At 43.9% G+C, this 140,750-nt stretch overlaps 1 protein-coding gene across 1 annotated transcript; it reads right to left on the bottom strand.

Annotated features, from left to right (window-relative positions):
- Nucleotides 1–46,513: 46,513 nt before the first annotated feature.
- On the bottom strand, nt 46,514–103,832 carry LOC126150272 (uncharacterized). The gene is made up of 4 exons (XM_049915866.1): nt 103,677–103,832; nt 73,975–74,355; nt 57,178–57,417; nt 46,514–46,890 (listed from the first exon to the last, which is right to left on the bottom strand). The coding sequence occupies exons 2-4, from the start codon at nt 74,353–74,355 to the stop codon at nt 46,768–46,770; spliced, it is 744 nt and encodes a 247-aa protein (XP_049771823.1). The 5' UTR covers nt 103,677–103,832; the 3' UTR covers nt 46,514–46,767.
- Nucleotides 103,833–140,750: the final 36,918 nt, after the last annotated feature.

Below are 140,750 nucleotides of genomic sequence, written 5' to 3'. Positions count from 1 at the left end.
TATTTGAGACAGTCAATAATATTGCATGAAACATTCTATAAGAGAGTTTACTTACTTAACTACACTATTGGAAGCAGGAAATGTGCAAGTCAGCTATAACAGCGTGGCCAATGCATAGACAGTTCTCGCGGTGTGCACTTTTGATGAAAGCAGGTTGCTCAAATTTCTCATGGAAACACAGTTCCGTTAATCGCTCTTCGAAGAAGTACTCCAAGGGTGTTGAAACAGGAATCTCTTTGGTGTATACGCATTGAAAAAACTGCAAATCTGATGAAGTTGGAAAATCTTGTCGCCGGGAACTGGAAATACACAAACGACTGAAGGCGTAAGAAGTGTTCTGCGCCGTATGTTAATGTCATTCTCTGAAGATACCATAATTATATCTATGATAAATATCACGAAGTTTTTGTATGGATGAAAGTTGTAAACGTCGGCAGATTGCACAATACCTGTACACTTTGCCGGAATCAGCTAACCAGAAGTCAACCAAAACAAAGGCTTTAGATGTTTCTTGTATGTCTGGCCACAATACTCGTTCTGAGAAGATTTTTAAATCTCTCTTCGTCATATTAGCAAATGTGCTAGCAAATGCCTTACTGTTCGGTAAATTTATATCCATATCTGCAGGAAAACAGCCGGTGGGCTCCGCTGCAATGACATACAAATAAGGCAGCAGCGCACCATACATCATGTATGAGTGTGTGATTGCCGCTGTGGATCCAGCCGCACCAAAGACATGCTTACTTCCCTTTACTGCGAGAACCCGTCCAGATCGTAGCTCGTTATCAAATCTTGATTGGTCAGCATTAATTATTGGATCTGGTGACAGATGTTTTTCCTCAATGACTGGCTTGATTTCTCTAGGAACTGATAAGCGATTAGCTGAATATCGGCATCCCCTTCAACCAACAGCTCGCTAACTTTGTTGGTTATTTTGTGACAGACATTGTTACTCTTACAATTAAATTTTCTTACCTACGCTTTGAACTGCTCGAAAATGTTCAAATATGTGCGAATTCCTAAGGGACCAAACTGCTGAGTTCATCGGTGTGTAGTCTTACACACTACTTAAACTAACTTATGCTAAGAACTCCGGCGGGAGGGGTCGTGCAATCCGTGACATGGTGCCTCAAACCGCTGGCTTTGAACTGCAGTGAATTGCGAGGGGCAATTCTCTTATTCATCTTCAATGCCCAAAGGCTCATTGTGCGGGCATGTATTATTTGCTTTTCCTGTCTTTTTGCTATAAATTGTTAAGGTAATTCACAATGTATCAATCATATCCTGCTGAATTTTTGGGTTTGCTGAATGACGTTGTTCCAGCCTGTTTTCAAAGATTCGTAACACAGGCTTGCTTTTATTTTGCTTTCTTGCGTTAACAACGTTGTATTCTTCAGGTGTAGCGTCGTATCATTTGGTAATTCAGGACTGCACAGACGGGGAGACCCAACATTCCCATCCTTTTCCTTGGTTGCTTGCCCAAATATTGCACGTATGAGGCAGATGTCCTTCTGGAAACTTCGTTCGTTTTCTTGGAGGTGATGGCTGATAAGATTAACCGCTACCTCCCTGGAAATCCGCCACTGGTGACACTGCTTCATAACTCACTGTCGTGGCACTACCATTTCCTTCATCTGATGCCTCTTCATCTATTTAAAAATAAATGGTTCAAATGTACTGTAAGTGGTGGACGTTTGGAAAAGACTGTGACCTGACTGCAGAGCCCGCTTACGGAGGACGAGTTTAATTACGCACCCTTATACTACACGAGCTCCACAGCGACATTTGTTAGCAGCTTTTCCAAGTATTTACAAACTTTTGTATATCTTCCGTAAAAATAATTATTACAGCTTCACAATCATTCCTTTTGTTGAACTCGTTTATCAAATGGTTCAAATGGCTCTAAGCACGATGGGACTTAACATCTGTGGTCATCAGTTCCCTAGAACTTAGAACTACCTAAAACTAACTAATCTAAGGACATGACACACATCCATGCCGGAGGCACGATTCGAACCTGCAACCGTAGCAGCAGCGTGGTTCTGGACTGAAGCGCCTTTAACTGCTCGGTCACAGCGGCCGGCTATTAAAACTCTAGTAACCTCTGCTTTTACAGCATCCTCATCTGTCAACTATTGCTTTACCTGTTCGTAAATAATAAACTCTTCTCCTTCAGGTACGTCTTCTGCAATACCAAAACACTCCACCAGCAGTTTCACAGTCACTACCTTTCTCATTGTTCAGAGTGAAACAGTTACTAACTCCGTAAACGCACTTCCACACCACAAAGATAATCTGACCTACTCTAACAGCAAACACAAACACATCTGACTTATTGTGACCGCTGTGGTGCTTACAGAGCGATACGTAAATTGAGGACTCGAGTTGAGACGGGAAACCTGTTACAGTCCCACCTATTCCTCCTTCTTCTGCCAGTATCATTAAAATACAGCAGCTGAAACTTTACAAAGAGCTTTCCTGTTCAGTAACAAAATAAAAACAGTTCTGTTCTATTGTCCGCGACTACTACCGTGACAGAGCCTTGCCAGCTGCCTATTGCAACTTGTGAAAAGGGAGGGCTTACACAGCATTAAAAATCACAATCGCTTCTTTCGAATTTTTAGCACGTGCTACAAGTAATCTTGCTTACGTTCTCCCTCTCTGTCTTGCTGCTTCCTGCACAATTCATCATTCCTCTTTTCCTATGTCCGTCGCAACGAGGAAAAAATAGAGGCTAAGGAGTTCCACCGTACCATAAATACAGAGCATTATAGCATATCAATGTATAGATGCTGAATGACGCATCTCCGTCTCAGGAGCTCCTCGTTTAGTTACACAAGACAAAATTAGTCTCATAATTATACGTTTATTGGGTCCTACAGAGTGTGAAACTATTAAAAGTTAGAAAAAGATGAAAGTTATCGTTCCAAGATTTTGATCAACTGATGCTATGAAAAAGAGATTTTTTCACTGTATTGTTAACACTTAACATGAACTATGTTTTCTTTAATGAAACGATATCATTTTTGAGGCCATTCAGTGGCGTTTGGAAAGAGGCACACGGTTATATGACCGTGGTTCATTTTCATCGTCAATGGTCTCTTGACACCTACTGCAAGATAACGACCTCTTCCAGACTTTTCCACGCTTTTTGATCTTTAACGCTACGCAACATTACTGATCCTCAAGGGTTTCTAACGGCAGCCACTTTCAAATCGGTAACCGTGTCCCTCTTTCGTTATCTCTTACAATTTTAAGGCACCACTCCGTATTATTTGTTGATTTATCCTTGATTATTACTTATTATACTGCGACTGACTGGAATATTAGGCGGCGGACATTCGTAAGTAGCCAGTGTTGGAGGGCGAACTTATTCCCAATGCATATGCGCCGTTACCTTAAGTTCTGCTCGTGTGAATACGACGCATGCCGTGTCTGTTCTCTCACACTGATATGTAACTCAGTCCCTTGCTAAACATTCTGATAACAATGAAGAGGTTTGCAATAGGTGAACACTCCTGTACGACTTTACTTTAATTTCAAGTATCACGCCCGTACTTGATCTGGTCGCATTCACTCTCCAGTTACAGCCACTCATTCACCACCAGTTTAAATGAGTTTACCATTGTCGATTCGTTACAGTACGGAGGCGTTTCAATTGTATAACAGTGCTACAGATACGAAATTAATCCTGAGCTTCAAAATTATCTCTTTAACTACGACCGCTTTTCTCACATTCATACGCCATTTACTCGCTTGACGGCTCTGGCGCAATTCGCTCCGTTGCACGAGACGGTGCTTTCTAGAACTACAGGGCATCCCCACCAGCGATGCCACTGCTCTGTAGCAAAGATGCGTGAGGGTAGATTCGATCGGTCAAGTACACGATCTATATCAGTACCCTCACGCAATCCAGTACAGAACTTCTTTCGACAATTATTTATTCAACTGGTTCTACGTCCCGCTCCACTCCATTTCATTTTCGTTAGTTACAGCTATGCCCCCATTCTAGTTGTAATGTAACTACACCGTCACCTTCCATGCTTCTGACACAGCTTTATACTTGTTTTGTCAAATATCTTTGTATTTATCTTATGACGTATGCTGTATTTACAGGGTGTTTCAAAAATGACCGGTATATTTGAAACGACAATAAAAACTAAACGAGCAGCGATAGAAATACACCGTTTGTTGCAATATGCTTGGGACAACAGTACATTTTCAGGCGGACAAACTTTCGAAATTACAGTAGTTACAATTTTCAACAACAGATGGCGCTGCAAGTGATGTGAAAGATATAGAAGACAACGCAGTCTGTGGGTGCGCCATCCTGTACGTCGTCTTTCTGCTGTAAGCGTGTGCTGTTCACAACGTGCAAGTGTGCTATAGACAACATGGTTTATTCCTTAGAACAGAGGATTTTTCTGGTGTTGGAATTCCACCACCTAGAACACAGTGTTGTTGCAACAAGACGAAGTTTTCGACGGAGGTTTAATGTAACCAAAGGACCGAAAAGGGATACAATAAAGGATCTGTTTGAAAAATTTCAACGGACTGGGAACGTGACGGATGAACGTGCTGGAAAGGTAGGGCGACCGCGTACGGCAACCGCAGAGGGCAACGCGCAGCTAGTGCAGCAGGTGATCCGACAGCGGCCTCGGGTTTCCGTTCGCCATGTTGCAGCTGCGGTCCAAATGACGCCAACGTCCACGTATCGTCTCATGCGCCAGAGTTTACACCTCTATCCGTACAAAATTCAAACGCGGCAACCCCTCAGCGCCGCTACCATTGCTGCACGAGAGACATTCGCTAACGATATAGTGCACAGGATTGATGACGGCGATATGCATGTGGGCAGCATTTGGTTTACTGACGAAGCTTATTTTTACGTGGACGGCTTCGTCAATAAACAGAACTGGAGCATATGGGGAACCGAAAAGCCCCATGTTGCAGTCCCATCGTCCCTGCATCCTCAAAAAGTACTGGTCTGGGCCGCCATTTCTTCCAAAGGAATCATTGGCCCATTTTTCAGATCCGAAACGATTACTGCATCACGCTATCTGGACATTTTTTTTTTTGTGGCGGTACAAACTGCCTTAGACGACACTGCGAACACCTCGTGGTTTATGCAAGATGGTGCCCGGCCACATCGCACGGCCGACGTCTTTAATTTCCTGAATGAATATTTCGATGATCGTGTGATTGCTTTGGGCTATCCGAAACATACAGGAGGCGGCGTGGATTGGCCTCCCTATTCGCCAGACATGAACCCCTGTGACTTCTTTCTGTGGGGACACTTGAAAGACCAGGTGTACCGCCAGAATCCAGAAACAATTGAACAGCTGAAGCAGTACATCTCATCTGCATGTGAAGCCATTCCGCCAGACACGTTGTCAAAGGTTTCGGGTAATTTCATTCAGAGACTACGCCATATTATTGCTACGCATGGTGGATATGTGGAAAATATCGTAGTATAGAGTTTCCCAGACCGCAGCGCCATCTGTTGTTGAAAATTGTAACTACTGTAATTTCGAAAGTTTGTCTGCCTGAAAATGTACTGTTGTCCCGAGCATATTGCAACAAACGGTGTATTTCTATCGCTGCTCGTTTAGTTTTTATTGCCGTTTCAAATATACCGGTCATTTTTGAAACACCCTGTATCTAATCCGTAAGATTGTTGTAATTTTATTACTTTACTGTTTTGCTACTTTAAACAGTATCAGTGGAAATGTGCTGTAATAATATCAAAGAAACTGTAATTGTAAAGCCGTCCGGGGTGGCCGAGCCGTTCTAGGCGCTACAGTCTGGAACCGCGCGACCGCTACGGTCGCAGGTTCGAAGCCTGCCTCGGACATGGATGGTGTGATGTCCTTAGGTTAGTTAGGTTTAAGTAGTTCTAAGTTCTAGGGGACTGATGACCTCAGAAGTTAAGTCCCATAGTGCTCAGAGCCATTTGAACCATTTGTAATTGTTAAAAGGAGTGTGTAATCACAATCTAGTTACGCAAATAATCTGTAAATCTTTGAGTGTAGCCAGATGCAATAATTTGGGAAACTCCCTGTGAGATAGAAACGTGCTGCTGAAAGGCGCGCACGCGAAAAGCTCAGTTCATGACAGTTCTTAGTGGCGTATGATCGCGGAAAGATACAGCGGTTACACATTGCACGCGAGGCAAGAAGAAATCTTAGCGGAGATGGTAATGTGAATGCTTTCTGCTCAAGATTGCGGTCATCACCAACAGATAGGTTTTCTGTATTAAGTACAGCTGGTGAAATCACAACTGCTCCTAAAAAGGCGTACAAGAAAGCGGAATGTGCAAATGATACGTGAGCTGTACAAAATGTCGCAACCTTTCTGACAAGGGAAGTGTATGGGTTCGACCAAAAATTCTGTGTTACAGTTGTGCTTAGAAGTTTTACGTACCACTGTAATGGTGAAAGCATTCGACTGTTTTACGGACTTTAAAAATGTGTATGAGATTCCTCAACAAAATGCATGAAACAATATGCAGAATCACAATAGGCACATTTGGTGAAAGCCGTATCTGATCAATGCTCAGACTCACAAGTTCCACTTGAATCACATCCTTGAATTCAGCAGCATGTGAGGGAGTACTGTAGCCAGCCAATTGTCAGGCATAGGCTGATACACTGGAGCAGAGAGCTGATTTTGAATAACTGAATGCATTTTCATGAAGAAAATTTGATTTCCTAATTTTGTGTCGAAGTCAGTGCAGAAGGTTCTTATAAAGGCTGTTATCCTTCTTGCATAAATTTTATACTGTCTGAAGGAATATACATCCATAGGCAGTACGTATCTTGTTGCTTTTGGTGGAACGATCATGCATTCAGTATCTCTATCCGCAAATGAATCATTTCCTATTTTTGTTTCCTTCTGAGCACTCCAAGAATCACAAAGTAGTACGCACTTCTGGTTATATACGACACTGTCATTACCAATACGAACGATAAAGGATTTTTGATAATATTTTAACATTTTCCCACATGTGGTAGCCTCCAAGTCTATGTTGGGTGGCCGAAAGTTTTATTCTGAAGGTAAATTTACAGTCTTTTTTTAGATGTGCACTCACTGAACGTTAACCATCTTTTGTATAACAGTGAGTTGTGTTGTGTGCAGACTGGAACAAGGAAACTGTTGATTTTTCTCTTTTTTTTAGATAGTGTCGCACGAGAAAATAGTTCATAACAAAGTCCACTTTGACCAGTGTCCCAAACGCAGTGTGGCTGGCCTACCTGTACATTTCTAGCTGTCATGAAAGCAGTGGTGTGTCTAGAGCACATTCTGTACCCTTTCTTGAGACGTACTATGAAAGCTGCAGGCCGCGCGGAGTGGTCGCGCGGTTTAAAGCGCCATGTTACGGATTGCGCGGCCCCTCCCGCTGGAGGTTCGAGTCCTCCCTCGGGCATGGGTGTGTGTGTTGTCCTTAGCATAAGTTAGTTTAAGTAGTGCGTAAGTCTAGGGACCGATTACCTCAGCAGTTTGGTCCCACAGGAATTCGCACACATTTGAACATTTTTGAAAGCTGCAGGACACTTGAACTTTGTGTCCTCAATTTCTCTTGCTTTTTGCATAGATAAAAACTTCAGGTGCTAGGAATGGGCACATTTTCCTTCATTCCTTGCTACGTCGAATTGGGGAGGAATGCGTTGTTTTATCTCTCGTTCTTTGATTACCTTGTTTCCTCGAAATGAATGTTCGTCACGCCTGTTTTACTCCACTTAATCAAATATTGCTATGATGTTCGATGTGATTTTTGTAGCTGGATGTCTCTTCGATAACGAGCTGTATGTCGCAAGTTTACGTGCAGATTTATGATAATCGTCAGTAAATGCAAGACGTTCTTCCTAAAATTTTGTTAAAATACTAACTGTATTGCTTTTCTTTTCTGGTGAGGGTTCACAATTACCTGAACTGTCAGCACCACTTTGAGGAATACTGTTTCTTCCGCATAAAAAAAAAAATGGTTCAAATGGCTCTGAGCACTATGGGACTTAACATCTGAGGTCATCAGTCCCCCAGAAGTTAGAACTACTTAAAGTTAACTAACCTAAGGACATCACACACATCCCTGCCCGAGGCAGGATTCGAACCTGCGACCGTAGCGGTCGAGCGGTTCCAGACTGTAGCGCCTAGAGCCGCTCGGCCACACCGACCGGCTCTTCCGCATCCACTAGCGTTAGAATCTTGATCACTATTAATCGCTGTATCGTCTATAAAGCTGTTTTCTTCATCCGCTGTCCTATCCTATGTGACTTCAGCAGCCGAATGAATATTCGTGTTTCTGAATAATCAGATTCACCCAAAACATTGTGAAAGTGTCATCATTGTGTCCTACACCGTCTCCCGTTAGATGAAGCCTTCTTTACTTGGATGCCTTAATATTTTTAACGTTCCAAACAATAATAATTTCGTTAATTTTTGCTGTATATGGATAACAATAATAACACACACATACTAATCACGTCCACTACTTGCTCAGATAACTGCTTGACTGGCGTGTTAAGCCCCTCCCCCCTCGTCCAAGACTACAAGCGCTGTTATGTACAAACAACGGGCAACATAAACACACGCCATCGCGTCGTAGGCATGCTTAGAAACGTGAGATGCGTCTGTAAACAAATGCGGATATACCCTGTCGAGCTGAAAGAAGTCCCTTGTTGGCGCCTATTAAATGAGCTTGAAATTCACCATTATCGACCACAAATTGCAAGAGCTGATATTTGCTGAAATTTATTTTTGTAAGACTATGTCAGTCAGTGTTTTTTCTAAGATAACGTAGCACGTTCAGCATGTCCAATTGGCTTCATACCGCCGTGTTATCGAAGGTTTAATGAGCACCAACGAAGTTCATTGAGCATTCATTAACGACAAAGAGAATGCTAAACTACAAGGGCTGCGTGACAGCTCTGAAGATTAATGTTCATTGCTAAAGCTGCTAACTTATGTTTTTTTTTGGACTGATTAAAAACAGTAATGGCCTTTAGCCATGCATTATTGTGACATATTGCTAAAGTTCACAAAGCGAATCATTTCCAGTACAAATGTGATCTATGCTGGTGGTAAATGGAGTGTTTCTGCTTTCTCAGACTTCATTCGTAGAACAGCATTCCGATTCAGACTCTTTTAAATTTTCAATCCAGAGTTTCTACAGCATTTTCAAAAATATAAAACTTTCAGATGAATTGCCTAATGAGAAGTGAAAATTTATGTCTCACCCTTTGAGTAATGCACTACCACAAAGCTGTAATAATGTTAAAGGATGCTAAGCACGTAGGGACTTCAACAGCTATTGTTCAGTGTGTCATTATCTCCTCAGACAGCGCTTGACTTATTATTGATTTAGGACTGTTGATTAGGTCACCGTTTAGACACGCCACAACCGTTTCAGTAGTTAGCTTGTACGCTATTTCATAGCTAATGTGAAGTCGTTCTAAAACCCATATTAGGCTACCGCACAAATTAAATGAAGACAGTGAATTAAAAAAAAAAAGGATGATTTCACAGCTGTAACAGCGTGGAAAGTTTGAATAGTAGTTTCAAACTGACTGTGCACAGTCTGTTCCTTAACCCATTAGTTTGTTTATTCGTCTGCTCAGTAGTTCCCAGCTTGTGTCCATTGCTCTCTGAGTAACCCGTTTTCAATTGTTTTCGGATTAAAAGGCCCTGATTCAGTAGTATGCCTAATACAGACTACTTGTAAACATAACTTTTGAGACATAACGGAAGTTTCATTTTGAAAACTCCATTTAGTTTACCAAATGTAATCCAGGCCGTGCAGAATTTCACTAATTTTAGTCTTACTATAATTATTTTCAGACTTGTACTGCTGTTTTCTACTCGTTACTGAAGTTTCTCTGCACTAAACGCAAGCACAACAGTGGTTCAGAAAGGTTAACATCTGCTTCCTTTTCGTTCTCCCAGCTGAAGAATCAGAAGACTTCCTGCAAGTCGTCTGAAAATAATTTGACGAAATGTAATCTTCTTGTCTGACTTCTGGTTCAGATTTGGGTTTCTCATTTTCAGCATTAAGTCTAATGGAACATTGACAGTATACAAAATTATTTTGCATCCGTTTCGTCTTTCTCAATGGCTATTGGTACAGACTCCATATGAACTAAGTCAAGTGCACGAATCCCAGACAAAAATTGAAAATCAAACATATTACTCCGTTTTTATTCGTTCATTGCAAATGGGAGAAGGCTGACAGATCCACCGTTTTCTATATCTTGTCTGTTTCCTTTCTGGTGAAGGAATTAGAGCAGTGTTCCAACTTTGCAGATTCACCTTCTTTTGCGAACATTTTGTAAACAACGTAGCAAATTTCTTTTCTTTTACTTTGCCCGCGGTTTTTCAGCTGACGTCGAAGTGGGCCAACATGTAACACCCGAAAATCTGTTCCAAATTATAGGCCCTATCGTATAAGGATAACTGGTTCGTATCTAACATACTCAACTGATTTCTCAAATTAAGGGTAGTGTGAAAGATATCTATAATTTAATGGAAGTATGAAAATCTGAAAGATTCAGAATTTATTCTATTGTACGTTACGTTAAGATAAATCACACTCGTAATACTACAATTTTCAAACTTCCCCCTTACCGCACAAGCAGAAATAACGTTTAACGCATTACAGCTAATAATCATTCAAATGTGGGTGGAAGGATCGTTGTATGGCTCGATTATTCACGCCTTTACATAGAAATAACTGTTCTGGTCATTCTGCAGGGAGAGGAGGAGACACGCAGCAGAATTTAATCGTGCCCTACTGGCTACAGGTTGGGCAGTAACTTTTGTCTTTCCTACGTGGGTGACAACATAAAAAAACACCACAAAAATTAGACGAGTTTTTAACTGTGATTGATTGCGACCGATCTCTCACAAAACCAAAAAATTAAGCAAAGAATCCAATGCAATGACTCGGTATCTGCGTCACACGACATACGAATCCACCTCGTGTCACGTGTGTCAGTTGATGGAAGAAATTTCAGATTTAAAATAAAATATCTCTAGAAATAATTTTCAAATGGCGTTTTAATCGGTTTCAGAAAGCAAGGAAACGGCGGGGCTGTACTTCGTGCCAGAAACGACTCGAAAAATAATTTCATGCCACGTGTCACTTATCACAAAGAAAGTTTATCTCGTCCAAAGGATTTACGTGTGGATATCACTGGTAACTTAGAAGAAACGAACGAGTTGCTTTAAATACAGGGAGGAAGGCGATAGTATGATCTGACTGCTCTGAACTACGTTAGACCGCGACTGACACCACATGGAACCACACAGACAAAGGTAACTTGGTTAGATTGTGAAGTAACAGAGATGTTGTACAGACACTATCTACATGCATATGCTACATTTGGAGCATTCCATATGCCTATTTGACACTAACAGATATCACAGAGCCCACGTGTCACCATGTGGATGCAGCACAAAGACTCATTGGAAAAATAACACAAAAATAGTGACTAAGCAAATTTAAAGTGGAAAATACTACAAAATCGATAACTGCACGTAGCTGACCCCTCACTGTAACATTCTTGAACGCTCGTGAACGTTGACAGGTCACGTGCTTCGTCCGGCCTGGAGGAGGAGCTGTTCCTTCTCCTCCGGGCCTGCGCTTCAGATCCCAGCGCGCCCAGTTTCTTAACGGCCACTGGAAAACACGTGACCCGCGCCAGCCTCTGCTCTTCAGAGAAAAAACCCTGTGACCCTTCTGGTCAGTGATTCCTTTACCTCCACTGACAAGGAGACGGCACGACCGTGGGGTCGGGGATTTGTCCGCAATTTTGAGTGGTGAAAGAGGACCCCTAACACCTCACGTGGTTAAAATATTAGGACGCACCACCCGGAAAATGTGAAAATTACCGAACTATCAGTTTAATAAGTCACAGCTGCAAAATATTAACGCGAATTATTTACAGACGAATGGAAAAACTGGTAGAAGCCGACCTCGGGGAAGATCAGTTTGGATTCCGTAGAAATGTTGGAACACGTGAGGCAATACTGACCTTACGACTTATCTTAGAAGAAAGATTAAGAAAAGGCAAACCTACGTTTCTAGCATTTGTAGACTTAGAGAAAGCTTTTGGCAATGTGAACTGGAATACTCTCTTTCAAATTCTGAAGGTGGCAGGAGTAAAATACAGGGAGCGAAAGGCTATTTACAGTTTCTACAGAAACCAGATGGCAGTTATAAGAGTCGAGGGGCATGAAAGGGAAGCAGTGGTTGGGAAAGGAGTAAGACAAGGTTGTAGCCTCTCCCCGATGTTATTCAATCTGTATATTGAGCAAGCAGTAAAGGAAACAAAAGAAAAATTCGGAGTAGGTATTAAAATTCATGGAGAAGAAGTAAAAACTTTGAGGTTCGCCGATGACATTGTAATTCTGTCAGAGACAGCAAAGGACTTGGAAGAGCAGTGGAACGGAATGGACAGTGTCTTGAAAGGAGGATATAAGATGAACATCAACAAAAGCAAAACGAGGATAATGGAATGTAGTCAAATTATGTCGGGTGATGCTGAGGGAATTAGATTAGGAAATGAGACACTTAAAGTAGTAAAGGAGTTTTACTATTTGGGGAGTAAAATAACCGATGATGGTCGAAGTAGAGAGGATATAAAATGTAGACTGGCAATGGCAAGGAAAGCGTTTCTCAAGAAGAGGAATTTGTTAACATCGAGTATAGATTTAAGTGTCAGGAAGTCGTTTCTGAAAGTATTTGTATGGAGTGTAGCCATGTATGGAAGTGAAACATGGACGATAACTAGTTTGGACAAGAAGAGAATAGAAGCTTTCGAAATGTGGTGCTACAGAAGAATGCTGAAGATTAGATGGGTAGATCACGTAACTAATGAGGTGGTATTGAATAGGATTGGGGAGAAGAGAAGTTTGTGGCACAACTTGACTAGAAGAAGGGATCGGTTGGTAGGACATGTTTTGAGGCATCAAGGGATCACAAATTTAGCATTGGAGGGCAGTGTGGAGGGTAAAAATCGTAGAGGGAGACCAAGAGATGAATACACTAAGCAGATTCAGAAGGATGTAGGTTGCAGTAGATACTGGGAGATGAAGAAGCTTGCACAGGATAGAGTAGCATGGAGAGCTGCATCACACCAGTCTCAGGACTGATGACCACAACAACAACAACAACTCGGAAAATTCCGAGAAAAATCGATCCAAAGTTTCTTACGTGCCATGCGAGCATAAAATGTCAGTACATTGTCGTGCTGCCGTCTGGCCTGCATAGTTAGCGCTTTGACCCTTACGCCAGAGGTCTCGAGGTCGATTCCTCACCCGGCGCTTTTTTTTTTCTTCTGTTGCTTGCAGAATGGCAGCGCATTGGTACAGGAGACTCGTGAAATTAATTCCCGGAAAGATTGTATAAAAATTAATTCTATAATTCACCATCAATTATCGTCACCAATATTCTGAGACATATTTAATATTCCTGGTTTGCCTCAAAATTGTCAGAAACTCGAAACATTTTCGTAAATGTTAATGGGGCATGTTTTTGTACAGATTTATTGCAAACGCCCTGTGATTGTAAAAAATTCGCTTTTATATGCTGCGTAAGATGTCGCAAAAATTATTGCTTTGTTTGTTTTTACGATAATTACCACTGCTGTTCTTGTTTATAATTATTATATGTATAAAAATTGAATGTTTCCCAATCGACTTTGTTATTCTGATTAAACAGGCTATGTTTCTCCTCATATACTTTACAATGAAAAATGGAAAACTCACCGCCATGAATTGTGTTGTTGGACAAAAAGAAAATAATTTTTATTCAATAATGTAACTAATTTGTTATAGATGATGTAGGTTTGGGAAACTTTCTGAATAATTGGTGGAATAACCAAAGAAAATGAAACAGAAGGAAAAAAAGTGCCAGAGGAGGAATCGAATACGAGAGACCTTTGGCGTAAGAATCCGAGCCCTAAACACCGAGGCCAGACTGCAGACATTTTATACTTGTAAGGCGCCTAAGAAACATTGGATCGATATTTCCCGGGATTTTCCGGGTAGTGCGTCCTAATATTTTAACCACGTGAGGTGTTAGGGGTCCTCTTTCACCACACAAAATTGCGGACAACTCCCCGTCCCCACGGTCGTGCCGTCTCCTTGTGAGCCAAAAGGTCACGTGTCCTTACACACATTGCTAAGTGGGGGCATTTTGAAAAGTGCTTATTCATTGTCATAACTACTGCTACTTCAGATCTTCAGAAAGGCAATGGGATGAAGGTGCTATCTACTAGCAGGTATCAGTTATTTCTATTATTTTTAATACTTTTATTCTCTTTTAGACAAGAAGAAGATTTTAAAAAAATACGAAACGACTCAGCCAAGATTTGGCTGACGCGTATGACAATTTTCTGTTTGTTGTTGGTTACCGTGCTGGTTGTCATCTGAACTGATGCAATTTGTCTATCTATCGTAACTTCCAATTTTTTTCTTGCGCTTATTACTTTTTATTGTTCGTGTCACAAAATTTTCATTGTATCATCTCACATCTTTCGGGACCGTTACTGCATTTCTTTCTTCATTACTATTATATTGGCTCTAATGCTGTCCACAGCCACCACACATTGTGTGAATGATGACAGTTTATGGCACTGAACGTTACTGGATACAATAAAGTTACCAATTATTTTATTTCCATTATTTTATACAGTATCTTTGTAAGTCTCATGTGAAAGAGTTGTGTTAACAGCTATGGGAGGAAAAAATATTAGATTCCAGTGACTGGCCTTGTGCATCAGGCGGGCGACGGAAAATGAGCGTCCGCGAGGAGCAGAGGTCAACCTCCCGTGCGATGTATACATCACACTTCACAAAATGGACATCGTCTACATTCAAGAAGTGTTCAAAGCAAACCATTAACATGCGCCATTAGCACCGAATGAAGAGTGGCGCGTCACAGTGATAACAAAGGTTCGCACAATCAATATCGAAGGTGAACTCCTTGGGAGCTGCAAACCGGGCAGGACATTCAGATGGGTGACCACTCTTGAAGATTGCATAGAGAATCGTATTGATTAAACAGGATGATGAGAACTGGTGTAATGTGATGGCACGCAACCGAATGCGAAACAGTCTGTCGTAGAGCTTACCGTGAAAACTCGCTACCCCCTAGAGCGCAACTGCAGATAGTGCGATAATATATATTACATACGCGGAAAAAACAAACATGCAGAGTCTGAATTTGTTCAGTGGTTCCAGGTGGCATGAACAACAATGGCACACACTCTTCATGAGAATGAACCGTAGGAGATAGAGCACCTCCAACTTGTCCCAACACAATTAATCATCCAGATTAATAGTCGGCACAATTGTATACCAATGCGTTAAGGCACTGATGTTAGTTGATCTTGATAAAAATGTCTTGGTACCTCTAATGTCTAGGATTCGTGTCATATGCATTTCCACTTCAAATCCCGAGTAGTCGGAGTAGAAAACAAAATCATTTCTGAACGATGGGATAAGTTCGCTTATCTCATCTACAAATTTTCGGGTTGATTCCGCAGTTTGCTGTCCATCGTCAATTTGACGCTTCGTTTGAAATTTCGTTATCTTACGTCTTCCAATTTTATAGCACTGTTCGAAGTTATGCAGTCATAAGCTGCTTTCCTTGAAATCAGTGTAATCTACGTCCCTCGCAATTTGATGTGCATAACGTAGTAGGTCACCATCACTCACTCACACCCTTTTAACAGTATGGAGCATCCATGAAACCCGCAAATACCAGATTCTGTGACAAGTTTTTCTTATTCACTATGCAGTCATATTGCTATGGACTAATTCGAAATCCATTCATAATTGTTTTTTACTACGCTGCGGATGATCTTCCATGTACGTGGTTACACTCAGTACCCGCTCCTTGGACAACGATTGTTCTTTACTGCGCTTCACTGAAGCCGCGATTTGTGATTCCCTGTCCGACACGGATGATGAACTACATGGCTCGACACCTTTTTAAATATCACTTTCACTTGTTAAGCACATATCGTCGTCATTGTACTCCTCATTTACTCGTACATTGTCCGCACAGTCGAGCATATACGGCCAGCACACATTCCACTGACTCATCTTGGAGAAATATCTGCCACTTCTTTCTTACTCTGCGAAATTCGTTGGGTTCCTTTCTGACGAAATGTCAACTTCAGCCACTGTTGTGGATATAATGCAATGTTTGCTTTGTTTATCTTCGCCATTTGTCTGCTTTGTATCAACACAACTAGCTTTGTAGCACTGTTGTGAGTTACTCGTCGACTAACCAGTTCAGCTGCTCTCCGTAGCCTCTGCATAACAGATGGAACAGTTTAGAGGTGGTTAATTATCCCGAAGGCCTCAATAATTCTGAGTGAATGGCGTCTTCTCAAGGTGCCTTTTTTCGAGTTAGATTTTCCAGTGCTCTGTGAAATGCTTCTCGCATTATCAAACCCGTATTTTATCTTCATCTACTGCCTCTTCCCTTTCCATAAAACGGTCTTCACATTTATTTCCTTTAAATAACCCAATTTTCAGACTTCACTTCTCTGGCTGGAACTGACGTGCCGTTTGATGTTTATTCAGTTGTTCCTATTTACTTCAAAGATTTTTTTATTTTAAATTTCCTATATGCCACGTCTGTCTGTCCCACAGTAATGCAAGCTTCTACAACTTTGTATTTATCATCGCATTTCCTGCTATGCCAATTTTCAGTTTCTGTAAATCTTGTTTTTTTTTTTTTTAGATCTCTGTATTTCTTTCAGCTACTTCATTTGCTATGTTTTTGTATTTTCCCCGGTCATTAGTTAAATTTGGTATCTCATGTGTTTTATAAAGGCGACAGATATGCACCCGCTTAAACGCTACCCTTCCTATCAACTCGGCCAAGTACTGGTCAGCCTTCCGCTGCCTTACTGGATGTAAACCCCCCCTACCATCCTCTCCTTCATGACCACCAACCCTTCCCTGACGCCATTAGTAAGGCCAATCACTTTGCCTCCTATCTCTCCGATGTCTTTACCATCCCTGATGATCCCCAGTTTGATTACTCCCTCTTCCCAGATGTCCGTGATTGAACTGACACCTCTGTCCCTCCCCTTGCACCTGGTTTCCAGTACTTGGACAACATTGCACACACGGAACTCAATGCCCCTATCACTACACAGGATCTCTTTGCTACACTCCGCACAAAACGCAACACCGCTCCTGGTCACGATCGTCTCACCTACCGCCACCTCCGTGAAGCTCCTGTCTCTTTCCTCTCCACCCTAGTCAGGCTCTACAATGTAGTCCTGTCCACCGGTTACTACCCCGACCTGTGGAAAACCTCCCGTATCCTGATGTTCCTCAAACTTGGCAAACCGCCGTCTGCTGTCTCCTCCTACCGTCCCATCAGCCTTACCTCGGTCTTCAGCAAGGTCCCGGAATCCATCCTTACTCGCCGCATCCACCAGCATCTCCACCAGCACTGCCTCCTTCCCATTACCCAGTGTGGCTTTCGGCCGTCCTTCTCTTCCGATGACCTTCTCCTTCACCTCACTCATCTCCGTTCCGAACAGCTTAATTCCCGTCGCTCCGCTATCTTCCTCTCCCTGGACCTTGAACGTGCCTATGACCGCATATGGCATTCCGGTCTCCTCTTCAAGCTCCAAGCCTTCGCCCTTCCCATTAACTACGTCCGTCTGATTGGCTCCTTTCTCTCCCAACGTCCTTCCTACGTCACCATCCATAACACGGATTCCTACACCTATTTTCCCTCCGTCAGTGTGCCCCAAGGCTCCGTCCTCTCCCCCCTTCTGTATCTTTTGTATACGGCGGACATGCCGCCACCATAACCCCCTGTACACCTTCTCCAGTTTGCCGATGACACCGCCTGCTTCAGCTGTTCAATTATTTCTGGATTCTGGCGGTACACCTGGTCTTTCAAGTGTCCCCACAGAAAGAAGTCACAGGGGTTCATGTCTGGCGAATAGGGAGGCCAATCCACGCCGCCTCCTGTATGTTTCGGATAGCCCAAAGCAATCACACGATCATCGAAATATTCATTCAGGAAATTAAAGACGTCGGCCGTGCGATGTGGCCAGGCACCATCTTGCATAAACCACGAGATGTTCGCAGTGTCGTCTAAGGCAGTTTGTACCGCCACAAATTCACAAAGAATGTCCAGATAGCGTGATGCAGTAATCGTTTCGGATCTGAAAAATGGGCCAATGATTCCTTTGGAAGAAATGGCGGCCCAGACCAGTACTTTTTGAGGATGCAGGGACGATGGGACTGCAACATGGGGCTTTTCGGTTCCCCATATGCGCCAGTTCTGTTTATTGACGAAGCCGTCCAGGTAAAAATAAGCTTCGTCAGTAAACCAAATGCTGCCCACATGCATATCGCCGTCATCAATCCTGTGCACTATATCGTTAGCGAATGTCCCTCGTGCAGCAATGGTAGCGGCGCTGAGGGGTTGCCGCGTTTGAATTTTGTATGGATAGAGGTGTAAACTCTGGCGCATGAGACGATACGTGGACGTTGGCGTCATTTGGACCGCAGCTGCAAAACGCGAACGGAAACCCGAGGCCGCTGTCAGATCACCTGCTGCACTAGCTGCGCGTTGCCCTCTGTGGTTGCCGTACGTGGTCGCCCTACCTTTCCACCACGTTCATCCGTCACGTTCCCAGTCCGTTGAAAATTTTCAAACAGATCCTTTATTGTATCGCTTTTCGGTCTTCTGGTTACATTAAACCTCCGTTGAAAACTTCGTCTTGTTGCAACAACACTGTGTTCTAGGCGGTGGAATTCCAACACCAGAAAAATCCTCTGTTCTAAGGAATAAACCATGTTGTCTACAGCACACTTGCACGTTGTGAACAGCACACGCTTACAGCAGAAAGACGACGTACAGAATGGCGCACCCACAGACTGCGTTTCTTCTATATCTTTCACATCACTTGCAGCGCCATCTGTTATTGAAAATTGTAACTACTGTAATTTCGAAAGTTTGTCCGCCTGAAAATGTACTGTTGTCCCAAGCATATTGCAACAAACGGTGTATTTCTATCGCTGCTCTTTTAGTTTTTATTGACGTTTCAAATATACCGGTCATTTTTGAAACACCCTGTATATATGTATATATATCATCATCATCTTCATTTAAGACTGATTATGCCTTTCAGCGTTCAGTCTGGAGCATAGCCCCCCTTATACAGTTCCTCCATGATCCCCTATTCAGTGCTAACATTGGTGCCTCTTCTGATGTTAAACCTATTACTTCAAAATCATTCTTAACCGAATCCAGGTACCTTCTCCTCGGTCTGCCCCGACTCCTCCTACCCTCTACTGCTGAACCCATGAGTCTCTTGGGTAACCTTGCTTCTCCCATGCGTGTAACATGACCCCACCATCTAAGCCTGTTCGCCCTGACTGCTACATCTATAGAGCTCATTCCCAGTTTTTCTTTGATTTCCTGATTGTGGACACCCTCCTGCCATTGTTCCCATCTACTAGTACCTGCAATCATCCTAGCTACTTTCATATCCGTAACCTCAACCTTGTTGATAAGGTAACCTGAATCCACCTAGCTTTCGCTCCCATACAACTAAGTTGGTCGAAAGATTGAACGGTGCAGAGACAACTTAGTCTTGGTACTGACATCCTTCTTGCAGAAGAGAGTAGATCGTAGCTGAGCGCTCACTGCATTAGCTTTGCTACACATCGCTTCCGGTTCTTTCACTACGTTGCCATCCTGTGAGAATATGCATCCTAAGTACTTGAAACCGTCCACCTGTTCTAACTTTGTTCCTCCTATTTGGCACTCAATCCGTTTATATTTCTTTCCCACTGACATTACTTTCGTTTTGGAGATGCTAATCTTCATACCACAGTCCTTACATTTCTGATCTAGCTCTGAAATATTACTTTGCAAACTTTCAATCGAATCTGCCATCACAACTAAGTCATCCGCATATGCAAGACTGCTTATTTTGTGTTCACATATCTTAATCTCACCCAGCCAGTCTATTGTTTTCAACATATGATCCATAAATAATATGAACAACAGTGGAGACAGGTTGCAGCCTTGTCTTACCCCTGAAACTACTCTGAACCATGAACTCAATTTACCGTCAACTCTAACTGCTGCCTGACTATCCACGTAAAGACCTTTAATTGCTCGCAAAAGTTTGCCTCCTATTCCATAATCTTGTAGAACAGACAATAACTTCCTCCTAGGAACCCGGTAATATGCATTTTCTAGATCTATAAAGCATAGATACAATTCCCTGTTCCACTCATAACACTTCTCCATTATTTGCCGTAAGCTAAAGATCTGGTCCTGACAACCTCTAAGAGGCCTAAACCCACACTGATTTTCATCCAATTGGTCCTCAACTAATACTCGCACTTTCCTTTCAACAATACCTGCGAAGATTTTACCCACAACGCTGATTAAAGAGATACCTCTGTAGTTGTTACAATCTTTTCTGTTTCCATGTTTAAAGATTGGTGTGATTACTGCTTTTGTCCAGTCTGATGGAACCTGTCGCGACTCCCAGGCCATTTCAATTATCCTGTGTAGCCATTTAAGACCTGACATTCCACTGTATTTGATGAGTTCCGACTTAATTTCATCCACCCCAGCCGCTTTATTGCACTGCAATCTATTGACCATTTTTGCCACTTCCTCAAATGTGATCCTATTTCCATCATCATTCCTATCCCATTCTACCTCGAAATCTGAAACATTACTGATCGCATTTTCACCTACATTGAGCAACTCTTCAAAATATTCCCTCCATCTGCCCAAGGCATCCACAGGATTCACCAGCAGTTTTCCTGACCTGTCCAAAATACTTGTCATTTCCTTCTTACCTCCCTTTCGAAGACTGCTAATTACACTCCAGAATGGTTTTCCAGCAGCTTGACCCATAGTCTCCAACCTGTTTCCAAAGTCTTCCCACGATTTCTTCTTGGATGCTGCAATTATCTGTTTGGCTTTGTTTCTTTCTTCAACATTACTTTCTCTGTCTACCTGGGTTCTGGTATGTAGCCATTTTTGATACGCCTTCTTTTTCCTTTTACAGGCTGCCTTGACTGTATCATTGCACCAAGCTGTTTGCTTCATCCTACTTTTACACACTATTTTTCCAAGACATTCTTTAGCCACTTCTAGTACTGTGTCCCTGTACCTTGTCCATTCCTTTTCCAATGACTGTAATTGACTACATTCAACTAACTGGTACCTTTCTGAGATCGCTGCTATGTACTTGTGCCTGATTTCCTTATCCTGAAGTTTCTCCACTCTTATCCTCCTACATATGGACCTGACCTCCTGCACTTTCGGCCTCACAATCCCAATTTCACTGCAGATTAAATAATGATCGGTGTCATCAAAGAATCCCCTGAATGCACGTGTGTCCCTCACAGCCTTCCTGAATTCCTGATCTGTTATTATATAGTCAATGACAGATCTGGTTCCCCTGCCTTCCCAGGTATACCGGTGAATGTTCTTATGTTTAAAAAAGGAGTTTATGATTACTAAGCCCATACTGGCACAGAAATCCAAGAGTTGTTTCCCGTTCCTGTTGGCCTCCATATCCTCTCCAAATTTACCCATAACCTTTTCATACCCTTCTGTTCGATTTCCAATCCTGGCGTTAAAATCACCCATGAGCAGAACACTGTCCTTGTCCTTTACTCTAACAACTACATCACTGAGTGCCTCATAAAAACTATCCATCTTATCTTGATCTGTCCCTTCACAATGCGAATATACTGACACAATCCTAATTTTCTTGCTAGACACTGTCAAATCTATCCACATCAGTCGTTCGTTTACATACCTTATTGCAACTACGCTGGGTTCCATTTCTTTCCTGATGTAAAGCCCTACACCCCATTGTGCTATTCCTGCTTTGACTCCTGACAGGTTGACCTTGTATTCTCCCACTTCCTCTTCTTTCTCATCCCTTACCCGAATGTCACTAACAGCTAAAACGTCCAGCCCCATCTTACTTGCAGCCTCTGCCAGCTCTACCTTCTTCCCAGAGTAGCCCCCATTGATATTAATAGCTCCCCATCTCATTACCATTTGTTTGCCAAGTCGTATCTTAGGAGTCCCTGGTTTGTCAGTTAGAGGTGGGACTCCGTCACCTCCAAAGGTCCGAGGCATTTTGCTCTGATTGTTGCCAGCATCATATTTAAAGTACCAGGGAAGCAGGTTGCTAGCCTTACTTGCCCCGAGTCCCATTGGGTTTTACCCCTAACGGCTGAGAGACTAACCGGTGGATTTGGTAGTCTTTGCCGTATGAGCACAAAGGTGACCACGACTCAGAATATGTCCGAGATGCCCAGCCTTATTCCAATGTAACTGGTATCCCGACTGTCGGGACCACTTACTTGGCCACTCATACGTTGCCCGTGGTTCATGAACTAGGACATGACTACAGGAATCCACACCATAAACCACATATATATATATATATATATATATATATATATATATATATATATATATATATATATATATATATATACACAAACAGTAACACAATTACAATATATAAAGAGACAGAAATGTCATCTCTTGAGGTAACAAAACAAGGAAAAAAAAATATAGTACAGTAGATGGAAATAGGAGGATATGCATTTCTGGCGTTACACAGTGTGAACGGCTTCGTGTATATTGTTTTCTGTGTCTACAGTTTTATTCCCGCCATTTGTATTGTATCATCTGTACCTCCATTATGTCTTGTATTGTACCACATGAGGCTGAAGAGCAGCGTACTACGCTGCTGACAGCCCACCTTGGTACAAGGTGTTTAAAATAAGAATGAAGAAAAAAAATTGCGATATTTATGAGTATTATCACAACGTGTTTACATAAAATTATTTTCCACATATATCCACCAGGATTGTGACCTCTGAAAAGTACTGGACAGCAGAAAAAGCGGGACACTCCTGAATTCCAATGTGTAGGCCGCACATGACTGTAAGCAACTAACGTAGCATAGCTGTGTCGCAGGTCCTCTGAATCTTCTGCAGTACAGTCGTTTGACTATACACAATGCATAGCACAAGAGACTACTAGAGGACACTGCTCCTTATGGCAGTTAGCAAATATTAGAAAACACGTCAGAGATGAGACAATCCTTAACGCTTGTAAATTAAACTTCATTACGATAAGTGACACGACAGAAGTCTTATCACACTCACTGAATGACACGACGAGCTATTGTTCGTGATCCGAATTTGTTAACCAAACAAAGCTTGAGCATCTGATCGAGATTCGATACGGCATAAACAGACGTAAAATAACGAAGTGTTCACCAATATCAGTTTACAAGGCAGACTGTCCGAACCTGAAAATAAATGACGCTGCGTTTAGCACAGCACCGAAAACCCAATGAAGCTTGTATTGCAACTGAGAAGTAACCACGAAAGGAATGTAGGAAATTGCAACACACGAGTGTGAAACGCCAGGAAGTAAAGTTGTGGTGATGTGCGGGAAGTCGAACCCAGTATCTATACGGATTATTACTGAGCACAATCAGATGTCAGATATTAAATATGTTCGCATATAGTGTCATATGTGAACCTAAACGACTATACGAATGATTTTTGTCTGGCGGGAATTCGAACCCAGCGCTTTTCACTATTGGCTTGTAGCTACAAAGAGACATGAAACATTTATTGTTTGTTCACCAGTGGCGTGATGTTCACATGTTCAGCTAGAGGTAACTCAACAAATAGTTCTGTGCTGCCTGGGTCTCCAGTACCACGCATATCGTTGTTGTTGACCCCACACGAAGAGGTGTCAACTGTCAAATTCCCTTTCACTAGGAGTTAGGATCGCGCCATTCGTAGAAACCTGTACGAGTTTGGCATCGTGAGGAAACAACGAAATGATGAAACACTTTCCTCTTGAAGGGTTCAAATCCAGAGAAAAATTGTAATCGAAGCTCGAATACCAGTCCAGGGCTAACATTTTCAAAATCTGAAGGTCGCTTAAAATAAGAAATAAGGCTCCAATGATCTTACATGATGACTGGTCCATGAACTAAAATAACATTACTAGTATAATAAAGCTTACTAATGTAATGTGTGTGAAATCTTATGGGACTTAACTGCTAAGGCCATCAGTCCCTAAGCTTGCACACTACGTAACCTGAATTATCCTAAGGACAAACACACACACCAATGCCCGAGGGAGGACTCGAACCTCCGCCGGGACCATCCGCACAGTTCATGACTGCAGTGCCTAAGACCGCTCGGCTAATCCCGCGCGGCAAAGCTTACTAGAAACGGTGTTTCTTCAAGCAGCAGCTTCCACCTCTGACAAACAAAACTAATCCAACTCTGTTCCTGTCAATAGCGAATGGACATTTTTAATGTTGATTTGGAGCTATGGCACAGTTCTGCGTTTCCCCGTTACCTATAATCCATTCATCATTCTCAAAACATTACTTCTTTTTCTCTCAGCCCTAAGATAAAACAAACCGCGACATACGTCTAAGTAAGGAATACTCTACAACCTTTGCTCTCTTTTATTTTGCATTTCAGCACTCCTATCCATTCCTAGATCCCTCTCTCCTTCTTGCTACCCCTCCTTTGACACCTGCATCCACATCAACATGAATACTCTGTAATTCACGGTTAACTGCTTGGCAGGGGGTTCTTTGAACCACTGCCAAATTATTTTTCTACCGTTCCACTGTCAAAGAGCGCGTGGAAGTAATGAACAACTAAACCTTCTCGTGCAAACATTGATATCTCTTATCACAATGGTCGTATCTCCTGTTTACGTCAGGATAAAAATAATATCGTGGCATTCAGCGTAGCAGGTTGGCGATTCGAATTTAGTGAAAATACCTCGCCGCCGTGTGAAATGCCTACCTCTCAATGATTTCCATCCTAACTCATTTACAATATACGTGACACAGTCTCCCCTATTCCGTTATAATACGAAACGAACTTGCATTCTTTGCACTTTTCGAATGTCTTCCGTCAGTCCTACCTCATAGGTATCTCATAATGCACAGGAATTTTCACGAAGAGGACGGTCAAGTGTGTTGCAAGCGGTCACTTTAACTGATTTGTTGCATCTTCTACGTATTCTACCAATAAAACGCAGTCTTTGGATTTCCTTCCAACAATATTTTCCATGCGATGGTTCCAATTTAAGGTTTTCGTAATCGTAGCTCCTAGATATGTAGTTGAATAGACAACCTTTAAACGCGACCGATTTATTATGTAAGCGAACTCAACGAAATTGTTTTAGTATTCATGTGGAGAACCTCACACATTTTATTGTTTATCGGCAATTATCGCGTTTTGCACCACAAATATGTATTTTCAACATTATTTTGCAATTCACTTTGCTCTTCCGAGGAGATTACTAGACGCCAACATTACCTGCAGAAATATAAGAGAAATATTCTGATTGTCTGCCAAATAGTTTACATAGATACAAGTAGCAGACGGTCTACATCATTTTACTTGCGGAATCACATTCATCAATTCCATTTCACTAGGTGATACAGGTATCCCGTTAATTACTGCAAATTGAGACCTTTCAGACAGGAAATCACGAATCCAGTCGCACAACTGAGATGACAGTTCATAGAAAAGTAATGTGGTTGGAAGCTATTTATGAGAAATGACATAAAAAGCCTTTTTGGAACTCTATAAATACGAAATCAATTTGAGAACCGAGCGAGGTGGCGCAGTGGTTAGCACACTGGACTCGCATTCGGGAGGACGACGGTTCAATCCCGCGTCCGGTCATCCTGATTTAGGTTTTCCGTGATTTCCCTAAATCGCTCCAGGCAAATGTCGGGATGATTCCTTTGAAAGGGTACGACCGACATCCTTCCCTAATCCGATGAGACCGATGATCTCGCTGTCTGATCTCCTCCCCCAAACAACCCAACCCCCCAACCCTCAATTTGAGAGCTACTGTACGCAGTACATCGCGAGAATAAAGTGCCATCTGTGTCTCACAAGAGTAATGCTTTCCAAACCCATGCTAGTTTGACGTCAATAGGTGATATGTTTCGGGGTATTTGATAAAGTTGGAACAAATTATTTGTTCACATGTCCTGCTACATGCCGACGTCAATGGAATGGATCTGTAACTCAGTGGATTACGTCTATTTTCTTTCGTGTGTATTCCTGTGCTCTGTGTAACTTTTCATTCTTCTCAATCACCATAAATAATAGAATACTCCTCATGATGTAGTAAGAGAAGTAATTAAGCCGCTGCATAATTGATTTACAACATGCACTCCTAAATTGTTAGCCCACTCAAGACAGACATTGCCTGTAGAGACGTAATTGTCCTGCTACGACTATGAAAGGGTCATGACAACATAGTGGACCACGTCTGGTGAGGATGTGATAGTTTTGTTACTTTCTGCAACGACAGAGAATTATCTTGCAAGATTCACCTGATGTACTTGTGGTATACCAATCAAAGATCTGAAGGAATTCCACTTTGGTGTGTCATCGAATTATCAAATATATGTTTACAGAGAGGGGAGATAACTTTCACGCAGCAACTACAACTAATCTCGTTGTCTACATTGCGAATTATCTGTATCGGACATCACAAGGGACATGAGGGATAAATGAACGCCGAAGTTGGTCACTTGCTCCATGAAAATGTCGACGCACTGTAAAGAGTAAGACGCAGTAGCTCTCAGTTCCAAACTGGGGCGGGAGTAACATTTTACGTCCTCTGTGGAAGAGTTACAAACAGCTATATCGAATCCAGAACGACATCTTCAGAAATTTTATCGTCATAAGTCGTCTCCTATATTCAGTAAATAGTAGATCTAGAGGTAAGAAAGATAGAAGATTGGGGGAACAGCTACAGAAAATACATAAATCTGTTAATGAAATCATATCACTGGAAACTCTGTTAATCGTGTTTCATTCAGCAATTACTCTCACAACCACATTGTCGATTTAAGCTATACTCTGGTAAAGCTACGTGAGTATGATAAAAGACCTCATTTAATTAAGACAGCTATTCGTTGTATGGTATTATGATGAGACACAAGTTGTATTAGCGTAGTGCATATTAATAGCGTTTCCCATTAGTTCGGTGAACAAAATAGACACAAAAATCAGAGAGATTGTCAACAAAGTATTCCGCCTCACTATCGAAAACAGTCTGATGTTGCGTAGGCAGTTGTTCGATCCCACACAAGTAGAGACTTGCAGATTCTGAGTTAAACCACGTTCAAAGCACAATCACCGAAACAAAAGAAACAAAAACGAACAAAAGAAAACGAAAAGTGACATTCTTTGTGATTGATCGAAAGGGGTGAGAAGTGTAAACACATGCAAGTCCGAGATTAGAAGACATATGGTAGACATGTTTGCCAACCAAGTTCCTTGGTGCTGTCTCCCAGGTCGCATTTGTTACTCTGCGGCTGCAACGCATCTCATTTGTTGACAACAAATGTCAACTGCAAAGGACATATCACAATGAAACAGTTCGTAACACAAAACACCTTTAAAAGCCACCATATGTATATCAATAACAATATCTTTGTGAAAGCATACACGCTATCGTTTGAGATAATGTTTGTTATGACTTACCCACCATTTTCTCCTTATGATGTTACCATACTGTACTTCAAATAGGCATAGGGTGACCCTCTTAAACCTATTACGGCAAATGTCAGTATCAATCCTTTGAAAGGACACAGACAACTTCCTTCCCGGCCGGCCGGTGTGGCCGAGCGGTTCTAGGCGGTTCAGTCCGGAACCGCGCGACTGCTGCGTTCGCAGGTTCGAACCCTGCCGCGGGCATGGACGTGTGTGATGTCCTTAGGTTAATTAGGTTTAAGTAGTTCTAAGTTCTAGGGGACTGATGACCTCAGACGTTAAGTCCCATAGCGCTCAGAGCCATTTGAGTTTGAACTTCCTTCCCCATCCTTCCCAGTTCGAGATTCTGCTTCAGGTTTAATCGCGTTTTCGACAAGACGTTGCACCGCAATTGTCCGTAATTCTCCTTCCTTTCTTTTAATCTCAATATGACTACTGAAGGTTGATTGGTTGTCGCACTTGCCTGTTATCGGATACACTGTCACTGACCATAGTAGAAAATCGCAGAAACATCCTTCATCAACGCCTGTTTACCTTCCTGAATGTGGTGATTAATTTGTTTCAAAATTGTCGTACTTTAAACTATACAACTTGACTTTCTTGACAGCACTGACTCCATACTGAGCACAGGTTTTTCGAATTGCCTCCACTGCTTTTACCCTTTTACACTCCTGGAAATGGAAAAAAGAACACATTGACACCGGTGTGTCAGACCCACCATACTTGCTCCGGACACTGCGAGAGGGCTGTACAAGCAATGATCACACGCACGGCACAGCGGACACACCAGGAACCGCGGTGTTGGCCGTCGAATGGCGCTAGCTGCGCAGCATTTGTGCACCGCCGCCGTCAGTGTCAGCCAGTTTTCCGTGGCATACGGAGCTCCATCGCAGTCTTTAACACTGGTAGCATGCCGCGACAGCGTGGACGTGAACCGTATGTGCAGTTGACGGACTTTGAGCGAGGGCGTATAGTGGGCATGCGGGAGGCCAGGTGGACGTACCGCCGAATTGCTCAACACGTGGGGCGTGAGGTCTCCACAGTACATCGATGTTGTCGCCAGTGGTCGGCGGAAGGTGCACGTGCCCGTCGACCTGGGACCGGACCGCAGCGACGCACGGATGCACGCCAAGACCGTAGGATCCTACGCAGTGCCGTAGGGGACCGCACCGCCACTTCCCAGCAAATTAGGGACACTGTTGCTCCTGGGGTATCGGCGAGGACCATTCGCAACCGTCTCCATGAAGCTGGGCTACGGTCCCGCACACCGTTAGGCCGTCTTCCGCTCACGCCCCAACATCGTGCAGCCCGCCTCCAGTGGTGTCGCGACAGGCGTGAATGGAGGGACGAATGGAGACGTGTCGTCTTCAGCGATGAGAGTCGCTTCTGCCTTGGTGCCAATGATGGTCGTATGCGTGTTTGGCGCCGTGCAGGTGAGCGCCACAATCAGGACTGCATACGACCGAGGCACACAGGGCCAACACCTGGCATCATGGTGTGGGGAGCGATCTCCTACACTGGCTGTACACCACTGGTGATCGTCGAGGGGACACTGAATAGCGCACGGTACATCCAAACCGTCATCGAACCCATCGTTCTACCATTCCTAGACCGGCAAGGGAACTTGCTGTTCCAACAGGACAATGCACGTCCGCATGTATCCCTTGCCACCCAACGTGCTCTAGAAGGTGTAAGTCAACTACCCTGGCCAGCAAGATCTCCGGATCTGTCCCCCATTGAGCATGTTTGGGACTGGATGAAGCGTCGTCTCATGCGGTCTGCACGTCCAGCACGAACGCTGGTCCAACTGAGGCGCCAGGTGGAAATGGCATGGCAAGCCGTTCCACAGGACTACATCCAGCATCTCTACGATCGTCTCCATGGGAGAATAGCAGGCTGCATTGCTGCGAAAGGTGGATATACACTGTACTAGTGCCGACATTGTGCATGCTCTGTTGCCTGTGTCTATGTGCCTGTGGTTCTGTCAGTGTGATCATGTGATGTATCTGACCCCAGGAATGTGTCAATAAAGTTTCCCCTTCCTGGGACAATGAATTCACGGTGTTCTTATTTCAATTTCCAGGAGTGTATTAAACACGAACAGAACACAATGTCACTAATGTTAGACTTTACTCCTTTAGGTTCTAATGCATAGTCGACACTCCTCATAACGTAAAAAATGAGAAATATTCAGTTTGTCATGCCATGAGCTATACTACAAACTTGAACAAAATAAGACAATAGTTAAATACACTTATAGCAACATGCCATAAAAAATCGCCTTGGAGCATGCTGAAACATAGTATTATATCATACGGCACGTTAAATGAGCTTACACTTGCTAATTTGAGCGCAGAAGAGTCAACTGCAGATCACAGGATCTGTGCTGCGCAATGCGGCGCGATCATTCGGGCGGACGATGGTCTGCATCAAGCAGCCGCTGGCTAATGGCGCTGAAATTGGTCTTACCATGAGAGACGTGCAGAAACCCTTTCACAAACGTTTTTCCACAAGATTTTTCTATTGCTGGCTGATTAAAAAATGAACGAACCTGTATTTGACCTGTCAGACTGATGTTCCTAGTAGACAGACGGAATACCGTTTAAAAAGAAAGGAAAAAGATGGGTTTGCACTGCATGACATTGACTGCTAGACCACGAATAGGTTACTGACAACAGCAGCTCACGTGGAAGTCAACACTTCTCGTACCATGTGCTGCATACCCCATTACGACAAAAACATGTTAACACAGATAAAATTCGGTGGTTGGTAGGACTGAGGCTAGATGTCAATGGCTAAGGTGTCAGTTCGTTTCCCGCTGGGGTACCAGTTTTTAACAGCCACAATTTTACTCTCTTCACCTCCAGTAACGTTAAGCAAAGAACGCAGGACTGTGTCGTGGCTCCAGATCAACGTTAAACATGTCCACACGCTACTGACTGGAACAGAGTTGGATTAATTTTGGCTGTCAGACAAGGAAGTCGCTGCTTGGAGAAACTCCGTCTCTAGTAAGCTTTCTTACACTAGTAGAGTTAATTTAGTTTACAAACCAATTGCCATCTAAGGTCAAAGGATCTTCATCTCATATTTTAAGTGACCTAGACATTTTGAAAATATTGACACTGAACTGGGAATCGAGCTCCGATTCCAATTTGTGTCTCCATTTGAATCCTTCGTGATGACACTTTTCCATCATTTCGTCGTTTTCTCACGATGTCAAAGTTCTTCAGGTCTCTATGAACGACGTGATCCTAAGTACTAGTTCAAATGGTTCAAATGGCTCTGAGCACTATGGGACTCAACATCTTAGGTCATAAGTCCCCTAGAACTTAGAACTACTTAAACCTAACTAACCTAAGGACATCACACACACCCATGCCCGAGGCAGGATTCGAACCTGCGACCGTAGCAGTCCCGCGGTTCCGGACCGCCGCGCGAGATCCGCTAGACCACCGCGGCCGGCTATGTACTAGTGAAAGAGAATTTGATAGTTGACACATCTTCGTGTGGGCTATGTCACGACAGATCTATTCGACTGAATTTTCTCATTCAGCAGCCAAGATCAAGTGAAATATTTCTTTATTTAAGACAACCCGTTTGAACAGACTATGTTGTCATCTTCAGGTCTTAAAATCTTTTGTTGTAATACATGTTCGATTTACGCTAGACCTCACGCACAAGATGTCAAGTAGATAAACCTTTTGTAAGTGATGATTTTTATCCAGTTGACATCTTGTGCTTGAGGTTCAGAGTAAAATGTGCATAAATAATTTTAAGACCTGAAGATGACAGCACAGTCTATTGAAACTGGTTGTCTTAAATGAAGAAATATTTTATGCGATCTTGGCTGTTGAATGGTTATTTATAGAACTATTCATTGCGTTACCTGTGTGAGTTAACGAGCATTGCGCCTACAGGAATTGTGAAACGAACCCTGCCGTCCCGGACCGGATGCCACAAAGGGCGCAGATTCACCACGAGATGGGGAAACTCACAGGGGTCTGTTGTCTATTGAGGCCTAAGTGCTGCAGTGTGCGAGTGAGACAGACGAGAACCTAGGTCATAGGAAAACCCAGTAGAAGGCTTTTGTGGCCATGGAGGCGTAGCAGTGTTAAATATAGCGGACCTAAGATCGGCCATAAAGGGAAACAACTATGAAAACTATTTAATTCTGTGGTAATGCAGGGAATCAAGGCACAGTAATTTTAATCTACCACCCTCCATAAATTTTCACGGTGATCCCAATAAAACTTGAATATTGATCATAATAGTTTGGGATTTACTGTTAAAGTGAAATTCACAAGTTTTGTGACAAAGACATGAATGCTAAAATGTGAAGCCTTTGGTCGATCTTAACGATCGACATTTCATATAGAAACGCATCACTAAAATGACAAATGTTGTAAATATCAACTCTGTAACTTTATTCGTTTAAAAGATGTAGTGAATTTAAATTATCAGTATTTTCAGTTAAACATCAGATCATCATTTTCTCCACACAAAACACATTGACCGATGACAGCTTGACACTTCATTGTATCATTAGGTAACAGATTATTTGTTGTAAGGTTTAGTGTATAATAGTTACTTTTGTTCTTTATTTACTTATCAGAAAGCACAATGGTGTAAGGCTACTGACTGTGATATTGGAAGTTAAGAAGGAAATTGTATTGGTTTTATGTAAAAGAATTTAACGTTTATTATTTCATGGATATTGTTGTTGTTTTATTTAGAAAGTGGAAGCGGTCAAGCTTTGATTGTCTGAATATGTTAAGATGTAAAATAATGGAGAATAAGCTGTAGCCATCGGATGGACGGCTTCAGGAAAGGGAACTGCGCGAGTCAGTTGAGCGAAGGTGTTCGGCGCGCGGGAAACGCGGTCGGAGATGGGCATAGGGACAGTTCTGGTCGAGACTAGAGATGGGCAAAACTGCTCTTTTCAGAGATTGGATCAGAACTGTTCACTCCCTGAAATGAATTAGCTCTTTTTCATGACTCACCACTCATTTACAATAGAAAATAAATGGAAGGCACATTGCCCTTTAAACTTGGTTTATTCCAGTACTATACCTGTATTTTGATCTTATTTGATCCTATTTTGAAGTAACACAGATAATGAGTAAGAATTTTGTATTGTTTATTGAAATTTCCACGATATGACAAAGTTTTTGATTATTGATTTATTTTGCACTATCGTGGTTTTTTGGGTGATCGGAAAATGTTGTAACTTGAGATTTACATTAACAATATATTTGGCTATAATGTATTAAAATTTCATTAACCTCATACAAATACATCGCAAGCCATATATTTTTAAAGTGAACGTTTCCTTTCGAAGACGCCTAAAATCGCAAAATCCGCACCAGAATAAGAAAAAAAATATAAATTAACTGTAAAACGAAAGTGCTGCATATAGCCTTACGCAGAATAAAACAAGGAAAATATTGGTGTATCACATTTTGCGATACGTTTATCGGTTCACTCGTAATTAAAGCGTAAATTCGAGTGTCCATAATAAAAATCCTATAGTAAGAGGAGTCATCAGGAACCTAATCTAATCAGATTAAACAAATAAAAATAAAATAAAAACAATTGATGTATACACAACATAATAATGTAATATACATAGCGGTATTACTACGAAGAACAATATCCAGTGGGGACGAACTCCAATGCAGAGGCGCTGAGTCGAGCAGGTCGAGCCGCGAGCTGTATTACTGCGTGAGCTGAGACCGCAGAGACCAGAGTGACACCTGAGTCGCTTTGTCGACGCTCTGGCTAGAGTCGAGACGGTGGGGTGAACGTTGAGCGGGCGAGTTCCGAGGGTGGGGGGGAGCGGTGAACTCACCCGCTCCGAGACAAATCGTCCGTTTCCTTGCGAGCAGGTTTTTGCAAGTAGTTCCTATGTTTTCCGTTAGGTGGCTCTCTGTCCTGTTGCTCGCATCAACTGCCCAGAGGGCAGGACGTACGACTGAAACGATCGCCGACAGAGTACGATGCGAAGTTAAGCTGCGCCAGACACTGCACAGTGCACACGGCAGACGACGCACAGAGACGGCACGGCATATGTGAAACACAAAATCCAATGGGGCACTGCACAATGCAGGCAGCCAAGGTAGAAGCAGGGCAGAGGCCGGCGCTGGCTGTGTTGTGTGGCGTGCACTGTGCTCTGACCAGCAGAGGCGCTGCTGATATGCTCCATCTCTCTCTCTCTCTCTCTCTCTCTCTCTCTCTCTCTCTCTCTGCCGTGGGAAACGTTTGGAGCTACCGTTCTTTTTTTCTGAATCACTGATTGTTCACTCCTTTGAAAGATTGAACTCTATGAATTAGTTCAAGAGCGGATCCCCCATCTCTAGTCGAGACACCAAAGGGGACAGTTCGGATGGAGACGCGAAAGCGTTCAGTCGGTCTTTAGGCAGCTAGGAAGTGAAACGACTTGGAAAATTTCGCGTTATGTGATATCGTGGGACTTAGTCTCTCTAACTTTTCACGTAGTTAACGAGGTGGAGTATTGGACTTCTAATTCGCAATGAGGTTGTGAGTGATAGAGCTGCGTATAACGGATACGCGCTCGAGTGTAACAGTAGCTTTAAATACGACCACGTTCGCTATTAGATTGCTATCTGAATAAACATTATTCTAACCAAATCGCAACTGTCTGGCCTACATCATGTATAGGTAGTTAATTTAGTTCCCGATGTTATTATTACTGTTACTATATGTTATGTTAACTTTGCAGTTCGCAAAATTTCCATCGGCCAGACAAGTTAACCAAAGGGTCACAAGTGTCTAATTTAGGGCGTGTAATGCGGACCGTGCAGTTCAACCGCTAGACGAGTTTGAGCCGAGACATTTTGATGAGGAGGAACCGCACGTGAGCCCGAACATCTTTGGGGTGTTAGCTCGCACCTGTAGCCAAACATGTGCACACCTCGATTTGGTGGAGAAAGAATAAATATTTTGTATCTTTTCGTAGCTATAAGCCAATAGTGAAAGGTGTCGTGTTCCGTCTTTCAGGTTCCAATATAACGCTGTTTGTGAACAGATTTAACATCTAATATCTGCTTAGTTATCAATTAATATCGATGTTGGATTCTACTCCCTGTCCATCACCACAACTTTACATCCTGCCGTTTAACTCTTGTGCACTGAACTTTATTACATACCTTTCGTGGTTACTTCTCAGGGGCAATATAATTTTCATCGGGTTCCTGGTGCAGTGCTAAATGTATCGTCATTTATTTCCATGTTCGGACATTCGACCACGTAAACTGATACAGGTGAAAATTTCGATATTTTACCTTTCTTTATGCCTAGTCGAGTCTCGATCAGACACTCGAGCTTTGTTTGATAACGAACAAAAACTCGTCATGTCATGTAAATGGTGTGATAAGACTTACGTAGCGTCACCTACTGTGATGAAGTTTAATTTACAAGCGTTAAGGACTGTCTCATCTCTAATATTGTGTTTTCTAATATTTTTTGTACTGCGGTATTAGTTTATATCTGGACTGGCTACTCTAATGAGCAGTGTTCTCTAGTGGTCTCTTGCGTAACCACTGTGTGTAGTCAAACCACTGTACGCCACAGGGTTTCGGTGTTCAGAGGACCTGCGACGCAGCTACGTTATGTTGCTTGCATTCAGCAGTGCCCCACATTTGTTGCTGCCAAGAGTACACGTGACGAGAGAGGGGAGAGTGAAGACAATGTATTGAAACGTCCCCTTAGAAAAATTTGTGAATTACTGTGCTGGTAAACCCTTTATGTTATGTGATTTTTCAAACAGCTGAGTAAAACTGAACGTACTCAGACATTTGTCTCTTTACTTATTCTGATCATCACTAAACTGACACACAATATTTTTAGCGCAACGCAATCTGACTTTCAGTAATCCCTACAAAAGAATGGCCCTGACTAACAATAACCTATACCTTTCATGAATCACTTACCTCACAAAAATCTTCATTAATCGAACTACTGCAATAAGCGAGCGCCAATACTGCCAGCTAAATAAAAGATTCTAGCTATTGAAGTCACTAACTACTGATAAACATAGTTAGCAAATGAAAGATTTTGATAAAGAAAAAACAATGTATTTAATTTAATAGTGTTCAAAAGTCATAATATATATATCAGTTCATGACATCCACTCTTACAAATTTACTGTCTCTGATGGACACACGTCCAGATCATCCGCTCTCAAAACTCCGCCATCTTTCTCCCCACATCCACCACTGATGACGGATCACCTCCAACTGCGCAACGCTATGCGCTGTTAACAGCCAACTGTCCAACACTACAATAGCGACTATTCCAACAATGCCACCCAGCCACACACTGCACACAGCACAGCCAGTGATTTTCATACAGAGCGCTACGTGGCGTTACCAATACAAAAACCTAAACAGCTTACTTACATAGCCCCCATGCTCCCCACAAAAAATTTTGCAAATTGTTTTGGGCAGTGGCCAATACAGATTTGAAAAAAACATTTTTATAATTACAGTAACAAAGATATCAAATGCACACACTTATTGATGCACTGTTGGTCAAAAGAAAAGATTTTCTCACAATCCATAAAGACACTCCTGATTGTTCATCACAGTAAAATTGCAGTGTTTTTCTCAAAGTCTGGACAGTAAAAGAAAATGCACACTGAAGTAGTGGATTTCCATGCAGTCTTGAAGAAGTAGTCTTGTCCTTCCAACGGAAAGACAGTGCCGACTCTTGACATGCAGACAGGTAATGGTCCACAACAGAGCAAACCCACAGCAGAGACAGTCGAAGTTTTGAAGAATATTGGTAGGTAGGTCATCACAGAGCAGACCCACTGCAGTCCTGGTAGAGATTATGGATTGGTGGGCCACCAGAGGTGCAGATCCACTGCAGTCCTTGTAGAGACGGCCAGCAGCGATCTGTTGCGACTGTGTAGGTGCACAATCACCATCAAAGAGTCTTGCGGACAATATAGCAAGTCCATGAACCACCATTTGTGCACTCACAAAAATTTTTTTTTAAATGTCTTTAGAACCAGCAATGCTGTTAACCAGGCCCTTGCTGAATTATTAACACACGTGCAAGCACTAACAGTACCAACTTCTCACATATTGTGCATATACTATAACCAACAGAAATGTGTGCAGTGAAATGAATGCTTACAAGTTACTTAATTTGATGAACTGGTGTCCATTACAATTTTATAACATGAGAATACAATTACAAAGATACAGAAAACATCATTAAAACATAATAATAAAGATAACATTTGTAGTAATTCAGGCTTTACAATAGAATAGAAATAGACTTATACATCAGTGTTCCAGGAATTATGACATAAGTAAATATATAAAATAATGAGAATAGTTTTCGAAACATTAATTTCACACATGAGCATTAAAACACAACAGAATAAATAATGTCTAAACATCTTTACAAAGTAAATAACATAGTATTAATGCAAATTATATTTGAGGATAACAGTATACCTCATCATAATGAATGTAGCTTAGTATTAGAAGAGAAAAAAAGTTCTATGAAACAGTACATGGAGACAGGAAGAACACCAATACACAAGGGTACACAAACACATAGCAGAATAACACAAAAGGAAAGGACAGGGTTTGTTTTCAGTGAGACGTCTGGTACTGCAGTCCAACCCAAAACTTCATTCCTTAGATCTTTGCTCTTATTTCAACATTTGTTTCCACAAAAAAAAAATCCTATCTTCGCATGCTTTCTGTATTCTATTCATATCCTGTTTGAAAATAGTTATTCTCCACTATACACTACTTTTTTGGGCAAACCATTTTCTTATAGCTTCTCAATGCATTTGTTCCAATTCATCACAACTCGTTCTCTTATATAGCCTACCCCATCTTAAGCTAACTTAAATCTACTGAGCTCAGACATATATACTAAGGAATGAAGCAGTGCAGCAACACACAAGAAGTTAACACAAACAGCAATGACAAAAAAAATGCAAACTGGCAAAGCAAGCAGCAGTATATCTAAATTAGCAAAGCAAATGCAACATTACCACTAATATGAGCCAATGTGCAGCAAAAACAAAAATAAATCAGTAGTAAAACTGGCTTAATACAACGTAAAATTCAGTAGAACTATGCCTGGCAAACAATAGCAGCAATGCTATAACTTGTACCTAAACATGACAAAGCTCAAGCAAAAAAAAAAAAAAAATATTGCAGTAAAGATGGCCATGTCTAATAACTATGTCACATCTTAACACTAGAGTGATGCATCACCTTGACTTACTCTACGAAACAAGTTACCCAGTCATTGACAAAAATTATGTATGCAATTCCTGTGAAGGAAAATGTCTCTTTGTGCTCTCTTTTCTAAGAAAGTACATCATGAAATTATTCTTTACTGAGTCTGTAGACAGAAAATAGTGATATTAGTACATCTATTAAATTTTATTTTAACCAATGCTGCAGCGCAACTAGAAACTAGATATTAAACAAAATGAGCAAATAAATACATAAAGCAAGGCGTTAACGTCATTCACTAGGCACATGGCGTCTCCAAAGGCAGTAAAAAAATCTCTCAACTAGAAAGACAATAGATGTAAAATGTTTCTCATCATTTCATTAGGCATTTTAGTAAATATCACAAATTAAGAGCTCCACAGTGTAATCATATGTTTTCAAGTTTGAGTGTGTCGTATTTGCGATGCTTTCTACAAAGAAATGTCAATAGCGAGGATAATGGCGTCTTAATTTTCCACCTAATGGCTCTTTCTCCAGGTGACTGTCGCTCAGATGGGCCTCTACAGCGCATTGCATCAAGGTCATCTACCTTCTTTACTGAAATATTTATGGCAGCAGTTTCCACTACAGTGACAGTCTCATTCAAAGGTTAGAAATTTACATTAGAAGTGTGTAGAAACAAAATCTCATATCTAACAGTGTCCAAAAAGTTTTGTCAGCATTGTGGTAACTAACATTCACGTATGTACACACATTTGATAACTCTTAAAGTACGACTCTTGGTTTCCAACATCATTTTCATGCAGGGTCGCAATATGAAACGTCTCCTTAGAAAAATTAGTGAATTACTGTGCTGGTAAACCCTTTACGTCATTTGATTTTAAAACACCTGAGCAAAACTGAACGTACTCAGACATTTGTCTCTTTACTTATTCTGATCATCACTAAACTGACACGCAATATTTTTAGCGCAACGCAATCTGACTTTCAATAATCCCTACAAAAGAATGGCCCTGACTAACAATAACCTATACCTTTCATGAATCACTTACCTCACACAAATCATCATTACTTGGACTACTGCCATACAGCGAGCGTCACTACTGCCAGCTAAATAAAAGATTCTAACAACTGAAGTCACTAACTACTGATAGGCATAGTTAGCAAATGAAAGATTTTGATAAAGAACAAACAATATATTTACCTTAATAGTGTTCATAAGTCATAATATATATATCAGTTCATGACATCCAGTCTCCGCCATCTCTCTCCCCACATCCAGCACTGCTAGTGGCTCACCTCCAACTGCGCAGCGCTACGCACTGTTAACAGCCAACTGTCCAACACTACAATAGCGACTATTCCAACAATGTCACCCAGCCACAGACTGCCCACAGGACAGCCAGTGATTTTCATACAGAGCGCTACGTGGCGTTACCAATATAAAAACCTAAACAGCCTACTTACAGTATCACTGGAAAAATATAATCAATAGTAGCACTGCATATGATTGGGACCCAGTTGAAGATAAATACAGAAGAAAGTATGTGAGGCTCAAATTAACGCCTCAAAGAATGGAGTGGTTTGACTGACGCTCTTTATGCCACACTCGTACTCTGAGGGCGTTTCGCTTCGGTTCTGACAGTGGTGTGTCTGATATCTTTTCCTCGGCCATATGAGAAAACCGCGTGATTTCAACTCTGGTCGTCACCGTTCTGACCTCTATCGCAGAGGCGTCAAAAGAATGGGCCAAATGTGGGTAAGAGGGGCTGTGGCGACTTCACCATCGTGTGACTCGTCCACCGTGGATCTGGGCAGGGCTGAGGTGCGGCTTGGTGACGTCATCAACCTACCTTGCAAGCCTCACTGAGTTCTGAGCAGTGGCTCTCTTTTTCCTCGTGCGTCATCACGTTGCTGCCTGAAGCGCTGGCGAGCCCGAGCGTGACCTTGCCAGGTCCTTACACCATTGCAGATGATGGCTGTATGCACCTTTGAGTCAAATTTGAAATTTCTGCGTCGCAGTTGAAGATAATTACTAGGTCTCGGAAATGTGATAGTTCAATCTTTTGCGTGGTGTAGTTTCAAGATGTCAATGAACTCAGCTGTCCGGGTAAATCAAATAACCGAATCAATTACGAATTTTAACTAGTGATAAAATGCTGGCAGTATGAAAGAATAGAAGATTTTTTTTTATTTAAAGAAGCGAGTACGGTGTAGTGCTAAGGGCGTTTCAGGTGTGTTGTTTAACTGCGAGAATCTCTTACTTAAACAATATTCCACGTTCAGTCATTGAGTCTTTTAGTCTACAGAACCTTTTTTCAGTCCTAATGTTCCAAAAATTCATTTCTTGAATTTATAAGATATGGTTTTCAGTAGGATAAGTGTCCAAGATGTTACCTAATAATCAGTAGCTTAACCTAATGATTTCATAATAGCGTAGTGTTAATTAACATACGTAGCCAAGGCCGTAACGAGTGATTCATGAAATCTACAGTTGAAGAGAATGCGAGAAATAATGGAATAAACACACTGAAAAGATACGGAAATTAAAGAGCAAGGCTACACGTGCCGTCAATTCTTATCGCTGCACTGCAGGAACTGCCGTTTATCTCTGGTTGACGTAATAAGCTGTTGCGAGAACGACTTGTTTGTGAATGCGAAATATCTTGGAAAATGTCCACTCACCACGGAGTCTTACAGCACGCTACGTTACAGCGATTAATGCTCTGTGCCGTGCAAAACACAGCAAGTACCTGCAGACAAGAAAACAGCAACAAGAACGAAAGGCATATCACTAACGCAGAGCACGTGGCAGAAGAAGTTAACGGCGACACGCGCAGTATCACCGGCTTCAGGTCACAAGAGCGAGTATATCGACACTCAACACACCAATTTATTACCACTGCTTTCATCTGCGCCACTTATCGAAAATTTCGCGTAATCCAATGTCCTCCGTCTACACGAGTGGTTCCCAATCTGGAAGTAATTACCAACGGAGTGGCAAAACGTAATTTTCTGAGGGATAAAAACAGAAGAGTTGAATTGTTTTCGAGTCACAAAATTAACGCTTGAAACACTCTAGTGGACATAGTGTTACTGTAAGTGATTGTCATGTGCTACGCCTTCCGTCGATGCTTTTATGCTCCGGTCATACTTCGCCTTCTTTTAATTGTCCCAATGTGTGGTTTTTTGGGTGCACTAATTTTTTACGGCTTTTATCTCCATTTAACAGTCTCCCCCTTTTTGTCTATTGTCTTCCATAAAGTTCCCCCTTTTTTATATCTACACTACTGGCCATTAAAACTGCTACACCACGAAGATGACGTGCTAATGATGCGAAATTTATCCGACAGGAAGAAGATGCTGTGATATGCAAATGATTAGCTTTTCAGAGGATCCACACAAGGTTGGTGCCGGTAGCGACACCTACAACGTGCTGACATGAGGAAAGATTCCAACCGATTTCTCATACACGAACAGCAGTTGTCCGACGTTGCCTGGTGAAACGTTGTTGTGATGCCTCGTGTAAGGAGGAGAAATGCGTACCATCACGTTTCCGACTTTGATAAAGGTCGGATTGTAGCCCAACGCGATTGCGGATTATCGTATCGCGACATTTCTGCTCGCGTTGGTCGAGATCCAATGACTGTTAGCAGAATATGGAATCGGTGGGTTCAGGAGGGTAATACGGAACGCCGTGCTGGATCCCAACGGCATCGTATCACTAGCGGTCGAGATGACAGGCATCTTATCCGCATGGCTGTAACGGATCGTGCAGCCACGTCTCGATCCCTGAGTCAACAGATGGGCCTGCCATGGTGTACTCAACGACGAACCTGGGTGGACGAATGGCGAAATGTCATTTGGCGACATCGCGGCGAACGCACATTGGAAGCGTGTACAGGGTTATTACAAATGATTGAAGCGATTTCACAGCTCTACAATAACTTTATTATTTGAGATATTTTCAAAATGCTTTGCACACACATACAAAAACTCAAAAAGTTTTTTTAGGCATTCACAAATGTTCGATATGTGCCACTTTAGTGATTCGGCAGACATCAAGCCGATAATCAAGTTCCTCCCACACTCGGCGCAGCATGTCCCCATCAATGAGTTCGAAAGCATCGTTGATGCAAGCTCGCAGTTGTGGCACGTTTCTTCGTAGAGGAGGTTTAAACACTGAATCTTTCACATAACCCCACAGAAAGACATCGCATGGGGTTAAGTCGGGAGAGCGTGGAGGCCATGACATGAATTGCTGATCATGATCTCCACCAAGACCGATCCATCGGTTTTCCAATCTCCTGTTTAAGAAATGCCGACTATCATGATGGAAGTGCGGTGGAGCACCATCCTGTTGAAAGATGAAGTCGGCGCTGTCGGTCTCCAGTTGTGGCATGGGCCAATTTTCCGCAGGCTACGCGTGAAACTTGCCCGCACGCGTTCAACCGTTTCTTCGCTCACTGCAGGACGACCCGTTGATTTGCCCTTACAGAGGCATCCAGAAGCTTTAAACTGCGCATACCATCGCCGAATGGAGTTAGCAGTTGGTGGATCTTTGTTGAACTTCGTCCTGAAGTGTCGTTGTACCGTTATGACTGACTGATGTGAGTGCATTTCAAGCACGACATACCCTCCTCGGCTCCTGTCGCCATTTTGTCTCACTGCGCTCTCGAGCGCTCTGACGGCAGAAACCTGAAGTGCGGCTTCAGCCGAACAAAACTTTATGAGTTTTTCTACGTATCTGTAGTGTGTCGTGACCATATGTCAATGAATGGAGCTACAGTGAATTTATGAAATCGCTTCAATCATTTGTAATAGCCCTGTATTCGTTATCGCCATACTGGCGTATCACCCTGCGTGATGGTATGGGGTGCCACTGGTTACTCGTCTCGGTCACCTCTTGTTCGCATTGACAGCGCTTTGAACAGTGGACGTTACATTTCAGATGTATTACGACCCGTGCCTCTACCCTTCATTCGATCCCTGCGAAAACCTACATTTCAGCAGGATAATGGACGACCGCATGTTGCAGGTCCTGTACCGGCCTTTCTCGATACAGAAAATGTTCGACTGGTGCCGTGGCCAGCACATTCTCCTGATCTCTCACCAACTGAAAACTGGTGAATGGTGGCCGAGCAACTGGCTCGTCACAATACGCCAGTCACTACCCTTGATGAATGTCGTATCGTGTTGAAGCTGCATGGGCAGCTGTACCTGTACACGCCATCCAAGCTCTGTTTGACACAATGTCCAGGCGTATCAAGGCCGTTATTACGGCCAGAGGTGGTTGTTCTGGGTACTGGTTTATCAGGATCTATGCACACAACCTGCGTGAAAATGTAATCACATGTCAGTTATAGTATAATATATTTGTCCAATGAATACCCGTTTATCATCTGCATTCCTTCTTGTTGTAGCAATTGTAATGGCTAATAGTGTATGTACACCATATTTTCTCCTTTATGTTATTTTTAGATGTCTTCTATTGTTTTCTCTATGTCTTTCGGCTGAAAAGCAGCGCATATGCTGCTGCCAGCCCCCCCCGATGGGGAATGGAAATACGATCAAGGAAAAAAAAACTGTAGTGGAGATAACTCCTTGTGAAATGTATGTATGAGCATCACCTTTCTCACATAGTGCGTCCAGTATACAGATATTTTATGCTTTGTACCCTTAATCTCTTAAGGTAAATTTGAGACATATACATCACATGTGCTTAAATACCTCACGAAAATGTCTTCTCCGAGTTGTAGCGAGTTCGTTCAATAGGCAAGAAATTGCTTTACTATTCACTTCGCAACAAAAAAGCGCACTAATTCACTGGACAGGAGTAATTATGTAATGGCTAGTATGTTGCTGTACGATCTACACTGTTTTATCATTATTATTATTATAACTGCTGCTGTTACTAGTGGCAATGCTCAGACACGGAGCAGTGGGAGTATAAAGTTTTCCAGTTACTTCCAGTTTAGAAGTGTTTTACAAACAGTAGGCCTAAGTATAGTTCTCGTATCTTAATTTGGTTGACTTGTAACTGGAGTGCAGGAAGTGAATGAAACAAGCGTCGCTTGGTAGAGGAGCAGTACAGGGGAAGCTGATACGTGCGTTCCGTGTACATGTCGCCCCTATCGTTGGTCAGAGTGTTTACCTCGGGCTGTCGCTGGCGGGCGAGTGGTCCCTCTGGACTTTGGCGGAGCTGCGCGGGGCCGAGTGGGACCAGTGAGCTTGGAGCGGCCAGTTGCGGACGGAACGCCTCACAGAAGCGGCGCGTCGTATTGCAGAACTGGTTGTCGCCTGGGCGTTTTGTGCCGTCTTACGGAATTATTTCCAGTACAGAGTCCGTGTGAGCTGCTCTGCTAGCCATTACCCTTCTTGGCGAACCGCTGTATTTGAACATTACTGGCCTGGAAGTTGTTCTTCGGTTCTCCCCTTTAGTGGTTACCGTTAAATGATAGCATCAAGTTCGTATTACTTGTGATCTGGTATTTTCCGAACTAGCCACCTGCTAGATAATTATCTTGTCATTTGTTTACTTACCGTTGCTGCCCACCGGGCTTAGTTGATTCTGTCTGTGTATTTGGTCGGCTACTGCCACAGCTTATCTTCCTGTGATCTCTTAAATTAAGCGCTTGGCTCGCTTTTCTGTTTTACATGTCAACTGTAGGTGATTTAATGCATCTGATTTTTTGTCTGTAAATCCAGTATGAGTAAATCTAAGTGACACTGTCTAGAAGTGGCCTTAAGTATAATTTTAACCTTAATGTTTTGCTCGGCGTTGCGCTCTAAAGTTCTCTGTAGTCAAACTTTAAATTCTCCAACTTAGTTACTAATTTCTGTAAACCCTGAAGCACCTTTACTAATTGTGAAGTTTTTACTAACCACCTGTCATTAATTCTGTTACCCCTATATTTGTCGTAAGTGATACTGAAGTTCTGTGAGGCGTAGTTCTGTCCACTCAGGTTTTGTAGGTGTTACCCGTACTAATGGACAAGGCAACATGTTCCTTACTGACAACTGTACGTCAGATCGTATTACTTGAAATGACTTCGACGTGGTAGACACTTAAGCCATTGCAGCGGTTGTTAAGTATAGTCAGTTTATGTAACGAGCAATGCCTCAGGCCGGTCAACAGTTTTGTAGCTGCTCAGACCTTGAATTACTTCGTAATTTCATTTTGCCCCTCCAACGTTCGGAGACGTTTGTTGTGTTTAATTATCATCTTACTCTCACGCATTTCAGCGATTGTTTTTAACTACATACCTTTTCATATTATAAAGTTTAGTTTTTTTCAATGACATTCTGATCCAGTACACTTTATTTTCTGGCAGCGTTACCTTTCCACTCCCAACAAGCGCCCTACAGCTTCAAATATAATACTTGAAAATTTGTGTTTTATGGACACTTTAATGAAATGAAAGTCCTCTGAACAAAACGATTCCTGTTACATGTGTCTGAAGAAGGAAAATCTAAACTTTAAGTTGTGCTCACCAGTCTTCAGATATTTAACGAAAGGTATCTTGCCGCAGAAAATTAACAAAGCCTGCTATTTTAGGATAACGTTTAATGTTTGTACTAGTTTAGGTACACTGACTGACGTTCACCAGACAGATATCCTACTCTAGTGACTTTTTTTTAAATTTTATTACTGCAATATATCTTGCCGACTGAAACAAGGACAGAAATATAAGACAGTTCTAAAATATCACCTGTGATCGTTTTTGCAGCAAGGAGTCATTGATTGTTCTAAACTAATTGGTACCGGTAGACGTTAGAGTTTTCATTCGCCGAATGCTAGGCCACAAAAGTTGATTGCATCTCTTATAAAATGATGCTGTCCCCGTAGTTACAGTTCAGTGGCAGCCTCTTAATTTCTTAGGTCTTGCACTGTAACATTATATTTTCTCCAGTTGCTGCTAAAATATAGTGCAGGCTATGAGTCTGATAAGCTTAATTAGTTCGATTTAGAGCCATATACTGCTAAATACCCTTAAAATCTGACCAATTAATTGTACTGAAATTAATAATGCTCATGAGAAAGTTTTGGGCAATGCACTGTTGCATGTATTAATACTACGAAAAATGTTCCCATTTTATCGGCAATTGCGACTATAATTATCAGTGTGACGTATTGAATGGTACTGTTAAAATTTTGCGTAAGCTAGAAAGGGCTCCCTGACCTTCCCAAAATTAGCTGTTAGTAATTGAATGTGACTTCTATTTGCTGCTAAACGTATGAATTTTCAGCGTTACAGTGTTGCAATTACTAATTTGTGCGACAGTTTGAAGCAACGTTTTAACGATGACGACAATATTTAATACTGTTTTAAGCAAACTTTAATATTATTATCTTCATTTTCTTGTTGCAGTTGCCAATTTACGTGCTGTCATGTCACGAAGCCGTGGCATCGCAATTTCGAGAGTTTGTCAGAAATTATATTCATTGAAGAACATTCCTTATCTTCTTCTTGTAGATGACTTTTGCAGGTTCAACTTGCAGCAACTCTTTAGCACGAGACGCCAACGAAAACTGCTCGAGTTGTTAAGCGGCCAACTTTGATACAGCTACCGGTTTAAAAATGTTGCTCTGGGGCTTTAAGTGTATCTGTTCCACTTTTGTAGACAAATTTATACGTTTCGGCAATATCTTAGCTAGTGATAATAGTTAGGAAAACTGGAGGCAGCGGCATATGTTATTTTTATATATACGAGAACAACACATTTTCAATTTATTCAAATAGTGTAAAAATCTTTGTCAGTTTGTGTTTGACGTGCTTACGCATACGGAGTTGAAAAAAAATCTAGAAATGATATAACATAGCAAGCTACGTGTATGAATACACTGCCCTTGATGCCATTTCTCACGTCTCAGCTCTGGTAAGCTGTCAATGCCGGACGTAAACTGAGAACACAGCCGAATATCACATTACGTTATCCGGGCAGCCATGATCTTCATGGTAGGTGTGGCGCTCTTCTTGAAGTCTGGCTCGCCGTACTCCTCGTAGGATACTTCAACCAGGGTCTCAAACCCCACGCGCTCTGCCAGGATCTGCGAGAAAAAGAAAATTCTGTCGTCAAATTCTGGTCTAAGGTACTGATACAGCAAGCACTTGAGTAACTTCCGTCACTTGTCATATACAGCGTACTTCAAAAAGAATATACGTATTACCAAGTACTATGTTGTCAAAACTATCGACCGCTGAGCTCTGTTCGGTTATTGGAGGGAATGAATAAATCGACTAGTTTATATTCATTGGCACTAGACGTCGGTTGTCTTCTGTTTGCTTTGTTATCGTCACATTTTGAAAATGGCTACTCTTCAGCAGGAATCATTTTGTGTTCTCGACTTTGACTTTGTGTTCCGAAGGGATGAAACATTTGTTCCTGTAGATATAGGATGCGCGCTCGTGTCTGTTTGTGTTTGTTTCTTCGTGCGCGTGTGTGTATGTGTGTGTAAACGAAAGAGTCCTGGCCGTACTCGTGTATCCGACAAAATGTCGCACTGATTCAAACCTCTTTCCAACGTAGGCCTACAAAATCAACTCGTCATGCCATTCGCGAGCTACATCCGCCTACAACAATAATTTGGCGTGTTTTGAGACATCGGTTGGTTATGAAGTCGTACAAGCTCCACAACGCTTTCGCACAACGGATCGTGTTCAATGTCGAAGCTACTTTTCAAAAAAATGGCTCAAATGGCTCTGAGCATTATGGGACTTAACATCTGAGGTCATCAGTCCCCTACAAGTTAGAACTACTTAAACCTAAGTACATCACACACATCCATGCCCGAGGCAGGATTCGAACCTGCGACCGTAGCGGTCGCGCGGTTCCAGACCGAAGCGCCTAGAACCGCTCGGCCACACGTCATAGGGAAACCCAGTAGAAGGCTGTTGTGGCCAGGGAGACGTAGCAGTGTTAAATATGGCGGATCTAAGATCGGCCCTAAAGGGAAACATTTTTGAAAACTATTTAATTCTTTAGTAATGCAGGGAAGCAAGCTACAGTAATTTTAATCTGCCATCCTCCATAGATTTTCATGGTGCTCCAAATAAAACTTGAATACTGATCATGCTTGGGTAGCTCAGTTGGTAGAGCACTTGCCCGCGAAAGGCAAAGGTCCCGAGTTCGAGTCTCGGTCGGGCACACAGTTTTCATCTGCCAGGAAGTTTCATATCAGCGCACACTCCGCTGCAGAGTGAAAATCTCATTCTGGAAACATCCTCCAGGCTGTGGCTAAGCCATGTCTCCGCATATCCTTTCTTTCAGGAGTGCTAGTTCTGCAAGGTTCGCAGGAGAGCTTCTGTAAAGTTTGGAAGGTAGGAGACGAGGTACTGGCAGAAGTAAAGCTGTGTGTACCGGGCGTGAGTCGTGCTTCGGTAGCTCAGTTGGTAGAGCACTTGCCCGCGAAAAGCAAAGGTCCCGAGTTCGAGTCTCGGTCGGGCACACAGTTTTCATATGCCAGGAAGTTTCATATCAGCGCACACTCCGCTGCAGAGTGAAAATCTCATTCTGGAAACATCCCCCAGGCTGTGGCTAAGCCATGTCTCCGCAATATCCTTTCTTTCAGGAGTGCTAGTTCTGCAAGGTTCGCAGGAGAGCTTCTGTAAAGTTTGGAAGGTAGGAGACGAGGTACTGGCAGAAGTAAAGCTGTGTGTACCGGGCGTGAGTCGTGCTTCGGTAGCTCAGTTGGTAGAGCACTTGCCCGCAAAAGGCAAAGGTCCCGAGTTCGAGTTTCGGTCGGGCACACAGTTTTCATCTGCCAGGAAGTTTCATATCAGCGCACACTCCGCTGCAGAGTGAAAATCTCATTCAATAAAGGATCTGCTTGAAAAATTTCAACGGACTGGGAACGTGACGGATGAACGTGCTGGAAAGGTTGGGCGACCACGTACAGCAACCACAGAGGGCAACGCGCAGCTAGTGCAGCAGGTGATCCGACAGCGGCCTCGGGTTTCCGTTCGCCGTGTTGCAGCTGCGGTCCAAATGACGCCAACGTCCACGTATCGTCTCATGCGCCAGAGTTTACACCTCTATCCATACAAAATTCAAACGCGGCAACCCCTCAGCGCCGCTACCATTGCTGCACGAGGGACATTCGCTAACGATATAGTGCACAGGATTGATGACGGCGATATGCATGTGGGCAGCATTTGGTTTACTGACGAAGCTTATTTTTACCTGGACGGCTTCGTCAATAAACAGAACTGGCGCATATGGGGAACCGAAAAGCCCCATGTTGCAGTCCCATCGTCCCTGCATCCTCAAAAAGTACTGGTCTGGGCCGCCATTTCTTCCAAAGGAATCATTGGCCCATTTTTCAGATCCGAAACGATTACTGCATCACGGTATCTGGACATTCTTCGTGAATTTGTGGCGGTACAAACTGCCTTAGACGACACTGCGAACACCTCGTGGTTTATGCAAGATGGTGCCCGGCCACATCGCACGGCCGACGTCTTTAATTTCCTGAATGAATATTTCGATGATCGTGTGATTGCTTTGGGTTATCCGAAACATACAGGAGGCGGCGTGGATTGGCCTCCCTATTCGCCAGACATGAACCCCTGTGACTTCTTTCTGTGGGGACACTTGAAAGACCAGGTGTACCGCCAGAATCCAGAAACAATTGAATAGCTGAAGTAGTACATCTCATGTGCATTTGAAGCCATTCCGCCAGACACGTTGTCAAAGGTTTCGGGTAATTTCATTCAGAGACTACGCCATATTATTGCTACGCATGGTGGATATGTGGAAAATATCGTACTATAGAGTTTGGCAGACCGCAGCGCCATCTGTTGTTGAAAATTGTAACTACTGTAATTTCGAAAGTTTGTCTGCCTGAAAATGTACTGTTGTCCCAAGCATATTGCACCAAACAGTGTATTTCTATCGCTGCTCGTTTAGTTTTTATTGCCGTTTCAAATATACCGGTCATTTTTGAAACACCCTGTACCTATTACCAAGTACTATGTTGTCAAAACTATCGACCGCTGAGCTCTGTTCGGGTATTGCATGGAATGAATAAATGGTCTAGTTTATATTCATTGGCACTAGAAGTCGGTTGTCTTCTGTTTGCTTTGTTATCGTCACATTTTGCAAAATGGCTACTCTTCAGCAGGAATCATTTTGTGTTCTCGACTTTGTGTTCCGAAGGGATGAAACATTTTTTCCTATAGATATAGGATGCGCGCTCGTGTCTGTTTGTGTTTGTTTCTTCGTGCGCGTGTGTGTATGTGTGTGTAAACGAAAGAGTCCTGGCAATACTCGTGTATCCGACAAAATGTCCCACTGATTCAAACCGGTTTCCAACGTAGGCCTACAAAATCAACTCGTCATGCCGTTCGCGAGCTACATCCGCCTACAACAATAATTTGGCGTGTTTTGAGACATCGGTTGGTTATGAAGTCGTACAAGCTCCACAACGCTTTCGCACAACGGATCGTGTTCAATGTCGAAGCTACTTTTCAAAAACATGGCTCAAATGGCTCTGAGCATTATGGGACTTAACATCTGAGGTCATCAGTCCCCTACAAGTTAGAACTACTTAAACCTAAGTACATCACACACATCCATGCCCGAGGCAGGATTCGAACCTGCGACCGTAGCGGTCGCGCGGTTCCAGACTGAAGCGCCTAGAACCGCTCGGCCACACCGGCCGGCACTACTTTTCACCTCAGTGGGAAAGTAAACAAATACATTGTTCAAATTTGGGGTCCACAGAACTCAGATGCGCACGTTGAACATGTACGAGATTCCCCCAAATGGTTTGTGCGATATATCACTCATCTGTTTACGCCCCACTTCTTTAATGGTAATACTGTTAACGGTCAGCGGTATGTTGCAGACCTATTTTCCGAGACTGAACGAGGACAACGTCATTTTTCAACAAGAAGCGCCCCCCCCCCCCCACCCACCCATCTTCCAATCACTGGAGTCTCCAAGTGCGTGAATATCCAAATGAAACTGTACCGAGCCGTTGAATTAACCCTGCGAGGTAGCACTTTTCAGCTGGTCTCCACGGTCGTCGAATTCGACGCCCTGTGGCTTTTCCAGTGGGGTTTTATTAAGGACAACGTTCGTGCACCAACGCTACAACAGAACTTGGAAGATCTGACTAACCAGATTCGTACTGTCATAACATCAGTGACGATGGACATCCTCACCCGAATATAGGAGGAATTCCAGTATCGATGTGATAATTCTTGTGTCGCTGGTGGAGGACGTATCGAACATGTGTAATCCGAACTTAGAAGATTCGTAAATGTGTGTCCCAAGTTTCATAGTTGTATACATCAGAGTTTAATAATTGAAAATTTGTGGTAAGTTCCTATGGGACCAAACTGCTGAGGTCATCGGCCCCTAGGCTTACATACTACTTAATATAACTTAAACTAACTAACGCTAAGGACAAAACACACACACACACACACACACACACACACATATCCGTGGGAGGACTCGAACCTCCGACGGGAAAGGCCGCGCGGCTACCCCCCGCGTCCAGTTTAATAAATGTATGCATTCAAATACGTATTTTCTTTTTGAAACACCCTGAATGATGCAAAAGACAGTCATTTTACAAATGACACAAACGGAAACCTAACTATTAAACAGATTATCGATGCATAATAACCACTGGAAGAGTAGTATGAGGACAAACAAAGTGACCGTATGAAACAAACAGTTACTTCAACATTTTCACAGCACTGATTATGAGATGAAATAGTGCTTAACTTACCTTATTTTACCCTGTGCTGTTGCTGCTGAATACATACTAGCCTCAAGTGAAAGATAATCCATAAGGAAACCGCTATTGAAACTAAGCTTGAAATGTTTTCTCCATCCAAACATTTTATATTAATATTACTGAAGGATTTAGTATCAAATTTGTGTGTTGTCCAGTCTCGTAAATTCGTTCATAAATTCTTGGTCAGCACAGCAAAAAATTAAAAAAAAAGGACGAACAATATACACTGAAGAGAAATGTTGCAGTTAATATTGAATTACGGAAGTCACCTATGGAAACTGGACGGTACCCATCAAAGGCAGCACATTATGGGAAAAACCGTAGCAACTAAAGGACTTTGCAAATTTAAATCGATGAAAAGATCATTTCATTAAATAACGACACTGACAGCGACACTTGAGGCGCCTGTAATTGCCATAATACGTAGTTAATCCTGTGGAATTTTGTCACTGTCACTATAGAGACGACGCACATGCAGATTCCGTTGAAAGTCTGAAGCGTCTATTACACGGTATCAGTCGTACAACAAAATTATATTTGATCGAGTTTTGACACTTTAATAAGAAGCCCAGATGAAGGTCACGTCACGTATTCGCTCGTTATTATACAAAACAAATTTCTTTCTCTGTTTCCTTTACTGAGGTTTTTTGTATCGCTGTTCTCGTTTTCCATAATATTGGCAGGCTTGTTTTAGATATGTTTTCTCACCTCGTTTCACATTGTGAGTTAACGAGCATTGCTCTCTCATTTAAATGTATGGCCGAAAAAGTCAGCCTACAGGAATTTTCAAACGAACCCTGTCGTCCAGGACCGGATACCACAAAGGGCGCAAAATCACCAGGAGATTGGGAAACACACAGGAGTCTATTTTCTATGGAGGCCTAAGCGCTGCAGTGTGCGAGTGAGACAGAGGAGAACCTACGTCATGGGGAAACCCAGTAGAAGGCTCTTGTGGCCAGGGAGACGTAGCAGTGTTAAATATGGCGGATCTAAGATCGGCCCTAAAGGGAAACATTTTTGAAAACTATTTAATTCTTTAATAATGCAGGGAAGCAAGCTACAGTAATTTTCATCTGCCATGCTCCATAAATTTTCATGGTGCCCCAAATAAAACTTGAATACTGATCATATCTATAATAGTTTGGGATTTACTGTTAAAGTGGAATTAAAAAGTTTTGTAACAAAGACCTGAAGGCTTTGGTCGATCTTAACGATCGTCATTTCATATAGAAGCGCATCATTAATATGACAAACGTTGTAAATATCAACTCTGTAACTTTATTTGCTTAAAAGGTGCAGTAAATTTAAATTATCAGTATTTTCAGTCAAGCATCAGATCATCATTTGCTACACACGAGTACTGGACTTGTGTTTCGCGATGATAGTGTGAGTGATGGAAGTGTATCAGACGGATATGCGCTCGAGTGTAACAGTAACTCTAAATACGATCACTATCGCTATTAGTTTGCTTTCTGAATAAACATTATTCTAACCAAATCGCAACTGTTTGGCCTACATATTTCATCGTCATTAATTTAGTTCCCCATATTATTATTACTGTTATTATATGTTATGTTAACTCTGTATTTCGCAAATTTGCCATCAGCCACACAATTTAACCAAAGGGTCACGAGTGTCTAATTTAGGGCGTGTAATGCGACACGTGCACCCCTAGACGAGTTTGAGCCAAGACATTTCGACGAAGAGGAACCGCATGTGAGGCCAAACATTTTTTGGATTCGCAACACACATAAATTTTAATTTTCTTTGTTATATTACAAATAAGTACAGCGTGATAATTATTCAACTATGTGAAATAAAATCGTCATCACGTCTGAACGGTTTGCGTTAGGACGTTCAGAGTGGCCGCGGGGCATGATGGGAATTAATATGCGCATGCGTGCGCTCCTTGTTGTCGACAGCCATTTTCATGTCGATCGGTTCTTCAATAAGCAAAATAGGTGCATTTGCGAGACTGAGAATCCGCATTTCGCGATCGAGAAGTCTCTGTGTGGTGTCCAATGTCCAGTCACGGAATAATCGGTGCGATATTCCTTGATCGCACGGTGACTGTCGAACGGTACGTGAAGGTATTGGAAGATAATTTCATCCTCATTATCCAAAGTGACCCTGATGTCGCTAAGATGTGGTTCATTCAAAACGGAGCTCGACACTATGATGTCCTGGAGGAGCACTTTGGGGACCGCATTCTGTCTCTGGGCTTGGGCATGGGTCTCAGTATGCCCCCATGTTCTCCGGATCTGAACAGATGCGACTACTATTTCTGGAGTGATATTAAAGACAAGTTGTACAGAAATAACCCAAAAACCATTGCTGAGCTGAACACAGCGATTCAGGGGGTCATCGTTAACATCGATGTTCCGACACTTCATCAGATCGTGCAGAATTCCGCTATTCGTCTGCGTCACATCATCGCCAATGTTGGCAGGCATATCAAACATGTCATATCCTAAATCCGAATATCTGCAGTGACGTTTACATGTTGAATAAAGCGTGTGCACGCCGTGGTTTGTTACTAATTTACGTTTCTTTTTTCATACAGTTCAATAATGATCACCTGTAGGTGTAGTAAGAATAGTTTGATTCCAAACCTAGTGGTCAGTTGCCCTTAATGGAGAAGACCGGCCAGCTCTTGGCGCGTAAGTGCAGTACAGTCTAAGAGAAAGAAAACGACGCACGACGAAGGAGTTATGCAAACTGGTCACAATCGATATTCACAGAGGTATCGACGGAGAATTCAAATTGAAACGCAGCAGTGCAATTTCACGGCGTAGCTGTCAACAGGAAACGTCGATACCGTGCCATAAAGTCTTTTGCGAATTTCATTCCGTGTACTCAGTTGGACAGTAACTATGTGTAGCAGGCATGTTCGTCAACTACACATGCAGGTATCAGCATTTGAAAGAGGACGTGCGGCTGCGCTCAGACAGGCCGGAGAAAACGGCGAACAGCTCGAATGAGAGCGATGCGGCTATTCGACGATATTGGCAAAATGGGTAAACCGTGAACGAGTGCGGCGGCAAGAAGGAAGTGGTCCACCTAGAGAGACGATAGAACGAGAGGGACCGAGCAGTCATTGGAGACTCCGTCAGAGCCCTGGGTTCATCGTTATCATCGATCCGACGTGCTGCTGGCCTTTCAGTGACCACAAGGCCCATCAATGGGTGGCTCACAGAATGGGAGCTGAGCTCTCGGTGCATCTTGCGCCGACTGCAATTGGCCTCTGTACGCCAGGAAGCCCATTTGCAGAGCTGTCGGGCACATTCGGCCTGGCACATCACTGACTGGAGTGGAACTGCCTTCAGTGGTGAGTCCCGCTTCGAACTGAGCCCGGATGACCAGCCAAGCCGTGTCTGCGGGCGCCCCGGAAGCAGCGGGCAGCCGGCCCTGGCTGTCGGCCGCCGCACCGCCTCACAACCACGAACCACGGTCTGGGGTGGCATTTCTTGTCATCCCACGACGGCTTCAGTTGTCATCCGCAGCACACTTACAACAGAGAGGCAAGTCGACGATATCTTACATCTACATCTACGTGATTACTCTGCTATTCACAATAAAGTGCCTGGCAGAGGGTTCTATGAACCACCTTCGTGCTGTCTCTCTACCATTCCACTCTCGAACGGCACGCGGGAAAAACAGGCACTTAAATTTTTCCGTGCGAGCCCTGATTTCTCTTATTTTATCGTGATGATCATTTCTCCCTATATAGGTGGGTGCCAACAGAATGTTTTCGCAATCGGAGGAGAAAACTGGTGATTGAAATTTCACGAGGAGATCCCGTCGCAACGAAAAACGCCTTTGTTTTAATGATTGCCACTCCAATTCACGTATCATGTCTGTGACACTATCTCCCCTGTTTCGCTACAATACAAAACGAGCTGCCCTCTTTGAACTTTTTCGATGTCATCCGTCAGTCCCACCTGATGCGGATCCCACACTGTACAGCAGTAGTCCAGAATAGGACGGACAAGCGTGGTGTAAGCAGTCTCTTTAGTAGACCTGTTGCACCTTTCAAGTGTTCTCCCAATGAATCGCAGTCTTTGGTTTGCCCTACCCACAATATTATCTATGTGATCGTTCCAATTTAGGTTATTTATAATTGTAATACCTAACTATTTAGTTGAATTTACAGCCCTTAGATTTGTCTGACTTATCGCGTAATCGATATTTAGCTGATTTCTTTTAGTACTCATGTGAATAACTTCGCACTTTTCTTTATTCAGGGTCAATTGCCACTTCCCCCACCATACAGACATCGTATCTAAATCTTTTTGCAAGTCGTTTTGATCACCTGATGACTTTATAAGACGGTGTAATGACAGCATCATCTGCAAACAATCTAGAACGTCCAGTTCTGTTACCTTTCATGGCACGCCATGTTGGACTTACATTCCAGCAAGATAATGTCCGCTCGCACACGGCGAGCGTTTTTGCCTCTCGTCTTCGTGCTTTCCAAACTCTTCCTTGGCTAGAAAGATCGCCGGATCTCTCTCCAATTGAGGACGTTAGAGCGTTGTACACACTGGCATCCAGTCATACAGGGATTCTGACGGACTGACGCACCATTGCGCAGAATTTGGCATGATATCCCACAGGGGGACATTCAACGATTCAATGAGTCAGTACCTAGTGGAGTAGCTGCTTTTGTTAGTGCCAGAAGTGCACCAACGCGTCGTTGACTTGCTCTGTTTGTGAAGCTCTTTGTCGTGAATAAATCATGCAATTTTTCTGAAATTGTAATTATTTGTTTGTCCGCAGAGCTACGAAACATCGATCGATTTTCGGCCCTTTCAGATAGTTCCCTACTTGTGCTTCGTTTTTTTCTTTCTCTTAGCGTTTAAACAGATACACTCACTGGAGTGAGTGCGTGCGTACGGAACGATTTGAAGTGGAATGATCATATAAAATTAATTGTTGGTAAGGCGGGTACCAGGTTGAGATTCATTGGGAGAGTCCTTAGAAAATGTAGTCCATCAACAAAGGAGGTGGCTTACAAAACACTCGTTCCACCTATACTTGAGTATTGCTCAGGGATCCGTACCAGGTCGGGTCGACGGAGGAGATAGAGAAGATCCAAAGAAGAGCGGCGCGTTTCGTCACAGGGTTATTTGGTAACCGTGATAGCGTTACGGAGATGTTTAGCAAACTCAAGTGGCAAACTCTGCAAGAGAGGCGCCCTGCATCGCGGTGTAGCTTGCTCGCCAGGTTTTTGAGTGGGTGCGTTTCTGGATGAGGTATCGAATATATTGCTTCCCCCTACTTATACCTCCAGAGGGGATCACGAATGTAAAATCAGAGAGATTCGAGCGCGTACGGAGGCTTTCCGGCACTCGTTCTTCCCGAGAACCATAGGCGACTGGAACAGGAAAGGGAGGTAATGACAGTGGCACGTGAAGTGCCGTCCGCCACACACCATTGGGTGTCTTGCGTAGTATAAATGTAGATGTAGACTGATCAAATGTACCTCGACGCAGCATCTACCTGATACATTCGACAAAACATCCAAACCTAGGTGTTTTCCCTTTTCCCCTCGTCGACTCACACTGTGCACCTGTGTGTGTTTACCTGCGACGCCCTGGCGGTGAACCAGGTGACGGTCAGCGGTATGCCCAGCGCCCTGCACAGGTCCCAGCGCGCCCTCAGCAGCTGCTCGCCCACGCCCTGCCCCCGGAACTCGGGGTCCACGGAGAGACCGAGCGCCGTCAGGTAGCAGTCGACGCCGTAGCGCGTGAAAACGTCCGGCTGCACCCGAGACATCACGTAAGCGTAGGCGTCGAACACTTTGTGGGAGGCCACGCCCTCAACCTGGAGGGAAAAATACACCAGGAGGGGTCAGTGTCAGTTGTGACCTCAAAATATTATAGTTAGCTGCTTGTACCCACTATAGGACTGATGATCTCTGTTGAGTATAAAAATTCTGTCGTCTGCCGTTTCTTAAAACTGAAAGTAAATAAAACTCATTGAGGAGTACTCAGCATCAATATCTAAATCTCTAGTGTCTTGTGGCGTAGTGCTACGAAACTGAAGCGACGAATCAAAAAAATAAAAAACAAAAATACAAAGTGAACATGTGGAAAAAATTGACACTAAATGATTCTGAGGTCTCAACAAAGTGCTATCAGCCTAACAGATGAAACTGTAGACTCTACCATAGACGAGCAACGTAGGGACTTCGGATGGTAAGTTACACACGCATGTGCTTCACATTATTTCACTCTGGGGGCGATCTACGTTAATATGAAAACAGAAGTAACAAACTTCAAAATGCCACGATGGTTTTTGTTGAGCATTTATTCAGATAACTAGTTTCAGCAAACTATTTCGCTGTCTTCGGATCTTATGGACTACACTTCAAGGAATGTCTACAATAATTTGAGTTACTTAACGAAAAGACATTCCAAGAACGGGCGGGGCGTAATATATCGGCATCTCGAAGATAACAATTTCACTGTACTAAGTGAGTATGAGCATGTATATTCGCTACACTGTGTATGATATTTTATATAACCGCTGTTTTACTTTTGACATGCCGATGTACATTCTTGGAATGTTTCCTTATTATGTGCCACACATTATTGTACACATGGACGAGATTCCTTGAAATGTAGAGCATAAAATCCGAAGATGGCAACGTAGTTTTCCTTAAGTGATTATCTGAATAAATGCACTACAAAAGTGGTAGTGGCATTTTGAAGTTCGTTACTTCTAATTTCGTAAGTTACACATGTCGTCCCACGGTGAGGCCAATGCGTAACAAGTGGCGCATAGTCAGAAGAGAGTACACGTTCCAGATTTCCTGCAGACATAGTTCCGCTCCGGTACGGACAAGTTCGTTACAGTGTGCGAGTGAAATGGCCCAACAAAGGCAACCCTAGTCCACACTTGAAGTACACAAACAGTCTGTACAGCGCATAGGTTCACCGTGAAATTCTGGTGGTATGTGGACCAAAAGCAACGTCGTGCACAGCTGTCGCGAAATGGTGCCAACAAACTGACCCGAGGCCGCACAGCCGTGTCGTGGATGATGCCGATCACCCGCACAATCCACATCCCGCACCATGCGATGTCCATCTTTTGGTCAAACTAAAGGGACGTCTGGTGAGAAAGAGATTTTGCAACCACGAGGCCGTTCAGAAAGAGGATGCCGAATGGCTCCACCATCAAGGAACGGATTGCTATCGGCGAGGAACTAAACGAGTGTTGTACAGACACCTGATGATTATGCTGAAAAATTGTCAGGTATATGGGTGTCCACCGAAGGAATCCGTGATTTCAAAATTAAAAATAGATAGACGAGTGTGTTTATCGAGAAAGCCTTAAGAATTTTCTACAGAAGCTATGTAGAAGTTTCTAAGAGCTGCTGACAGATGCCACTGTAATCGCAATATGCAGCTCAGGGTGATCGTTTGCGCCGTTGAAACGTGAAAGGATGTGGGCGGACCGGAGGAAGTGCTCGAAATCATGTATCTCGTTTTTCTGGTAATGTAATAACATCACAGCCCTACAGCAACAAGGCACAGTTGTCAACATCCTGCAATTGACGCCACTGTTTTTCTAGAACTATTCACCAATATCCAAGGAAATCCGTCCCAAAAATTGCAGCAAAGTCCGGTTTGAAGCGTTCTGGCACGCAGAAAATACCGCGACAGCCTACACATGCTTCCATTCAAAATACAGAGCCTTTAGACTATACCTGTAACAACTGTGCGGCGGAGGGCTGACTTTGAGAAAGGGATTCTCAAAATGATTGATAAAGAAAGATTTGGTGTTGGCAGCACCTAGTTCACAGATGAAGCACACTTCCTACCGAATGGCGCCGTGAATGAGCAAAACTTGGCGGCTTTCGGGTACCGGAAGTCTTTATTTGTGTGAAGTGAAGCCACTGTATTCTGCCATAGTTACTGTTTGGGCTGCGGCTTGCAGCAGAGGCACTACTGGCCCTTTTCTCAGGAGAGAAACGACCGCTGGTGGACGTTACGTTGCAATACTGGAGCAATATTTCGACGGATAGGGGCTCGGCCGGGTACCGAGCGGTTCGTGCAAGATGGCGTCAGACCGCATCGCATCGAACAGGTGTTTTGGATTATTGAAAATTTACTGACAGAGGGATGGATTGGCCTCCATATTCGCCCGATATGACTTGTTATGACTATTTTTTGTGGAGCGCATTGAAAGACCCTGTCTACCGGAACCATTCCACCGCGATGAACGAGTTTGAGTCTGTGACCTGCGTGGTGTGCGACTCAGACCCTAGCTGAGACACTAGAGGATGTGATGGCAAACTTCATTGCTCGTTGGTGACACAGCCGTGCTGTAAGTGCTGGACGTTTGTAAAACACTGTACCGTGACTGCAAAGCCCGCTTACGGAGGACGAGTTTAATTACGCACCCTTATACTACATGAGCTGCACAGCAACATTTGTTAGCAGCTTTTCGAAGTATTTCGAAACTTTTGCATTACTTCCGTAAAACAAAATTGTTACAGCTTCACAAACATCCGTTTTGTTGCACTCGTTTATCGATCTTACTTTTCGAGATATTTAATCTTGTAATCAGGAACTCAGGAACTATAGATGTAGCAGTCAGGGCGAACAGGCTTAGATGGTGGGGTCATGTTACATGCATGGGAGAAGCAAGGTTACCCAAGAGACTCATTGATTCAGCAGTAGAGGGTAGGAGGAGTCGGGGCAGACCGAGGAGAAGGTACCTGGATTCGGTTAAGAATGATTTTGAAGTAATAGGTTTAACATCAGAAGAGGCACCAATGTTAGCACTGAATAGGGGATCATGGAGGAACTGTATAAGGGGGGCTATGCTCCAAACTGAACGCTGAAAGGCATAATCAGTCTTAAATGATGATGATGATGATGATGATGATCAGGAACTCCTTCGTTGGACTCCCTGTATCTGTTGTTTACTTTGAAGCGTAGTGCTGCGTTCAATAAAATTTACTTTGGTTCCCACAACACTGTGTAAGTTACTTTTTAAGTTCGCTTGTAATTTGGTCGTCTTGATAGCTACAGCCACGTGCCACTTCAAAGCAGTGTGCCTTTTTATCTCGCTCAGTGAGCACGGAAAACGATAGCGGAGAATGCCTTCACTAGTACCCGCGACAGGTTGCTTTTGCAGATAAGAAGGAAAAAGTGATCGCAGTGCTGGCGGAAAAGAATCCACAACGTGCAGGAGAAAAGAAGTTGGGTAAGTGATAAAAGTGTAAATTACGGCAAGAGGGACAAGCTGCTGAGCAGAGTGGAATACAAATATTTGGCCAAAAGAAGCAACATAGGAGACATGACAAGTATCCTTTCGGAGTTATTGACAAAATGGATGCTAGACAGACGTTTCTGTGATATTATCTGTCATGCAAAGAAGTGCCAGGTTTGCGAAAACTTCACAGGATTATCTTACTGAACTGCATTTCAACTACAGCAAGTGGACTCTGAAAAAAATCTGTTTGTGGCACTTGGTCTCAAAGGGTGTCAGAATAAAGAAATCGGCATGTATAAAGTAGACGACAGGGGGTTAAAAAAGACGTTTTACATTAGATTACGAAGGAATTCAACACAAGAGTTAAAGCGACAAACGGATTACTCAGGGGAAACATAGGTAAATACGCAGTTCACCGTGAATGCATAACGATTTGATTCACAGATCCAGTTATATGGCTCCTTCCGTGTATAGCGGTTTTACGACTATGACGTGTGGGGCCTGAAGATGGCATCAACGTAATGGTTCAAATGGCTCAGAGCACTATGGGACTTAACATCTGAGATCATCAGTCCCCTGGAACTTAGAACTACTTAAACCTAACTAACCTAAAGACATCACACACATCCATGCCCGTGGCAGGATTCGAATCTGCGACCGTAGCAGTCGCGCGGTTCCGGACTGAAGCGCCTAGAACAGCTCGGCTACCGCGGCCGGCAAGTGAATCATTTCCGTATAGTCTTCCCTAAAATCAACCCAGACATTTTATGCAAAACTTAGTTTTCTGTTTCAGGTAGATGATAGTGGCACATCTAAAGATTGTGATCCAGTCCCAACATAGTGCGAACTGGAAGTCGAGCCTGTAAAAAACGATGTGGAGGACGAATATAAAACAGAAGCAAAATATGTATTGTTAATGAAAGTCCAGCAACCTCACAGACAGTTCATCAGTCAGTAGAAATTCAGACATCCACTTCTAGGTCCTTCACAACGAAGAAAAGAAGGGAAATGAGGACTATGGGTCTACAGTTGAGCTGATTGCAAAGACACTGGGAGAAGATTATGATGACGATGATGATGATGATGATGATGATGGTGAAACAGACATTTTGTTAAATTTTCGGTAGCAGTAATCAAAAATTAAGTACAGCAAGAAAAGAGAGGTAAAATTAGAATTGATGAAAGTATTTTATCTATCAATGGATGAATAAATTTGATTTTGGGATGTAATTTGCTTCTACACTATGGAATTTTATGTAACTACTATCTGTATTTTAATATGACCTTCTGGAAGAGAGAAATATGGGGCATACATGTTTCAGGCCGCTGTTCCTTCATATGATCAAACTGCCTGCATTTATTCACATGCAGTTGTAAATAATTAAGTGTATGCAGCAAATATCTCTAAATCTGATCAAATGGAGAACAGACGGGTTGAATGAGAGTTGTATCAATACTTCTGTGGATTATGACCACAGCTTATTCAGGTAAATGATTAACTACTGTATTCAACCATCTAATGAACCATTCTACAGGAGTATATGTAATTTTGCATTATGGCATGTCTCGCACTATAACATGCTTTGTGCAGGATTAAAAATTTCAATGTTAATAATAAATACTGTAATCTCACAATTATGCACTTTGGTTTTGTGTTATTGCATCTAGTATGTGAAGTGTTGCATTATTAAATAACATCTCACGGCGCAACGTACTTTGTGTAGCTAAATTCATTGTTAATAGCAGCACGATATAATACTGCTAAACCCCCACCTTTATGTGGTTTGGTTTTGTATGATATCCTTTCAGTGAAGTCAAATTTGCCTGCTCTTTTTGAGTACCTATCTAACTGAGAGACAGTGTGAAATAATCAGTTTGGTAGCCTGTAGAATTTAAGGATTACATTTGATGTATTACCGTTTAAAGACATCATTGTCTATGTGAAGACAATATGCTGTGTAACTTAACACCGAGGAGCCAAAACGTCATGACCAGCGCCCACCGCGTGGTTCAGTGCCTGCTGGTGGTGTTGCGGGCACGTGACACAGTTGGGACAGAGTGTAAGCGGAAGAGAGACGAATGACCAGTCATTATAACGAAGGTATGGACCGCAAATGCGAAAATCCACTGATACAAGTGGTTCTGACAAAGAGCACATACTTGTGGTGCAAGCGGCCGTAAACGAGAATCTCTGAAATGGCGAAGCTGGTCGCCTGTTGGCGTACTACTTTCGTGATTGCCTACCGAAAGTGGTTGAAGGACGATGGAACAACGAGTGGGCTGTATGGTAAGGGGCGATCGGGTCTCATCACAAAACGCAGAGGTCGGAGGTTCAAAAATGGTTCAAATGGCTCTGAGCACTATGGGACTTAAGTCCCCTAGAACTTAGAACTACTGAAACCTAATTAACCTAAGGACATCACACACATCCATGCCCGAGGCAGGATTCGAACCTGCGACCGTAGCAGTCCCGCGGTTCCAGACGGTAGCTCCTAGAACCGCACGGCCACCACGGCCGGCGGTCGGGGGTTCCGCCACTGTGTAGGGCAGGGCAGGCAGCGATCTCTGGCAGATCCGACAACAGGGTGCAGTGCTGATGCCGGCACAATTATTTCGGAGTACACCGCTCAAACGCCATTGTTGAACACGGAGCTCCACATCATACAACCCTACGTGTTCCCGTGTTGACCCAACGACATCGTCATAAATGACTGCAGTTGGCACACCATCTCTGAGTTTTCACCGTGGGCCAGTAGAAACCTGCAGCCTGTCGAATGAATCGCAATTCTTGTTACACCAGGTCGATGGGTGGGTCCTAACAAGCCTTCATCCAGGCGAATTGCTGCACGAAACGTGAGCCGTGCCAGAGATGGAGGCCTGTGAGGACAGAATTACACTGTGGGGTACACTGAACTGGGCTTCCATGGGGTCTGTGGTGGTAATCGAAGGCATCGAGACACCAGTGAGATACGTGAACATTATTGCAGACAACCTGATTCGCTTCACGCTTGATGAGTCCCCCTACAGCCATGACGCCTTCCATCAAGACTAGTTCATAATCGTTCTACAGTGGTTTGAGAGGCATTACAGTGATTTCACATTAATGTCTTGGTCAGCAAATGTGTCTGACCTGTACCCGTTGGAACACACATCGAACGCCACCTGCTTGCCCGTAAACTACCATCCCGTAATTTGTGGGAACTGCTTGACTTGTGCGTAGAGATCTGGTGGCACACACTACTGGAATCCTGTCGACGTGTAGAATATACGAAAAATAGGATACCTGTTCTGCTGTATTTAAAAACTGGAGCAACAAACTGTTAAATAGGTGACCATTTTTTTGGGCTCATCAGTGTATTTTGGCAGAAATATGGCTATCTATTCAGCTAAATAATAGGAATCGGCAGTTAGTACTACGTACATGAAACTTCCTGGTAGATTAAAACTGTGTACCGGACTGAGACTCGAACTCGGGATCTTTGCCTTTCGCAGGCAAGTGCTCTACCAACTCAGCTACCCAAGCACGACTCACACCCCGTCCTCACAGCTTTACTTCCGCCAGTACCTCGTCTCCTACCTTCCAAACTTTACAGAAGCTCTCCTGCGAACCTTGTAGGACTAGCATTCCCGAAAGAAAGGATATTGCAGAGACATGGCTTAGCCACAGCCTATGGATGTTTCCAGAATGAGATGTTCACTCTACAGCGGAGTGTGCGCTGATGTGAAACCTCCTGGCAGATTAAAATTGTGTGCTGGACCGAGACTCGAACTCGGGACCTTTGCCTTTCATGGGCAAGTGCTACTACGTACATGCTATACGCCAGACTGTTGCAGCTTTTTTAACTGGTAGTATCTCATTCACCATCCCCTTGTTGTTGTAAACCAATGAGTGAGCCCGGCTATTGATGCTGCACTCGCAAGCCGCATATTTTCTGAGCGTTCACCAGCCTGGTGAACTCTGCACGCTCAACGTTCGAAACACCGTCCGCGTGCCAACGGCTTAACGAAACCCTTGGCCAAGGCTCAATAGTTCTGCTCGCTAACCACACAATTCACTACCGAAAGATACGTTACCGAACAGGAATGGATTATCTCAGCAATCATCATTTCTGCCCCATATCAATCGACCATCACATTACGTATATCAATAATAAGGAAATTTCCTTATCACGTTAAAACGAATTAATAAATGTGCTTAATCAGAATGAATCATCTAACTGGCTACAGCAGGATGAGTTTCACATTCCCTGTCATATGAAACCCAAGTGCAAGCACTAACGGCTGACGCACCCTTATCTCCTCATACAGAAATGGGGACTTGACACAGTAGTCTACAAAAGCCTGCTGTTTGCACGACTTCGAAGATAAGATACCTCAACTCCCTGGCTCTGATTATTTGAGCACCAGTAACCGCAGTGATAGTAAGTTCCTTCCACCACGTGTAAATCGCACTGCTTGTTCAAGGCGGTGATAAGTATTGTGCCCCCGCTGAACTCCTACGTTCACCTATTCTATACCAAAGCAAATAATTTCTTGTGACTCTGTCTAAGTATTAATGTGATATTGGTGTTTTTCTGCAAAAGAAACAAACTCCGATTATTCATTGGCAATACTGCTAACTAACCACGTAAAATGTACACACGACCAGTCCATTGCAAGGAACTAATAATCTGTGACTTAAAACTGCTGAAAATTGATCCCATATCGTGGAAAAGGTTTTAAACGAGCTTAGGGTAGTCACTGTTCATGAATAATTAATAACTAAAGATGTAGTGTTGCTTCAGCACATACCACAGGTTCTCACAGTTTCAGCTTTCTCTGTTAGAACCAACCTTTCCATTCTGTTGTGTCCACAGAACATTTAACAGCCATTCACAGAAAAACACAAGTTCTTGTAGCATTGATGAATCCTGAGCCATTTTCGATTGTTAAAGCCTCTACCTCAGTTGACTACAGTCTGTGTACTTCAAGTTCGCAGGAATATTAAGTATGATCTCACATGGTTCATAAAGCTAAGAACAAATTATGACTTTGAGTTTCACATCCACTGCATTTCTCAGTTCACCTTACGATCTGAGTCTACCATTCTTGCACTGCGACGCTAAGTGGTGCAGTCGAGTCGTTGAGGCTGTGGAGGGGTACTGGTTCAAATCACCATTCAGCTACACAGCTATAAGTTTCTCCGTGGTTTCCCTGAATGGCTTAAGGCATATGCCAGAGTGGTTCCTTTTGACAACGATATGGCAAATTTCCTTCCTCATCCATCCGCAGTCCGAGACAATGTTCGCCGTCTCATATGACATCGTTTATGAGACGTTAAGCCTTAATCCTTCTTCCGTCGTTTTTCTGATTTCGTATCTCAGTCAGAAAAAACGGAACCCTTATAGGGTCATTTGTTGCCCGTCTCTCTGTCGGTCCGACTGTTAAAAAGCCTTTTTCTCATGAACGGTTAGACGTATGAAGCTCAAATTCGTCACATACTGATGACTATGGTCCCTTAGTGGTGTAATAAATATAAGGTTCTAAGTCAATGAAAAGATACGGCTATTTATGCCACATATTTTGACACTCGCAAAATTGCTCACCAAAACCTATAAGCTACTTCCCATTGGCCTAGAATCATGAAATTTTGAAGAAGCAGGGTTTCACTGAACAAGTAAAGGAAAAACTCAGAAAATTTTAATTTGTTGTCACATGAAACGAGAAAAATAGTTCTTTTATCATGTGTTATCCGACTTCAAACTTGAAATTAAAACATTCTTGGAATTGGACAGATATCTTGCCAGTTACAGTGTCAATAACAGGCAAAAATCGTTGAAATTCTCGATTCCTGGGATGGATGAACTACATACATGTAAAATTAAGCTTGTACGGAACCGTATGAGCGCGAGTCCTACTAGCATCTGGTCACTTTTTACTTCTTGTGCGCGTTAATAAGCGGGAAATTTTGAACTTTTTCTGCAATGGTTTCCTATCTTACCGTTTTGAGTACCCCGTATTTTCTCCACACATTGATCATTTTAAAAGCTTTATGGCACCTTAGCAGAACATTTAAACGATACAAAGGTCGACCTAAAAGTAACTACAGTTCGTTTCTTGTTGACAAAAGTCAGGTAGTGATTACTCTACTACTCAGTGGTTTGAGTAAGTTGACCCATCGTCATCAGAGAAGAAGCGCCAGTTACGTTTGATAGCTCGTTTTTGTCCTGATGTAGTAACTGTGCCTCAAAGTCCATAGATCTCGTAAACACGGTTTATGAAAGATAAATGCGGTCCCACTCCGAAAACAACATGTTGGAACTTTATTGTTCCTCAGTCGCCCAATCTCCATATCACGTGCGAAAGTGGTTAATTGTCATAGGTTCAGTTGTTTTTGTTGCCTAGAAGTGCTGTGAGTGAAATTTCATTGATGTCTTTGTTCAATTACAATATGGCATAATTTGTGGAGTGGTGTATAATTGAAGCTGATATACGAGCTGAATCATTTAAAAAGACTCGGAGTATTATTCATGTACAATTCCCCTTACTGTGTTTAGAAGGTGATAACAAAATAGCAATCCAGTGCCGATGTCAGTTTCCCAACATTTCGGGCCGTGGCATTGCTTTTGTAATTTATGTTTCTTAACAACACACATCATAAAACAAAACAAATTTTCGGCATTACTTAAATATTTCTGTTGCACTGAAGACTTAATTTTTATCTAGTACAAACTCTCGGCATACGGACAGAAGCAGACAATTTCACAGATTTTCTCACTGAAGCTGGCACACAATCATGATTTACATAGTTTCACAATCGAAAAAGGGGCTTTCACAGAAATACGTCAATCGGAATATTGTATGAGGTTCATTCAAATGAAGCCTAGTCAGTGCATCTACGTCTGCCTTACAAATGAGGTGGCTCCGCGTAACTGCCGGTGTGGTCGTGGTTTCACGCCTCAGAGAAGGTGGTCACACAAGTTGTCGTCCACTACCGAACATGCAGCCGAGTAAGCAGGAACAACGAAGAGTGATTGGATTTTAGGCGGCGAAGGGAGTTGGAAGCCGTGAAATGCATCGACGTCGAGTGGGCTACAGTCTGAGTCGTCCGAGTGTTGTGGAATGGCGCACACGATTCCCTGAGGGGTGCGAGAGTCACTGGAGAACGATTCCCTGAGGGGTGCGAAATGGCTCTGAGCACTATGGGACTTAACATCTTAGGTCATCAGTCCCCTAGAACTTAGAACTACTTAAACCTAACTAACCTAAGGACATCACACACATCCATGCCCGAGGCAGGATTCGAACCTGCGACCGTAACAGTCGCGCGGTTCCGGACTGAGCGCCTAGAACCGCGAGACCACCGCGGCCGGCTGTTTCTGTACATTCCCGACCTTTCACCGTGTGGCTTTCATGTATTTGGACCTCTACAACAAACTATTGGCGGACATCGATTCGCAACGGACGTCGATGTGTGTGACTGGCTCCAGGCCTGGATCCGACAGCAGAATACTAGCTTCTTCATGGATAGAAGCGACCGGCTAGTGTCTCAATGGCATAAATGTGGCAACAGTTTTGGCGACTACGCGGGTTGTTTTTTAAGTAAGGGCCGTTCGCTCGTGTAGTCCCGTAGTTCGCGCGGACGCTGCAACAAGCCACCGCGCCACTTGCCGGCATCCTTCCCGTTCACAATGATGCAAGTTGCAGCTCTGTAGCTGACGTGTACGCATCGCTGTGCTACTTTATAATGTTTACGATTATTGAATCGCCCGCCGCGTGTGAGATACGGTCAGTGATACCTTTTTTGACCGCGAGAAGCCTATCAGCTGCAGAAATTCATCGTCAGTTAACAGAAGTTTATGGCTTAAATGCAATGAGTGAAGGTAAAGTGCGTCAATGGGTTAGAGAGTTTAAAAATGGCCGTCAAAACGTCCATGATGAAGAACGCTCAGGCCGGCCCTCTGTGATCACTGATGATTTGGTGGCTGCAGTCGAAACAAAGATTCGTGAGGACAGAAGATTCACAATTTCCACTCTTTCTTTGGAATTTCCACAAGTTTCAAGATCGGTTTTGCACAAAATTGTGTCTGAAAACCTAAACTTTAAGAAACTGTGTTCTCGGTGGGTACCCAGACTCCTCACAGAGGACCACAAAGGGAAGAGATTTGCCACTTCACTGGACTTTTTGATTCGTTACGAGGAAGAAGGGGATGACATGTTGAGTCAAATTGTCACTGGAGATGAAACATGGGTATCCCATATCACTCCCGAAAGCAAGCGACAATCGATGGAATGGCGACACACAACCTCACCCGTCAAGGTCAAAGTCAAACAGACGCTGTCAAAGCGCAAGATTATGGCAACTGTGTTCTGGGACCGGCGCGGTGTTTTGCTAGTGGACTTTATGCCACGAGGAACAACAATCAACTCAGATGCCTGCTGTGCAACTCTAAAGAAGCTCCGCAGAGCAATTTAAAACAAAAGGCGCGGCATGCTGACAAAAGGAGTTTTGCTCCTGCACGATAACGCTAGGCCCCACACCTCTCAAAAGACTCGGGATTTGATTGATTCTTTTGGCTGGGAAGTTTTGGACCATGCACCATACAGCCCCGACCTTGCTCCTAGCGATTTTCCCTTTTTCCGGTACCTGAAACACCATCTTGGCGGGCAGCGCTTCAATGAAGACGATGAAGTGAAAGTGGCCGTGAACTCTTGGCTGTCGGAGCAGGCGGCCGAATTCTTTGAAGAGGGAATTAAAAACTTAATTGTACGGTATGACAAGTGCTTAAATAAACAAGGCAACTATGTAGAAAAATAGGTAACAGTGTGTAGAATCAGAAAATAAAAGTTTTTTTACAAAAGTATTTGTATCTTTTTTTTAAAATAAAAAAGGCCCTTACTTAAAAAACAACCCTCGTATTTTTGAGTGCGTGTACTCCGTATAACACTTACAGTTACTTTACACTAGTGACCCGGTTTCATTTGCATGCCCCTCATAGTACTTTTGGGCAACGGCCTTGCCGCAGTGGTAACACAGGTTCCCGTCAGACCACCGAAGATAAGCGGTGTCGGGCTGGGCTAGCACTTGGATGGGTGACCATCCGGTCTGCCGAGCGCTGGTGGCAAGCGGGGTGCACTCAGCCCTTGCGAGGCAAACTGAGGAGCTATTTTAATGCCAAATAGCGGCTCCGGTCTCGTAAACTGACACACGGCCGGGAGAGCGGTGTGCTGACCACGTGCCCCTCCGTATCCGCATCCGGTGAAGCCTGTGGGCTGAGCATGACACGGCGGCCGGTCGGTGCCGTTGGGCCTTCCAAGGCCTGTTCGGACGGAGTTTAGTTTTAGTTATTCCGATAGTCCTTACACCTGAAACCTCAAGGAGTTTCTTGTGTTAATACGTTATTTAAAGATAATTGACTTGACACCAAATTTTTTGAATGATGGAGCTGCGTTTTATCTTTCTAGCGATTTGAATAGCCACAGTAAGAGTTAATGGGGCATCGAAAACAATCACATTCAACAACAAATTTCTCTTCACAGTAAAAAATGGAGTATGGTGTAAGGTTTCCTGCAGTCGAATTATTGGCACGATGTTCTTTGGAACCACTGTCAATACAGGCATTTATCTTCAAATTATCGCGAAGTTCTGCTCTCAATTAAAGGGACATGAAGAGAAGCGCCACGTTTTTCCATCAGTGTGGAGGTACGTGCAGCACCTCTCGTCATCCACTGCCTCTAATGCATGAATCCTTCACAGAAGAAAGTAGAATAAGGAAAAGTCTGTGAGCGCTTCCTTCACCAGACTTTTGTCTTAAATGAAAAGTGTACGAAATAACATCAGAAAGATAGACCAAGTGAAGGAAAATGTACGACGCAGTATTGAAGAAATTGGTCGTAGAGTTCTGCGTAAAATGAGTTTTAATATCTCACTAGCACAACAAAGCTTAAGAGTGCGGGGCGATAATTTGCAGTATACACTCCAGGGCAAAAAAAGAAAGAAAGACACACTAAGAAGCAATTATCCGAATGGGACGGATATTGTTAGATGTGATGTACATGTACAGACGAAAAAATTGCTACAATTCCAGAAAAAACTGAAAGTTTTGTTCAAGACAAACAGCTTCACAATTGTAGCAACACAGTCGCACATTGGTCCACCTCTGGCCCTCATGCAAGTAGTTTTTCGACTTGGCATTGATTCATTGTTGGATGTCCTACTGAGGAATGTCGTGCCTTATTGTGTCTAATTGACGAGTTAGATCGTCAGAAACCTGAGATGATTAGAGGGCCCTGACTAGACACATCAAAAAAAGTTTTGCATCAGCCCGGTTCCCAGAACTCATGAAGGTAGACGTTGACTGTGGATATTGTACACAGACACAGTCCCTTTGACTGTTCAGAGATGTCACTAAAGCCGCCCAAAGATGTAAACAACCACGTATGAGCAGCGCCTATTAGACGAAGGGGTCCGACAGCGTATCAGTTCGAGTCATTCCACCAGGAAGGAGGTACATGGCTCGTGTTGACAGTGGTTCAACCATGCCTAGACGGTCAATACAGGGATCGATCGCGTCCACATTGTTACTTTGTGCCACGAAGGGGTCTCAACGAGGGAAGTGTCCAGGCGTCTCGGAGTGAACCAAAGCGATGTTGTTCGGACATGGAGGAGATACAGAGAGACAGGAACTGTCTATGACACGCCTCGCTCAGGCCGTCCAACCGCTACTACTGCAGTGGATGACCACTACCCACGGATTATGGCTCAGAGGAACCCTGACAGCGACGCCACCATGCTGAATAATGCTTTTCGTGCAGCCACACGACGTCGTGTTACGACTCAAAGTGTGCGTAATAGGCTGCGCGATGTGCAACTTCACTCCCGACATCCATGGCAAGCTCCATTTTTGCATCTACGACATCATGCAACGCGGTACACATGGGCCCGACAACATGCAGAATGGACCGCTCAGTACTGGCATCACGTTCTCTTCACCGATGAGAGTCGCAAATGCCTCCAACCAGACAATCGTCGGCGACGTGTCTGGAGGCAACCCAGTCGGACTGAACGCCTTAGACTCACTGTCTAGCGAGTGCATCAAGGTGGAGGTTCCCTGCTGTTTTGGGGTGGCATTATGTGGGACCGACGTACGACGCTGGTGGTCATGGAAGGCGCCGTAACGGCTGTACGAGACGTGAATGCCATCCTCCGACTGATAGTGCAACCATATCGTTAGCATATTAAAGAGGCATTCGTCTTCATGGACAACAATTCGCGCCCCCTTCATGCACATCTACTGAATGTCTTCCTTCAGGATAACGACATCGCTCGACTAGAGTGGCCAGCATGTTCCCCAGACATGAACCCTATCAAACATGCCTGGGATAGACTGTAAAGTGTTGTTTATGAATGACGTGACCCACCAACTTCTCTGAAGGATCTATGCCGAACCTCCATTGAGGACTGGGACAATGTGACCAACAGTGCCTTGATGAACCTGTGGATAGTATGGCATGACAAATACAGGCATGCATCAATCCAAGAGAACTTGATAATGGATATCAGAGGTACGGGTGTGTATTGCAGTCTGGAGCACCACCTCTGAAGGTGTCGCTTTGTTGTGGTACAACATGTAATGTGTGGTTTTAATGAGCAATAAAAAGGGCGAAAATGATGTTTATATTGACCTCTATTCCAATTTTCTGTACAGATTCCGGAACTCTCAGAACCGAGGTGATGCAAAACTTTTTTTGATGTGTGTAAAATGCTCCGAACGTTCTCTGCTGGGGAGAGACCCGGCGTCCATGCTGAACAAGATATCGTTTCGCAAGAGCAAAGCCGAGCGCTGGAAACTCTCGCTGTGTAAGGGCGCATTACCGTGCTGAAATTTAAGCCCAGGCTGGCTTGCCATGAAGATCAATAAAGCAGGACGTTTTTGTCGACGTAGCGCTGTCCTGTAGCCATGCCGCAGATGACAAATAAAGGACTCCTGTTATGAAAAGAAATAGCACCCCACATCATTACTCCTGGTTGTTGGATCGAGAGTTTGTACTAGTCGTCTTCATGCTTGCTAAACGCTATCTATTCGTCAGTGAGGTCGCTCAATGTCTCCCAAATCGGAAATGTTTGGAGTGTTATGGAAAGGATCCTCTAACCACCTCGGGATTTTGGAATCTAGGGAGCCAATTGGACAGAATTTGGTGTGATATCCCTCAGGAGTCTACCCAAGAGCTCTGTCGATCAGTGCCGAACGAGGTAACTGCTTGCATAATGGCCAGAAGTTGACAAAAGTATTATTGACTTGCTCAGCTCGTGGAGTTCTTTCGCTTGAATAAATGATGCAATTCTTCTGTAATTGTAAACACATGTAACTGTAATCACATGAACACTACATTTCACGATTTCCGTCTGAGTCGGATAATTCCTTCATCGTTGATTTTTCTTTTTGCCTTGGAGTGTATGCTGTAAGTTTGTTTTGAATTTAAGTAAACCTATGTTTGAGCGTAGTGTCTTAGAGCAACAAAAAGCCACTGGAAAAATGCACAGGTCATTCTCATTTGGAACAAAGGTCGGCAGACAGAAGCACAGATGTCATATGTCACTCGCATCAATCTGTTACAGAGATGGGGAAAATATTGTACACTCGTGCATTATGACGTATGTCTTCTATAAAAATGAAGAAGGATTCTGTGAGCAGAGATCTTGCGAAACATAGTTCGCTATGTACATTCGTGATAGTCAGATTGGTGTAGAAGAAGACATGTAGGAACGTACACACCTTCAAGAGGAAGAGGCTAAGAGGGTATTGCAGAGTGTAGATGCAGATTTCAGTGAAGCTTATTACACTTGTTCTAACCACACACCATTCGCTAATAGAACAGGAAAGATGTACGCCCTACGACACATCGTAAAGTGTTTTGGAAAGGCAAAGTGGAAGTGACACGGCTACACGAAGTAATCTCCGCCATACACCGTGAGGGGTCTTGCGGAGTGTAGATGTAGATGTCAGTGACGCTTATCGGCAGTTCTCTACCTACACACCACTGGTAATGGAACAGAAAAGACGCAGGCTCCACCCCACATTGTAAAGTGTCTTGCGGATGTAGACGTAGAGACACTAAACAGCGACCTCGGCGGTCCACGCCCTCACGCCGCTGCCGCCGCCGCTCGCTGCGCACCTGCTCCTTCTTGTCCTTGTCGGCGAGGCACTCCGGCTTGGTGAGGTTGGCGCCGGCGACGCGCCTGGCGACGCCGTCGTCGTCCTCGACGAGCGCGACGAGGACGGCGCGCTGCCGCAGGTAGTCCCGCCAGATGGCGGTGAAGCAGCGCAGCGAGTCGGGCTCGTCGCGCAGGCCGGACAGCGAGCAGACGGGCTCGTCGCGCAGGAAGTGCGTCACCATGTGCTCCAGCACGGCGTCGTCCAGCTCCGGCGGCACGTCCTGGATCACGAAGCGCGGCTTCCTGCCGTCCGCCATGGGCCGCCGGCCCTCGAAGCGCCGCCACACCGTAGGCACGGGCTTGTCGTCCGGACGCCTCCACGGCTTGCTCTCTGACGACATCTGGAACAGCGTGGCAGTGCTAAACGAATGGGGAGAACTTCTAAGTTGTTGCCTTTTCGAACTCTAACCTATGAAACTACGTAACAAGCTTCGAATTGGCGTAAAGTGTACTACTAGGGGCATTCAGTAAGTAATACAACAAATGTATTTCTCAGCCAACTTCGGGTGAAAAAACGCTTAATTTGTTGTAGGACTATAGTTTCATCAACTTCCGATAGGTGGCGGCCCTATATGTTCCCTTCAAAATAATGCCTGTAACGGAGGTAAATTCCAAACAGAGAGCTGTCATTGAGCTCTTTTTGGCGGAAAACCAGAGCATCACAGATATTCACAAGATTTTGCAGACTGTCTAAGGAGACTTGACCTGAACCCCATTGAGCCTATGTGAGACGTGATTCCCAGGCGTGTTCGTGGTCGTCCTGACCCTACAGACTGACCAAGAAGACCCAAGGCTGCGGTACCACTTATCAGTATCACCCTAGTGGCGCCAAAGTTGGCAACAGAACTGTCAGTTTCCGTCAGACACCGGCAGTGGCCGCGGGACACCCGGCGGACCCAATGCTAAACGCCCACTGAGCCGAACCTCCAGCAGAGCTGCACTACGGATCTCTGCCGCCACAATACGGCACGGTCAGTGGCAACAACTCAGCCAGCCACTCGCAGTTGGAGCCTCTTCCTTGTGGACACTGACAACTAGAGTCTATTCTTGCTGCCTTATTTGTAACGAGCTGTTGTACACTTGGAGGAATACACGTTCAATCGATCTTCTGTGTGTTGTGTTAATTGGTTCGGTAATCTTTTCTGCCGCTGTCCAGCTTTTCTAAAATGACAACTGCTTCACCACTCCGTAGACCGCCTCCCCTTACCAGTGTGGGAGAAGTCGTACACAGCAGAGGGCTCTCATTGAAGAATGGGGACGAATACCGCGGGGTGACCTCTGTAAACGTGTGCAGAGCGTGCCACGTGGGTGTCACGCGGTCATAAACAGCCACGGAGGGCCTACACATTACTAAAGCTCTCAGGTCCACCTGGGATGACAGGATGAATGATTGCTTCCACTTTGTTTTCGACACGTGTCTGAGATTTCACTTCTTGTTACGTAGATGAATGAGGTCGTAATGACGCTTTGTTGTGTACTTCATTTTTAAAGATAGAGGTGTGACCTGGTGACATACTCAGGCCTCAGTTATTGTTCAGTGGAATATGGCAGACACCCAGAGTCACGTTTCCATAATTATTTTGAACGGTCTATAAGGACCGATAATACAGCAGATTCATCATCCAAATATACGTGATACGTCACATGTAACAAGTGGAAACGACTACCAGCATTTCTTGGATTTCGACTGAGGCCGAATTTTAGCCTATCGGCACAACATTTCATCGTTTCGCGATGTTGCTGCTCGATTCGGTCCGAAGACCAGTATCAGTTGCAAATCGATTTAGAAAAGATTGCTGTATGGTGTGGCAAGTGGCAGTTGACGCTAAATAACGAACAGTGTGAGGTGATCCACACGAGTTCCAAAAGAAATCCGTTGGAATTCGATTACTCGATAAATAGTACAATTCTCAAGGCTGTCAATTCAACTAAGTACCTGGGTGTTAAAATTACGAAAAACTTCAGTTGGAAAGACCACATGGACATTATTGTGGGGAAGGGGAGCCAAAGGTTGCGTTTCATTGGCAGGACACTTAGAAGATGCAACAAGTCCACTAAAGAGACAGCTTACACTACACTCGTTCGTCCTCTGTTAGAATATTGCTGCGCGGTGTGGGATCCTTACCAGGTGGGATTGACGGAGGACATCGAAAGGGTGCAAAAAAGGGCAGCTCGTTCTGTATTATCACGTAATAGGGGAGACAGTGTGGCAGATATGACACGCGAATTGGGATGGAAGTCATTACAGCAAAGACGTTTTTCGTCGCGGCGAGATCTATTTACGAAATTTCAGTCACCAACTTTCTCTTCCGAATGCGAAAATATGTTGTTGAGCCCAACCTACATAGGTAGGAATGATCATCAAAATAAAATAAGAGAAATCAGAGCTCGAAGAGAAAGGTTTAGGTGTCCGCGCTGTTCGGGAGTGGAATGGTAGAGAGATAGTATGATTGTGGTTCGATGAACCCTCTGCCAAGCACTTAAATGTGAATTGCAGAGTAGTCATGTAGATATAGATGTAGATGCCTCAACTATCACACCAAAATGGAATCGATGCGTTCAGGAGGCCCATACTCAACACTATACGCTTGAATGGAGAAACGTATTCGTCTTTCTGGCGCGAAGGCTTAGACATACACACTGCAGGCTTTCACAATTAAATGATGTAGGGTGTTGGCCCTCAACTACGTACCCTCTGACTCAAAGTTGAAATATTAAACGTTTTGGCTGGTTTCGTTGTCTAGGGGCTGGGACACGTAGTTGCCACATTAAAAGCCAAATACTGCTGAGTCTACGGTAAACCATATGAATATACACTCCTGGAAATGGAAAAAAGAACACATTGACACCGGTGTGTCAGACCCACCATACTTGCTCCGGACACTGCGAGAGGGCTGTACAAGAAATGATCACACGCACGGCACAGCGAACACACCAGGAACCGCGGTGTTGGCCGTCGAATGGCGCTAGCTGCGCAGCATTTGTGCACCGCCGCCGTCAGTGTCAGCCAGTTTGCCGTGGCATACGGAGCTCCATCGCAGTCTTTAACACTGGTAGCATGCCGCGACAGCGTGGACGTGAACCGTATGTGCAGTTGACGGACTTTGAGCGAGGGCGTATAGTGGGCATGCGGGAGGCCGGGTGGACGTACCGCCGAATTGCTCAACACGTGGGGCGTGAGGTCTCCACAGTACATCGATGTTGTCGCCAGTGGTCGGCGGAAGGTGCACGTGCCCGTCGACCTGGGACCGGACCGCAGCGACGCACGGATGCACGCCAAGACCGTAGGTTCCTACGCAGTGCCGTAGGGGACCGCACCGCCACTTCCCAGCAAATTAGGGACACTGTTGCTCCTGGGGTATCGGCGAGGACCATTCGCAACCGTCTCCATGAAGCTGGGCTACGGTCCCGCACACCGTTAGGCCGTCTTCCGCTCACGCCCCAACATCGTGCAGCCCGCCTCCAGTGGTGTCGCGATAGGCGTGAATGGAGGGACGAATGGAGACGTGTCGTCTTCAGCGATGAGAGTCGCTTCTGCCTTGGTGCCAGTGATGGTCGTATGCATGTTTGGCGCCGTGCAGGTGAGCGCCACAATCAGGACTGCATACGACCGAGGCACACAGGGCCAACACCCGGCATCATGGTGTGGGGAGCGATCTCCTACACTGGCCGTACACCACTGGCGATCGTCGAGGGGACACTGAATAGTGCACGGTACATCCAAACCGTCATCGAACCCATCGTTCTACCATTCCTAGACCGGCAAGGGAACTTGCTGTTCCAACAGGACAATGCACGTCCGCATGTATCCCGTGCCACCCAACGTGCTCTAGAAGGTGTAAGTCAACTACCCTGGCCAGCAAGATCTCCGGATCTGTCCCCCATTGAGCATGTTTGGGACTGTATGAAGCGTCGTCTCACGCGGTCTGCATGTCCAGCACGAACGCTGGTCCAACTGAGGCGCCAGGTGGAAATGGCATGGCAAGCCGTTCCACAGGACTACATCCAGCATCTCTACGATCGTCTCCATGGGAGAATAGCAGCCTGCATTGCTGCGAAAGGTGGATATACACTGTACTAGTGCCGACATTGTGCATGCTCTGTTGCCTGTGTGTATGTGCCTGTGGTTCTGTCAGTGTGATCATGTGATGTATCTGACCCCAGGAATGTGTCAATAAAGTTTCCCCTTCCTGGGACAATGAATTCACGGTGTTCTTATTTCAATTTCCAGGAGTGTACATATGAATCGAATGATCGAAGGTTCCTATCACTAGGAAATAGTGAATTTTAAATGTTACATAGAAATTTATAAATGAAAGACTGCAATTCAATAAATTCTGCAGGAACTATTTTAAGGACTTTAAATGATGGGTACCATAGCAGAAGTACCTTTAAGAATGCCCTTTATTACTGTAAAACACTTATTGGTGTCGATGGTCCAGCAATCAACTAAAATATAAGTTGAATAACAGGGAAACAATAGATTACTTGTGGGCAACAACACAGCTCGCAAGATATTCACTTCTAAACGCATACTACGCCTTCACTGCAGAAGCCACGGAAATCTAACAAGTGCACAAGTCGGCACTATGAAATATTTCCACCTTCCACCACCACGAGCAAACTGCTCCACTCTCCCAGTCTTTCCTGCGACCATCCGTCCCGACATACTGTCCTCCAGGACTGTCTCCTGTCCTCTCCCGCACTCCCGTACAGTCTCTCCACGTGTCCTTTTTGAAACGATCACTGTGATTGGCTAGAGCGCTCGCGCCCTGTCTTCAAGCCAACGCACACTCAAAAACGTAATGAAACACATTCGAAATACTGGATTTGCATTTAAATAACTTGAAATTAAATACACTACTGGCCATTAAAATTGCTACACCACGAAGATGAGGTGCTACAGACTTGAAATTTAACCGATTGGAAGAAGATGCTGTGATATGCAAATGATTAGCTTTTCAGAGCATTCACACAAGGTTGGCGCCGGTGGCGACACCTACAACGTGCTGACTTGAGGAAAGTTTCCAACCGATTTCTCATACACAGACAGCAGTTGACCGGCGTTGCCTGGTGAAACGTTGTTGTGATGCCTCGTGTAAGGAGGAGAAATGCGTACCATCACGTTTCCGACTTTGATAAAGGTCGGATTGTAGACTATCGCGATTGCGGTTTATCGTATCGCGACATTGCTGCTCACGTTGGTCGAGATCCAATGACTCTTAGCAGAATATGGAATCGGTGGGGTCAGGAGCGTAATACGGAACGCCGTGCTGGATCCCAACGGCCTCGTATCACTAGCAGTCGAGATGACAGGCATCTTATCCACATGGCTGTAACGGATCTTGCAGCCACGTCTCGATCCCTAAGTCAACAGATGTGGACGTTTGCAAGACAACAACCATCTGCACGAACAGTTCGACGATGTTTGGAGGAGCATGCGCTATCAGCTCGGAGACCATGGCTGCGGTTACCCTTGGCGCTGCATCACAGACAGGAGTGCCTGCGATGGTGTACTCAGCGACGACCCTGGGTGCACGAATGCAAAACGTCATTTTTTCGGATGAATCCAAGTTCTGTTTACAGCATTATGATGGTCGCATCCGTGTTTGGCCACATTGCGGTGAACGCACATTGGAAGCGTGTATTCGTCATCGCCATACGGGCATATCACCCGGCGTGATGGTATGGGGTGCCTTTGGTTACACGTCTCGGTCACCTCTTGTTCCCATTTACGGCACTTTGAACAGTGGACGTTACATTTCAGATGTATTACGAATCGTGGCTCTACCCTTCATTCGATCCCTGCGAAACCCTACAATACAGCAGGATAATGCACGACCGCATGTTTCAGGTCCTGTACGGGCTTCACTGGATACAGAAAATGTTCGACTGCTGCCATGGCCAGCACATTCTCCAGATCTCTCACCAATTGCAAACATATGGTCAATGGTGGCTGAGCAACTGGCTCGTCACAATACGCCAGTCACTAGTCTTGATGAACTGTGGTATCGTGTTGAAGCTGCATGGGCAGCTGTACCTGTACACACCATCGAAGATCTGTTTGACTCAATGCCCAGGCGTATCAAGGCCGTATTACGGCCAGAGGTGGTTGTTCTAGGTACTGATTTATCCGGATCTATGCACCGAAATTGCGTGAAAATGTAATCACATGTCTGTTATAGTATAATATATTTGTCCAATGAATTCCCGTTTATCATCTGCATTTCTTGTTGGTGTAGCAATTTTAATGGCCAGTAGCTGGCTACAGCTGGACCATAAAAGCGCTTTAAAGCACATTGTTAAATACATAAAGAAATTAAAGATATATCAAAGGAATAGAACAGAAGTAAGCCAGCTGCTTCCTAAAACACAGTAAGTAATTGACCAATTTCTTCATGAATAGTATGTATAGGATGTAAACAAAGACATAGATGAATAAATATATTTATAAGCACGCTGCTACCGTTTTTTCGTGTAACTGTGGAGTACTTATGGCGTGACGCGGTCGATAGTAATCAGCCAGTTTGACCTCCAAAAACTCATGTACTATTCAAGTTATATGCACGTAATTTATACCAATTTATGTTTACACTAATAGCTTTCGAAAGACACATCGATTGAAAAAATCGGATGAACAATTTAGATTTTGGAAATTCGTTGCTGGGTCTTACTTGTATAATTTACTTTAAACTAATAAAGATACTGAAAATCTGATTACACCATCAGAATCATCGTGCAAATAATGGTAATGTACAGTATCATCATTCATACGGCTACTATAAATTTCTATATGAACTGTGAAATGTCTGCCATTATGGTTTCACAAAGTCCGCCACCTTTGGCACTCCCGGCATGTCTCCTCCATCGACGCAGCGTCACCACGGAGCTGCCGGCCACGCGGTCCCTGGAGCCGGGCTGACGGCCAGCGCCCCGCAGCCGGCGGCGAGCCCCAGCGCGGCCACGCCCACTCCGGACCTGGGACATCTTCAGGGCGCCACAACTCGCCCGTTACCTCACAGCACCGTGTGCCTTCAGTCATCAAATGGGCTTACTTGGAGTCAGTCAGGTGTCACCCCATCTGGAGCACCGTGGCCTAAGCATGCCGGTCATCGTCTCATCTGCTCTTGGCACAACAGGTAGAGCAACACAGAAATTGGTGCGACCAACAACAACACTGGCACACAGAAGTGGCGCCACACGGTGTTTTCAGACGGTCTGCGTGCACGATTATGACGGATGTATCCGTATGTGCATACTTCTAGGGCAACGAAAGTTGCCAGATTGCAGTCACCGCTGCCATACTGGCCCAGCAACTAGCGTGATTGTGTCGGCTGGCGTTGGGAGCAAACAAGACCACCTCCGGTTTGCATTGTCAGAAATCTGGACAACAGCCGTTTGCTTTTCTGGTGTGTTAAAGCTGGTGCCAGTGCCGTGTTTTCTAGGCCTCTGTATCGTTATACTGGCCACCTGTAATTAAACTTTCGCTGCTTGGGAGGGCTCCCATGAGAAGCGAGTGATCGTAGGAGAATTAAACTTTGTGGAAACATTCGTAAGGAAAAGCGGAAGAGAAATAACGAATAAACCATTGAAAGAAACTTTTCATTTCCACATGAGAAGCCAATATTTGTTAACTGCGTACAATATTTATGTTCCAGGTTGCAAATGTCGCCCAGTAGGATGACCGTCTGCACCCACTACAGCCTGCAACCACACTAGAAGTTGCTCTGCTGCTGCCTGAAACTACGGTGGACCACGGAATCTTTAGCTTTCGTGGCACAGTTCTTGCACAGCTTGACTATCGCTTATTCCATCCAGCATTCTCAACCACGGCAACAGTAACTTCAGGAATTTGTGACGCAATTGGCCGTCAACCTTTCCCAGGAGGAATTCACAAATCACCATTTTTTTTCTTTATTGTCATTTTGAAACCTCATACAAGGCAGGCCAGCAGCGGCAAGACTACGCCGCTCTTCGGCCACAGAGAATACATTCAGTTACAATTGGAGACATCGAAAAACGAAACAACACGGTGGACAGACGACAGTAGACACACAAATTTAAAATACATGAAGTCGTTCACAGGAGTAGCGTCCAAATAAAAACGTTCAGCAAAAAAAAAATGGTTCAAATGGCTCTGAGCACTATGGGACTTAACAGCTATGGTCATCAGTCCCCTAGAACTTAGAACTACTTAAACCGAACTAACCTAAGGAGATCACACAACACCCAGTCATCACGAGGCAGAAACGTTGAGCACTCGGACACTAACAGAGACGACAGAAATTGCACACGTGAAGAAGCAGCACAAATGACGAAGCACCGAATCACTAAAACGACGGCACACATAAACACTGGCGACGATCTGCGGCGCGCGAATGTTCACTGTACTTGCACGACTCCGGGTACCTGCCATAAGGGGAAAAGGTGGGGGAGGAGGGGGAGGGGAGCGTGGAGATGCCAATGGCAGAGGAGATGGGAGGGGGAGGTATGAAGATAGGGGGGAGGGAGGGAGGAAGGGAGGAGGGAGAGAAGGGAGAGAGGGTGCCATCAGGAAGAAACACAGGGGGGGGAAGGGGAGGATCAAAGTTGGTAGGAGGGGTAGACGGAGGGGATGAGGGCATCATCAGGTAGTGGGAATGGCGGAAGCCACCTTGGGAGAGGGTAAGGAGGGTGGAGAGGTGGAGAGCAGGTGGGACCTGGGAATACAGGCACGGCAGCAGACGGGGGTGGGAGAGGGTGGGAGAGACCAGCGGGTGAGGGGGATCGAGTTTACAGGAGGTGTAGAGGATCTGTATCAGTTCGAGGAAAAGGAGGAGGTGGGGGAACGGAATGAGGTCGTACAGGATCCGCGTGGGGGAGGGAAGACGGACGCGACAGACGAGGTGGAGTGCTTGGTGTTCTGGGATTTGTGAAAGGTAGGAGGGGCGGAGATCCAGACAGGGTGGGCGTAGCATATGACGGGGCGGAAGGGGGATTTATGGGTGTGGAGGGTGGTGGGGGGGGGGGTCCAAACCTCATGTGCGGCCAGAAAGGAGACTGAGGAGACGGAGTTGGGAGCGTACCTCGGCTTGGACTGTCTGGAGATGGGGGGTCCAGGAGAGGCGACGGTCGAGGGTGACGCCGAGGTACTGGAGGCTGGGGGTGAGGGTGATAGGACGGCCATAAATGGTGATATAGAAGTCGAGCAGGCAGAAGGAAGGGGTGGTTTTGCCTACAGTGATTGGCTGGGTCTTGGATGGATTGACCTCGAGCACCTGGTTGCACCATGTGGAATCACCAATTAATTCCAAGTTCTGTATTATGTTCTTCAACCCTGATGTGGGAACAGGACCTCTTCGTGTTCCTTTAATTGGGGGGTACTCGTGAAGAGTAACAGCACTCTTGCGGTTGTTGTGATAAAACAGTTTTCCGAATAAACCACTGCTCACTGGCCAGAGCCGACAGTTTGCTGCCGTGATGCACACGGACGGTTGTGCTTCAGCCCTACTTCGCCGCACCAGTACCGGCACCTAGCGGCAAGTCATGACACGAACACTACTAACAACGAAAATCCAGCAACGCATTGTGTGAACATTATTCCTATTGTTGTTGTTGTTGTGGTCTTCAGTCCTGAGACTGGTTTGATGCAGCTCTCCATGCTACTCTATCCTGTGCAAGCTTCTTCATCTCCCAGTACCTACTGCAACCTACATCCTTCTGAATCTGCTTAGTGTATTGATCTCTTGGTCTCCCTCTACGATTTTTACCCTCCACGCTGCCCTCCAATGCTAAATTTGTGATCCCTCGATGCCTCAGAACATGTCCTACCAACCGATCCCTTCTTCTAGTCAAGTTGTGCCACAAACTTCTCTTTTCCCCAATCCTATTCAATACCTCCTCATTAGTTACGTGATCTACCCACCTTATCTTCAGCATTCTTCTGTAGCACCACATTTCCAAAGCTTCTATTCTCTTCTTGTCCAAACTAGTTATCGTCCACGTCTCACTTCCATACATGGCTACACTCCATACAAATACTTTCAGAAACGACTTCCTTACACCTAAATCTATATTCGATGTTAACAAATTTCTCTTCTTGAGAAACGCTTTCCTTGCCATTGCCAGTCTACATTTTATATCCTCTCTACTTCGACCATCATCGGTTATTTTACTCCCTAAATAGCAAAACTCCTTTACTACTTTAAGTGTCTCATTTCCTAATCTAGTTCCCTCAGCATCACCCGACTTAATTTGACTACATTCCATTATCCTCGTTTTGCTTTTGTTGATGTTCATCTTATATCCTCCTTTCAAGACACTGTCCATTCCGTTCATCTGCTCTTCCAAGTCCTTTGCTGTCTCTGACAGAATTATAATGTCATCGGCGAACCTCAAAGTTTTTACTTCTTCTCCATGAATTTTAATACCTACTCCGAATTTTTCTTTTGTTTCCTTTACTGCTTGCTCAATATACAGATTGAATAACATCGAGGAGAGGCTACAACCCTGTCTCACTCCTTTCCCAACCACTGCTTCCCTTTCATGCCCCTCGACTCTTATAACTGCCATCTGGTTTCTGTACAAATTGTAAATAGCCTTTCGCTCCCTGTATTTTACCCCTGCCACCTTCAGAATTTGAAAGAGAGTATTCCAGTCAACATTGTCAAAAGCTTTCTCTAAGTCTACAAATGCTAGAAATGTAGGTTTGCCTTTTCTTAATCTTTCTTCCAAGATAAGTCGTAAGGTCAGTATTGCCTCACGTGTTCCAACATTTCTACGGAATCCAAACTGATCTTCCCCGAGGTCGGCTTCTACCAGTTTTTCCATTCGTCTGTAAAGAATTCGCGTTAGTATTTTGCAGCTGTGACTTATTAAACTGATAGTTCGGTAACTTTCACATCTGTCAACACCTGCTTTCTTTGGGATTGGAATTATTATATTCTTCTAAAAGTCTGAGGGTATTTCGCCTGTCTCATACATCGTGCTCAGCAGATGGTAGAGTTTTGTCATGACTGGCTCTCCCGAGGCCATCAGTAGTTCTAATGGAATGTTGTCTACTCCCGGGGCCTTGTTTTGACTCAGGTCTTTCAGTGCTCTGTCAAACTCTTCACGCAGTATCTTATCTCCCATTTCATCTTCATCAACATCCTCTTCCATTTCCATAATATTGTCCTCAAGTACATCGCCCTTATATAAACCCTCTATATACTCCTTCCACCTTTCTGCTTTCCCTTCTTTGCTTAGAACTGGGTTGCCATCTGAGCTCTTGATATTCATACAAGTGGTTCTCTTCTCTCCAAAGGTCTCTTTAATTTTCCTGTAGGCAGTATCTATCTTACCCCTAGTGAGACAAGCCTCTACATCCTTACATTTGTCCTCTAGCCATCCCTGCTTAGCCATTTTGCACTTCCTGTCGATTTCATTTTTGAGACGTTTGTATTCCTTTTTGCCTGCTTCATTTACTGCATTTTTATATTTACTCCTTTCATCAATTAAATTCAATATTTCTTCTGTTACCCAAGGATTTCTATTAGCCCGCGTCTTTTTACCTACTTGATCCTCTGCTGCCTTCACCACTTCATCCCTCAAAGCTACCCATTCTTCTTCTACTGTATTTCTTTCCCCCATTCCAGTCAATTGTTCCCTAATGCTCTCCCTGAAACTCTCTACAACCTCTGGTTGTTTCAGTTTATCCAGGTCCCATCTCCTTAAATTCCCACCTTTTTGCAGTTTCTTCAGTTTCAATCTGCAGTTCATAACCAATAGATTGTGGTCAGAATCTACATCTGCCCCAGGAAATGTCTTACAATTTAAAACCTGGTTCCTAAATCTCTGTCTTACCATTATATAATCTATCTTGAAACCTGTCAGTATCTCCAGGCTTCTTCCATGTATACAGCCTCCTTTCATGATTCTTGAACCAAGTGTTAGCTATGATTAAGTTATGCTCTGTGCAAAATTCTACAAGGCGGCTTCCTCTTTCATTCCTTCCTCCCAATCCATATTCACCTACTATGTTTCCTTCTCTCCCTTTTCCTACTGATGAATTCCAGTCACCCATGACTATTAAATTTTCGTCTCCCTTCACTACCTGAATAATTTCTTTTATCTCGTCATACATTTCATCTATTTCTTCATCATCTGCAGAGCTAGTTGGCATATAAACTTGTACTACTGTAGTAGGCATGGGCTTTGTGTTATCTTGGCCACAATAATGCGTTCACTATACTGTTTGTAGTAGCTAACCCGCACTCCTATTTTTTTATTCATTATTAAACCTACTCCTGCATTACCCCTATTTGATTTTGTATTTATAACCCTGTAATCACCTGACCAAAAGTCTTGTTCCTCCTGCCACCGAACTTCACTAATTCCCACTATATCTAACTTTAATCTATCCATCTCCCTTTTTAAATTTTCTAACCTACCTGCCCGATTAAGTGATCTGACATTCCACGCTCCGATCCGTAGAACGCCAGTTTTCTTTCTCCTGATAACGACGTCCTCTTGAGTAGTCCCCGCCCGGAGATCCGAATGGGGGACTATTTTACCTCCGGAATATTTTACCCAAGAGGACGCCAGCATCATTTAATCATACAGTAGAGCTGCATGTCCTCGGGAAAAATTACGGCTGTAGTTTCCCCTTGCTTTCAGCCGTTCGCAGTACCAGCACAGCAAGGCCGTTTTGGTTAATGTTACAAGGCCAGATCAGTCAATCATCCAGACTGTTGCCCCTGCAACTACTGAAAAGGCTGCTGCCCCTCTTCAGGAACCACATGTTTGTCTGGCCTCTCAACAGATACCCCTCCGTTGTGGTTGCACCTACGGTACGGCCATCTGTATCGCTGAGGCACGCAAGCCTCCCCACCAACGGCAAGGTCCATGGTTCATGGACATTATTCCTATAATGTTTGGTTACTATATGGTAAGTAGTTTTCTGTCTACACTGACTCAAGTAGAAAAAGTTTAATTACTTCCACATTGTATTTCAACAAGATAATGCAACATCGCATGTTGCCAGTACTTTTTTGACATACCCCTACACAGAGAGTTTCGATTGTTTCCCTGGCCAGCACGTTCTTTAGATCTGCAAACACTGAAAACATGTGGTCATAAATTTTACAGGAAACAAAAAGTTCAGTTCGTCTCGATGCCAAGCCGAGTTTGCCTCGTTCTTGCTAGCAGATGCTGCAGCTCTGAATACTAAATTTCGCAACCTGTACATTTTCAAATTATTTAGAAATTTAATTGTGTGCTTCTCCTACTTTACTGTTAGACAAGGTAAGCAAAATTTGGTTTCTTACCGACCTTCCTGGTGTCCCAATTTAAATGGCCGGGAGCGTACTTCACATTTTAAATGAAAAAATATCGGCTTATGGTGGCAGGAAATTGATACCGAGTTTGGGCCCTTTACGAACTGGCTGGATACAGAACATCAAGTTTTTTTTTTTTTTTTTTAATGGACAATCATACGTAACGACTGCATGAGTTGTTTTTGGTACCAGTGTGGGAAGGCCCGATAAAGAAGGACAAGGACATTTTTATTTTCCAGTCTCGTCGTCTCCCTGCCTATTAAGCTATTTCTTGTTTTTCTCGTGTTATTTACGAACTTCACGCAACCTCACACAAATTGAGAAGGCTGCATACTAGTTCACGACCTTGTGTGTTGTCTGGCTGACCTCGTGCTGGATGCTACAACGCTTTAAAACCCCGCCCACTTCACTGCCGGCAAACGCTCGGTGCTGCTGCCGTCACCTGTAAGGCTTCTTCTAGAAAGACGTGGCAGGTCTTCTAACGTTGTCATTATTGTAACAGTACTCTTCTTTAAAAATCTAGTGAAGCAATCTTGCAGCAAGCGTATTACCATTATCAGTTAGGCACCGAGTGTGGGGAATTTGCATGATAGTGCCAAACATCTGCGTTTGATTTCCTCCCAGTACAGATTTCATTTCGTATTTTACCACCAGTCCCAACCGCAAGTCTAATGCAAGAACAAGGAAGCACTCACTCTCTCAGCTAAAGGGCACGACAAAACTGATCAAAGAGAGACATAAGCCCACTCTCGTAGCAAGAAAATGTTTGGTATAGGAATGAGTTGTTGAGAGACATCATTTCATAACAGACGCACTGACAAATTGGATACTACATGAGAAGAAGCTAATGGAGTCTTTTGCTACTCATTATTTAAGAATAAAGGCTATAAAAATATTCCTCGATTCACAGATCTCAGATGTTGTACTTGTACAATCTATGTGATACCTGCTTTCATTGCCGTGGAAGACAAAGAAGGTTTAGTTTAGCGTTCAGTTTTTGACATAAACCTGGCCTCCTGCCATCCTCTGCAGAGAATGTCAGAGTCGTTCACTGTAAGTGCCAATAAAACCGGCCTCCTCTCAGAATTCTGTCTCCCAAGCTGAACGATCTGACAACGTTGTACGATGCGGAAGTTTCTGGAGGAAGTGTTGTCTCCCGCTGGGGATGTTTTAGTGTTGTGTCTGTCCGTGGTCTAGTGGTAAACGTCAGGCAAAGTCGGGACGTCGGATCGATTCCTTTCCTTACTTTTTTAACTTTGTTTTCTCTATCCACTTAAAGCACCAGTCTGATGTGACCTCACAGATAATTTGCTCAAATGCGTGTGTGAAATGTTATGGGACTTAACTGCTAAGGTCATCAGTCCCTAAGCTTACACACTACTTAACCTAAATTATGTAAAGGACAAACACACACACCCATGCCCGAGGGAGGACTCGAACCTCCGCTGGGACCAGCCGCACAGCACAGATAATTTGCTTCGCTTTCTGACCCACAGGTAACGGAAAGAACTTCCAGAAAAACTTCCTTAAATGAACTCGTGGCTTCGTCAAGATCAGAACAGTGTGTGGTCAGGAGCCTTCTGGGCATGCAGCGGCCACCACCCATCCTTCACCACCCTCCGCCAGCCACCAGACGCCAGACGCCAGCCGGTCTCCGCTCAATGACTGCGCCGCCGCACACTTTGGCATTCACCAGCATAAAAGTGCTCATTGTTTTAGTTTGATTTTACACATGAAACAAGTTCGATAAACTGAATGAACACTGTACAGTAACACACCATGCGCAGGTTACTGTGAGTGTATTTATCAATTGTCATTTCTTATTTTAATTTCTAGTATTTTTCTTGCAGTCATGTATTGGATTTTGCATGCTTGAATCTCACGAACGTTTTTTAAGCGTTATTAAGTAGAGTCACAAATGGAAAAAGGGCTAACATGTAGGACGTGTAGTTCGCTCTGGGTTTAGAAGACAGTGGAAGAAGTTAGAAACACACAGAATTCCATGTTATCAACGCATGAGAAAGTAAAAGGGGTTAGGAAGTAGTGGAACGAGACTTTGTAGGAATTAGTAAGCATAAAGCTGTCTTTAAGACAGCTACCAAATGCCAGCACACTCACCTATAGCTTACTAACTGAAATTTTAGGTAGTAATGTACAGCATCTCCATTACAGTTCATGTATGTAAGGGTTCGCTTTGGCAGCTAGCATTATGTAGTCGTAAGTTCTTCTTGAATGACGTTTGGAAGAACAAGATGTGCTCCTGTAAATGCTTTGTAGATACTCTGCCTGGGTGGTGGTGGGGTATCCAAACCATTGTTCGATGCTGAAGAAACCAACCCACAACTGGTAAGCTAACGAATAAGAGCGCAAATATTTTTCTACAAAATCCTTATTAATTTCTGCACGTACGTTTACGCACAGGAAAAATTCTTTCTTTACGTTTGTTTGGTATTGCTTTGAAAACGTCCAGCTTAATTTTTAAATTATAAATTAAATATCTACATCCAAATCTTCTATTTGCAATCAGTAGTTCAACAAATAAAAAGAAGGTATGTTCTAAAATTCTGATGCATATCTAATGTTTTTTCTGTGAACCATCTGTCTTACCCCTTAACCATTAGCTGCGTTCCTTCCTGCAGTTCGTCTAGACGAAAAAAATTGGGAATTTTAACTTTGCCTTTTATTCCTGAATCACAGTGCTGTTACAGTATTCCATGTCTTTTTGGGTGTACGTTAGCAACTTTTCTCCTACACATTCTAGTGGAATTACCGCATAGAATTTCAAGCTTACAACTTTTACAAACGAACTGCCATGAAATCTACTTCTTCTATCAGTTTCAAACGTAGCAAACTGCTTTTCTGTTGCTATATGTGCAATGTACAGTTTAGCACATTTAGCATTCGGAAGTACAACGACTGAAATCTCCCTCCGTCCTAACTGATTTAGATTGTCTGAGATTTTCGTAAATCACTCCAACAGAATGGTTCCTTTGAAAGGAACCACGTATCTACTGATAATGCTATGTCTGCACTGTACTGTATGTCGAAAAACCCATCTTTCTTCCGCTAAAAATATCTTACTTTGGGTAAAAAGATGATATCAAAGTTATTCACATAATGCAGTGACCCTCTATACCACGATATAAAATTTATCTTGTACTACAAAGCGTATGTCATCTTTTGTTGATAATGCGATTTCTACATTCCATGCGTTATTTATCAAAAACTCGTCTTAGTTCTGCTAAAAAACGAGCGGTAAGTGATTAAATATGACACAGAAGTACTACACATTAATTATGTCGAAATTCGCAGCATTTCATGAAAAGTACACTCGACAGTTGCCGAACCCGATTCATTCTGTTATATTTCCGTTGCCGCTCCGTTAGATAGGTGCATATACACAGCATCAAGATAAACCTTATTATTAGCAGAACTCTTCGTTACAACTGTGAACAGTGGAAGATGATCCAAGGAAGCGGGAGAAAATAACGAGTCCTAGTATGGTGTATAGTACAACCAAAATAAATGCGTGTATTCAACACGTAAATCTTTCCGTGTGAACTCTAATTATTCTTAAATTAGCTGTGCATTGTGCTGTCACCTCGAGGGAAAATATTGTATTAAAGAATGCCGGTCTGCAGATGCCATATTAAGCAGTCTGTAATTATTACTAACTTAAACCAGGGAAGTTGTTGTACAGCCCACTGTTGACGAGAGGATGTACCGTTGACGTTCTTTACAATCCATATAAATTGTAAAAATACATGTACGTATGTACGAGGGGGTGCCCAAAACAAGAGAACTTTTTTTTACCTGTTTATTCAGATTTTAGGCACAAACGTTCTGTCCGCTTCAGATTACTCTCAACTTGCACTAATACATTTATCTGATCTTTAATTCCATTTTTCAAAAGATTGTTCAAATATATCTCCTGTGATTCTTCATACTGCCTCCGTCGTTCTTATCTTGGCCTCTACAGCAGTAGTAAAACCCTTTCGGTAGGTGTGATGTACATATACAAACAAACGAATGGTTACAATTTCAGAAAAAATTGACGATATATTGAAGAGAAAGAGCTTCACAAATGGAGCATGTCAATAACACACTGGTCTGCCCCTGGCCCTTATGCAGGCGGTTATTCGGTTTGGCACTGACTGATAGAGTTGTAGGACGCCCCCTGAAGTATATCGTGCCAAATTCTGTCCAACTGGCGCGTTGGACCGTCAAAATCTCGACACGATTGGAGGGCATTGCCCTCAATGCTTCAAACGTTCTCAGCTGGGGACGTATTCGGCGACTTTGCTGCCCAAGGTACGGTTTGGCAAGAACGAAGATGATCAGTAGAACCTCTCGCGTGCATTATCTTGCTAAATGTAAGCCCACGATGGCTTGCAATGAAGGGCAACAAAACGGGGCGTAAAATATCGTCGGATGTACAACCATGCTGCATGGATGCCACGGATGAGAACCAAAAGGGTCCTTCTACGAAAACAAGTGGCACCCCGGAACACCACTCCTGGCTGTCGGGCTGTATGGCCGGCCTCAGTGAGGTCGGTGTCCCACTGTTGTCCGAGGTGTCTCCAGCCACGTCTTCTCTCGTTATTGAGGTTCAGTTCGAAGCGGGACTCATCACTGAAGACAGTTCTACTCCAGTCAATGAGATGCCAGGCCGAATGTCCCCAACACCATTGCAGACGGGCTGGTTGGTGGACAGAGGAAAGCGGCAGTCGGCGTAATGGGAACCGAGAGCTCAGCCTATACTCTGCGAGCCACGTACCAGTGGCCCCTGTGGTCACTGAAGCACGAGCTGCAGGTCGGATCGATGACCGGGCTCTGAGCACCTCTCCATCGACTGGCCGGTCCCCTTGTTCTGTCAGCTCCGTAGGTCCACCACTTCCATCTTGGCGCTGTGTTGGGCCACGGTTCACCCACTTCTGCCAACGTAGAGTAGTGGCACCGCTCCTATTCAAATGCCGAGCGATTCGCCAGTTACGTTTCTCTGAGCCCAACTGCACGTCCGCTCTCAGATGATGACATCTGCGTATATCGTTAGTGCGTCTGTCTGTGAGGCACAGTTGCTGTCCAACTGAGTACACGGAATGAAATTCACAAAGACTTTATCTCCTGTATCGACTTGTCTCCTGTCTATTACCCTTGCCAGCTGCGTGGTGAAATTGTGCTGCAGCGTCACACATTCATCCATCAGCAGCAAAATTTTCCATTTTGCGTTTCCCATCCATAACTGTATGAATACCAGTTTGTGACCAGTTTGCATAACTATTTTGTGGTAGTCTTTTTTTATCTCTTAGAGTATAATCTCTCTTAGAGTATTTCTCGCATCCCCATGAAATTCTGGATGAGCACCCCTACTTCTTTGGTGCCCGTGGCGTCATAGAGGCAACCATCTTGGATCCTGATATCGCGCAAGTCGGCAGAACTCCTACAGTGCCCAATTATGATTAACTGGGGGCCCAACTATTTTCCTTTGTATGTACACTCCCCTATTGTGCAATTATGATTAATTGGGAGTGTGGCAGCATATCCGGAACCCAGTTATTAGCTCTGTTTTATCCTTTTGGTCTCACAATGGGAGGGTGGTGGGAGCGGGCATTCATCAATCATTCTTTTGTGTTCGTATCTCCCGACCAATACGAAAATTGCCCACGTGGCCTAGAGTAGCCAGGACGCAATTACGATTAATGGCGTTGAGATAGGAGTCGGTGGGTAATAAATCCTTGTCTTATACCCATATCCCCAACCAACAGAACAATATCCCAACAGTCGTCCTATGGAGTAAGGAAACGGGTCATAAATCATTGCCCAATCAATAGGAATATTACCTGACAATTGAACTACAAGGAGAAGGTGAGGGCCTCAGAAACCATTATTTTGTATGGTGATACGTTGGAAACGGGAGTAATAAATCAAACTGCGCCAGAACCTCCAAAACCTTACTGTCCTAAACCAACAAATGTGGTGATGATGCTCAGTTTCAGCACTCGATGAGATAAATTAGTAGGAGTTCCCTGTGTTTTCCTTAATTCTCAAACAAGTTTCTTCATTATTTACTGTAACATAAATGGCTTTTCCCCTCAAATCGTGTGGAAAACCTAGAACCTCACCACCTCTCAATGAAGTTATATCATAAAAGAAAATATCCACGTTCATTGTCGAAAAGAAACACGAATTTTAAGGTTATCTTTTTACCCAACTCATCCATGCGAGAAATAGACAGTTCACTCACAGTCTATCATCTATATCAGACTGGCACTCGGCGTATTTTGCTGCTACGAGGAGCAAGCTGCTGCTCACACCTACTCGCCATCACGTCGACGAAGGAAGAGTCACTCTACCATGAACAGGTTCAGCACTGCAACAGCCCGGGCACAAGGCAACACTTTTTGGCCGGCTACAGTGTTAAGAGACTGTGCAGGTGGCCGGACTTAGAATTCTGAGGAGCGGCCAGTTTTATTGTCACCCTGAATGAACGCCTTGGACTTAGTCTGGATGTCGAATATGGTTCTTTAATATTGTTACAGACTGAAAATTAGCTTGGATTGAATGAAAAAAAAATGGGCAGGGGTTCTTAACACTGTCCCCCACTCCCCCGCTCCCAAAATGAGGCCTCTCAGTATGGCAGAAGCCTATCATTGTGTTGGTGTCTATAACTCCTCATATAGACGTATTACATCTTATGCCTTGCATTGCTGCTGGAAGACATTATATGCAATATAATGCTCACATGTGTAACAAATGTGAGCAGTAGACTGCAGAGCACAATGTGACCACACTATGCGAGATATTATTTGCAAGGCTATAATAGTAAAACCTTTGAATCCATAGAAATATCATTGCGCTTCAATTTAGATAATCAATCCTTATATGCGAGCAATAGAGAAAAATAGAAAATTATTGAGATGTGCAACAATAGTGTGAAGAAATATTTTCGAAAGAATTATCCAAAATTAATATTCTTCGTCGTGCAACTTCACAGTTTTATTTTTTGCTGAAGAGCAGATCCTCTAGGAGAACGATGAATACCAAGTCAAGATAGTGGTGCGCGAATTAAGTCATAGTGCTTTTAAAATGTGGCATGAAAATTTCCGTTGATGAAATCGTACAGTAAAGCCTAAGAATCCAAATTTACAACGTCACACAGCCAAGGTAATTAAACTGTCTTCAGTATCATATAATTTTACGGATCCGGAGGAATATGGAAATTCTAGTTTTCTATCGCTTTTGCAGCATGGTTGAATGAGAATTTAAACGAAACCATATCTTCAGTCTCTGACCTCTCCGTATTTCGCTACAAATTGTAATTTTCTATTGTTCCTCATTCATTGGAAGATTATCTGAGGAGCTGAAGAAAACAGCTTTCGTATGTTGTAGGATACACAGTAAGCTGCAGCGATTTTTCATGATTCTATACTTTGCCTACAGTGCGCCATACACCGTGTTTGGGAATTTTATGGTTCTGTGCAAATTAATCAGACTTTCTGCCTAGTGGACTGCAAACCGTTTCGTAGATTAATTATTATCATTAAATGCCGACATTTTTTTATAAATTTTAAGTTGGTTATTTTATAGAGCTTTTAACAATGCCCAGTTGCTTCCTAACCACATTTGTACTATTTTCACACTGCAAGCTTTCATTTCAAAAGAGGCTGAAGCCGTCGTTAAACTCTGGTCATAACTTGTGCAGCTGTTCTGCTTCCCTCATTTATTCGTGCATGCGTTCATTTTCCAGGGTTAGCACCACTAGGCAAAGGGACACATTAATCTATATAGAACCACAAAATTCTCTAACATCGTGTATGGTGTACTGTAGCCAACAACAGCCTGTGTAGGTAGTTGATTCATCACTTATTACGCTCTAGTATTGACATTCTTTCTTTGAATCACAAATGGACAGCCGGCCGGTGTGGCCGAGCGGTTCTAGGCGCTTCAGTCTGGAACCGTGCGACCGCTACGGTCGCAGGTTCGAATCCTGCCTCGGCCACGGATGTGTGTGATGTCCATAGGTTACTTAGGTTTAAGTAGTTCTAAGTTCTAGGGGACTGATGACCTCAGATGTTAAGTGGCATAGTTCTCAGAACCATTTGAACCATTTGAACAAATGAACACTAACTGTAGGCCTCAAAAACTGTATGCACGTAATGTAACAGGATAGTAAAACTGACTTAAAATGAATAAATCCCTGTGTTGCGACAAAACTGGTCCAGGGCACATCTAACGTTCAACTAATGTTATGCAAAGTGACCAGTTAATCTTTGCAATGTAGCTTCAAAGAAAAGCGATGCATATATACAAAGATGTATTCAATGATAATTTTGGGGCGTGATATACTTAATTTGAATAAGTTATATGGATTTTAGTTAGTTATTTTAGATTTGCTGTAGTCAGTTTTAGTTATTTATTTGCTTTTCGTAAAATTTTTTTGCTTAGTTTTATTGTCAGCTAGTTTCAGTTAGCTGCATGTTCCAGGACCCATAAATAATCATCTGTAGCTACATTGTGGAACTTAACAGTCCTCAAATGTATGGCATTTTCTTGTAACCGTCTTTTTATTTCATCTTGATTTAATTTCACCAGTCCCACGTCCGGCCATCCTGATTTCCCTAAATCGCTAAAGGCAAATGCTGGGATGGTTCCTTCTAAAGGGCACGGCCGACTTCCTTCCCCGCCCTTCCCTAATCCAATGAGACCGATGACCTCGCAGCCTGGTCTCCTCCCCCAGAACAGCCCAACCCTCAAAACAGTCAGCTGTCACTTGTATAAAAAGTCCTCTCAGGAGAGAATCCTTCTGATATGTAAAAATAAGGTGCTTCAGACTGCTTTCAACCAGCCAAAAATAAATTGGAGGAGAAATTACTAAGAAAAAGTTTGAATAATACATCTTACAATTCTAGAACAACCCGCGGGGGATGGTGTATTTCACTTGAGAAAAGTTACGATGACCATTACCTTCCTGGACTGCTACATAATTTTAGTTATATTTCCCCAGCCTAAGAGGTGATATTTACGTATTCAGCCAACTGTCTGCGCATACGCTGCATATTTGACCTGGCTGTATCATCATCAAAAGAATGAGATACTTCCCGTAGAAGTGGCTTGCGTAGGAGTAAGAAAGAGCCTGTATGCACCACATGCATTCGTAGATTTCAGCAGCCTTCGGCGACCCTGGAACGTGCGCCTCGCCAGTGCCAACTCCTGCCGTTAACTCATACCACTGACGGCGTAGACCGATACAGTTGGCAACAAAAGTCTAAAACATAAACGGCAGAGTGGAGTGTCACAGTTAACCTAACATTATGGGAACTGTAGCCATCAAAATTTAAGTTCGAATAAACCAAGAAATATGTCATTATACTAATTTACAGAAGATTAACCCAACTCGAATTTAATTATGCTCAAGGTTTATTCAGAAACAAGCGTGACAAAAAAGGATCACGTCGGTGTTTCAGTCAATGTGTTCTACTAACAAAATCAGCCTATGTGGTGGCTGTATTTATATCTTACACAGCCATATAGGTACATGGGTAAATACAAGAAAACGTCAGTCCAAGCTCTTGTGTAAAGTGATGTACTGCGTTAGAAACTTCACTGTAAAAAGTTTTTGCCAAGACTTTTCAAAGTGATTCTCTCTTCTGACGAGAAAGTAAACAATTTCTGTTTTACTTAAGACTGAAGGCTTTACTCGCCGTTGTCACCGGTGATAAAATCTTCCGAGTCATGTTATCACGCGACCTAACCACTCAGGTTTTATCACCAACCTTCGTTTCTTTTATCTCCGTTTCTCGTGACAGACGCTGCCCCTTCGAAGTAGGTCGTTCGGTTACAACACTTCCTGAAGACATGGGGCAAGGTGATCGGGTGGATGTAGTAGATCTCGACGTTGGTTAAAGCATTTCACTTGGTAACACGTTAACGCTTACTAACCAAAGCATTATCTTATGAGGGATCAGATAAAATTTGTGACTGGGTTGACGATCACTTGGTAGGTAAAACGCTGTGTGTTGTCTTAGATGGAGAGTCATTAATATGTTATATAGAAATAGCTTCAAGAATGGCCTATGTACATTAATTGGTTGCTTGGCGTTTATGTTATACATCAATGACCTGTCGTATGTTATTAATGGCAACCTTACACTTTTTACAAACTATGCAGTTATCTGTAAAGAAGTGTATCTGAAAAAAAGCTCCAATTTTCATTCAGTTATTGATTAAGTTTCAAAGTGGTGCAAAGACTGGAAACCTACCTTCAATTTTCGCAAATGTAAAATAGTGAATGCAACAAAACGGAAAATGTAATGTTCTATGAACTATAATACCAGTGAGTCATAATTAGAATCAGCCAAATGATGCAAATACCTACTACTAACAATATGAGAAGATATGAAATGGAACGATGACATAGGCTGATGTATAGATACAGTACACTGACCGACAAAAGATGTGAAGCACACGAAGGAGGAGGAGGAAATTAAATGAAATTTATTGAGTTGGGAGGGTATTTGATGACATTTCAGTGATTACAATAGCGAGTCAAATTTGCGAAGAACTTTTCAGTATGAGCTCACTTATCAGTGTGACGTTTCAACCGCTCTGGCCTGCATCCATGCACTGATTTGGCTGGCGAGGCAAATGTGTGCACTCCTGAGCCGAACTGGCCCACAGCTGTTCTAACTGGTCCTTGAGATCCTGGATACCTGCACTTGCTGGTCCCACACGTGCTCTCTCGGAGACACATCTGGGATCTTTCTGGCCTGGGAGTGCATCGACATCACGCAGACACAGTTCACAGAGACCCCCCTCCAAGTGTGGATGGACAGTATCCTGTTGAAAAATTGCATCACTACACTGTCTCATGGTAAAACATAAGGAAGTAGGACGCCTGTGACTTTTGTGTCATCACAGTTCCCTCATTCGCTATCAGTCATTGCGTGACGTCAAATCCGATGGTTCCCCACGCCATGAAGCCTCAGTGTCTCTCCAAAACACTGGAAGGTAGCCACCAGACTCGACGACGGTGGTCATCCGGGGTAGCACAGAACCGTAATTCATCGCTGAATACACTGGACCCCCTTCATCAGCAGGCCACGCTTCCACGTCACGGTACCACTCCTGACGCAGCCACTGGTGTTCTTGGCGTTGACAGCAGAGCCCACACGTGGGACGGTAGCCCCCTAGTAGGCTGCTGCTAGTCTCTGACCAATAGGGCGTGATGACATAGACTATTGCAGCGAGTCATTTACTTATTCCCAGTTGACATGCACAGATTTTAAGGGGCTACGATGTGCCTGGTACAAAATTGGGCGATTCTCCCATGTGGTGGTCAGACATGGCCGACCAGAATCTTGATGACGAATATACCTGCCCTCATGTTCCCATCCGGCCATTCTCACATCCAAATGTCCCAAAAATTTGGACTGCACAATTCAACCAGCTGGCCAAATGTAGACCCAAAATGAAACTGCAGTTGTAATGACAGATGTTGATGACGCTGTCTCCCAGGAGCATGGGGCGTCTTCGTGCCCTTCACAGCGATCACCCAGCATTTGAGCACTCATACTCCTTCTATACCTCATCAGTGCTCGTAACAATAACAGACATCAACTGCACTAATGGACTGTGTTGGTCATTCTACCTGTGACAGAGAATTCCACTCTTATCATGTCGATAGCCGCCGATGATGTGTACATTTACGGTGTTACATCGATGTCTGAGCAAGTCTTCTTGACGCTTCACCTTTTTTTTTTTTTTTTCAGGCAGTGAAGGTGACAGGGTTTGATTCACTGGTAGAATACAGAGAAAATGTTATGTCTGCAAAAGGAGACTGCATACAAAACACTCTTTCGAACCATCCTAGATTGCTGGTCGAGTGTGTGGGACCAACACCACTGGAAAGAGTCCCCTGTGGGAGGGGAGGGGGCAGCTGGAGACTGCATGATTTGAATAAGCCAGTATTCGACCCGAGCCACCACACCGAAGTGACAGCACATAAAAGTTTTACGCAGAGATTTGAATGCGCGATCTTATTTTTTGGCCCTTATGCAAGGCCTCTTGAGTTGGTGAAATAGGAATCAAAGAAAGGAGAAAGAACACGTTTATAATATGTATATGAGAACTGGGTGTACTTGCTAATCTCCTTCTCCCCCCCGTCTCTGTGTGTCTCCTCCTCTTTCTCTCTCTGCTCATCTTCTCCCACCCCCTCTCTGTCTGTCTTCATCTCCTCCTGCCCTTCTCTCTTCCTCTCTATCACCTCCTCCCCCCTTTCTATGTTCTTCTTCTCCTCCCACCTCTCTCTATCTCCTCCTGTGTAAGTATTACGGTTTTAATAAACCATTTTTTTTTAATCTCAATCTACATCTACATATACATGGACACTCTGCAAATCACATTTAAGTGCCTGGCAGAGGGTTCATCGAACCACCTTCACAATTCTCTATTATTCCAATCTCGTATAGCGCGCGGAAAGAACGAACACCTATATCTTTCCGTACGAGCTCTGATTTCCCTTATTTTATCGTGGTGATCGTTTCTCCCTATGTAGGTCGGCATCAACAAAATATTTTCGCATTCGGAGGAGAAAGTTGGTGATTGGAATATCGTGAGAAGATTCCGTCGCAACGAAAAACGCCTTTCTTTTAATGATGTCCAGCCCAAATCCTGTATCACTTCTGTGACACTCTCTCCCATATTTCGCGATAATACAAAACGTGCTGCCTTTCTTCGAACTTTCTCGATGTACTCCGTCAGTCCTACCTGGTAAGGATCCCACACCGCGCAGCAGTATTCTAAAAGAGGATGGACAAGCGTAGTGTAGGCAATCTCCTTAGTAGGTCTGTTGCATTTTATAAGTGTCGTGCCAGTAAAACGCAGTCTTTGATTAGCCTTCCTCACAATATTTTCTATGTGTTCCTTCCAATTTAAGTTGTTCGTAATTGTAATACCTAGGTATTTAGTTGAATTTACGGCTTTTAGATTAGACTGATTTATCGTGTGACCGAAGTTTAACGAGTTCCTTTTAGCACCCATGTGGATGACCTCATGCTTTTCGTTATTTAGGGTCAACTGCCACTTTTCGCACCATTCAGATATCTTTTCTGAATCGTTTACCAGTTTGTTTTGATCTTCTGATGACTTTATTAGTCGATAAACGACAGCGTCATCTGCAAACAACCAAAGACGGCTGCTCGGATTGTCTCCCAATCGTTTATATAGATAACGAACAGCAAAGGGCCTATAACACTACCTTAGGGAATGACAGAAATCACTTTTGTTTTACTCGATGACTATCCGTCAGTTACTACGAACTGTGACCTGTCTTAACAGGAAATCACAAATACAGAACATAACTGAGATGATATTCCATAAGCACGCAATTTCACTAAGAGCCGCTTTTGTGGTACAGTGTCAAAAGCCTTCCGGAAATCCAGAAATACGGAATCAATCTGAAATCCCTTGTCGATAGCACTCAACACTTCATGTGAATAAAGAGCTAGTTGTGTTTCACCGGAACGATGTGTTGTAAACCCACGTTGACTGTGCGTCAATAGACCGTTTTCTTCGAGGTTATTCATTGTGTTCGAACACAATATATGTTCCAAAATCCTTATAGTTTTCTCCTCTGAAGATGGTAGTTATAACTGAAACCGGTAGAGAATATGCAGCTGTGCAGTTAATGACGCACCTACGCTTTTTTAAAAATGCGTATCAGCCGTAGACAGCCCCCTAAGGAAACTTTTTCTTAAAACGAGTATTTGTAAAATAAAGGTTCAACCTGTTGTCCGTGAACCAGTTTCAAACCTGTTCCATTATTCTCCTCCCTTTGTTTGTTACGGATGTCTTCGGACTCTTTATCAGATTACATGTGTCTCAGTGAACACAATAGGATATCAGGTATTCTGCAATGTCCCTGATGAATTATGGGCGTTGGTCAACAACAGGAATCGGCCAAGTACTGAACCTTGCTGGCCACCATGTCTAATGTCTCTACTCCGAATTTAGTTTTATTTCTGTGGTATAATTTGTTAATGTGACCCTGCGCTTTCGCCGGCCGGAGTGGCAGAACGGTTCTAGGAGCTTCAGTCTGGAACCGCGCGACCGCTACGGTCGCAGGTTCGAATCCTGCCTCGGGCATGGATGTGTTTGATGTCCTTAGGTTAGTTAGGTTTAAGTAGTTCTAAGTTCTAGGGGACTGATCACCTCAGATGTTAAGTCCCATAGTGCTCAGAGCCATTTGAACCATTTGAACCTGCGCTTTCTATGTTACGTTATGACTGTGTACGTGCAAGGGAAAGGGTTTTGAAGCCTTGTCATTTTCATATTTTTACTGCAAAGAAGCACATGAAGTCGAGTACTGGTAAACACGTTACACAGTACTGTCTCATTAAATACCGGTTTTAAATTGTACCGCCTATTTACATTGACGTACTGTTCCTGTAATTTATGGTATTATGATTTGGTGTGAAAGCATCCGAAACTAACTGTCAGCCAAAAGTGTACTGCCACTGTAACAGGAAAGAAAACTATGTATTTTGTACGACTATTACACAGCCAAAGAAAAAAAGAAACAAGAAAAAACTGTTGACCTATGTACCTTAAAAATACGTCTCTTCGTCCATTCTCTTCATAGTGGCCTTGTTCAGTAGCTTAAGAAGCGTTAGGGGTGTTCAGAGGCAAAGAACGCCAGATTTAAATACGGTGTAGTTAATGCTACATCATATTAACTTCTTACTCTAAGCTTCGAAACGTGTGGTCTGGAACCCAACGACATGTTAATCTGTTTAAACATTTCGTTAATGCAATTATCGGCTTGTAAATACTTTATAAAATGCATTACACACAATTGCTGACTTAACTTATGTTTCATTTCGACCGGTTTCGGCCATAAACCATATTCACGGCCCTGTACGAAATACAAAACAAAGATAATGTCAAAATGCAGAAAAGAAATCACGTACAGGGTCACAAAGATTATTTAGAATGTAAAAATCATGCCATGGGATGGCTACCTAATGGGCCATAGCTGTTCTTATCATGGCTATGGTAATTTCTGGCTGACTTTACTGAAGATGTTTCATATACTGGGGTGTTTAATAGTTATTGCTTTACTGGACGGTACTTTTCCCCAAAAAAATCTGTATATTGATTTAATAACTTTTAGCTATGTATGTTAGCATGAACTGGATATTTTCTGCATTGTATTTACCCCATACTGATAACTTGTTATATTTTACTGTAAAGATTTCATTCTTTAGTCTTTATGACGACAAAGGGTATTGTTAGCGTAGTGTAATTAAGTATGTGTAAAAAAAACTTATGAAATTTTGTTTTAAATGTTTATTTCTTTTTTGAAAATGTTCGGTTGGAATATGTTTGGCTAGGAGACGTATGATTAGTGTTATGTTGATCTTGACTACGAATATGCTATCTCTGAATTGTTGTTTACTGTGAGTTATGCCCGTGTGATGCCATTGTATGTCTTGTGTTAGTTCTCTTCAGTTACTTGTTCTTCACACAGGTGGCGTACTTGTAATGGTTCGAAATGAACGATACTGTTACTTCTGGTATGTAATGTTGGTTGTAGACTAAATTTTCGGCGTAAATAATTTTTCTGTTATTACTTTCGAAATAATCTTGTGATCTTATAGATCATATCTTTTCTGTATTTTGACACGATTTTTGTTTTATATTTCGTACAGGAGCGTGAACATGTTTTATGACCGAACTCGGTCGGAATAAAATACAAATTGAGTCAGCAACTGTGTGTCACGCGTTTTATAAAATGTTATATTCATCAGGTTACCCTCCATTCAGAGGCTCTTGCATGCAGCGACCGTTATTGACTTGTAAATAATAGATTTCAGCTATCAGTCGTCCTTTTCAATTTTTATTGGCAGATCTAGATTTCAGTTAGAAACTAGCCATTCTCAATGCACTATCATTTTTTAGCATTGCATGTGATGCCTGTTGGCCGGGCTTCATCCACAGTTCCTTGAATACTAATGTATTGAATACTAATGTGTTCAATGACCTTATTTACAAATGTTATGTTGTTTGTAGAAACACATAGGGAACAACTCCTGAAAAATCAACAGTCTCGCACTCTGGCACTAGATCCGCGACGAAATAGCGCCTAATAGCGAAGCACCACTGCAGCGTCCTGCTAGCGTTATTGAACAAAATCGGAAGTACGCCATACAATTATAAATCACCGTTAGCTGACACACTAGCTGAAACAGCGAACACTGCTCCCTGACGCCATAAGGTTCTAGCCAGGTAAGTCTTTGCACAGGTTTTTTCCCCCTCGTAACTAATTCGTCACTAACGTAAAACTCAGTCGGATTGAGCTGAGAACTCACTTTTGACGAGGATGGCAGAAGTGAAGTACGCCGGCGCTGCACCCACGGTCGCTCTCCTCTGGAGACTCCAGCTTCGCTTCTGGCGGCGACGTCAGGTGGGGCCGCCCGCCGTCCCGGCGCCGAGCGTCGGCGGGAGGTCACGTGGTGCTGCGCCCCACCGCCGCAGCCGCCTTCCTCCGTCTGCGCTCTGCGAACCGTCCTTGGTGCGAATCTCCGCCAATCCCGTGCTGCCTCCTGCCATCGCCTACCGCGCCGTTTGCTGGTCAGCTGGCTGCTGCGGCAGACCGGAACGACGAGGGGAACGAGCGGGTCATCGCTCGAGTAGACTTCAGCTGAGAGCTGCACGAAACGTGTAAACTTAACTGAGCCCCGTTTATACGCTTCCACTTACCTCTCCCGTGCTGCTGCCCTGTGAAATGTGTAACATGCAGGAACCAGCAGAAAAATTTTCCTATCGGAGCACAGAAAATACGAAAACGTTCTTCAGTATCATTAAAAAAAGCGCGAATATTTCGCAAGCGAGAATTTGTGGGGAAATTTTTAAAGTACATCTCACCTCATACTCCCACGAGCTCCGCCAACCGTAGCTCCCTCACACCCGCTAGTCCACCGCCGTAAGTCGCTCATACCCATCGACTCCCACTTGTCCATTCCCGCTCACACAGTCACCCCAACTCATTGTCATTATCTCTTTTTGTCTGTCATTTTTTGCCGTGCCACATTCACGGTCTCCTTCGTTGTGTCCTAATAGTGCTGTCTCCCCCTTGCTCTCTTCTACTGCTAGTACCTCATTCACTCCTTACCACTGTTGCTATCTCGTCTCCCTGTCACTGCCCCTCTCTTCCTTGTTGTCACTTTCATAGACTCTCTCTTAGTCACTAGCTCTCACCCACTTCCAATTTCCCTTTCTCTTTATCCCCTCCCCATCAATGTCTGCTTCGCTCTTTTCCTAGCACAGTTCTGTCACTGTCAGGTACGTTCCGCTGCCACTATGTCCCTCTCTTTCTCTCACATTGCAGCTGTTTCCTTCATTCTTTCTATAACACAACCACTGTCCACTATCTTCCAGTATTTATTTCTTTTCCGTCTCCTTTCCACTACCACTGTCTTCATCTCTCTCGGGGGGATAAAAAAGCACAAACACCATAATTATTGGGAAAAATTTTAAAGTTGCTGAGGAAGGTAGAATGAGGCTGCCGGTACCCTACTTCTCAGATTAATTTAAATGAATCGAAACTTATCCACTTTCGTGTGCTCGATGGGAGCATTTTTCCGCTGGTTTCCTCCTTTTCACTGCTGCAGCAGGGCTAGTAACTCATTTGAAAAGATATTTCTTGGTTAGTGAAATGTAGACAGTTCACCTATGTGCAACTGAAATAACTAAAAACTAATTTTACGTCTCCGGATTTCAAGTGCAAAAAATTTTGTATGTGCTTTATTGAAGCAGATCAAGTTCCTAGATAACAACGTAGCCACTATACAGGTTATTTGGTTTTGGTATTCTAACAACCCTACCACAACAAAGGTCAAAAATTAATTATGATTATGGTGTTGCACACGCTGCTAAATACTGCATTTTCGGGCAACAAAGTTATACACTCCTGGAAATGGAAAAAAGAACACATTGACACCGGTGTGTCAGACGCACCATACTTGCTCCGGACACTGCGAGAGGGCTGTACAAGCAATGATCACACGCACGGCACAGCGGACACACCAGGAAACGCGGTGTTGGCCGTCGAATGGCGCTAGCTGCGCAGCATTTGTGCACCACCGCCGTCAGTGTCAGCCAGTTTGCTGTGGCATACGGAGCTCCATCGCAGTCTTTAACACTGATAGCATGCCGCGACAGCGTGGACGTGAACCGTATGTGCAGCTGACGGACTTTGAGCGAGGGCGTATAGTGGGCATGCGGGAGGCCGGGTGGACGTACCGCCGAATTGCTCAACACGTGGGGCGTGAGGTCTCCACAGTACATCGATATTGTCGCCAGTGGTCGGCGGAAGGTGCACGTGCCCGTCGACCTGGGACCGGATCGCAGCGACGCACGGATGCACGCCAAGACCGTAGGATCCTACGCAGTGCCGTAGAGGACCGCACCGCCACTTCCCAGCAAATTAGGGACACTGTTGCTCCTGGGGTATCGGCGAGGACCATTCGCAACCGTCTCCATGAAGCTGGGCTACGGTCCCGCACACCGATAGGCCGTCTTCCGCTCACGCCCCAACATCTTGTAGCCCGCCTCCAGTGGTGTCGCGACAGGCGTGAATGGAGGGACGAATGGAGACGTGTCGTCTTCAGCGATGAGAGTCGCTTCTGCCTTGGTGCCAATGATGGTCGTATGCGTGTTTGGCGCCGTGCAGGTGAGCGCCACAATCAGGACTGCATACGACCGAGGCACACAGGGCCAACACCCGGCATCATGGTGTGGGGAGCGATCTCCTACACTGGCCGTACACCACTGGTGATCGTCGAGGGGACACTGAATAGTGCACGGTACATCCAAACCGTCATCGAACCCATCGTTCTACCATTCCTAGACCGGCAAGGGAACTTGCTGTTCCAACAGGACAATGCACGTCCGCATGTATCCCGTGCCACTCAACGTGCTCTAGAAGGTGTAAGTCAACTACCCTGGCCAGCAAGATCTCCGGATCTGTCCCCCATTGAGCATGTTTGGGACTGGATGAAGCGTCGTCTCACGCGGTCTGCACGTCCAGCACGAACGCTGGTCCAACTGAGGCGCCAGGTGGAAATGGCATGGCAAGCCGTTCCACAGGACTACATCCAGCATCTCTACGATCGTCTCCATGGGAGAATAGCAGCCTGCATTGCTGCGAAAGTTGGATATACACTGTATTAGTGCCGACATTGTGCATGCTCTGTTGCCTGTGTCTATGTGCCTGTGGTTCTGTCAGTGTGATCATGTGATGTATCTGACCCCAAGAATGTGTCAATAAAGTTTCCCCTTCCTGGGACAATGAATTCACGGTGTTCTTATTTCAATTTCCAGGAGTGTATTATGTGGCAGGTGTCATTAGAGCACAGTTAATAAAGTCATTTCATGAAATAATGGATAAACTAGGCACTCATCTTTTCGTGTTTCCCACGCTGGTCTCGTTGTGAACTCATGGCTCAATCGTCGAAAATGTAGGTGGTGATGATTCCAAGCTCGGATGCAAAGACGCCTAGGTGCTATTCTGCGATATTCAAAAGTTTTATAGATGTGTTTCACAAACCATTCTTCAAGATTAAACCTTTGAAACTTAGGACAATGCTGATGTAAAAAAAAAAAAAAAATCAGCACTCCGAATTTAAGTTAAACTTCTTTCTTATTACTTTTGTTACAATATCACGTAACACACAAAACATCACTACACAATATAAAACATACTTGAAAATATCTTCCTCACTATTAAAGTTCACATTACATAAGCTGACTACAATTTGCGTCTTTTCAACATGACAACCAAGACATGACTCTAACAACCGCTTACGCGCCCAAGAATCAGAGTTACAAGTACGTCAAAGATCATAGTGACCAAAGAAAGAATACACATAAAAACAATACCATTGCAATATAAACATATCGATGTGTCAAAGTACCTCTACATTAATGAAATCAAATCTGAATGTTGTCTCAGAAATATGTTAACTACTTTTCAGAAACACAGTAGAATATTGCTGGTATCGAGAGGTTGAGGTGAGGTGCCGTAATGGTTACGTAATTCAAGTACCATTACAGTATGTCACTTTATAAACTACGTTTTCGCCTCACTTCGGATTTTACGTGTACTAGTAAGGTAACTTTTACCTCTATAGCTCGGTAATGGATAAAGGTATGAAGAAAATTTTCTACGTTGTTAGAGATCGGTATCTTAGGAATGCATTGTAAAAACTGTTTTTGCCGTGCATAGGCGTCTAGAAATCCGCGGTTGAGTTTTGGTAACCGAAAAACAAGTTTTTGCTGTGTTTCTCGGTAACAGATAAAGATCATTGAAAACGAGGAGATGGCTCTTTTAGTCAAATGCCTAGAGAATACACCGTTAAAATTTGAGAACTTGATGCGTTTATTGGTCATTTAGATTTCGCCACATATTGGATTTTACGTGTAGAATTAGACTAACTTTGAACTTTTCTGTCTTGGAAAAGGATAAATATATCAAGAAAATTTTAAAGGTTGTTCGAAATCCATTTGCTGGGCGTAGCCGCCTTGGAATCCTATGATGGGCTTTGGGGTAGTAAAATCCCATTTCTTGGCCGTTCCCGAGGAACAGCCCACGAATTAATGGCACCTGCACAAGCCCCATTAAGGTCACCATAGACCACATAAAATGTAAAGACAACCAACCGATTTCTCTGCCTCGTGGTGACTAGGTGTTGTGTGATGTTCTTAGGTTAGTTAGGTTTAAGTAGTTCTAAGTTATAGGGACTGATGACCATAGATGTTAAGTCCCATAGTGCTCAGAGCCATTTGAACCAAGCCAACCAGCCGATTTTGTCCATTTGCCTAAGCTGGAGGAAGTGTGTAATATTCATACTTCAACCCTGTGCGGTAGAGTAGTGACACTAAGATGATCCTTCCTGGCCCAAGTACTATACAAGACACTTGACCTTATCTTTTTATCATCCACAGAAGAAGGGGTATGATCACGAGAAAGTCCCGTTTTTATGCGCAGTGTTTTGGGACATATTAGGTACGCATGCTGTCGCAACCGGGCGAGGTGGCGCAGTGGTTAGCACACTGGGCTCGCAATCGCAAGGACGATGGTTCAATCCCGCGTCCGGCCATCCTGATTCAGGTTTTCCGTGATTTCCCTAAATCGCTCCAGGCAAATACCGGAATGGTTTCTTTGAAAGGGCGCGGCCCATTTCCCTCCCGTCCTTTCATAATCCGATGAGACCGATGACCTCGCTGTCTGGTCTGTTCCCCCAACCAACCCAACCCAACCCATGCTGTCGCATGCATACCGAGTGTATCCGAGTCATTTCAGCAATAGCCGCCTCTGCACAATGGGTGCGCTGATGTTTGCTTACGCACTGACGTTCGACTGTGGGATAGTTGGTTTAAACGCTGGTAGTGCGACAAAGTTTCCATCGCTTTTACGGAAGGAGAGATGGTGGGGTGCCTTCCCCGACCAGCAGCCCACGCGGCGTCTCCTGTGGTGTGGGCGTGGTGACTGCCAACGGGGACGCAAAGCTAGGCACACACGTGAGAGTTTTCCCACTGTCAGAGAGTTTCAGCGAGTAACACGTATCGTGTAAGCAGCACCGGCAGTCGGCTCGCCGGCAGTGTCTCAGAGTGCGGCAACAGCTCTGGTAGTCGCGCCCTGCGAGTTTAGACCTCTCGCGTTCACGGTATCTCGAGGGCTACTCGCAGTAGCTCTAAGACAAAAAAAAAAAAAAATATACCGGCACTGTCTGAAGATGCTGAGAGTACTCGGAGAGTGCTGAGAGGCCATACTGCGTCCATGATTTATGTCGTATTTCACAGGTTGTACACCACAACATATTTGTAATCCATTTTATTGTACTCATGCATACATCACATGAAACTACCCACAAAATTGCCTGTTTTGAGCCATAATATATGGCCGTGGTATACCTCTGAGCGAAGGAATCTCTCGTTCTGCCTCCTAAACGAACGCCATGAGCAGTTAGCCTAGTTAGAATGTTCTAGATTTAAACAATGCTACACAACAAATAACGCATAAAAACATGACAGACATATTATATTGAATTAACAAACGAAAATTTAAAAATATGTAGTTGAAGAGACTTGATCTGACTCTCACATGAAAATTAGAAAGAAAAACCTCCGTGCTATTCACTGCACTGGTACAACAACGCAACGAGGTGCTCTATAAAAATGTACTGCCATTTTAGCGACAGTTGAAACTGTTGTCATGATGGATACACACTATGAGTGAATGCTAGCGGTTTGTCGACAAAAAAGGTAATGAAGAAAGCTTCCAAGAAGTGAACTCAGGACGTAGTTTTGAATTAATTAGTTTGTATCAGGAAAGGCCAGTGTTACGGAATGTAGAGTTACTAGACCACAGGAACTGAGATGAAAAGCAAAGTTTGTTGAGTAAAATGACTAAAGTTTCTAAAGCCTCCACAGAATAAATTTACCAGACTATCCACAATTCAGCGAAACAGGCAAAGCAGTTTTACAACACAGATTAATTAAAATAGAGAAACAAGCGAAGTATGTTTGAAAGTAATCGTTATGAACCTCGAAAAGTTGCCATTTACTTCAAGTACACAGCTGTATTTGTAATTTTATATGACATCACGTTTATAGACTATATTATTATACTGGGCATTGAAGAACAGACTTGCAGCAATTTATATCTTAAAGTTAATAAAACTAAAAACGTTCTAATAAATGTATATCTGTAAATGGTTCATTTATCAGATATCTGCCCTACGTGGCTTTTGAACTCCCATGCGTATCGAGATGAAAATGGTGTAATGTTATTTCATCATAAAATATTACTTCACCAAATATTACAGAGAATAAAATTAGCTATGCTAAAAATTTAGTTTCATGTACAGTCTCCAGGCTTCAGGACTCTGCAACTAAAAGTCGAAGAAGCCGACCTTGCCTAGGGTATTGCATGGGTGTACGTTCCATCAGATATGGCGGACAGCTGCGAATACAGAATAAGCAGTCCAGAACAAGGCAAAAAAAAAACAAAAAACAAATCCACTGTGGGTCTGTCTTGTAACAAGTGGCAAAGTGGTCAGTGTCTGTTCACCAGTTTTTCCGCTGAAATCCATACACTGGAACCAGCCCTTCCAGTTTTAATACTCTGAGTTCACTCAGTGAGTGTTCTCAACCGCATCCGATTCCAGGTACAATCATCATGGAGCATTTTGATAATCGCAACATTACCCCAGGCGGTCAATCCACCGCCAGTATTACTGGCGCAAATGCTCTTCCGGATTCTGGGGCTGCCAGGATGATGTGCAGTGAGATTCAGCAGAGGAAGTCAGACTCCTCTGGCCAACTAAAAACCAAAACGAATACATTTAACACGTAAGACAGAAACACTTTTGAAACCAAGTAAACTTCATAAATTGGATGATACATTAAAAGAACAGAAGAATCAAATTTTGACACTTCAAGAAACACGAATGAAAGACAATAACATTATACAGTTCGGTAATTATCCTCTTTTTAAGAGTAAAGTGATAGAAGAATACTTAATAATACACCACAATAATGACAATAAAGTGAGAGACATTATGCCGCATACAGTGGCTTGGAAATCATTTTTCCCTCGCTCAGTACGCGAATCGAATAGGAAAGAAAATCTGTAACGCTGGTACCGTTTTCTGTCCATCTTCCACTGTGCAGTGGCTTGCGGAACTTATACATAGATGTAGAGACGAATTAAGAAAGAGATTTGTAAAATCTGTACTTGAATGGCGGTTGTATACGCTTGGGAGTCTTGCACGTAAAGGAAGGAAGAGGAGATATGCTGGGAAAGTTTTGAAATCTAGCAGTTGTGAAGAAGTGAGAAAATGAAATGAGAAAATAATGTGAGGAACGATAAAGTGTTCGAAAGAACAGGAAACGAGAAAAAAACAGGGACACCCCTGCAGTTCTACAAAAGGAGGAAGCGAAAAGTGTTGCACACATTCTAAGGAAAAACTGTTTTCAAAAAGTTAATCGTTCAAAGAAGAATATAAGACAAAAGTAGAAGAGGTGGACGATGATGTTGCATGCTGACAGACTGAGGAAAGACATATCGTACCAAGAAGCGGCAAGGGATAGGAGGAGGCGCTGTGGAGGTCGAAGTTCAGCTGCGGCCCATCTTATGACAGATTTGTGTACGTTAGTACTGGCGATGGAATGGGTACTTCCAACAGTTTAAACTTTTTATTACTAACGTGATTCCCAAGCTTTCTGTAAGGCCCCGGACTGCTGCATTTCAACCATTCTTGCTTTTGTTATCTACGGGGCAACAGTTTCACAAGATTTTTGGTACATAGGAAATGTATTCACGGTTGCGGCTATGGACAACCATCAGCTGTATAATGGAATGACGGCAATGAAACTGTGGCGTTCCGGCACTCGAACCAGGATTTCCCACTTATCCCCCTTAGGCTATCCGAACTCTGCCCACGGCCCGACTCAAACTGACATACGTCGTCAACCGCAAGTCTGCAACCCGTGCTCGTACGTCCATTCCCGTACAGCGGAGACATTTTACTTGAAAGTCCGACGTCGGTGGATAAATACGATATTACAATGCCTATGTTATTCCGAATTACGATTGAACGTTCCTTCGGACGTGCGCGTACCACAAACGCGTCCAATGGTGCCAGACAACAGAACAGTTCAAACGGTCCAGAGCCTCCCAAAACTATTTGTGCATGCGAGGTACGTTCAATAAGATTTTCTGAGAGCAGGTTGGTTTTACTCAGGATTAAAATACACCATACCACTCCGCACTATTTTGGCTACCAAACCCTGGTTTTCGACACAATCTTCTTCAAGGCGCGCCCTAATACGCCACCTTATGGGGAGAGCCTGTATGGCGGCATGGTACCACTCTACTGGTCAACGACGGAACCGACGTCTTGCCGCTTCGGTAACCTCCTCATCGCCCACGCAGTGTTTCCCGCGGAGTGCGGACTTCATCGGACCAAACAGACGGTGGTCGCAAGGTGCGAGATCTGGGCTGTAGGGTGGACGAGGGAGAGCAGTCCAGTGGAATTCTGCGAGCCCCTCTCGGCTGCGCTGACGTGTGCGAGGCATTGCGTGGTCATGGAAAAGGAGAAGTTCGTTTGAATTCTCTGGGCGACGAACAAGTTAAAGTCTTTTCTCCAGTTTATTGAGGGTGGCACGATACAGACTTGATCGTTGCACCATGAGCGAGGACAACATCAGACAGAATAACCCCGTTAGAGTCCCAGAAGACCATCTTCATGACCCTGCAGGCTGGGCGTGCAGGTCTGAACTTTTTCTTCGGAGGAGATGTGGTACGGAGCCACTCCATCGATTGCCGTTTTGTTTCCGGTTTGAAGTGATGAACCTGTGATTGAGCGCCTGTGATTATGTTCGACGAAAAGTTTCACGATCAGCCTCGTAGCACGCAAGCAGTTCCTCTGCGTTGCTCTTTATGCCCTTGTGTTATGCGACGAGGAACATAGCTTTGAGTACCATAACTGGTGGACCATTGTGTCAGCACTATCATCGGAGATGTCCAGTTCAGCAGCGTGGTGTTTTATTGTGATTCGTCGATCACCTCGAAATAGAGACTGCGCACAGTCCAACGTTTCAGGATTCACAGCTGTGTGCGGCCAGCCGGTATGCGGGAGGTCGGGCACGATTACGCGACCTTGTTGCGATGTTGACAGACGCCTCACCCAATCGACTCGCCGTGCTTTTGCTCACTGCCAGGTCTCCGTAAACATTTTGCAAGCGCATACGAATGTCTGCGACGCTCTGGTTTTCCGCCAAAAGAGACTCAGTGACAGCCCTCTGTAAGGAACACACCTCCGTTAACAGTCGCCATTTTGGAGGCTACGTATAGTGTCGCCAACTATCAGAACTTTCTTAAACTATAGGGACTGACGCGGAAATATTCCATGATGCCGCACAATAAAATTTGGCGAGAAAAAACTGTGTAGAGTTATGTAATGAACGTCCTTCGCTGTTGTCTAGTCAAAACTCCAGGCATAGTAAAGTCGGTGGTCTACGCCATCGTTCAGTGATTCATTCGCTTATTACCAGCGTAAATCAGACTAGTTCCATCCCACGACAAAACGTGCAGTACCTCGGCACCAGTGCAGAAGTTAGGGAAAGCGGAATCCCGCACTACAAAAGTTTGCAAATGTACACTCGCGATCACACGCCGATGGCTAACACCTCATCAGAGTTCCACGAAATCGTACCACGCTTATTGGTATGTGTTTCTACGCAAAGGGTTAATCATTTTTCTTTCTGTACTCTACTGAACGAGATTACCAAGATTTTGTTATTTTGATTTTTTCATTCATAATTCATAATAAATTATTCAATTTCCTTGTCAGCATTAAAGTATTCCTGAGAAGTGGATTAAAGTGATATAACGCATATAAAGGTATGCGCATACCATTACTTACTGTTTGCAGTCTGACGCACACGAAGCTGTCTCGTTTCTCACATTGAGAATATTTTGTGGGAAGAGTCACTGAGGACATTGACAAACATGATATTGTTCTGAATATTCTTTCAAGAAATTGAAAATTCTGTTATTAAATTGTATGTTCTATTTGAGACTAACATGGTTGTTTCAGTACCCCAGTAGCTAAACAGGTAATTATTATTAATGTAATCCAATACACAGGGCTACAATAAATGATTCAATTGTTTTCAAAGTTCTGTTTTTCCCGAAGTACTGCATGTACAAGTATGATTGATGCGTCAAGAGAACCTAGTTTGTGTCATGCCCGCCAGTTGCTGTTACGAGTGAAGTGCCTAGACGAAATGGCGACGAGGTAAGAGGGTGATCATTTCACCTCCATGCTGATGTTCAGCGATGAAGTAACTTTCCATTTATCTGAAAAGCTTAACAGCGACAACGTGAGGATCTGCGGCTCTGTAAATCCTCATGAAATTGTGACACATGAACGAGTTTCGCCGAATCTTAATGTTTTCCGTGTAGTGTCACAGACGAACCTCTGTGGGCCGTTTTTATTCGTCGGAAGACGGTGACGAGTATCTCTTACCTTGATACGTTGCAATTGTTGTTGTTTTCGCAACTTACTGCTGATTCCGAGAATTTCATCTTCCAACAAGATGAGATACTCACTCATTACAGCATCGGTGTAGGGAATTGGGCGTAGTGGTGCAGATGATGTGGCTTTGTTCCCTTGCCCCTCCCCACTTCCCCCATCTGGCTCCTAATGCCTTGCGACTTTTTCCCAAGTGGGCACATTAAGGTCAGTGTTTAGGTACCTGCCATGCCAAGACAACGGAAACAGCCGCACGGAGTGGCCGCTCGGTTTGAGGCGCCATGTCACGGATTTCGCGGTCCCTTCCGCCGGTCACGTCCTCCCTCGCTCATGGGTATATGTGTTGTTCTGAGCATAAGTTAGTTTAAGTACTGTGTAAGTGTAGGGACCGAGAATGTCAGCGGTTTGGTCCCTTAGGAAGTCACACACATTTGACATTTGACAACACAGAAACAGCTCCGAGAACGCATCACTGCTGCTGCGGTGACCATTGACAAGATGTTGCTACGTAAGGTATGCAACGAACTATACAACCGGTTGGATATGTGTCAGGTGTCCAGAGGAAGGCTCATAGAACATTTGTAGAGTGCCAGATGCGGACTTGGTGAGTTTGCGTTCTGTTCATGCATCAGTCTTACTTGTGCTTGTAATACTTTGGCAAATACCCACTGTGGTGACAAAAATCGTGGGATACAGAATGCACATACAGAGATGGCGGTAGTATCGCGTAAACAAAGTTTGGAACCCCAGTACATTGGCGGAGTTGTCATTTGTACTTATGTGAAAAAGTTTCCGAAGGGATTATGGCCGCGTGACGGGAATTAACAGATTTTGAACGGGGTATGGTACTTGGACCTAGACGCATGGCACATTCCATTTCGGAAATTGTTAGGGAATTCAGTATTTCGAAATCCAAGGTGTCAAGATGTGTCAAACATGCAAAATTTGAGGCACTGCCTCTGACCACAGACAACGCAGTGGCCGGCGGTCTTCACTTAACGACCGAGAGCAGCGGCGTCTGCGTAGAGTTGTCAGTGCTGACAGACAAGCAGTACTGAGTGAGATAACCACAGGAATCAACGCTGGACGTACGACGAACGTATCCGTTAGGACCTGGCGTTAACGGACTACTGCAGCAAACGAATGACGCGATTGCCTTTGCTGACAGCACATCTCCTGCAGCGACCCTCCAGGGCTCGAGATCGTATCAGTTGGACACTAGGCGACTGGAAAACCGTGGCCTGGTCAGATGAGCCCCTATATCAGTTGCTAACAGCTGATGGTAGGCTTCGAGTGTGGCGCAGACCCCACAAAGCCACGGAGCCAGGTTACGCTGTGGGCTGTGGTTACGTGGAGTGCACTGGGCCCTCTGGTTCAACTGAGCCGGTCATTGACTGGAAATGCTTATGTCTGGCTACTTGGAGACCATCAGTAGCCATTCGTTGACTTGATCTTCCCAGACATGTCACCAGGCCACAGTTGTTCGCGATTGGTTTGAAGAACATTCTGGAAAATTCGAGCGACTGACTTAACCACCCAGATCACCGGACACATTCGAGAGGTCAGGTCGTGCACAAAATCCAGTTCGCCAACTCTTTCGCAATTACGGACGGCTTAGAGGCAGCGTGGCCGGGTACTTCTGCAGGGGACTTGCAGTAACCTGTCTGACTCGGTGCCGCGTCGAACTGCTGCACTATACCGGGAAAAAAAAAGAAGGAGGTATCCAGTGACCTCTGTCACCTCAACATACAGCTTTGAAAACGAATGAATCATTTATAGTAAATCTGTACTTATCCCTTTTTGCGCTCAGTCAAACAGAAAAGCTTTATGCCGGTGTGTTAAACCTTCTGTAAAACAATCGGAGAGCCTGCTTTACGTCTGATCCTCTATACATGTATTTCCCAAAATGTTATCGATAATGTCCATTTTATTGGAGATGAAAATGTTCATAGGGAGGACGTTTAATCTAACGTGAGACTAGGAACAGTCATTTTATCTGGTCTTGCGATATGAGGTTAACGGCAAATAAGATGAAACGGTAATTTCTGTCGTTATCTGGACACTCCATTCGCATGTCGCTTTTGTGATAGCACAGCAAGGTCGAAAAGTTATCTCATGTGATAAGGAAGGTTGCGGTGTACCTTCAGAAGGCAGTCACCGCCGATAAGACGTCGTACGCTAGTAGATAATGAAACGTCTGGTGGACAGGTGTAACTGTCAGCCAGGAGGCAGCTCGTTCGAGCTAGCGTGCCACGGCGGTTTGTGGTCAGGACGGTGTTTATGCGCCAGTATCACGGGATTAAAAGTAATGTTTCCTCTGCTCCCCACCCCCAACTGCGCCGCGTGGAATGAAAAAGCCCTGTAGATGAATTTCTCTCCGACAGCTTTCTTGATACTTTTCGCTTCTAAAATGGCGCTTCACTTATCTGCGTTTCCCACTTGAATTCCCTACACTCCATGCCAGTCCGCCATAAAAAGAACACGCATTGTAAACTAGTAGTGCTTGTAAATGCTCACCTAAGGCGCTGACATGACAAATTTACACAGCTCTCCTTAGAACGTTAAAAGATACTGCTTTCAAGGAATTATGGAGCTTATTTATTTCATTTTATTTTACATGTCAAAGACTTAGATACGCAAACTAATTAAAATGCATCATGATAATTAAAATTACAGTACGGTAATAGAAGGTGTTGAAAGTAATAACATAATACGGCAAGACACACATGTTCCTCTATAAAGTGGATCGCAAGCTCCCGAATTCCGCGGTTTTGATGGCCTCACCACTTGCTGCATAAAGGTCTTCTGTGGTGCAAGGATCGGGCAGGTTTCTGCAGACCAGGAGATGCTGTGTGTCCTGTAGGTCGCCACACTCTCGTAATTCCTCCCCAGTGGCGTAACCCCCACTTCCTGAGGTTCGCGTTGCATCTCGATACTCCTGTCGTCAGCTGGTTTCGAGCCTTCCATGAAAACCTGGGGCAGGTTCCTCTTTCACGTTCTTCCTATCCCTTTCAGTTAATGAATCTTGCCATAGCTTTGTTCGACAAGTTCCAGGTACTGACGGAATTGCTGATGTTGTGTGCATGGAGCTCCTTCTTGACCTCAGCCTACGTCTGTCCTTCATGTCCGAACACGCGATGCCTAGGATCAGTTTCCTGCTTATTTTTCTCAATTTCTGCTGCTGTTCTGCGCGAATGACAGGAGGTGCTATACCTGTAGTCTGACAGGTTTTGGCGATAGGAGCTGTCGTAAGCAACGAGTGACGATGCCTTCACGCACATTCATTGCCGTGTCCAGCTGTTTAGCATATGTGGAGTCGCAGCAGACAGGTGTGACATATTCTGCTCCAGAGAAGCATTGCGCCACGGTAGATGTACGGGGCACTTTAGGCTGCGATCCCCAGTTGGTGCACGTAAGTTCACGTATGATGTTACGAGCAGATTCTTTCAGCTTAGTTTCTTCACAATGATCTTGGAATGTGGGACCACCATCCAGGTTTACTCCCGGGTATTTCGGAGTATCGCAGTGGCATAATTGTTGCCCTCTCCAAGTAATACTGAACTTCCTCCTGGCTCCCGGTTTCTCAGATGAAAGGCACAGACCTGACCTGTGCTTTCTGGAATTTGGCTTCAGACGGTTATCATCATAATACATGCCGAGATCCTCGAGAACTGCTCTCAGCTTCGTCTCCACTTCCTCAAAGGTATTGTCTTCTGCTGCAGTTTCTGTGTCATGTGCATAAACAAATGTTCTTGCTCCAGGGTTGACTGGCCCGCCGTTGGTGCAGATGTTGTAAGGCAGGGGTGACAGAACGCTAACTCGAGGAGGACCATTCTTCAAGGTCACCCAACGGCTCTCCCTGTTATGCAGAGTGTGAGGTAACGGGCGAGCTGTGCTGCCCTGGAAATATTATGTGTTCGGAGCTGGGGCGGCCGCACAGGACGCTCGTCAAAGCCGCGGCCCGGCAGCGACCACATGTGGTGCTGGACGTTGGCTTAGCAACCGCGTGATGCCGGACAACTGCCGGTCCAGCCGCGTGGCTGGGAATTCCGCTGTGACGAGGACGGTGCTTTGTGTCGATGAAGGAGACACGCCGAGAGTGCCAAAGATGGCGGAATTTGTGAAACCTACATGCCAGACATTTCACAGTTCGTATAGAAATGAATAATAGCCAGATGAATCATGATACCACAAAGAGAAACATGTACATTACTATTATTTGCACGACGATTCTGATCGTGTGATCAGATTTTCAATATATTTATTAGTTCAAAGTTTAGTATCTGACGGTAAATTATACTAGTAACACCCAGCAACGAATTTCCGAAATATAATCGCTTCATCCGATTTTGTCGATCGCCGTGTCGTTAGAAAGCTATTAGTGTAAACGTAAATCGGTATGAATTACAGGCGTGTAACTTGAATAGTACATGAGTTATTGGAGGTCAAAGTGACAGATTACTATCGATAACGTCAGGCCATAAGTACTCCACAGTTACACGGAAAAACGGTGGCAGCATGCTTATAAATACGTTTATTCATCTATGTCTTTGTTTATATCCGATATATACTATTCGTGAAGAAATTGGTTAAATATTTACTGTGTGTTAGAAAGCACAGACACATTAGGCTCCTGACCAACCTTTTGCTTGTTTTCTTTTGGTATATGTTTATTTAATTGTTTATGTATTTAATAATGTGTGTTAGAGCGTGTTTATTGTCCATCCGTAGGAATATTTATTTAATTTAAAGTATTTAAATGTAGATCAGGTATTTCGTATGTGCTTAAATGTGTTTGTCGCTGCGTTAGCTTGAAGACATGGCGCAAGCGCTCTAGCCAATCACAGCGCTCGTGAACGGGGAGACTGGATAGAAGCGGGAGAAGAGCGTCGTTTCGAGAGAGCACACAGGGCAGTTCTGGGGTCTGCGGCGCAGGACACGGGAGGCGCTGGACGGCGCGGCGGATTTGCAGTGGAGCGTAGTCGCGAGAGACGGAAATATTTCGGAGTGCCGACCTGTGCTCTTGTGTGATTTCCGTGGCTTCTGCAGTGAAGACGTAGTGTGCGTTTAGAAGTGAATATCTCGCAAGCTACGTTGTTGTTCATAACTACTTACGTTCAGTAGGAATGTATTGTTTCCCTGTTATTCAACTTATATTTTATTTAATTGCTGGACGATCGACACCAATAAGTGTTTTGCAGAAATATACCGCATTCTTAAAAGTACTTCGACTATCGCACAAATCATTTAAAGTCGTTAAGATAGTACCTGCAAACTTTATTTCATTGCAATCTTTCATTTATAGATTTATCTGTTACTTTCATAATTCGCAATTGCCGAGTGATAGAAACCTTCGACCATTCGATTCATGCGTGTATTCTGATCGCTTACTGTAGACTCAGCAGTATTTGGCCTGTAATGCAGCAACTACGTATCCCAGCCCTTAGACAACGAAACCAGCCAAAACTTTTAATAGTGCAACGCTGAGTCGGAGGGTGCGTAGTTGAGGGCCATCAACACCATTTCATTTCATCATTATTTGAAAGCCTGCATTCTTAAATCTATACTCGATGTTAACAAATTTGTCTTCTTCAGGAACTCTTTCCTTGCCATAGCCAGTCTACATTTTATATCCTCTCTACTTCGAACATCATCAGTTATTTTGCTCCCCAAATAGCAAAACTCATCTACTACTTTAAGTGTCTCATTTCCTAATCTAATTCCCTCAGCGTCACCCGACTTAATTCGACTACATTCCATTATCCTCGTTTTTCTTTTGTTGATGTTCATCTTATATCCTCCTTTCAAGACACTATCCATTCCGTTCAGCTGCTTTTCCAGGTTCTTTGCTGTCTCTGATAGAATTACAATGTCATCGGCGAACCTCAAAGTTTTTATTTCTTCTCCGTGGATTTTAATTCCTACTCCGAAATTTTTCTTTTGTCTCCTTTACAGCTTGCTCAATATATAGACTGAATAACATCAGGGAGAGGCTACACCCGTGCCTCACTCCCTTCCCAACCACTGCTTCCCTTTGATGCCCCTGGACTCTTATAACTGCCATCTGGTTTCTGTACAAACTGTAAATAGCCTTTCGCTCCCTGTGTTTTTTTTCCCCTGCCACCTTCAGATACCGTTTAGGGCGAGCTATTAAACTGATATTCCCGACATAGCTTGCAACTTTTCTGCCAGTTTATAGCCCAATGTCGAGTGCCAGCCTTGAATGTGACAAACAGCACTCTGTTGCCTTATTGCATAACAATTGGTGTTAAGGATTTGACGGGTTTGTATGTTTTTGAATGGATTATTGCAGAATATACATCTAGTGGCCTACGGAGTGTGTTTCTCTTCTATGTAGTCAGTTATCACCCTACCAAATCTCTGTCACTGCTGTAACGAAGGAATTGTTTTCGAAGAGGAACACATGAAGGAGTCTCAAGCAGTCAGTTCGAATCGCTGCTGTTTCGAGTAATTTTCATGCTGCAGTACCACCTATATGGGCTGACTCTGTAGAGTGGGTGGAGGGTTCACGTATGTGTAGCTGACGGCAAGCGACGGCAGAGCCGCGCGTCCCCGCAACATCATTTCGACATCAGATACTCAGGTCACAGGCATCACTGTATTCTCAGATCAGTAACGCGAGTGTGCCATGATTCATGAAAGAAGTCTGACTAGGTCCAATACATCTTGAACAACAAAGATGACATATTTAATTATAAAAACATTATCTTTCTCTCTGTCTCTGTCCGGTTGTCTTCCTCGCCTAATCCTACCTTGACCAGCAAGGTATATATATGTAGCCTATATATATATATATATATATATATATATATATATATATATATATATATATATATATAAAATACTGACGAATCGATTCCACAGACCGAACGTGAGGAGAGGGGCTAGTGTAACTGGTTAATACAAACCATAAAGAAATGCACGGCAGTATGTTTTTTAACACAAACCTACGTTTTTTTAAATGGAACCCCGTTAGTTTTGTTAGCACATCTGAACATATAAACAAATACGTAAGAAGTGCCGTTTGTTGCATTGTAAAATGTTAATTACATCCGGAGATACTGTAACCTAAAGTTGACGCTTGAGTACCACTCCTTCGCTGTTAGATCGTGTGTACCTCACCCCTCATGGTAATGTACATGTGCGTCAGTGAAAAAGAATAATAAAAAGGTGTTAGCATGTGGACGTAATGTGCTGTTCCAGTCTCTTCTGTACCTAAGGTCCATCACCGTTCCCTTTGGGTCCCTACGTAATTCGGTGCTCTCCGATACACACGATCGAACAGCGGAGGGGTGGTACTCAAGCGTCAACTTTAGATTATAATATCTCCGGATGTAATTAACATTTTACAATGCAACAAACGGCACTGATTACGTATTTGTTTATATGTTCAGATGTGCTAACAAAACTAACGGGGTTCCATTTAAAAAAACGCAGGTTTATGTTAAAAAACATACTTCCGTGCATTTTTTTATGGTTTGTATTAACCAATTACACTAGCCCCTCTCCTCACGTTCGGTCTGTGGAATCGATTCGTCAGTACTTGATGTGGTTTACGAAATATATCTAGCGGTAACGTTAGGTGACTCACCCTATATATAGAAGGAATTCTCCGAATGAGGTGGAAATCTGTAAACGTGATGTATATGTACAAATAGATAAATGATCAAAACTGCAGAAGAACTGGATGATGTATTCAAGAGAAATAGCTTCACAAACTGAGAAATTCTCTAGGGCATTGGTCAATCTCTGGCCCTTAGGCAAGCAGTTATTCGGCTTAGTATTGAGTGATAGAGTCGTTGGATGTCCTCATGAGGAATGCCGTGCCAAATTCTGTCCAACTAGCCCGTTAGATCGTCAAAATCCGGATCTAATTGTACAGCAATGCCCATCTTGTTCAGAACGTCTCAACTGGAAAAAGTTTCGGCTGGTGAAGGTACAGTTTGGTAACCACGAAGACAAGCAGCAGAAACTTTCAGGCGAGGGGCGGGCGGGGCATTATCTTGGCGACGTAAGACCCGGATGGAGTGCCACGAAGGGTAACAAATTTGGGCGTAGAGTATCGTCGACGCATCGCTGTGCTGTAAGGGAGCCGTGGGTGACAACCAGACGGGTTTTGCTATGAGAAGAAACAGCGCCCCACGCCATCAGCCCTGGCTGTCGAGCCGTACTGCGGACGTCAGACATGTCTTGGCTGCTCATCGTGGCTCAGTTCGAAGCGGGACACCAGTGAAGGCGGTTCTACTGCAGTGAATGAGATTGCAGGCCGAAGGCGCTCCGGAGAGCGGTGGGGTTCCAGCACGCCTTACAGCAGACAGGTACGTCCACGATATTCTGCGCCCTCTCTCATTGCCCTTCATGGGAAGCTAGCCATTGGTTCAGTAACTACAAAAGTGGGTCAAATTTACAAAGAACTTGACAGGACGAGTCCACCTGTCACTATGGCACTGCGCTCCCTCTGGCGTGTGCGCGCACACGCATTCAGTTCTGAAGCCTTTCTGTCCTCTTCTGAGGCAAGGTGACCCACAACTTGGTGTAAACGCTTCTTGACATCCTGCGCACTTTAGTGAGATTGAGTTCACATCCAAGCTGATCCCACACGCCTTCTGTCAGGGACAGATCTGGGGACCTTTCCGGCCGTGGGTGTAGCTCCACATCATGCCGGCAGTTCGTAGTCACACATGCCATACGTGGACGAGCAATCTCCTGCTGAAAAATAGCACCGCAATACTGTGGCACGAGAGGTGACATGAGAATGCAGACTGTCCGTCAGCTACCGCTGCGCATCAGAGTTCCCTCAGTCACTGCCAGCCGCGACCTGAAACCATTTCCGATGGCTCCCCACGAAATGCCTCTTCAAATCATTGAAAGAATGTGACTCCTCCCCGGGTCTACACCAGGCCCTCCGACGATAGACATCAGGGGTAGTACAGAACTGCGATTCCTAACTGACGCGACGCGACGTCACTGTCAGCAGCCTACGTTCCTTGGTGACGACAACACTCCCAACTCAGACGTCTGTGTTGTGGCGTCAGAGGCAGCCGACGCGTGGGGCGGGTAACCCGCTACTGCGGCTGCTGCTGGACTCCCATCAGTGCTACGTGATGACACAGAATGTTGCTGGGAGTCCATTGTTTGTTACTGGATGGCAGGCGAAGATGTGAAGTGGTTACGAGGTGGTTGGTTAACATTAGGGCATTCCTCCTTTGTGTTTGCGAATCGTGACGGACCCGAATCTTGGCGACGAGTATGCCTCCCACACGTTCCCTTGCAGTCAAACACAACATCGGGCCACTGTCACATCCGAATACCCCACAAAAGTGAATAATGCACGATTCGACCAGCTGTCCCATAATTAGGCCAGTTCCAAAGTCTGTCAGGTGTTTGTAACGCTTCACCTCTGCGTCCTTAACAGTGATCATTCAAGATCTGACGCTGTTCATTGCCAACACCAACAATACCAACGCACTCTCTTGGCCGATTGTCACACGGAAATTCAATGCTAATTATTTACAAAGAGTACTCTAAGGCATTGCCCCCTTACCTACCCTCCATTTATGGTGAATCTCGCGCCCAGCACAACGCCCCAAGCGACTGGAGAAAAGCGCAGGTGACTCCAAGGATAACAAGGGTAAAAGAACAGATCCGCAAAATTACGGAGCAATATACCCAACACCGATTTGCTGCAGAATCCTAGAACATATTCTCAGTTCGAATATAATAAACTTTCTTGAGACTGAGATGCTTATGGGCACGAATCAGCATGGTTTTAGAAACCATCGCTCGTGCGAAACTCAGTTTGCCGTTTTCTCACGTGGTATACTGTCAACTATGCATGAAGGGCAACAGGCAGATTCCACATTTCTATATTTCCGGAAATCATTTGATACCGTGACCCATTGCAGGCTGTTATCGAAAGTACGAGCATGTGGAATAAGTTCACAGATACGTGAAATGACTGGAACACTTCTTAAGTCATAGAATCCAGTGTGCTGTCCTCTACGGCGAGTGCTCATCAGGGACAAGGGTAACTTCAGGAGTGCCCCAGGGAAGATCGCCTGTTCTTCTCTGTATAAACAAATGGTTTGGCGTACTAGATGAGCAGCAATGTGTGGTTTGCTGATGATGCCGTACGGCAAGGTGTCGAAGTTCAGTGACTCTAGGAAGATACAAGACGACTTAGACAAAATTTCCAGTTGCTGTGATGAATGGCGTCTAACCCTACATGTGGAGAAATGTAAGTTAATGCGGATAACTAGGAAGTTCTAACCTCGATTGTTCCGATACAGTATTACTAGTAACCTGCTTGAAACTGTCAAGTCTTTTAAATATCTGGTCCTTCTTCATTAATACTACAAAGGAAACCTTGATTGGGGACTGAAGCTGCTTACAGTGAATGGGTAAATCAGTTGACATTACTGGTACACGGCCTACGAGAGAGACCTCTCCAGCTGCTCGATCTATGAGAACAGGAACTTCAGCGACAGTATTTCACATGGTTTTAATCTGCGAACTAGTAGGATTATAAAGCTTCGGACGTTCCAGATTCCGTAATAGTACTTCAATCATAAACAGATAAGCCATAAACACAACTTACCCGTTTCTTGTTAAAACCGACTGTGAGGAGTAAAATAAAACATCAGATTGTTGTACATGCAAATTTTCTTTAAAATAATACATAAGGAAAAAGATCATACACACATCGAAAAGAGTTTTGCATCACCCCGGTTCCCAGAACTCCTGAAGATATACGTTGCGGTGGATATTGTACACAGACACAGTTCCTTTGACTGTTCAGAGATGTCACTAAACCCGCCCAAAGATGTAAACAGCCATGCATGAGCAGCGCCTATTTGACTAAGGGGGTCCGACACCCGATCAGTTCCAGTCATTCCACCAGGAAGGAGGTACACGGCTCGTGTTGTCTGTAGTTCACCCATGTCTAGACGGCCAGTACCGCGGTTAGATCGCGTCCGCTTTGTTGCTTTGTGCCAGGAAGGGCTCTCAACAAGGAAAGTGTGCAAGCGTCTTGGTGTGAACCAAAGCGATGTTGTTCGGCCATGGAGGAGACACAGAAAGACAGGAACCGTCGTTGACGTGCCTCGCTCAGGCCGCCCAAGGGCTACTACTGCAGTGGATGACCGCTACCTACGGATTATTGCTCGGAAAAGCCCTGACAGCAACGCCACCGTGTCGAATAACGCTTTTCGTGCAGCCACAGCACATCGTGTTACGACTCAAACTGTGCGCAATAGGCTGCATGATGCGCAACTTCACTCCCGACGTCCACGTCGTGGTCTATCTTTGCAACCTCGACACCATGCAGCGCGGTACATATGGGCCCAACAACATGCCGGATGGGCCACTCACCACTGGGGTCACATTCTCTTCACCGATGAGTGTCACATATGCCTTCAACCAGACAATCGTCGGAGATGAGTTTGGAGGCAACCCGGTCAGGCTGAACGCCTTAGACACACTGTTCTGCGGGTGCAGCAAGGTGGAGGTTCTCTCCTGTTTTGAGTGGCATTATGTGGGACCGATGTACGCCGCTGGTGGCCATGGAAGGCGCCGTAACGGCTGTACGAGGCGTGAATGCCATCCTCCAATCGATAGTGGAAGCATATCGCCAGAATATTGGAGAGGCATTCGTCTTCACGGACGACAATTCGCGCCCCCATTTTTCACGTCTTATGAATGACTTCCTTCAGGATAACGACATCGCTCGACTAGAGTGCAGCGCCGTCTATCACAAAGCGAAAAAAGTGGTCCAACTGAAACATTCATATTTCTTTACGTACTGCACGAATATGTAATGAAAAATGGGGGTTACTATTTAAAAAAAACGCAGTTGATATCCGTTTGACCTATGGCAGCGCCATCTAGCGGGCCAACCATAGCGCCATCTGGTTTCCCCCTTCAAGCTAGACAAGTTTCGTTCTTTGTAGTTTTTTCGTTTCACGCTTATTTCGTGAGATATTTAGCCCGGTCACGATCAATGGACCACCCTATATATTTATTTACCGTATATGTAAAATATGTAGCCTATGATTATCCAAACGCTTATTTGTATATTATGTGAATACTTGAAGTAAGTCAACAAAGATCTTTCCGAGAATTTTGCTAGAAGCTTTTCTCCTTTTGTAGTAAATATATAATCATATACCATGCATATTTAAAAAACGTGTAGCCTGTGTCCTCCTGAACGTTTATTAGGGTATCGTGTAAAAATTTGAAAGAAATCGGTCAAGAGCTTTCCGAGACTTTTGTTAGAAACTTTCCTTCTTTATGTAGCAACGGAAAAAGAAATCGCGGCAGCATGAAGGAGTTGTGAGATATAAGCTAAAGTTGCTACGCGTGCTTCTACTACTGAGAGATAATAACTATTCAGATTTCGCCCCAGTCTCACAAGAGTGACGTTAGTGGCACCACTACGAGGATGCAAATCAGGTTTGCTTGAAATACACGCGGTAACGGTCGTGACCGTTGGTTACCTTTGAGACTGGACGTGGTGGGCTGACTTTGTGGTCTCTAAGGCGACAAAGACGCCATTATGAACAACTCACTGAGTTTGAACCAGGTGATGTAAGCGGGATCCGGAGTGCAACTTGGCACCACCGAAAGGGCAAACGGCTCTGGCGTGTCTTACTGCAACTGCAACAGCAATTTGAGCAGTAATTGGCACCACAGTGACACAACGAACAGTGAAAAGTCGTTTACTTCAAGGGCAGCTCCGAGCACGCATCCCACTGGCTCCAAACCACATCTATTTGTGACTTCAGCGGCGTCAAGCAAAAGCTTATTGGAGGGCAGGGCGAAGGTCTGGCGTGTTTCTGATGAAAGCCGGTTCTGCCTCGGTGCCAGTGACGACTCTGCGTTGGTTAGAAGGAGACTACGTGAGGGTCTGCAACTAGTCTGTCTGAGTGCTGGACGCACTGGACCTGCACCTGGATTCATGGTCTGGGGTGCCACTTCGTATGACAGCAGGTGTACTCTACTGGTTATCCCACACGTCATGGTTCCAAAGTTGTAAGTCAGTCTGGTGATTCGACCTGCTACGTTGCTATTCATGAACAGCATTCTAGGGGGTGTTTTCAAACAGGATAACGCTCTGTGAAGACATTGCTTTCCCCGAAAGTCGATAATTTTTTTTCTTCTTTTGTCCATTACCTTGTCATAGTACGTGTGTATCATTTATTTCAACTATTCTTTATTTGTTAATAGCCTACGTCACATTGTTTCTTCATTCATTTTGCTACTGTTTTATATTTTATATTGTACGAATATGAATGTTCTGGTTCTATATGCTTTGTAAATCTTTGCTTAGGCTACGAGAAGTACTGTGCCAGAGAGAGAGCGAAAGCCTATCTACAGAGAGCGTGCGAGTTGTTGTGGTAGGTGGCCGGTTCGCGGGTGGAAAAACGTGGCAAAGTTCGGCGTGAAAGACGGTGATACGCGGAGGAACAATTAATTACAGTGCGTCCGCTGTGTTAATAGGAGATCGTGTACTATTAAGTGAACAGTAAAACCTGAAAAGTATATCGAGTGTTTGCGGTGACGATTTTACATACTGTGTGAACTTGTGACAATTAGCCGTGAATCAGACACCATTGTCGTGTGGGGACTCTAACTGTTAGAATTGCGTGAAAGTGGAACAAACCAATATGTTAAGTAAAAGAACAGTGCTGTGATCTGACCAAGAAACGTTCACTATATCGTCCAAACTGTCTTAAAGACGACGACGTAAACTGAACTGATGTTTAACGGACTGTTATAGTGATAAACACATGTGACTGTTTTCCTGTGGCAACACGGTGAAAGAACTGTGCGAAGTATTGACATTAACCGGCTATATATCGTAAATACTAAAGACATTGCATAATTCCGACCTACCCGCACCGCGTGACGAATGAACTTTTGTTAATAAAACGTCGCGCGCGTAACGACAACGCACACACTGGAACTATTATTATCGCGCCAGTGCTGCCAGCTGATTCGACTACAACGGAGACGTGGACCACCGCCGTAACTGGAATATTAATGAAACAGGAGGATCCATCATTATCTTCACGCCACGAACCGGGATTAAGTTCACACATCGCACTGCCTGCAGCAACAGTTAAGACATTAAAAGAAAATTATTACGCTCTCTCTCATTTCAAAATTAAAGGCAATTGCAGTTAAATTAGCTATATTAAAATGCTGTCACAATATCTCAATTTTGTTTAGTTCCAATAAATATTCTTTCCATTATTTCGTCTTGTTAACAGTGTTGAAAACCCGCCAAATTAAAGTTCAATTAATAATTTTCTTTCAAAATTCTTCTAAGACATTTTGATGCTCATTATAGTTTTATTTTAATGTTTGTTTGTAACTTCTTTTGGAGGGAGTACGTATTTTATTTTTTTGTGTAGTAAAGTTAGCTACCATGTGTGGGGCGGCGAGTTAGTTGTAAAAATAACTTTGCTGTATAAATGCTTGCAATACAAATGTTTGAATGTTGAATCAGTTTCAGGCTTTTAGAATGTTGTTAATGCTGTCTTTCGCCGTTCTCAACACTGGCTCTCTATTTACTTTTTTAGCTCCCAGAAAGTGATTTAACCAAACGTGAAGCCGGTAATTAGAGATCCTAGTGCCCACTTCATCTGAGAATACCATTATAGCTGCAGCTTATAGCTCTGAGGAATTAGGAGATTGTCCGGGATTTCTAATCAAAAACGATTTTCCAAAATAGTTGAGTATATTCTGAAATTCACTGATAACAACACAAGTATCCCTACAACCTAACTAACAGAGCAGTTCAGAGTCTAATGCGCTGATGCAACTATAAATGTCCGAATTAAATGTTAAAAAGAATGCTCGCCAAGATTTGATGAGAATATTTCATCAAACGCCACGCTAAATAATTGGTAGAATGTCTGTCCCGCGACGGCACGTGAAAATACGACAATACGCAAACTGAAGCTAGATAATGAAAATCATCCCAGAATTAACCCTTCACTTGAAATGACTTCATGGTTCCGCGTATCTCTAGTTACTTAATACGGCACCCGAGGCTGTTTGTAGCGGTGATTCCGAAGCGACGCGACTCCCGACACAGCTGACGTGCTATGCAGCGTCTGGAGAGAACTGTGGCCTTCCTTCCTCGCGCAGCGTTCTTATATATATAGTCGCGGTGCGGACGGCTAAGGGAACGCCTGCCAAATCGGCTCTCCCGACTAGCCGCTGGGCTAGTAACGCACCACTTCAAGTTACATAATAATTTATAGCTTCTTTTGCTGATGGCCGATGAAACTCTTAATTTAAACGTGCATTCAGCACGCAGGTAAGTATTGATAATAAAATTTTGACGTGGCTAAGTTAAATATTTTGGGCGAGAGAATTAATTAAATTACACTGCACGCAGAAGATGAGCTCTGAACTGGCCCTTTTGAGATCCGCTATCGCTATAATTTTATAGGTATTCAAAAGAAACTTTTCACATCTTCACAGTCATAGCGTACCTCCAACCTATTTAAATCTAAACATCCTAGCCTTATTTATTAGCCTACTTAATCTATCTTGCTTCCTTCAGTTTTGAGACGAAAACCAGAAAATCATGAATTTCCACTAAAGTCTCAATTTGTGAAATCCAAAGTACTGTTTTTATTAAATCATTATGAAAGATGAATCTAAATATAAATTTTGAAGTCTCTAGCTCTTTTCTGTTGCGCCAATGATTTTTTTAGAAAAACGTCCAAATTTCGAAAATGGCTGAAGTTATCGAACTGATATTTAACACACATTAATTTAGTATTATTCCTGACATGCTAGAAAAGTTTTAGGTCATTTGCTTGATTTTTAAGGTATTGTGCAACATTTATGACGTCAGAGCTAGTTACAGCAGACTGGCTGGCACACAATGGAAACTGATGTGAATTTACTACAGCGTGAGTAGGCTGCTTCCCTACACATGAAATTACGTATATTACCAGCTGATGCTGTCCGCCGTTACTGCTTGAAGACTGCGCCTGTTTTCTCATTGGTTGTCAGCTTCAAAACAAAATTACATATTTTGTGAGCATCCAGCAGATGCGCGATGTCTATGTAGGTCCTTACAGTAATTTGTTTTTACTTTTGCAGGTTTACTGGAATTATATTGACTTTAATTGTTCATTTGACCCCCGTTAAAGTGGTTTATCGCATGTATTAATAATTATACTGAATTACCTGATTTTTTTTCTCTTTTTCGTCCATGACTTTCAGGGGTAATCAGATTCCTTGTATAGGTCACGTTTTATTATTTAAAAGGGTTTTTTTAGAAGTAGAGAACCAGTTTCTTTACAGCTCGCTCACATACCTCTGACGTAACCCAATATGCTCTACAGGCCGTCGCCATATTGTCTTGGCCAGCTCGATTGCCGGATCTGCCTCGAGCGCAAATGGTTCACCATCGCACGACAACACCAGCTCCATCCACGAACAGCCTCAACTCTCCCAGTGTTGACGGACCAAGTGCAACAGGCACGGAACTCTGTGCCTCACACATCCGGCACCAGTACAGCACAATGCACGCATGTTTGCACGAGTGTGTTCAGAATTGTGGCGACTACACCGGGAACTAATGTACCAGCATTTCGCATTTGAAACGGCTTAAAAATGGCTCTGAGCACTGTGGGACTTGACATCGGAGGTCATCAGTCCCCTAGGACTTAGAACTACGTAAACCTAACCAACCTAAGGACATCACACACATCCATGCCCGAGGCAGGATTCGAACCTGCGACCGAAGCGGCGCGCGGTTCTAGACTGAAGCGTCTAGAACCGCTCGGCCACACTGGCCGGCGAAACGGCTTATCTCGCGCTTACATTACCCTGTGAACTTGCAACGTTAATCGCTTAAATATGCTACCTAGACGAATTTATTCCCGAAATTTCATTACTCTGCTTTAATATTTTTTTTGTGTTGCAGTATTTTTTCGTCGGTGTATATTTATATATCGTGTATATTTAATAAAATGTGTAGCCTACGTCCTCCTGAACGTTTATTAGAATAACATGTAAGAATCTGAAGATCGGCCAACAACTTATCGAGATTTTTAGTAACAACGTTAAACTCCAACTTGTCTTTCTATGGTAGTATAGATTAATAAACTTCAGTTTCTTTGAAGTCTTACCACTCTTCTATGGAAGACCTCGCTGCTGACGCATTTCGACTTCCAGCGTCATAAGGAAATTCGACAGTAATCTGAAAATCTGATGGCCGATGTTGCTAGCAGCGTTTTCATGACGAATTGGTCAAATATCTGCTATATTCCCCAACTGCAGGAGTAGGACGTTCGTCACTTGTCTCCGTCAACGCCCAAGTATCGCATGGTTAAAATATTCTTCACCTCCACATTCACAATAAGATGAATCCATTTCAGAGTGTGTATTTTTTTGTGACGTCTGAGATCAAATTTCAGACGTGTAACTTCACACAAACCTTACAGTGGTACGCTACGTTCAGAACATCACTGCGCGGCTGGGTCACAGAGACAAGCTCACGAGGCTCTAGAGGTTCGCCAATAGTTTTCGCATCGGTGTCCGCCTGCTTGGCTGGGTGCTAACGTGCTCGCCTCCCATGCAAGCGGCCTCGGATTCGATTCCCCGCCGGGTTGCAGATTTTCTCCGCTTGGGGACTGGGTGCTGTGTTGTCCTGAATTTTGGGATCTCGTCGCAATCATGATTGCTCCAAATGATCGTACTTTTGCGAGCCCATCGCCTAGCTTATTGCGTCGAAAGTCGCTGTGGACTATAACCCAAGTAAACTTAATTTTGAAGTTCTTCTATAATATCCACAATAACGTATAATGTGTGTGTGTGTGTTTGGACGACCTCGAGCGAAATTGCGAAATGCGACTTGGCACGAATAAAGCTATGTAAAAAGCGGGCACTTTCTTTATTTTTTCAAGTAATTCAGTTTCCTTATTTGATAGTTTATTAGGAAAAAGTCTTCGGCAGTATCGAATTTTTTATTTCCAAATACCTGTCAGCTTCTTTCAGCAATTGTCTTCCAGTCGTCACTACACAAGGAACTCCTAATGCGGAGGTGAGATACGCACCTGCGGCATAAAAATTATACTTGTTGGACCCAGTTCAAGTTGCACAGCTCAAGAACTAATATTGTCTTTTGTGTCTCGTTCGAACTTCATTAACTGAATCCCCGTTAATGTATCACCTGTTAATACGGCACAAGTTATAGCGAAGCACGTAAGAAAATTTTCTCATGGGTGAGCCCCACAGCCTGGATAATTTTGACGAATGACGTAATTCCACCGAACTGTATTTCACAGTATTTTATTCAGCACAACTAGTTTCGGGCATGGCTGATTTTCAGTGCATTAAATAACAGTTGTGAATACATCTTCCTTGTCTCATCATACAAAAATCTCACGCCTTGCGTAATTGTGTCTAGGACGCTCGTCAGAGCACACAATCTAAATTGTAAACTGCATGAAATGATAGTGTTTGTGGGAACAATAGCATTACCAGTGTCTTCCTGCTACAGTTCTCACAAACACTATCATTTCGTGCAGTTTACAATTCAGATTGTGTGCTCTGACGAGCGTCCTAGACACAATTACGAAAAGCACGCGATTTTTGTATGACGACACAAATGTGATGTATCCACATCTCTTGAAAATGGGCCATGCCCGAAACTGGATAAAGTATTTTGAAATACAGCCCAGTGGAGTTTTCTGTTACGTCCGTCTGGCTGTGTCAGGACCTATTCTCCCCACATGGCGAACTCCCAAGTGGCCACTGCCGCCTGTAACTGCTCTCTCCACTGTCACGCGACCAACGTCCGGTCCTTCGCTGCTCGGCACGCAACTTGTAATGAGCCGCCGTCGGCGAAATTGTAAATTTCCGTCCAGTTCACCAGTGTTCACCAGAAAAAAAAAATTCCCATTGTTACACTACTTTAGTTGCGGTTGCCACAACATGATGTTTCACTACTTCGAAACGAGCTACTGGAAGTAGGTAGCCATACCCGGATAGGCGAAAATAGTAAATACGACGACAAATGATATCATAAACGACTCTATAAGACGTGAGGAATCCCTGTACAACAACGTGGCTGCGTGTGTAATTCACTGATGCTTGGAGACCTTCATCCGAATCCGCAGTTGATTCCTAATTGAGTTACAAAATAGCCCGTGCACAGCGAGCGACAGAAAATATGTTTCGGGAGGCGAGAATCATTTGAAGCAATTACATTCCTAATTTCTTAGACTTCCCCGGCGATTCGTTGTCGTCTAGTAGACTCACGTGCAGTGTTAGTGGCCCGCACCTTCCCAGTACGATGTTCAGATGGCTCTGAGCACTATGCGACTTAACTTCTGAGGTCATCAGTCGCCTAGAACTAACCTAAGGACATCACACACATCCATGCCCGAGGCAAGATTCGAACCTGCGACCGTAGCGGTCGCTCGGCTCCAGACTGTAGCGCCTAGAACCGCACGGCCACTCCGGCCGGCCAGTACGATGTATTTCCACCAGAGACGACCAGGCATAAACGTGGGACCAGGTCAGCAAGGCGACCAATCTGAGCAAACACCTGCTGAAGGCGCCCAGTTACGACGTCGAAATATCGTTTTAGAAAGACACGGACCAGCGGCAGTGCACCCGATAGTAAGAGATGACAACTGTGTTCCTGCTACCAGTTTTCATTTTTTTTCACAAAAGAGTCATTCATTTTGACTTTTATTGTGAAAAACATGAAAATATGACAATTGGCATAACTCTTTTTTTATTACGCTTCATCATATACTTTCGTCTGTTGCAACTGAATTTGTGTGAACTAAAAATATTTCGCCTATTCATTCTATGTATCATCAATGTTATTCACTTTTATGTATTTTTCATGTATCCATGTGTTATGGCGTAGGGGCTAGATGCACATAGTACATGTTGCCAATTGATAGGTCACAATTTTAAACGTGTAATATGTGTAGCAAGTACGTACAAAAGACAAATGGATACATGAAAAGGACATAAAAATGTGAACCACTGATAGTGCCTACTATGAATAAGCGAAACATGTTTAAATGTTTGATAGGCATAAAGAAAACATTCCGTTGGAAAAGACGGAATGTTTTCTTCTCTATATAATGAAGCATAACTGAAGTAGCAGCTGAGGTATAGTAGGCTGCAAATGTTAACAACACAACACATTTTTGTATGTCATCAATGGTGCAGTAAACAATTGTCAGATCGTATTTAACAATATAGAAGGTACGAATAACTCTAAAACAATTCACTTGTTGGAGACAAACGGAGAAACACCATTTACGGATATCCACAAATTTCGATCTTCACTACTCCACAATAACGGGATTGGTTAACTTAACAAGTGACAAAATTTTTATAATCAGTTCGAAAGGAAATACAGAAGTGTAGAAAGTACAAAAACACTTAAAAATTATCAAGTGTTATTTTACGTATAATTTGTTTCTTAACTTATAGATTATTGACCTTTTCAAGAACCACAATGTTAGAGTAATTCATGTAGAAACATACCTAAAACTGTAAACATTTGAGTAAAAAGGTAGATACCGTTTATAATGCTGCTACAGTATGGCTGACGGCAGACGTTGAAGGACTGCTATGATCGTAACAGGCCGGCTTACATCACACTGAAATGTAACGTTCGTTGGAAGCGAGGCAAGTTTTCTCGCGAGGTTCTGAAGGGGAAATTTAGATAATTGCTAGACTCGCAATAATTCTGCTGTTTACATCGTATAGTGTTCTTAGTAGTCATAAGAATTAGTGATGGTGGACAACCAGTCCTTTTGCTTCACTTTATAAGCGATCGGAGTCGAGCAAGCAGTGGGTAATACTGGAAGAAAATACTTAAATACCCTCTACTATAGACGGCGCAGACACCTGTGAAGTGAGTGTACTAACGAGAAAATTGAATCAGAGGCACTGTAACATTCCCTTTCGCCCTACCAACGGCAGCGACACGTGATAGCAGGGATACTGCGAGACAGAACTGGGAAGTCATCCTGATACGTGACCGTTTGACTTCCCCCATCAGTCTACAGATATTCATCGCAGTCGCTCGATAATGTACCAGATATATTCGGTCGGATTAAGGTCAGATGACGTAGGGAGGAGAGGGGGATGGCTTCTAAGGCCCACAACCAGGATTCGGTATGGCTATCAATCAGTTGTTATGTGGCATTACATAGTTTAATCATTTGCAGCCCTGTAGTCTTTCTATCCGCCGCTGCAGCCCCCGACAGAATACATCTCTACAGCTATACCAGTCATCAGTTCATTGTTGTCCACAGGAACTGGCTTTACCTGCGGTGGTTGTAGTAGGACGAGGTATCGGAGCTTTCTTCCTGCCTAAGCGATTTCAGCTGAAAAGATTTGACTGTAGTAAATGACATAGTGGTTAAAGTGCATTTGATACGTTTATTTTGGTGTTACGTTATTACCTCTACATCTACATTTATACTACGCATGCCACCCAACGGTGTGTGGCGGAGGGCACTTTACGTGCCACTGTCATTACCTCCCTTTCCTGTTCCAGTCGCGTATGGTTCGCGGGAAGAACGACTGCCGGAAAGCTTCCGTGCGCGCTCGAATCTGTCTAATTTTACATTCGTGATCTCCTCGGGAGGTATAAGTAGGGGGAAGCAATATATTCGATACCTCATCCAAGAACGCACCCTCTCGAAACCTTGACAGCAAGCTACACCGCGATGCAGAGCGCCTCTCTTGCAGAGTCTGCCACTCGAGTTTGCTAAACATCTCCGTAACGCTATCACGCTAACCAAATAACCCTGTGACGAAACGCGCCGCTCTTCTTTGGATCTTCTCTATCTCCTCTCTCAACCCGATCTGGTACTGATCCCACACTGATGTGCAATACTCAAGTATAGGTCGAACGAGTGTTTTGTAAGCCACCTCCTTTGTTGATGGACTACATTTTCTAAGGACTCTCCCAATGAATCTCAACCTGACACTCGCCTTACCAACAATTAATTTTATATGATCATTCCACGTCAAATCGTTCCGTACGCATACTGCCAGATATTTTACAGAAGTAACTGCTACCAACTGCTACCAGTGTTTGTTCCGCTATCATATAATCATACAATAAAGGATCCTTCTTTCTATGTATTCGCAACACATTACATTTGTCTATGTTAAGCGTCAGTTGCCACTCCCTGCATCAAGTGCCTATCCGCTGCAGATCTTCCTGCATTTCGCTGCAATTTTCTAATGCTGCAACTTCTCTGTATACTACAGCATCATCCGCGAAAAGCCGCATGGAACTTCCGACACTATCTACTAGGTCATTTATAGATATTGTGAAAAGCAATGGTCCCATAACACTCCCCTGTGGCACGCCAGACGTTACTTTAACGTCTGTAGACGTCTCTCCGTCTATTAACGTGACATATACGTAAAATATGCCTATCGTTTGTGTTTCACAACAGTCGCACGAATGACGCACTATTCTGACGGCAAATATTGGGTTCGTGCATAAGTCAGTAACGTTTTTGTTTTGCATATTGGCATTCCAATTGCTATGGGTTTATTTATCGATTATGATTTTCTATTTGTGTTTCACTGTCGCTATTTGAGTTTACAAACTGTCATTTTGGCATTTGGAGATACTGAGTGGTGTTGCGGACGCTAGAAAACCGAGTGCCAAGTTGGGAAATGGGAACTTACCCGACGTATTCTTCTGCTTGAGTTCAATAGAGGGGTGACAGCAGCGGAGGCAGCCAGAAACATTTGCGCCGTGTGTGGGGACAGTGCCACTGGACACAGCACAGCAAGAAAACGGTTTTCTCGTTTTAAGGAGGATCGCTTTGACATTAATGACTCTCCACACTCAGGAAGACCTTCTGGGATTGGTGAAGATCGTTGAAACGCATGAACACAATTATCCACGTCAGTGTACTCGAGAACTGACAAATGCGACGAAGTCTAATGATTGCACCATAGTGCGATATTTGCACACAATGGGGAAGATTCAAAAATCGGTCGTATGACTACCGCAAGCTCTAAGCCATAATCGCAAAAATCAGCAGGTGGCTATGTGTGTATCTCTGCTTGCTCATTGGCTCGTGAATAACGCCAACTGTTCCTATCCTGTATCGTTACTGGTCACGAGAAATGGCGTCTTTATTCTAGCACAAGGAAAACCAAGGAATGTTTGAGCCCAAACAAAGCAGCGAATCTCCATACAGACTTGCGTGCATCCAAGAAAGACAGTGTTATTCTTGTGGTGGAACAGACAAGGTGTGGAGTACTACGAACTGCTTCGCCGAGGTGTGACCACCACTGTTGACATTTATTGTCCTGCAGACGCAATCCAAGAGCGACAAGGAGGACTGCGTGCAGCTGTTCTACTCCACGATAACGCCCACCCGCAGTGTGCTAGACACAAAGAGCGCTACACAAGAGTTGCGTTGGGAAATCATTCGCCGGCCATCTTTTTCACCTGATCTTGCACCCTCAGATTTTCCTCTCTTCCGCTCTGTATCGAACAACCTTCAAGGGACTTCCTTTCGGGATGAAAACGCCCTCCGATCATGGCTAGACGAGTTCTTCCCTTTACAACTACGCGATTCCTATAGTCGCGGAATCTAAAATAAACCACAGCTTTGGCAGACGATTGTAAGTAGTGAAGAAGAGTATATTAGTGATGATTAAAGTCTCTGTATTATTCTTGAAGAATCAAATTTCCCAAGATCGCCAGTAATAAAAAGAATTACTATCGTGCTTGGCGATCTTGATTCTTCAAGAATAATGTAACCTCCAGATAGCCCCCAACGACTGAGGCAACGTAAAACATGTATTGTAAAGTGTCTGTTACGTGTATCTGTTGTGTTTATTAAACTTATGGAAAAACGCTACGAATTTATCCGCCAACCTAATACTTTTGCTGCAGCAGCCGTATAAGCTGAGCCAGCCTTATGCAACACGCATTACGCAACAGCCAGCGACCACAAGAAGGTACCGTGCCGACGTTCAGTTTTGCAGATTTCTGATTTAGCTGCGATACTTACATTTCAATTTTAATGAAAAGAGATAAATAAACAACTAATCAGTTCTTTCTCAAGACCAAATGTGTACTGATTTGTCATATGTGTATAGGAGGGGCGTTTGAAAAGCCCGTGCAAAAACAAAAACTACTTACGTGTTAGGGGTAAACCATTTTTATTTTTCGACATAGTCTCCTTTAAGGCTTATACACTTTGTCCAACGATGTTCTAATTTGTTGATCCCTTCCGAATAATAGGAATTGTCCAAGTCTGCAAAATACCTGTTAGTTTCTCCAATCACCTCCTCGTTTGTATAAAATCTTTGTCCCGCCAGCCATACAAATAGTAGTCCGAGGGAGCCAAGTCTGGAGAATAGGGGGGGATGTGAAACTAGTTGGAATCCTATTTCCAATAATTCTGCGACCACAACTGCTGACGTGTGTGCTGGTGCATTGTCGTGATGGAAAGGGACTTTTTTTCGGTCCAATCGCCGGCGTTTTTCTTGCAGATCGGTTTTCAAACGGTCCAATAACGATGAATAATATGCACTTGTAATAGTTTTACATTTTCCAGATAGTCGATGAGGATTATCACTTGCGAATCCCAAAAGACAGCCTCCGTAACCTTTACGGCCGAAGGTGTGGTCTTCGCCTATTTTGGTGCAGACTCTCCCTTGGTAACTCATTGTTTTGAGTGTTGTTTGGTCTCAGGAGCATAGTAATGCATCCATGTTTCATCCACAGTGACGAAACGACGCTTAAAGTCCTGCGGATTCTTCCTAAACAGCTGCAAACCAACCTTGCAACACTTTACACGATTCCGTTTTTGGTCAAGCGTGAGCAATCGCGGAATGCATCTTGCGGATAGCTTTCTCATGTCCAAATGTTTATGCAAAATATTATGTACCCGTTCATTGGAGAATCCCACAGCACTGGCAATCTCATGCACCTTAACTCCTCTGTCATACATCACCATATCATGGTTTTTATCAGTGACTTCTGGAGTCACACAGGGCGTCCAGAACGTTCAGCATCACTTGTGCCCATATGGCCACTCCCAAAATTTTGAAACCACTTATAAACTGTTCTAATCGAAGGTACAGAGTCACCGTAATGTTTATCAAGCTTCATAAAGTAATGTTTAATCACCACACGAAATTCTTTTTCGTCCATTTTTTGACAGCCACTCGACTTCCTTGATTCACACGAATGCCAAACACAAAGAAATAGAGCAATATGGCTGAAACCTGGTGAGCGTTCTTTCCAAAGATGCTACTAACTAAACACGACCTCTATAAGCGCCGGTGGTGCCATCTCTCGGACTTGGCACGGACTTTTCAAACGCCCCTCATACACTGTCTGAACAAAAGTGCTCGCACACCCCTATGTAATACAAAACTGACCACTAAACACTGATCCACTGATCAGCCAGAACATTATGACCACTGGCCTGATAGCGATATAAATCTGCCCAGCGGACAGCACTGGTTGCTAGTCAGGCACAGGCATGGTGCGTGTATCATGACTGAGCGTGCTGTCCTTGTGTGGAACAGGGAAGGCGAGCGATCTGTGTGAGTTTGGCTGAGGACGGATTGTGGTGGCCCGGAGGCCTGCCACGAGCATTTCGGAAACTGCAGTGTTTGTGGGGTGTTCGATGAGTGCTGAGCAGCGGAACAAAGGTGAAACCACGTCCAGACGCCGTGGGGCGGCGCCACCCCTCACTGCAGGTGTCGAACGCCGTAGACCGGGCACACTGGTACGCGGGTCACTCCAAAACACATGCACACTATTTTTGTAAAATTACAGTTTTCATTCTGGATGTGTGAAAGTTTTACAGTGTTTAGATACATCCTTCCCGCTTCTTTTCAAACTTAGTTCAACCTGTTCCCGTGAATGGCGCCGTTACAAAATGTTTTCAAGATGGCTGCTACACTTGACATTCGTCAGAAGCAACGTGCTATCATAGAATTCCTGTGGTGTGAAAACTAGACAGTGGGAAACATCCACAAGAGGTTGAAAAAGGTGTATGGACATGCCACTGTCGATCGCAGTACAGTTAGTTCGTGGGCAAGCAAGTTACGTGATGAAAGCGGGCACGGCAGTATTGAGGATTGTCGTCGCAGCGGCAGGACTCGTACCGCACACACTCCAGACAATGTGCAGAGAGTTAACGAATTGGTGACTACTGACAGACGCATCACTGTGAACGAATTGTCACGCTACGTGGGATAGGGGAAGGAAGTGTTTGCAGAATACTGAAAGAGTTGGCGTTAAAAAAGGTTTGTGCC

The sequence above is a fragment of the Schistocerca cancellata genome, chromosome 2 (genome assembly GCF_023864275.1).
Source record: "Schistocerca cancellata isolate TAMUIC-IGC-003103 chromosome 2, iqSchCanc2.1, whole genome shotgun sequence".
Taxonomy (NCBI): domain Eukaryota; kingdom Metazoa; phylum Arthropoda; class Insecta; order Orthoptera; family Acrididae; genus Schistocerca; species Schistocerca cancellata.
This window is presented reverse-complemented; position numbering and strand designations above follow the sequence as displayed.

Bases quoted from the DNA above. Each gene is read 5' to 3' on its own strand.
- LOC126150272 (XM_049915866.1), bottom strand. From the start codon at position 74,355: ATGTCGTCAGAGAGCAAGCCGTGGAGGCGTCCGGACGACAAGCCCGTG. The intron at 57,418-73,974 runs GTGCGCAGCGAG...TTTTCCCTCCAG, and splicing joins ACAAGGACAAGAAGGAGCAG to GTTGAGGGCGTGGCCTCCCA. The intron at 46,891-57,177 runs GTAAACACACAC...TTTTTCTCGCAG, and splicing joins TCACCGCCAGGGCGTCGCAG to ATCCTGGCAGAGCGCGTGGG.